Source organism: Esox lucius, chromosome 8 (assembly GCF_011004845.1).
Source record: "Esox lucius isolate fEsoLuc1 chromosome 8, fEsoLuc1.pri, whole genome shotgun sequence".
In the NCBI taxonomy this organism is placed as follows: Eukaryota; Metazoa; Chordata; class Actinopteri; order Esociformes; family Esocidae; genus Esox; species Esox lucius.
This window is the reverse complement of record NC_047576.1, coordinates 29,679,256-29,820,213: the sequence shown is the minus strand read 5'-3', so window position 1 is coordinate 29,820,213 and position 140,958 is coordinate 29,679,256. Positions and strand designations below refer to the sequence as shown.

The window sequence follows — 140,958 nt, the reverse complement described above, 5'->3', positions numbered from 1 at the left end:
CATTTGACTGAGAACACTTCATTTAAAGCAATTAGGGTCAACGGTCTTGCTCAGGGACAGATTTATCACCATACCAACCCTCAGGGAGTGCCTGTGTTATTCAGAACATTTTGTTGATAATATTAAAGTTACCCCAGTCTTTGCTTTTCTCTCTTTTTGCTATGGTCTTTGCAGTGTTGTTAACACCATTCACTTTTCAAAATAGCAGTTGTCTAAAAATAAGACATTACGTTCTCTTTTTTTTCTCTTTTTTACATCTGTGACATCAGAGTTGGGAAACTAACCAGTTGGACGGGGCTACCATTTTCCAGACCTTATTAGAACACACAGAAAATATATTTTGGTATAACAGGCTCACTCACTTCAATAAGTTCTGGATCTCCAGCTCATAGGCATCTTTTTTCAAGCCATCTACATTCTTCAGCTGGACATTAGGAACCGTGTTGAGTCTGTGCTTCTTGAAATACACTTCCTAAAGGGGACATGAGGAAGAAACACTCAGGTACAATGAAAGGTCCACCACGGAACGGCGAGGTGGACCTTTTGAAGTTGACTTAAATTAAGTTGACTTAAAAGCATACGCATACACTAGCCTGAGTAGACGGTGTGGGTGGAATACAGGGGGTTTTCACCATGAGGGCCTTACGTGGAAGTAGCCATTCATGTTGAGTCCAATGATGCCAAAGTGATAGGAGCGGGACACGTCAGGGATGATACACTCTCTGCCTTTCCTCTGTTCGGGCATTCTCATCCACATGTCCCAGTCCCACAGCTACACACGTCACACACACAGAACAAAATACCTCCATTTAAAAAATAAAACACATAGGTCAACAAAATCATGTAGAAAGTCATGACTATTCACCATGTTTCATTTACTGTCAGGAGATCTGCAAAGGTAGGGAAACAAGTGTGAGTGTGCCCTGCACGCCAGCACGCACACACCAATTAACTGAAACAGTATGAGTCATAATCCCCATAAACAGGACGGCCCCTGGATGTTCCGCCGCCTTAGGCAAGGAAAAACAAAATGCAGCCGATCAGGGGCGCCGGAGGGCGGTAGCCAATTGTCAAAATGCCACCTCAAGTTCAAGTGACGCCAATGGCGGCTACATAATCTTGTCTAATTGGAGGGCCGGCCCTGCCCATAAAATCTGGCAGCAAAACATGTGGCTCTTTGCGTTATTCCACCATTCACTTCATCAATAGTGGATGTTTAGAGCAACTTTAAATAAGGTCTGTGTTTCATGGAGACTAACACCCCCTCTGCGACATATTTACAGTTAAGTAAAAAGAAAGCTATTCCCTATGGAAGATATTAACGGTGAAATAATGCAAAGCGTCGCACTCATGTTTTGGGCTAGGTTTTCTGGGAACCACGAAGCGACATCCAGTTCAGTCTATAGCTACCTTCTCAGGCGTGGGCCACTTTGGCTCCAGTTCATCCTTGTAGAGGCTCTTCTTTAGCACCCAGCCCAGGCCAGGCATACTCTCCACTCTGTAGAGCAGGGCTGGGTCCTCTGCTGTGTGCTCATAACCCTGAATGGTAGCGGTAAAACATATCACACTATACATAAACACAAAGGTGAAAGTCAGCCGCGACAATCCACTAAACCGTTCTGGCAATATAACCGGTTGAGAACACAGTAGTAGTAAAGCGTATATGCCTATGCCAATAAATACACCCTGTAAATTAGAGGCCACACATGTTATTCAACATAGCTGCATGTCAGCTGTGTACAGTAGATGCCTAAAGGTTGAGACAGAGATGTGAACATACAGCACTGGATACATCACTTCAGCTACAAGCATACTGAGCCAAGGACCATCGCTGAAGTCATTAGACTTTCAGGGGGTTTTGTAAACAGAGGGGCACAGAACACCGTTTGGATTCAGGAAATATATACAGTAAATACACATAAAAGGACGTAGCCAACAAGAACCATAAACCGCACACTACAGCAGCAAAGGGAACATTTTCATGCGTGGAAACTTGGGGGGGGGGGGGGCACTGACCTGGTCATTCCAGGCAGAGATGCAGTACAAGCTGTCGTCTTCATTGAGCAGATGGACGGTCTGGCTTAGGAAACTGGACAGGAACAATAAACAACAAGTCACCACCGCAAACGCACCAGGATATCTTTGTTACATGCTGGAGATCAATAAAGTTAAATTCAATCCCAGGTCTATGACATCCTACCAAAAAATCTATTCCCTTCCTGCATGACAGTCGAACATCTCTACACGCTCTTCCTGGTCTTTATGCATAAACATCTTTGATTTAGTTGGCAAGCCCTTGGTCATTAGTGAACACAGAGCACGGCTGGAGAAACAGAACACGTTCAACGGTATATACATTGAAGGCTCAAGAGTTGGAGTACACCAAGAACACTGTCCCAGTGAGACATTGACAACAGGAAGCATGGAGATCTACTGCCCCCTGCTGGTCATTAATGATAATCTACTCAAATGTACAGAAAAAACTTGCTGACATTCAGCTTACTGACAATCTTCCATTGAAATTTTTTTCTGAGGTTGATACACTGTCATTTTTGAAAACCTTCAATACATATTTTACATTTCTATACATGCCTTAGTTAAAATCCTCCCCCAAAGAGGAAATAGACATCACCTGAAGAAATCTATGGATATATCCAAATCCTCTTCCAGGACAATGGCAAAGTTGGCATCCTGCAAATATCACAAAGCAACCACACCATAACAATTTCTCTAGATGAGGTGGACAGAAAATGTTGCCTAGATATGTATAGTGTGATGGAAATACTCACTGGGTGTAGGTTAAATGTTGCAGTGAGACTGGCCTTGTAGTGCTATGGAAAGAGTGTAGAAAGATTAGTATTCCTGTCTCATACATTTTAACACTGGAGTTCTGCCTCCTACAAGAACAACTGTAACACAGATTCAACTACAAGGAATCTTTGAGCTTGTTTACATAGCAAAAGAGAACATTTAACATTAGATAAACGTATCTTGGTTTGCATAATCCTATTAAAGGTGTTTGAATTAATACTGGCATTTTCAAGACGTGCAAGAAAGTACAATAGTTACCATAAGTTAATCATAAATATTATGAATAATTTACAGGAAATAGCAGTCCCTTAATTTAATATCACTGGTGTTAACATTGATAAAAAAACACTAATTTGAACGACATAAAATTTTAAACAGATGAAAAATCACTAACAAGGGCACAATAACATTACCATTGGCCTCCAACTATGAACCATTAGTTGCTGTCACATTTTCTAGAGAAAAGTAAATGAATCACTGAAAGATCATTGGCAAGAAAGAAGCAAAAACTACAATGGGAGCATTAAAGTCACCCAGCTACGATGTAGGAAACATTTCATGTTTCTTGGCCAAAACTCAAATCAAAGTGTGTGGGGAAAATCAAACTCTGCGGTTGCAGAAATTACCACAGAATGAGAGGAATCCAGATAAAGAGTTATATTTTTTTTCACAAACAACTGCATAGTTTTTAGCAATCTACCAGTATAGACTGGTCACAGACTTCAGTCTAACAGGACAGCTGAATCTGAGAGGGAACAAAGCCTGTTTGAAGACAATAGCTTGCTTCATGACAGGATACAAGAATAGCTTGGTCATCAATAAGACTTTCCCTCTTCGCATTCCTGGTTCAAGATTATTTCATAATCTTAATCCACATTAACACAAGACTTGTTTGCCAAGAGCTCATACAATATAAACCCGTCCTTATAATATTGCTCTGAAATGGTCAGTCTCATAGACAAAATAAGTTGCATCTAATATGAAGTGGCTGTTTGGAATGCAGTAACAGACAACTTACCTGTGATACTCTGGCATTCTTGATGCTGATTGGAGTGTGTTGAACTCCCTTGAGTCCAAACAGCTCCACCACATCCATGGGCTCCTGCATGGACAGACACAGAGTCAAAGAAACACCACAACGTGACGATGGTTTAGGAGGAGATGAAGACGACAGAGGAACTCTGTACCTCGTAGTATCCATCGATGAAGACCGTGACCATCTGTGGATTGACCCCCTGGGCTGACAGCAGAGATCTCAGCATCCTAACGTGGAGAAGAAAGCGGCAGTCGTCATCATCCTGACAAGACAGTGGCTCATTGGCTTACATTACGGACCGACATCTGGCTTCAAATCCCAAAGGTCACCAAAGGTCAAATCATGAGTCAAGTCTTGGCCGAAGTCAGAGTTCAAGAGCTTTGGTCATGATCCAAGAGTTCAAATCTCCAAGAACTGCTGTTTCTCCAGTCAAAGAACACGTTTTTCTCAAGTCAGACAGTGTAATAGCAAGAGGAACTTTGTAAAATGAAAAGTGAATTGTTTGATGTCAATTTCTCTGTGACACCAAAAGTTCATATATATGCATATGATATTGGTTACAAGGGGTCCATTTATTTCACCAAACTGACTTGAGTTGCAAAACCTTGTCAGCTACTTTAAATTTGATCAAAATAAACTATTATGAAAAAAAAGTTTTGTTTAGAGGAATAAATACATAAATCAACCCTGGCCATGGTTATGATAAAACATGCTATTGCCATAACAAATGGAGAGACTAGTCTATTAAACTGCTGTTACAATATGCTTTATAAAAAGTCCCCCTGACAAAATAGAAAATTTAAAAAACCTAGAACTGATAGCATCATCCTTTCAATGGTATGGGCTAGAATCAAGACGTTTTTGATGAATTAAAGAGGGAGATTAGTCAGAATAACCCTAACTTACCGGGCAGTTGGAGGCAGTGTACAAAGTGGGGTGTTTAGAGAAATCAAAATAAAATCAAAGACCAGGAGAGGCCAACATAGGTAGATAGGACTTTTCCAAAATCAATTCCAAATCAAGACACAAACACAAGCAGATCACATGAACCAGACAAAGACTATTTAAAACCACTGAGAAAACATGTTTCTGGTCTGAATACTATTTGAACCTGTAATAAATGTTACCACCTGTCCTCACCAGTCTCACCTGTACAGATAGTTTGGTCTGTTCCCAGCGATGACAGCCACAGGAACATTGAAGACGTTGTTAGTCGGGAGCTAGAAAACAATTGAGTTTAATAGTCCACAGGACCTCAGGTTAAACAGGGAACAGGTTGCAATGTGTGTAATACCAGGTCTGAGCGGATTCCTTTTTAGAGAAATATTCCAAATGTTTACGTTGAACAAATGTTTCTACATGCATGTTGCTTTATAGGCAAAACATTGCTGCACCACACAGTATGTCCGTTCATTTACTGGCACAGCATTAGTTAAACATTAGCAGATGTATTTGACAAACAATGTGGCATTGTCCATTTGTTTATCTGAGTATGGAAATATGTAGCCATTAAAGAGCAAAACAAGAAACATTGAGATTAAAAATAATTTATAGTCAAAAATAATACACTCCTTTTGGGCAATATGGGCCGGCCACAGGTCTTACTGGGTCTGGGTTGAACTCAATGGGGGCTGGGTCCTTGCAGCTACAGATGCTGCCATAGCCCTCCACCTTACTGCAAAAGAGCTTCCTCCGCCTGTTCAGGTCAGTGTCGGCCCAGTGGCACTCAGCATCTGCAGGGGAGGAGAAACGGATCACATTACATGAAGATGGAGACCACATGGTGGGTGAAACGGTGGCACCTACAACCACTTCATAGCTGCATGTAAAGGCTGTTCGGTCATTGTTGATCATGGAGCCAAATGTCTGGTGGGAAGGAGGTGGCTACCTTCAGAAGCAGTGAGCTGCACCTCAGTCTTCAGGAGGACAGGGTCTCCCCAGGTGGACAGGGCTGGCGACTTGGAGTGTTTCTCACCATACACCTGACCTGAAAATAAAGAGTTGCAATTCTACAATACCTCAGCCTCAACACAGCCATGTTCCATAACACATATAAAGGCAGAAACTGTGTGGGCACCTCCTTTCTTCACCACAAGGGTCCACATGTCTCGCCAGCTGAGGTTAAGGCCTGCCTGGCTGCCCAACCCCTTCAGCAGGTTCTTAGCAGACTCTTTCAGGTGAAATGTCCCCTCATCCTACACAACACAACACATACTCTCTTTAGTCTAAATGATGATTAGCCAACACTGCTGACCAAGGATACAATTTATAGCTACCATGTGTTCATGCCCAAAATCTGAAAGAAATTGCCTCACAGAAATCACAATTTGTGTAAGGCAGAAAATGTAGAAACAAAATTGTAAGCAATGTTACATATTTAGGAGAACCATAAAACTTGGATTATGGATGTGATGGAAATTAACAGGTATTTTGGGGGGAATTATTTAAGAGGAAAATTCACCATTGTGGATGTGATGTTGCTCAAAAGTATGTTTCATCAATTAAAGATGTATTACCTAAGTGTTCTTAAAATATTTATGTGGTCATTTGAAAATTCAGTTTACCCATAAACAAGAAATTGGCAGAAATGTGCAAAATACAATATAAGGGGGAAAAAAACGGGCAAAGACACACTGGCCCTTTGATATTATCCACATATTGAGACGACATGTCAATATTCATACTTTCCATCCATTTTGACTGACCTTGAGGAGTTGAAATTACAAGAGGCTGACAGGAACATTTAACTACAATAACTTTACAGCTGCACAGACCAAAATGAGCCTAGTAGTGTCTGTTTTCCACAGATCAGTCTGGCATTTCTGGGAGGGAGGAGCAAAAGGGACTGACCTTGATTGTGAAGATGAGGACTCTGCCCCGTGTCACCATGTTGAGGAAGAGGATCATGGCCTCGTCTTCATGAGGAGAGTATGTGTCAAATATCCTTTTAGCCATCACATGGCCCTGTGCACACAATAAAACGTATGCTTCAGTCCTACAAAAACATTTTTGAGACTGACAGGTAAAACAATTACATGCAGAGTCAAATATGACTTCTTACAGTAGCCTGGTTCAGGACTATCACATGTATGCCTCTGCCTTGCTCTCGCATATCATCCTCCAACACCTGAGGACACAGACACACAAAACAGGACACTAATCAACAGTAATATCCCAGAGTCACCCTAAAGACTCAGCCAGACAGTACAGGTGCTGGCTCTTTTCCAGCACTGTTCCAGTTTAAATATGGTTGATGTGTAAATAGGTGGGCACAGCTCAGCAGTGTCGTGTGAAAATGCCACTCACAGTGGTGCCATCCACGGCCACGTACACTTTGGAGCGGCTGGAGTACACCTCGATGTCCAGGACCTTCCTACCGCCTGCTGGCTTTCGCGGGGTCTCCATGTTGGGCAGGGCCTCGTCTGGAAGGGGACAATTTCAGTCGACTTAGTCTGAGCGTAACGCTGCGCGGGAGTTTGAATTTCACGTCATGTTCTTTTTAGGCCGATGTTACCGGGGAACGGCATCTCACCATCCTCCTGGCCGGCCTCTTCCTCACTGGCAACTCTTCTTGTGTCTAAAATGAGTTTGATGTTCACAATGACTGTGACCAGCAGAAAAAGAACTGCTCCGGCCTGCACGAAAAAAAAGACAAGATGTTTCCTCTTAAGCATACAGGATGACAGGTAAAAGCAGAACCACCAGTAGCAAAAATATACTTCAAAATCACAATGTTGAAATAAAGGTGAGTGTAATGCATAAATGTTCTTCATGACTCCCACTAAACTATGCGTTTCCTGTTTTTAATGACTGATTTACCCGTTATCCATTCACCCATTACCATAATGTAATTTGGAAATATGCAATTCTGTTAGTGTGATTTTTAAAACATTTGAAAAATTATATTAAACCTGGCCTAAATCCTTCTGTGGAGCTATGTTAAAACAATATTATATTAAACCTGGCCTAAATCCTTCCGTGGAGCTATGTTAAAACAATATTATATTAAACCTGGCCAAAATCCTTCTGTGGAGCTATGTTAAAACAATATTATATTAAACCTGGCCTAAATCCTTCTGTGGAGCTATGTTAAAACAATATTATATTAAACCTGGCCTAAATCCTTCTGTGGAGCTATGTTAAAACAATATTATATTAAACCTGGCCTAAATCCTTCTGTGGAGCTATGTTAAAACAATATTATATTAAACCTGGCCTAAATCCTTCTGTGGAGCTATGTTAAAACAATATTATATTAAACCTGGCCTAAATCCTTCTGTGGAGCTATGTTAAAACAATATTATATTAAACCTGGCCTAAATCCTTCTGTGGAGCTATGTTAAAACAATATTATATTAAACCTGGCCTAAATCCTTCTGTGGAGCTATGTTAAAACAATATTATATTAAACCTGGCCTAAATCCTTCTGTGGAGCTATGTTAAAACAATATTATATTAAACCTGGCCTAAATCCTTCTGTGGAGCTATGTTAAAACAATATTATATTAAACCTGGCCTAAATCCTTCTGTGGAGCTATGTTAAAACAATATATTCTCAATGAAAAGTATATACAGCTGGCAGCTGTCAGACTGACAGCAGCTGAAGTGGCAAAACAAGCTGGGCTCACCTGGCACACTCTGCGGATGACTCGCTTGTTTGCCAGTTTGTACTTCCAGGTGAGGTATAGGCTCCGCTGTTGTCGAGGGATGAATGGTTTCGCTCGAGGATTCGGTTTCCATGTGTCCATCCCTGACTGTGGCACGGGACTGCAAATCCTCTCCTCCTCCTGCTGCCAAGCGTCTTTCCACAACAACGCATATGCCTACACAGCATCCAATGAAAATAAATAAGCGGTATATTTCTTTAGTTTCCATTGGGTGAGTGGACGCAAACAAAACAAGCATTCTGTACAGTTTCACTCTCTTGATTCTTGACATAAAAACAATGATGTACTGTTTTCAGAATGGTTTGTATCAAAAATTTTCTTGTACAGTACATTCTTGAAAGACTTTGTGTCCACTCCCACTTGGTGGGTACTACAAGGTTTGGCTTGGCCCAACGTTCTTCAACCCACTCCACATGTTACACCACGAGATGTTTAGTACAGCACAATTTCCATTCAAATGAAAATTCCAGAATGTAAGGAAATAATTGTAAAAAGCTTAGAGGGGTTGGATTGTGAACTGTTGGGATGCACAAATAAGGAAAGTCTAAACTGATAAAACACATTTTGTATCAGATTGTGTGTCAAATTACAAATGCCCCGATACTACTTTTCATTGTTAAAACCAATTCCTGAGTACTGAACTTTGAGTATCTTCCAATATAGAGTACCAATCCAATACTGCCATTTTTATATGTTGAAGGGCTATTGTAGTGTAATAAAAGATGTGTCTTGGAAGGTTTGTGAAGGTGCCATGTTGTCTGGAGTCTCAACTCAGTGGGACATCCTAATATCACACCAATGGGCCTATTTGCTGACATACACAGTGGGGGCCAAGGTAGCCCCATCCGCTCAAACAAACCAGGTGTGAGGATGGACAATTCAACAAAGTAGAGGTATGACTTCCGTTGCAGTGATGTTGGGCCTTTTAATGTGTGTCCCATACAGAAAAGTGTGTCCAGTAGGTTTCAATGCTGTACATGTATCATTTGTCACAGGTAAATGTTTACCAGATGAAGAATCCTGCAAGACCATGTGTCTTGCTTTGGATGGTGTTAATTGAATATGTAAATGCATGAATGCCAGTTTCTTTGTTTTCATTGTTTTGGCCAAGGTAAGGTGATCCTAATGGGGAGTTTGGAATCGGCCTGTCAGGTTGGGATAAATAGGGAACTTTGACTTAGTTCTGGGAGTCCCTTTAACAGAAGCTCCTAGCACACCTTTGTGCTATAGTGTGTTAAATACTTCCGGTATAATTAGTAGACCGTTACACTAGTTGGAAGGACGCTGAATCGTGTTGGTATGTAACTATGTTTGGTATTGTAACTTTATGATTTGATTGGAATAAATTGTGTTACTTTAGAATATAGATTACTACGGCATTCCTCGGTCATCTCCATACTCAAGCTCGTAGGGCAACTAGTAATTACACACACATAAGTAAGTCTATGCGACCAGACTTGGAGTCCCTGATTCCTGGAATTCTCAAAGCGGTTTGTTTAGGCCCAGGAACATTTGACCTTTCAGTCATCCCTGAGTCATTGGGCATAATAAACTTTCTGTTAGACCCGGGAACACAAGCCCTTTTATTGTATGGTTTGTGTTAAATGACCTACACCTTATGGGCGCTTATGAGAACTGATATAGGCACATACATACGTAAATCGAAGTGACCAGACTGTCTCTGAGTTCCTGTGTTGCTACACCGTGCCTTGTCTTCTGAGGAGAATTGAGAATAACGTAGGCTGTGAAACATATGATATTTTAAATGTTTGGCTTGTGATGAAAGATTAGCTACCTTTTCTAAGAACTTCCAGCATATTATCACATGGGTCATAGATTCTCATTTTCTGCAATAATTCTTTCTACCTGTCCACTCAGTAGCATTAGAAGGGGTTTACCATATTCCCCCATACTACACTATGATTTCCATAATTCTTCTTATGCAATGACAATTACTTATTAACAACTGTGTCAATATTAAATTATGATTTAAGGTGGAACATACACCATTTTAAAAACATTAAATCTTATGTTCAAATACACTCCATGGACACTCCATGGTTAAGACATTTGCGTGAATTCTACAGCAATTAAAATGGGAAAGTGCATATGTAGCGCATAAATAGTCACTAAAATTAAAACTACAGACGGGACAAATGGATACATTTTCCAACCGGTTTACACAAGCATTTTTGTATGGGTAAAATCATAAAATGTTATGTGAATTGGCAGGATTAGCTTGTTGTAGGCCAATCCCAACATGATGAAACTAACTTTAGGCAATAGCCTATCTGGCTAAACAATTAAATATAAACTGAAAGGAAAGGCTATAACAAGTTTCAGGTAGGGTTGCTATTTTGCTATGAATTTCAATGGATTTGGAAATTTGAAAAAGGACGGTTAAAGTGTTGTATTCACTAATAGCATGGAGTTAGCAAGCATAGTTGGCATTAGCTACCTAGTTAAGCTTTTCTATTGTCACTTCTTGAAACACTCCTTGCAAATTTGGCAATTTCAATATATGCTAATACAATCACAAGAGTAATATTTCTATGTTTTAATAACAAAAGAAAATCATAAAAATGAAGCTAAATTAATAATGAATGTATAAATTATTTAAAATAATTCCAAATTTCCCCTCAGTAATTGTACACTAGCGTCCAAAAGTTTGGGGTAACTTAGAAGTGTCCTTGTTTATAGCAAAATGTATAGAAAATATTGACAAGTCATTGACAAGTTTAGAAAAGTATTCATAATTTAAATAACTATCTGTCAAACTGCTTTCATCAAAGAATCCCCCATTTGCAGCAATTATATGAAGACCTTTAGCATTCAAGTTGTTCATTTGTGGAGGTACTGTGAAGATATTTCAACCCATGATTCTTAAAGCACCTCCCACAAGTTGGACTGTCTTGATGGGCACTTCTCACATACCATACGGTCAAGCTGCTCCCACAACAGCTCAATAGGGTTGAGATCTGGCGACTCTGCGGGCCACACCATTATAAAAAGAATAACAGCTGGCGGCTTTTTCCCTAAATAGTTCTTGCATAGTTTAGAGCTGTGCTTTGGGTTATTGTGACTGGTGTTTTGTCAGTACTACAGTGATCCCCTGCTGATTTTGCACGTTTGCCCACTGACAAAGAAATTATCACTCTATAATTTGAATGGTAGGTTTATTTGAACAGTGAGATAGAAAAACAAAACATAAAATCCAGAAAAACATCTAAAAAAATGTAATAAATTCATCTGCATTTTAATGAGTGATAAGTATTTGAGTGATGATCCCCTTCTCAATCAGAAAGATTTCTGGCTCACAGGTCTCTTTTATACAGGCAACGAGCTGAGATTAGGAGCACACTCTCAAAGGGAGTGCTCCTAATCTCAGCTCGTTACTTGTATAAAAAACACCTGTCCACAGAAGCAATCAGATTCCAAACTCTCCACCATGGCCAAGACCAAAGAGCTGTCCAAGGACCTCAGGGACAAGATTGTAGACATACACAAGGCTGGAATGGGCTACAAGACCATCGCCATGCAGCTTGAGAAGGTGACAAAAGTTGGTGCGATTATTCGCAAATGGAAGAAACACAAATTAACTGTTAATCTCCATTGGTCTGAGGCTCCATTCAAGATCTCACCTATTGTAGTTGCAATGATCATGAGAATGGTGAGGAATCAGCCCAGAACTACACAGGAGGATCTTGTCAATGATCTTAAGGCAGCTGGGACCATAGTCACCAAGAAAACAATTGGTAACACACTATGCCGTGTGGACTGAAATCCTGCAGCACCCGCAAGGTCCCCCTGCTCAAGAAAGCACATGTACAGGCCCGTCTGAAGTTTGCCAATGAACATCTGAATGATTCAGAGGAGAACTGGGTAAAAGTGTTGTGGTCAGATGAGACCAAAATGTAGCTCTTTGGCATCAACTCAACTCACTGTGTTTGGTGGAGGAGGAATACTGCCTATGAGCCCAAGAACACCATCCCCACCATCAAACATGGAGGTGGAAACATTATGCTTCGGGGGTGTTTTTCTGCTAAGGGGACAGGACAACTTCACATCAAAGGGACTATGGACGGGGCCATGTACCATCAAATCTTGGGTGAGAACCTCCTTCCCTCAGCCAAGGCATTGAAAATGGTGGCCTAGCCAGTCTTCAGACCTTAATCACATAGAAAATCTGTGGAGGGAGCTGAAGATTCGAGTTGCCAAACGTCAGCCTAGAAACCTTAATGACTTTGAGTGGATCTGCAAAGAAGAGTGAGGCATAATCCCTACTGAGATGTGTGCAAACCTGGTGGCCAACTACAAGAAACATCTGACCTCTGTGATTGCCAACAAGCATTTTCCCACCAAGTACTAATTCATGTTTTGCAGAGGGGTCAAAGAGTTATTTCACTCATTAAAATGCAAATCAATTTATAAAATGTTTGACGTGTTTCCGTTTTTTTTGTTTTTGTTATCTCACTGTTCAAATAAACCTACCATTCAAATTATAGACTGATCATTTCTTTGTCAGTGGGCAAAAGTACAAAATCAGTAGGGGATCAAATAATTGTTTCCCCTCACTGTATATAATGAAGCTGCCAGTTGAGGACCTGTGAGGTCTCTTTCTCTAACTAGACACTAATGTATTTGTCCTTTTGCTCAGTTGTGCACCGGGGCCTCCCACTCTTCCTTCTATTCTGGTTAGAGCCAGTTTGCGCTGTTCTGTGAAGGTAGTACTACATCGTTGTACGAGATCTTCAGTTTCTTGGCAATTTCTCACTTGGAATAGCCTTTATTTTTCAGAACAAAAATTGACTGACAAGCTTCAGAAGAAAGCCCTTTGTTTCTGGCCATTTTGAGCTTGTAATCGAATCCACAATTGCTGATGCTCCAGATACTCAATTAGTCTAAAGAAGGCCAGTTTTATGTCTTCTTTAACCAGCACAAAAGCTTTCAGCAGTGCTAAAATGATTGCAAAAGTGTTTTCTAATGGTCAATTATCCTTATAAAATGATAAACTTGGATTAGCAAAGACAACCTGCCATTGGAACACAGGACTGATGGTTGTTATTAATGGGCCTCTCTACACCAATGAAGATATTCCATAAAAACCTGCTGTTTCCAGCTACAACAGTCATTTACAATATTACCAATGTCTACACTATATTTCTGATCAATTATATTACTTCAATGGACAAATAAAATTGCTTTTATTTTGAAAATAAGGAAATCTCTTAATCACCCCAACGTTTTGAAAGGTAGTCTACATTATATAATGCCTGGATGAACGCAGCAAATAAACAAAAATAATCAATTAAACGTTAACAGTACAACTGTAGGAAAATAAAATTGCCTTGGACTAGGCTTATTCTGACTGGGAAACTATGAAAGAATGTATACTGTAAGTACCACAATCGATTGGAGTACATCAATCACATGTTTTTAGCTGTGACAAGACTTTTTACATAGATAAACATGTTATTTTCACAAAGTTTATCAAATCACTTTAGTGGTGGGAGACCAATGTAACCCAGGGACACTGTAATTGCGCTAGCTTGACCCTATTCTACCTGATTGAGTAATTTGTGTGCATAGAGAGACAGCCAGTGCCAGCTCTAGCCTTTTGGAGGCCCCTTAGCAAAATCTCACTTGATTCCCCCTCCCCCATATTGGTTGGGGGTTCCCTAGCAGAGGCCCCCTAACAGTCAGGGGCCCTAAGCGACCATTTATGTTGCTTCTGCCTGGAGCCGGCACTGGAGCCAGCCCAAGCAATAAATGACTTAGATAAATATTAGATATTTATTGGAATTCCTCATCCCCCAGTAATTTCCATGCAAAACTTAAGCTAGATCAAAACAGACATAAAAAACAATGCCATTAAATTTAAAGAACGCAAGTACAACTAACATTTCGCTCGCAAAAGGCCAGAGCTGGCCCAGAGTAAAACAAATGCCAAAACCAATATCCAATATAATACAGCGGAGTGGCATAACTATCGGGGGGCAGAAGATGCAGTTGCACCAGGGCCCACAGTGGGTGCTTAGCCTCTACCATAAAATTATTTAGTATTTCTATTTTACATCTTATGTTTCTATTGTGTTTTCACAATCAGGGGGCAGATGGTAGCGTAATATTTGACAGAATCCACTTCACATGGCTATATAGCTCCATAGGTTTTTGGTCCCAGGAGTGGGGCCCCGTGAGGACATCTTGCACCCTGGCATGGAGTCACCACGCTATGCCAGTGATACAGCCTCAGCAAAGTCAATGAAAAAAGCATCTTGATGGCTTGGTGTCAAATTATTTAAATTAATACAAAATCTGTTTGGAGAAAGAAATGGAGTTGAGCACTGAGACGAAGGGATGAAAGCGATGTTACACATAACCATATTTATTTTGTCCGAGTACTCGGCACACCTGCATTCATATTCAAGTAACCTCCAATGGCCAACAGCCGGTACCATTCACCTGTATTTGATTCAACATTGCATTTACCTTGTGCTTGAAATAAGAAGCGCAAGACTGCAGTTCACCAGTTAACTAAGCATATCAACAAGTGTTTTAATTCTGTGAAATAATTTCTTCCTCACATTGTTATTGACAAAAACACATGTAAAATGTTTAGCTACCTAACAGTTTTGGCAAATGGCTAACGTCCGTTTATAAGGTTTAGCAGCAGTCCAATTTGAGCCAGTCAAATGAACGACAACACTATCAAAGCATGTAAGTTAACATCTCAGGTTCTTCGTACTCATTATTAGCCAGCTACTCAGTAGCTATATATTGCAACTATGACATAATCAGCTCCTCTCGTCGTTTGGCGCCTGGCTATACACACATCATTCATAAAAAAACAAATTAAGTTAAATTAATATAACTAGTAATAATGCAACACTTACACCGCTCGCAATTTGCAGGATAATCGCTTGAGTAGATTTTCTGTAATTAGAAGACAACTGGCAGCTGCTTATTGTGATCCGTGTCTTGTGAGCAACATTAAAGAAACACTTCCGGGTCACGAAAATCTGGAAATTTTCAAAATAAAAGAGACCAACGAATTACTTAAAAACGGAGATAAATTGAGTTTATTAATTGTTTGAGAACATGTACCTCTCAAAACATTGACAACAATTCAAAAATGATCATATTTAAGAGTAATTTCGATAAAAAGTTGGTGTTAGTGGGTGTTAAAACACGTTCCAAGGGTAAAATTCAGACAATGCCAATGACAGAATATGGAATACATATTGCCTCATAACTAATAAACTACTGAATATTCCACAGAGAAAGCAGTGTAGGAAATATCCAGGAGAATGTGTAGAGTAAGACAAACCTGTCTAATCATGGGGAACAGTGTGCTACATCTAGCAACACAACATTTCCACACCCTCTTTTTCCACAATGCAACTCAATGGATATGAAATACATATTGGCCTATAAAAAAATTACTATTCTATACGCCGCAGTGAATGTATTGTAGGAAATGTTCAGGAGACTCTATAGAATGATTATATGCAAAGAAATCAAGGGGCACTCTGTATTTGCAATTGTTGTTGGTGTTTTCCTCCGCCCACCCCATTGGCCATAATGTAACTCAATGCATATGAAATATATATTGGCATATAAAAAAAAACCTGTTCTATACGCCGCAGTGAATGTATTGTAGGAAATGTCAAGGAAGGTGGATAGAGTAATTATATGCAAAGTCCGCTCCGCCCACCCCAACTTATTTATAGGCCAATATGTATTTCATATCCATTGAGTTGCATTGTGGCCAATGGGGTGGGCGGAGTAAAACACCAGCAACAATTGCAAATACAGAGTGCCCCTTGATTTCTTTGTATATAATCATTCTATAGAGTCTCCTGAACATTTCCTACAGTACATTCACTGCGGTGTATAGAACAGTTTTTTTTTTTATAGGCCAATATATATTTCATATGCATTGAGTTACATTATGGCCAATGGGGTGGGCGGAGTAAAACACCAGCAACAATTGCAAATACAGAGTGCCCCTTGATTTCTTTGCATATAATTATTCTACCCACTCTCCTGAACATTTCCTAGAGTACATTTTTACAATATACACTAAGCAAAGTGTCAAAATCGATACATTTAATATTATTAAAATCGCGTTTTACCGCGGACTTCTATTTTGAAGGCAGAATCCGAAAACCGGAAGTCTTATTGTTGCTACGGAATCTCTAATGTTGCCAGCATGACGCTAATCTTATTGTGAGGGAGCAGACATCTTGACTGCTGCTAGTGACCATTCCACATAGCATTTCCCAAACAGCTCCCCACACTGGTGAGAATGTGGTTCTGCAATTAATAAAATCCCAGGCAATTATTTGCACACACGGACTCCTTCAAGAAGCTGGTTGAGAGAATGCAATGTGTGCAAAGCTGTCATCAAGAAAATGGGTAGCCACTTAAAAAAATCTACAATAGGATTTTTTTTGGTTTACCACATACATATGTGTTATTTCATAGATTTGATGATCACTACTATCCTACAATGAGGAAAATACTAAAACTAAAGAAATACCCATGACATAGTAACTGTGTCCCAACCTAACATAAGACACAGAATCATACCAAAAAACGAGTTAGGATAGACAATGTTTCACACTTATACAATATGCTCCATCAATTTGTTGAGACTTTGTTAAAGGTGAGAATAGATTAACAATTCTATAATAGTAAGATGGGTGCTCATTAAGTAGTTTTCTTATTTCACACATAAATAGGATCTATTTTACGCATTTCTTTATTCGAAAAACTATCGTCCAATAGACTAGCCATTTTTCAGACCGTTTTTTCTATATAGGACCAGTAGCAAATCATGTAAAACGACTTGATCTAGATTTGTTTCTAGGCTCAGGGATAGCGATCTTTTCTTTCACTGATGCTTCAATTAGGAGGCTGCTCTGACTGCTGCTGCCTGCAGCCCAATATGCAACATGCCACCCATATATATTAATAATCCAATATGATAGAAATTATGAGGAAATAAATCTCTCTCTATGTTTGTCTGATTTTAGAAAGTGGAACATTTTAGATTGTGTAAACATAACATTTGTTTGTCAATTGGAAGTAGAAGCTCCCCTTTAAAAGTGACTACAATTTTACTTCTCAGTCCAACAGAAAATATATATGATCCTGTGGAGTGCCCCAGACCCAGTAAACGAGGGGACTTAAAAAAATGATTTTCACCTGCTCCAGCAGCTTGACAAAGCAAAAGGTAGCAATTTGTCACGAATGAATCACACCGGTAGAGCGAATATAGCTGACAATAATTTGATAAAACCTGTTGAGGCCACAAGAGGCTGCAGAATAGGAAACTTGTGAACTAGCTTATAATGGAATGTTTACAGTGTACATGGTGATGGAAAAAGACAAATTAAATTATTCGCGACAGATAACGGATCCATCCAAAAATGGTGCCAGAACAAACCAAGCCTATCAGAAAGGTGCCTGATCAGGCTCAAATTAACAACTGGATGTGTGCATTTAAAAACACATGTCAAGACAAAAACCCAAAGGAGGGAAAAGTAGTTATAGTCAGTCGCTTGCAGATACACAACCGTTCATAAGTTTGGGTCACTTATTTTATTGTTTTGTCCATTAAAATAACAAATTGATCAGAAAAACACTGTCGACATTGTTAATGTTGTAAATGACTATTGTAGCTGGAAACGCAGATTTCTTTAATGGATTATCACCAACCATCACTACACCGATCAGCCATTACATTATGACCACTGACTGGTGAAGTGAATAACACTGATAATCTCATGATCATGGCACTGTCAGTGGGTGGGTTATATTCGGCAGCAAGTGAAAATTCGGTCCTCAAAGTTGATGTGTTAGAAGCAGAAAAAATTGGCAAGCGTAAGGATCTGAGTGACTTTGACAAGGGCAAAATTAAGATGGCTAGACGACTGGGTCAGAGCATCTCCAAAACTGCAGACCTTGTGGGGTGTTCATGGTCTGCAGTGGTCAGTACCTATTAAAAGTGATCCAAGGAAGGGAAAGCGGTGATCCAGCGACAGGGTCATGGACGGCCAAGGCTCACTGATGCACGTGGGGAGCAAAGGCTGGCCTGCGTGGTCTGATCCAACAGACGAGCTACTGTAACTCAAATTGCTGAAAAAGTTAATGCTGGTACTGATAGAAGGGTGTCAGAACACACAATGCATTGCAGTTTGTTGCATATGGGGCTGCGTAGCCGCAGACCAGTCAGGGTAACCATGCTGACCCCTGTCACTGCCAAAAGAGCCGACAATTGGCATGCACCATCAGAACTGGACCATGGAGCAATGAAAGGTAGCCTGGTCTGATGAATTTCCTTTTACATCACGAGGATGGCCAGGTGCGTGTGGGTTGCTTACGTGGAGAAGACATGGCACCAGGATGCACTATGGAAAGGAGACAAGCCGGTGGAGGCAGTGTGATGCTTTGGGCAATGTTCTGCTGGGAAACCTTGGGCCCAGCTATTCATGTGGATGTTACTTTGACCCATACCACCTACCTAAAGCATTGTTGCAGACCATGTGCAACCTTTCATGGCAACAGTATTCCCTGATGGCATTGGCTTCTTTCAGCAGGATAATGAGCCCTACCACAAAGCAAAAATGGTTCAGGAATTGTTTGAGGAACACAACAACAAACTCAAGGTGTTGGCTTGGCCTCCAAATTCCCCAGATCTCAATCCAATCTAATATTAGTGGGATGTGCTGGACAAACATGTCTGATCCATGGAGGCCCCACCTCGCAACTCACTGGACTTGAAGAATCTGCTGCTAACTTCTTGGTGCCCGATACCACAGCACACCTTCAGAGGTCTAGTGGAGTCGATGCCTCGACGGATCAAGGCTGTTTTGGTAGCAAAAGGGGGACCTACACAATATTAGGCAGGTGGTCATAATGTTATGGCTGATCGGTGTATGTTTTAATGGCATGTTGTGCTTGCTATTCCAAGTTCATTATTATAAGAGGCTAATTGATCATTAGAAAACTCTTTTGCATTTATGTTAGCACAGCTGAAAACTTGTTCTGATTAAAGAAGCAATACAACTGGCCTTCTTAAACTAGTTGAGTATCTGGAGCATCAGCAATACTGGGTTTGATTACAGGCTCAAAATGTCCAGAAACAGAACTTTCTTCTGAAACTCGTCAGTCTATTCTTGTTCTGAGAAATTAAAGCTATTCCATGCGAGAAATTGCCAAGAAATGGAAGATCTCGTACAACGCTGTGTACCACTCCCTTCACAGAACAGCACGAATTGGCTCTAACCAGAATAGAAAGAGGATTGGAAGCACAACTGCGCAAAAAGACAAATACACTGGAATGTCTAGTTTGTGAAAAACATACACTTCACACTTCGCAGCTTCATTAAATAGTACCTGCAAATCACCAGTCTCAACGCCAACAGCGGAGGACACTCCAGGATGCTGGCCTTCTAGGCAGAGTTGCAAAGAAAAAGCCAAATCTCAGACTGGCCAATAAAAAAAAATGATTAAGATGGGCAAAAGAACACAGGCGCTGGACAGAGGAAGATAGGAAAAAACTGTTCTGGAATTAATCTAAGTTTGGGGAGTTTGGATCACAAAGAAGAACATTTGCAGACCAAATTAAAATATGCTGGAGGAGTACTTGACTCCGTCTGTCAAATATAGTGGAGGCACCACGTGATGGTCTGGGGGTTCTTTGGTGGTGGTAAAAGTGAGTGTTTTGTACAGAGTAAAAGGGATCCTGAAGAAGGAAGGATATCACACCATTTTGCAACACCATGCCATACCCTATGGACAGCACTTGATTGTAGCCAATTTCCTCCTAGCGTACAATAGGACAATGACCCAAAGCACAGCTCCAAACTATGCAAGAACTATATAGGGAAGAAGCAGTCTACTGGTATTCTGTAGATAATGGAGTGGCCAGCAGTCACCGGATCCCAACTTTATTGAGCTGTTGTGGGAACAGCTTGACTGTATAAAGTGCCAATAAAGACAATATTTTCAGATAACCTCAACAAATTGAAAACTAGACTGCCAGAGGTCTTCAAGGCTGTTTTTGTTTGACAGACCCAACTATTATTTGAATTAAAAATAATTTCGAAATGAGCCCAAACCTTTGTAGGGTAGTGTAAACCTTTAAAACCTTTCCGTTTCTGTTTCCTGGAATGGAAAACAGAGTCCAAGGGCTACGTGGAGGCAATTATAGTTTTTATGGCAATCAACCCCAGGACGTCAAGATAAGACCAAGGGCATGGATATAAAGCCAGGGTGTATACTGACACTCATTTGTCAAAGGCCATTAAAAGAAAGGAACACTTGAGTGCAACGATGAAGTAAGTACTCATAATCTACCATATTCACATTTATTTATTCCATTTACATTTATAAAAACGTTTCATATTCCAATCCTTGTCTTTAACAGCTCTGCACAGACAAACCCGATGAACAGACTGGAGGAGCTGGAATGTCACTTCACTTGGAAGCTGGATGCCAGCCGGTACAAGCTGCTATGTATCAGAGATCACCTGAAGGACATGGGGAGCGACATGAGCTATCCATGGCAGGGACAGAAGTATAACCTGTTGGCTTATATACACTACACATTGGGCTCCAAAGATAATGCCCTGCAGTGCCTCAACAAGGCAGAGAAAGCCTTTCACCAAAGCAGTCCTTGCGAAACAACAGGGCCTTGGATGCTAGCCACCTATGGCAACTTAGCCTGGGTGTACTATCACCTGGACAACCAGGAAGAGAGCCAGGGGTACATAAAGAAGATTGAGGAACTGCAACGGGACTACCCCTCACCGTTCCAGGGGGAACAGCATCCTGAGGTATTTGCTGAAAAAGCCTGGACCCTGATTAAGTTTGACCAGGACAAAAAAAAGAAAGCGATTGAGTATTTCCAAATAGCGATTAGGATGAAACCCGACCAAAGGGAGTGGCACTCAAGCTATGCTTTGGCCCTAGAATCAGTGAAAACATTTCCACCGAACCCTGAGGTTTTAGATAAATTGAGACTGGCCAAGGAGCACGATCCAGACAACTTGTATGTAGCAAGTGTCTACCTGTTACAACTAGGTAAGGTCGCCCAGAATGAAGCATGTCAGCTGGCACAGCAAATTCTAAAAAAGCCCGTCAGCTGTTATAATGGTCTTAAACCCTTAATATCGTTTTACAGTGCACATTTATCACGCAATGAAGCTATTGATCTTGCAGACAAGGCTCTGAAAAGGCATCCAAATGAGCGCTTCCTGAAAAAGTGTCTAGCAGAGTCCTACAAGTGGAAGATTTGCTCAAGTGAGGACAATCCGAGGAGGGAGAGCATGATCCACAGAGCCATTGGTCTCTACACCGAAGTGATCTCACACTACCCAGTGACATCAATAAAAATGAAGCTGGGCCTTGCAAGCATCTATGCAGGATCAGAAATGGACAGGAGGGAACTTGCTGATCAGATCTATAAAGATCTATTACTCTCCAGTGTCCAGGAGCCAACCCTGTTACAGATGCTGTATCACCGATACGCTACATATCTGAATTATAGCCATAAAGATTACAACAGATCAATTGATTATCACATGAAGGCAGCAGAAATATCACATCCTAACTATTATGGTAAAAAGAGTTTAAACATTTTGAGTAAAATCGCACAACGAGGAAGAAATCGAAGATGTGCAGAAATTCATGAATTTCTCAAAAACTTAGAGGTTGATGAGCAATGAGTGAAATGAACTAATCAAAAAGGTAAACAAAATTGATGGTATACAATTATGTCTAGGTTTTATGCTTTTGGGGCTCTTTAAGACGTGGTTGCAGAAAACTGTAAACTCCTTTGAAAGGGCAATGGAAATTAAATGTAAGTAATTCCCCCCACCACATCAGCAAAACATAATTTCGAATGGGGCTGGGGATGAGTTCTTTATTTGTAAGAAGCTTTCTGGAAAACCCACAGTAATGAATCATTTCAATCGGCATATGCATTAAAATACAACCATTTCCTCACTTGTTCTATGGATGAGACATCATATGACTCGTTGTTACAACAGCTCTCAATCCAGCAAATAAAACCATACAACAAGGACACTGTAGAGTCATATATTCAAACCACTGAAATATTCTATACACTATTAAATTGGGTTGGTGACAGTTCCATATGAACTGCACATTTCAGAAATGTATTCTTTCTGCAACATCATCTGAAAACACCTAAAAAATTGCAATCGGATTCCAACTTGAAATACAAAATATAAGGGAGTCCATACACATGTACAAATGTGGGCACATTAACTTTTAAGATAAAAAAAAAAAAAAAAAGAAGAGGGAAATATAAGAGGGAACAAAATACAAAACGGGTCATTCGTTTCCTCTTCGGCTCTTCTTGTGGCTCTTTTTTGAACTCCTTGAATAGAAGATAAACAACAGTAAGTGCTATTCTCACTTTGTATCATCAACTGATATTCACAAAGAGCTCAACTACACTAAGAACATAGGAAGCTGTTTTTAAAATGAATATACTTGTATAGTAGTGAGGATCATATTCTCCCTTCGCTCACCTTTCTGGGGATTTGGAGTGGCTACGATGTCTGTGGCTTCTGTGATGCCCTGTGACATAAGAGAGAGACAGCTCTAGGTCAGACTGGAACAGAGGGAACTATTTTTACAGTCACCTCAGTAAAAACATTCCTGACATCATCGGTCACCATCAGAAAAATAAACAGTGGCAACTTTTCATTGTGCCTTGGCGGCTGACGTCGTTACGATACCTGGGGACTTTGAGCGGTGACGTCTTTCTCGGGAGCGGCTACGGTGGCGACGGGGGCTCTTGCTGCGGTGACGTTCTCGCCTGGGGGAGGGGCTGTGTATGCACAGTTGACACAGCAGAAACCATACAGGTTACATTTAAGGCCTAAATCAGATTCTTACATGTAATACCTTCAAAGTTAGGAGTACAGTGCTTTAGAATACAGTGAAAATGATTTACCTCCGCCTCTTGGGTGATCTGCTCCTCCTGGGCAAAATTAAGTATACATTTAGCATTGTAAAGACTTAAAAAAAAATTATACTAAGAAACGTACAAACGATATAGATAGTTTATAGAGATAATATAGATGGCTTGCTGTTTACCGTCTGGGTGAGCGGCTGCGTCGGTAACGTGGAGAGGGTGAGCGGCGAGGCCTGTCGTTGTCCCGGTAACTCCGTCTGTGTGGTTCTGGGGTCTGAACTCGTTCTGGCTATAGACGGAGACAGGTGCGCACAGGGTTAATAATAAAAATAAAAGAAATGAACACTAACACACTACCCCAGGATTACAGTGAACCTATGCAGGCTTTAGGTAGGGTCAATTGAAGATGACTACCTTATCCTCCTCTTCATCTTCCTCTTCGCTGGTCTCCACCTCATCCAGGTCCTCTTCCAGGGCACTGATTCGTGTGTCTAACAACTCTGCTTCCTCAAGGACCTGCCTTTTCTGTAATCGACACAGGTGAACAGTCTAGGCCAGCTGGACATGGGATGTGGTGAGAACATTCGGTGCCTATAGGAGTCAACGTCCCCTTGAACTTCAAGTCAGTGCCTCAGAGCTTCATGCATTTACATCAGGACACCCCCCACCCCCTTAATACACAATTTTAAGTGGGATTTTTATTTGTGAAACAACCATTACTATTACTTAAAATACAACGGTCTCCACCCCCTTTGTAATAGCAATCCAGAATTAGCTCAGCTGTTACCGATCACACCTGAAATCACCAAGTTAATTGGTGTGTTAAATTGTGCTGATTCACATGGTTTCTGGATAATTTTAAGAGTTTCTGTAAGTTCCCTCGGTTGGGAAGTCAATTGCAAAGCAAACGCTCAACAGTGGTGCATTATAAAGAAAGTTAGGGACAAAGTTGTGGAATGACAGATCAGTGGATGGGTAAGAAAATACACCAAAGGCCTTGAATAATAACCATTGGAGGTCGGTTCAATGTGATTACTAGGAAGTGGAAAGTGTATGGCAAAACCAAGTCCCTGCCTACATCAGGCCGTCCCTCCAAACTGGATGACTGGGCAAGGAGGAGACTGATAAGAAAGGCTACCAAAAAGGCCAAAGGCAACCGTCAGTCTGAAACTCGTCAGTCTATTCTTGTTCTGAGAAATTAAAGCTATTCCATGCGAGAAATTGCCAAGAAATGGAAGATCTCGTATAACGCTGTGTACCACTCCCTTCACAGTATAGCACGAATTGGCTCTAACCAGAATAGAAAGAGGATTGGAAGCACAACTGCGCAAGAAGATAAATACACTGGAATGTCTAGTTTGTGAAAAACATACACTTCACAGGTCCTCAGCTGGCAGCTTCATTAAATAGTACCTGCAAAACACCAGTCTCAACGCCAACAGTGGAGGACACTCCAGGATGCTGGCCTTCTAGGCAGAGTTGCAAAGAAAAAGCCAAATCTCAGACTGGCCAATAAAAAAAAATTATTAAGATGGGCAAAAGAACACAGGCGCTGGACAGAGGAAGATAGGAAAAAACTGTTCTGGAATGAATCTAAGTTTGGGGAGTTTGGATCACAAAGAAGAACATTTGCAGACCAAATTAAAATATGCCGGAGGAGTACTTGACTCCGTCTGTCAAATATAGTGGAGGCACCACGTGATGGTCTGGGGGTTCTTTGGTGGTGGTAAAAGTGAGTGTTTTGTACAGAGTAAAAGGGATCCTGAAGAAGGAAGGATATCACACCATTTTGCAACACCATGCCATACCCTATGGACAGCACTTGATTGTAGCCAATTTCCTCCTAGCGTACAATAGGACAATGACCCAAAGCACAGCTCCAAACTATGCAAGAACTATATAGGGAAGAAGCAGTCTACTGGTATTCTGTAGATAATGGAGTGGCCAGCAGTCACCGGATCCCAACCTTATTGAGCTGTTGTGGGAACAGCTTGACCGTATAAAGTGCCAATAAAGACAATATTTTCAGATAACCTCAACAAATTGAAAACTAGAATGCCAGAGGTCTTCAAGGCTGTTTTTGTTTGACAGACCCAACTATTATTTGAATTAAAAATAATTTCGAAATGAGCCCAAACCTTTGTAGGGTAGTGTAAACCTTTAAAACCTTTCCGTTTCTGTTTCCTGGAATGGAAAACAGAGTCCAAGGGCTACGTGGAGGCAATTATAGTTTTTATGGCAATCAACCCCAGGACATCAAGATAAGACCAAGGGCATGGATATAAAGCCAGGGTGTATACTGACACTCATTTGTCAAAGGCCATTAAAAGAAAGGAACACTTGAGTGCAACGATGAAGTAAGTACTCATAATCTACCATATTCACATTTATTTATTCCATTTACATTTATAAAAACGTTTCATATTCCAATCCTTGTCTTTAACAGCTCTGCACAGACAAACCCGATGAACAGACTGGAGGAGCTGGAATGTCACTTCACTTGGAAGCTGGATGCCAGCCGGTACAAGCTGCTATGTATCAGAGATCACCTGAAGGACATGGGGAGCGACATGAGCTATCCATGGCAGGGACAGAAGTATAACCTGTTGGCTTATATACACTACACATTGGGCTCCAAAGATAATGCCCTGCAGTGCCTCAACAAGGCAGAGAAAGCCTTTCACCAAAGCAGTCCTTGCGAAACAACAGGGCCTTGGATGCTAGCCACCTATGGCAACTTAGCCTGGGTGTACTATCACCTGGACAACCAGGAAGAGAGCCAGGGGTACATAAAGAAGATTGAGGAACTGCAACGGGACTACCCCTCACCGTTCCAGGGGGAACAGCATCCTGAGGTATTTGCTGAAAAAGCCTGGACCCTGATTAAGTTTGACCAGGACAAAAAAAAGAAAGCGATTGAGTATTTCCAAATAGCGATTAGGATGAAACCCGACCAAAGGGAGTGGCACTCAAGCTATGCTTTGGCCCTAGAATCAGTGAAAACATTTCCACCGAACCCTGAGGTTTTAGATAAATTGAGACTGGCCAAGGAGCACGATCCAGACAACTTGTATGTAGCAAGTGTCTACCTGTTACAACTAGGTAAGGTCGCCCAGAATGAAGCATGTCAGCTGGCACAGCAAATTCTAAAAAAGCCCGTCAGCTGTTATAATGGTCTTAAACCCTTAATATCGTTTTACAGTGCACATTTATCACGCAATGAAGCTATTGATCTTGCAGACAAGGCTCTGAAAAGGCATCCAAATGAGCGCTTCCTGAAAAAGTGTCTAGCAGAGTCCTACAAGTGGAAGATTTGCTCAAGTGAGGACAATCCGAGGAGGGAGAGCATGATCCACAGAGCCATTGGTCTCTACACCGAAGTGATCTCACACTACCCAGTGACATCAATAAAAATGAAGCTGGGCCTTGCATGCATCTATGCAGAATCAGAAATGGACAGGAGGGAACTTGCTGATCAGATCTATAAAGATCTATTACTCTCCAGTGTCCAGGAGCCAACCCTGTTACAAATGCTGTATCACCGATACGCTACATATCTGAATTATAGCCATAAAGATGACAACAGATCAATTGATTATCACATGAAGGCAGCAGAAATATCACATCCTAACTATTATGGTAAAAAGAGTTTAAACATTTTGAGTAAAATCGCACAACGAGGAAGAAATCGAAGATGTGCAGAAATTCATGAATTTCTCAAAAACTTAGAGGTTGATGAGCAATGAGTGAAATGAACTAATCAAAAAGGTAAACAAAATTGATGGTATACAATTATGTCTAGGTTTTATGCTTTTGGGGCTCTTTAAGACGTGGTTGCAGAAAACTGTAAACTCCTTTGAAAGGGCAATGGAAATTAAATGTAAGTAATTCCCCCCACCACATCAGCAAAACATAATTTCGAATGGGGCTGGGGATGAGTTCTTTATTTGTAAGAAGCTTTCTGGAAAACCCACAGTAATGAATCATTTCAATCGGCATATGCATTAAAATACAACCATTTCCTCACTTGTTCTATGGATGAGACATCATATGACTCGTTGTTACAACAGCTCTCAATCCAGCAAATAAAACCATACAACAAGGACACTGTAGAGTCATATATTCAAACCACTGAAATATTCTATACACTATTAAATTGGGTTGGTGACAGTTCCAAATGAACTGCACATTTCAGAAATGTATTCTTTCTGCAACATCATCTGAAAACACCTAAAAAATTGCAATCGGATTCCAACTTGAAATACAAAATATAAGGGAGTCCATACACATGTACAAATGTGGGCACATTAACTTTTAAGATAAAAAAAAAAAGAAAAAGAAGAGGGAAATATAAGAGGGAACAAAATACAAAACGGGTCATTCGTTTCCTCTTCGGCTCTTCTTGTGGCTCTTTTTTGAACTCCTTGAATAGAAGATAAACAACAGTAAGTGCTATTCTCACTTTGTATCATCAACTGATATTCACAAAGAGCTCAACTACACTAAGAACATAGGAAGCTGTTTTTAAAATGAATATACTTGTATAGTAGTGAGGATCATATTCTCCCTTCGCTCACCTTTCTGGGGATTTGGAGTGGCTACGATGTCTGTGGCTTCTGTGATGCCCTGTGACATAAGAGAGAGACAGCTCTAGGTCAGACTGGAACAGAGGGAACTATTTTTACAGTCACCTCAGTAAAAACATTCCTGACATCATCGGTCACCATCAGAAAAATAAACAGTGGCAACTTTTCATTGTGCCTTGGCGGCTGACGTCGTTACGATACCTGGGGACTTTGAGCGGTGACGTCTTTCTCGGGAGCGGCTACGGTGGCGACGGGGGCTCTTGCTGCGGTGACGTTCTCGCCTGGGGGAGGGGCTGTGTATGCACAGTTGACACAGCAGAAACCATACAGGTTACATTTAAGGCCTAAATCAGATTCTTACATGTAATACCTTCAAAGTTAGGAGTACAGTGCTTTAGAATACAGTGAAAATGATTTACCTCCGCCTCTTGGGTGATCTGCTCCTCCTGGGCAAAATTAAGTATACATTTAGCATTGTAAAGACTTAAAAAAAAATTATACTAAGAAACGTACAAACGATATAGATAGTTTATAGAGATAATATAGATGGCTTGCTGTTTACCGTCTGGGTGAGCGGCTGCGTCGGTAACGTGGAGAGGGTGAGCGGCGAGGCCTGTCGTTGTCCCGGTAACTCCGTCTGTGTGGTTCTGGGGTCTGAACTCGTTCTGGCTATAGACGGAGACAGATGCGCACAGGGTTAATAATAAAAATAAAAGAAATGAACACTAACACACTACCCCAGGATTACAGTGAACCTATGCAGGCTTTAGGTAGGGTCAATTGAAGATGACTACCTTATCCTCCTCTTCATCTTCCTCTTCGCTGGTCTCCACCTCATCCAGGTCCTCTTCCAGGGCACTGATTCGTGTGTCTAACAACTCTGCTTCCTCAAGGACCTGCCTTTTCTGTAATCGACACAGGTGAACAGTCTAGGCCAGCTGGACATGGGATGTGGTGAGAACATTCGGTGCCTATAGGAGTCAACATCCCCTTGAACTTCAAGTCAGTGCCTCAGAGCTTCATGCATTTACATCAGGACACCCCCCACCCCCTTAATACACACTTTTAAGTGGGATTTTTATTTGTGAAACAACCATTACTATTACTTAAAATACAACGGTCTCCACCCCCTTTGTAATAGCAATCCAGAATTAGCTCAGCTGTTACCGATCACACCTGAAATCACCAAGTTAATTGGTGTGTTAAATTGTGCTGATTCACATGGTTTCTGGATAATTTTAAGAGTTTCTGTAAGTTCCCTCGGTTGGGAAGTCAATTGCAAAGCAAACGCTCAACAGTGGTGCATTATAAAGAAAGTTAGGGACAAAGTTGTGGAATGACAGATCAGTGGATGGGTAAGAAAATACACCAAAGGCCTTGAATAATAACCATTGGAGGTCGGTTCAATGTGATTACTAGGAAGTGGAAAGTGTATGGCAAAATCAAGTCCCTGCCTACATCAGGCCGTCAGTCCAAACTGGATGACTGGGCAAGGAGGAGACTGATAAGAAAGGCTACCAAAAAGGCCAAAGGAAACCGTCAGTCTGAAACTCGTCAGTCTATTCTTGTTCTGAGAAATTAAAGCTATTCCATGCGAGAAATTGCCAAGAAATGGAAGATCTCGTACAACGCTGTGTACCACTCCCTTCAAAGTACAGCACGAATTGGCTCTAACCAGAATAGAAAGAGGATTGGAAGCACAACTGCGCAAGAAGATAAATACACTGGAATGTCTAGTTTGTGAAAAACATACACTTCACAGGTCCTCAGCTGGCAGCTTCATTAAATAGTACCTGCAAAACATCAATCTCAACGCCAACAGTGGAGGACACTCCAGGATGCTGGCCTTCTAGGCAGAGTTGCAAAGAAAAAGCCAAATCTCAGACTGGCCAATAAAAAAAAATGATTAAGATGGGCAAAAGAACACAGGCGCTGGACAGAGGAAGATAGGAAAAAACTGTTCTGGAATGAATCTAAGTTTGGGGAGTTTGGATCACAAAGAAGAACATTTGCAGACCAAATTAAAATATGCTGGAGGAGTACTTGACTCCGTCTGTCAAATATAGTGGAGGCACCACATGATGGTCTGGGGGTTCTTTGGTGGTGGTAAAAGTGAGTGTTTTGTACAGAGTAAAAGGGATCCTGAAGAAGGAAGGATATCACACCATTTTGCAACACCATGCCATACCCTATGGACAGCACTTGATTGTAGCCAATTTCCTCCTAGCGTACAATAGGACAATGACCCAAAGCACAGCTCCAAACTATGCAAGAACTATATAGGGAAGAAGCAGTCTACTGGTATTCTGTAGATAATGGAGTGGCCAGCAGTCACCGGATCCCAACCTTATTGAGCTGTTGTGGGAACAGCTTGACCGTATAAAGTGCCAATAAAGACAATATTTTCAGATAACCTCAACAAATTGAAAACTAGAATGCCAGAGGTCTTCAAGGCTGTTTTTGTTTGACAGACCCAACTATTATTTGAATTAAAAATAATTTCGAAATGAGCCCAAACCTTTGTAGGGTAGTGTAAACCTTTAAAACCTTTCCGTTTCTGTTTCCTGGAATGGAAAACAGAGTCCAAGGGCTACGTGGAGGCAATTATAGTTTTTATGGCAATCAACCCCAGGACATCAAGATAAGACCAAGGGCATGGATATAAAGCCAGGGTGTATACTGACACTCATTTGTCAAAGGCCATTAAAAGAAAGGAACACTTGAGTGCAACGATGAAGTAAGTACTCATAATCTACCATATTCACATTTATTTATTCCATTTACATTTATAAAAACGTTTCATATTCCAATCCTTGTCTTTAACAGCTCTGCACAGACAAACCCGATGAACAGACTGGAGGAGCTGGAATGTCACTTCACTTGGAAGCTGGATGCCAGCCGGTACAAGCTGCTATGTATCAGAGATCACCTGGAGGACATGGGGAGCGACATGAGCTATCCATGGCAGGGACAGAAGTATAACCTGTTGGCTTATATACACTACACATTGGGCTCCAAAGATAATGCCCTGCAGTGCCTCAACAAGGCAGAGAAAGCCTTTCACCAAAGCAGTCCTTGCGAAACAACAGGGCCTTGGATGCTAGCCACCTATGGCAACTTAGCCTGGGTGTACTATCACCTGGACAACCAGGAAGAGAGCCAGGGGTACATAAAGAAGATTGAGGAACTGCAACGGGACTACCCCTCACCGTTCCAGGGGGAACAGCATCCTGAGGTATTTGCTGAAAAAGCCTGGACCCTGATTAAGTTTGACCAGGACAAAAAAAAGAAAGCGATTGAGTATTTCCAAATAGCGATTAGGATGAAACCCGACCAAAGGGAGTGGCACTCAAGTTATGCTTTGGCCCTAGAATCAGTGAAAACATTTCCACCGAACCCTGAGGTTTTAGATAAATTGAGACTGGCCAAGGAGCACGATCCAGACAACTTGTATGTAGCAAGTGTCTACCTGTTACAACTAGGTAAGGTCGCCCAGAATGAAGCATGTCAGCTGGCACAGCAAATTCTAAATAAGCCCGTCAGCTGTTATAATGGTCTTAAACCCTTAATATCGTTTTACAGTGCACATTTATCACGCAATGAAGCTATTGATCTTGCAGACGAGGCTCTGAAAAGGCATCCAAATGTGCGCTTCCTGAAAAAGTGTCTAGCAGAGTCCTACAAGTGGAAGATTTGCTCAAGTGAGGACAATCCGAGGAGGGAGAGCATGATCCACAGAGCCATTGGTCTCTACACCGAAGTGATCTCACACTACCCAGAGACATCAATAAAAATGAAGCTGGGCCTTGCAAGCATCTATGCAGAATCAGAAATGGACAGGAGGGAACTTGCTGATCAGATCTATGAGGAATTACTCTCCAGTGTCCAGGAGCCAACCCTGTTACAGATGCTGTATCACCGATACGCTACATATCTGAATTATAGCCATAAAGATTACAACAGATCAATTGATTATCACATGAAGGCAGCAGAAATATCACATCCTAACGATTATGGTAAAAAGAGTTTAAACATTTTGAGTAGAATCGCACAACGAGGAAGAAATCGAAGATGTGCAGAAATTCATGAATTTCTCGAAAACTTAGAGGTTGATGAGCAATGAGTGAAATGAACTAATCAAAAAGGTAAACAAAATTGATGGTATACAATTATGTCTAGGTTTTATGCTTTTGGGGTTCTTTAAGACGTGGTTGCAGAAAACTGTAAACACCTTTGAAAGGGCAATGGAAATTAAATGTAAGTAATTCCCCCCACCACATCAGCAAAACATAATTTCGAATGGGGCTGGGGATGAGTTCTTTATTTGTAAGAAGCTTTCTGGAAAACCCACAGTAATGAATCATTTCAATCGGCATATGCATTAAAATACAACCATTTCCTCACTTGTTCTATGGATGAGACATCATATGACTCGTTGTTACAACAGCTCTCAATCCAGCAAATAAATCCATACAACAAGGACACTGTAGAGTCATATATTCAAACCACTGAAATATTCTATACACTATTAAATTGGGTTGGTGACAGTTCCATATGAACTGCACATTTCAGAAATGTATTCTTTCTGCAACATCATCTGAAAACACCTAAAAAATTGCAATCGGATTCCAACTTGAAATACAAAATACAAGGGAGTCCATACACATGTACAAATGTGGGCACATTAACTTTTAAGATAAAAAAAAAAAGAAAAAGAAGAGGGAAATATAAGAGGGAACAAAATACAAAACGGGTCATTCGTTTCCTCTTCGGCTCTTCTTGTGGCTCTTTTTTGAACTCCTTGAATAGAAGATAAACAACAGTAAGTGCTATTCTCACTTTGTATCATCAACTGATATTCACAAAGAGCTCAACTACACTAAGAACATAGGAAGCTGTTTTTAAAATGAATATACTTGTATAGTAGTGAGGATCATATTCTCCCTTCGCTCACCTTTCTGGGGATTTGGAGTGGCTACGATGTCTGTGGCTTCTGTGATGCCCTGTGACATAAGAGAGAGACAGCTCTAGGTCAGACTGGAACAGAGGGAACTATTTTTACAGCCACCTCAGTAAAAACATTCCTGACATCATCGGTCACCATCAGAAAAATAAACAGTGGCAACTTTTCATTGTGCCTTGGCGGCTGACGTCGTTACGATACCTGGGGACTTTGAGCGGTGACGTCTTTCTCGGGAGCGGCTACGGTGGCGACGGGGGCTCTTGCTGCGGTGACGTTCTCGCCTGGGGGAGGGGCTGTGTATGCACAGTTGACACAGCAGAAACCATACAGGTTACATTTAAGGCCTAAATCAGATTCTTACATGTAATACCTTCAAAGTTAGGAGTACAGTGCTTTAGAATACAGTGAAAATGATTTACCTCCGCCTCTTGGGTGATCTGCTCCTCCTGGGCAAAATTAAGTATACATTTAGCATTGTAAAGACTTAAAAAAAAATTATACTAAGAAACGTACAAACGATATAGATAGTTTATAGAGATAATATAGATGGCTTGCTGTTTACCGTCTGGGTGAGCGGCTGCGTCGGTAACGTGGAGAGGGTGAGCGGCGAGGCCTGTCATTGTCCCGGTAACTCCGTCTGTGTGGTTCTGGGGTCTGAACTCGTTCTGGCTATAGACGGAGACAGATGCGCACAGGGTTAATAATAAAAATAAAAGAAATGAACACTATCACACTACCCCAGGATTACAGTGAACCTTTGCAGGCTTTAGGTAGGGTCAATTGAAGATGACTACCTTATCCTCCTCTTCATCTTCCTCTTCGCTGGTCTCCACCTCATCCAGGTCCTCTTCCAGGGCACTGATTCGTGTGTCTAACAACTCTGCTTCCTCAAGGACCTGCCTTTTCTGTAATCGACACAGGTGAACAGTCTAGGCCAGCTGGACATGGGATGTGGTGAGAACATTCGGTGCCTATAGGAGTCAACGTCCCCTTGAACTTCAAGTCAGTGCCTCAGAGCTTCATGCATTTACATCAGGACACCCCCCACCCCCTTAATACACAATTTTAAGTGGGATTTTTATTTGTGAAACAACCATTACTATTACTTAAAATACAACGGTCTCCACCCCCTTTGTAATAGCAATCCAGAATTAGCTCAGCTGTTACCGATCACACCTGAAATCACCAAGTTAATTGGTGTGTTAAATTGTGCTGATTCACATGGTTTCTGGATCATTTTAAGAGTTTCTGTAAGTTCCCTCGGTTGGGAAGTCAATTGCAAAGCAAATGCTCAACAGTGGTGCATTATAAAGAAAGTTAGGGACAAAGTTGTGGAATGACAGATCAGTGGATGGGTAAGAAAATACACCAAAGGCCTTGAATAATAACCATTGGAGGTCGGTTCAATGTGATTACTAGGAAGTGGAAAGTGTATGGCAAAATCAAGTCCCCGCCTACATCAGGCCGTCCCTCCAAACTGGATGACTGGGCAAGGAGGAGACTGATAAGAAAGGCTACCAAAAAGGCCAAAGGCAACCGTAACAGGATTACAAGCTATAATGGCCAAGACAGGTAAGTGTGCTCATGACAACAATAACCCAGGCATTCTTCAAAGTATGAAAACAGAAAAGCACTGACAAAGCTAAAATGTAACTATAATATAACTTTACGACCAAAATGAACCATCCCTACTGTGGAGGAAGGTGGTGGAGCATCATGTTAGTGGGGGGTGTTTCTCATTGTCTAGATACTGATGAATTAACAAGTGACATGCCATGTGAAAGTTCAGCATGGTGTAGGCCTTCTATAGGGACTGTAAAAGGGGAGGGGATGACTGACCTGAAGCCTGGGCAGGATAATGTCACACATTCTTTCAGCGTGTAGCAGTTCATCGATAAACTCATCTACGTGTTGCAGCTCAAACTCTGGAATATAGAGTGAGAGGAGACAAAGTTAAAACAAGAAACCAAATACAACAAATTACTACATAATTACATTATACATGTCTTCATTCTTACTACATATATATCGTGTGGCATGTCACAAAAATTTCATTGTGCACGATGACACTGTTATTCAGTGCTTTTGATAAATAAACTTTGAACTTAATCTCTTTGGGCTTAGTTTTTAATAATCCTGCCCAGACAAATTGCATGTGGTTGAATTTAGTTTACTAACCCTGCTTTACATCATTAACATGATATGAACATTAACGGTTGACTGACCCCCATTACGGTTTTGACACTTGATTTTTCTGTAGTCATTGTACAGTGGCTCTAGGTACTTGTAGCAATCCACTGATGTTCCAGTCAACCTCATGTACATTGCCCCAAGCAGACGGACATACCTAAGATGAAGAGAAACATCGTAGTGAGGCTCCTACAGTGAATGTAATACATGCAGGTACCTGACTACATTTCCATCACATTTAAGTTGGAAGACGGCAGAAAATAATATCCATTGAAACGTCTTGAAAGACTTGTAATATATATCATAATCTACAGAAATTTACTTGAAATCCTCGTTCTTGATAAATTCTACGATAATGTCTTTCTCTGGCTGGATCTGCAGCATCTTCAACGTGAGACAAAGGAAAGGTGTAGGTTTGATATTTCCACCATATACTCCACCGACAAACTTCAGCGCCATGGCCTTGTCAACGACAAGTTCCGCTGTTGAACATTAAGAAAACAGAAACATTCAGTGCAGACCACCAAGTATATTAGGCATTGCATGAAGTGAGGCTAGCCGTCCTCTTTATGGAACATATACACCTCCCATTCTTTACTGAAACGAAGTTAATGTAACAGGCTAACATTAACAAATGGAGAACAGTTCCAACTAATTATTTGAATTTTGCGGTATTTGTATTACTAATTACCGACTGGCTAGCTTAACTAGCGTTAGCTAACCTGCCAGACCCAAATAGAGAATCAATTAGGTTATTTGCTAACGTTAGCTATGCTATGCCTCCGAGTCACTAACCTGTAAGACCAAAGCATTCTTCTTTCCAATATTTTGATTCATAGATTCGAGTACGAATAATTTTCTCCACCAAGTATTGTGGATTTGTTCCATGTATACTGTTTGCATCTTTAACCGTCCGATTTGCCATCGTAACTGGTCAAAGCTCAAAACTAAATTTGTTTCTCGGAAGTGAATGTGGCGTTTAGGTTGTAACTGTACATCTTCCGGTTCACAAGCGTACATTTCCGAGGCAGTAAGCGAAGACGTTCATTGGTTAGTGCTTTTGAGTCACGTGGAAAGCACGCAATTTTCGCGCGAAGGTTAGGAAGCTAGGAGGTGCAACAATACTTTGGCAATGTCTTACGTTTTCTAGTTACGCATAACCCATATTTATCTTATATTTATTTTAAACCGCTTCGATTATTATCAGACGAGTTGTCTACACAAGTTGTACTGGGTTTCCTGTCTCTTTTTCAGTGTAAGTTGGGGGCTAGTTAACTTGCTAGGTAACTAGCTACCCCAGTAAGTTTACTTTTCCTTTTTATTAGCTGTGTAAGTTGTTACTCAATGTTAAAACTGTACGCACGATTTTGCAGTTTGGGTTTTGGTGCAAACTGTAACGTAACTATCATTCTTGTGATAGCGAAATATTAATTTATTCACTTGGTCAATCTGTTTACAGCACTCCGTTCAATCAAGGTGTAAAATAATGGTTCGCTACTTCACAAGATTGAGAGTGAGACGTGTCTACAAATGGGATGGGACACCGTCAAGTTTCGACAGAAAGTTGAAGACCTATTTCTTTGAGTGAGTTGTTTTACTTCTATCATGTATTCCCTCACAAACAAACTACTTCCAACTACACTCATAAATGACCACTTGTTTTTTAAAGTAAATGTGGACGTTTCTTCTTTCTGTAGCTCTTTGAATATCAGTGTAGAAGGTCAGCCTGGAATGACCACTGTGACCCCTGGCCAGTATGTCCTCATTGAAGGAGATAATGAAGACAACCCCTTTGTTGCCAAGCTTCTCAAGTTCTTTGGCGACGGTGAGTCAAATAGCGCAAAACTATATGTTGCTCCAATGTATGCCTCTCAAACAGGTCGAAAAGGATCTTATGGGGTGTGGCACATTGTTGTCTTTATTGGTCTGTGTGCAAACTCGATTGTCCTCTGCCCATTGTGACCTTTCTTGTTTACAGAGTCGAATCAACAGAAGAAAGCTCTGGTCCAGTGGTTTGTACGTGTGTGTGAGGTTCCCCACAACAAGAAGAAGCTGCTGGGTAGGAGCCCCCACCCCCAGGAGGTCTTCTACTACCTGGGACACACGTGTGACAATGAGATCGACGCAGAGTCCATCCTGAACACTGTACAGGTGAGTCCATCCTGAACACTGTACAGGTGAGTCCAACCCACCACCGAGTGGAGCATAGGCCTCTGTGTGCTGTTCTGCCGTCTTTTGTGGCTGTTACCACAGATCGTTGCCCATGCTCCGCAGGTCCAGTACGTCCCTGTGGATGCTCCTTTCCCAGAGCCAGGAATCAAGGACACCCTGTATGTTAAGCTGTCCTGGGACACCAAGACCTTCAAAGACCTGGACCCTGCCCTGATGCAGGATACCCCTGTCCCGGCCTCCACCCCTCCCCGCCTCAAACCCGCTTCCCCGTGCTCCCCCCCTGCTGCCGCTCTTGTGTCTCTGGGCTCCGTGGGTCGCAAAATGCCAACACCGGACCCCATGGTGATGAGGAGAGCAGGCTCTGTGTCTCGCACCAGAGGCCCTGTGAGCGCCAGCAAGGCTGGCAACAACGAGGCCGAGTCCGTCCACTCCGCTGCCAAGCTCTCGGCCTCCAAAACCCTGAGCACCAAGAGGAGGGGCAGCTCTGGGGTCACTCCGGGCGTGCGGAAGAAACTGCAGCTCAGTATCGGTGATAGTAAGTGTTTATCTCTGAATGGGGGTTTTCTCTTGTAGTATTTTACATATTGTGTTTGCGAGATTCCAGGTGTTGTAATTTGTATGTTCTACCACGAGGTCCAGAGAAAATAATGTCCAGAAAGGATGGTCTCTGTGAGCTCTTGGATGAAGAGGTGGACTCAGAGAAGGCCCTGGTCACCAAACTGAACTCCTCTCCACGCTCCCTCCATCATGGCTACAGTCTGTCCCCCGTGAGGAGCGACCACAGGCCCCCTAACAGCCTCGGGGGGTACCCCCTGAAGCCCACATCCATCATGCTGGACAGGCTGTCTCCTACGGCCCTGGGAGAACAGGACTTCTCCAGGTACGGTTGAACCCCGATCTGACAGGATGCCGGGGTTGTGTTGGACTTTGCCCACGTCTACATTGATATGAAACCGATGGCACACGATGTAATTAGAAGCCAATGTATGTCGGTGTGATTTGTGCTGTGCGGTTAATCGAATGATTATCGTAATGTTGATAGACATTGCAAGCCTCCATGATTTACCATTAGAAAAAATCTGAACAACACGCTCCTAGACCTTAATAGTATGCAAAGACCCAAGTGGCAGCTAGAGACTGCGTGAAATAGGCCACTTAGCATTTATTTTACACACTGTCATTTGTATTTCCTTTAGTAAGAGTTGGTATTTATGTTGATTAACCATTTGAAAAAAACCCAACAATGTTCACATTATAACTGACAACGACTGTCTGCTTTAAGCTAACTGCAGTATTTGCCCCGAAAGCAGTGATTTCTTATTTTATCCAAATCGTGCAGCCCCTACTCCAATGTCAATGTCCTGGTTGTGGAAGTTTCAGCCAAGTCCTGGGTGACCCACCTGAACATCTCAGAATAGTCACCCTGTGAGCTCCAAAGTATTCTTCCCTTTCAGGGATATGTTGCTGGGTATGGCTCCTCTGATCCTGGAGGATGAGGTATTTGAGGCAGGGTTACCTACTGGCACTGCGAAAACCCCCAAGAAGAGACAGGCCACCCCCCGGAGGAAGTATTTTCATGAGAAGTGAGTGGGCCTCCCCAGGTCCAGTGACTGAAGCGCGGGTGTGTTGTTGGGTCACGGTCTACGGGTGGCTGGCAGTCGGGTTCAGGAAGCACGGTGACGGCCTGTCTGTCTGGGCCTTCAGAGACATGGCTGTGCAGTGGTTGGGGACTCACGTTTTACTGGTTTAGTTTGAGGTTACGCGCACGCCTAATGAGTGTCCCACCAGACAGCGCGGTTCTAGTGGTTGGCCAGGTGACATTTGTAGGAATCACAGATTGCAAATTGAGCGTCTCTTCTCATCCCCTTCTGCGTCTATTCTCTTCCCCAAAGAGCTACCACCCCCTCCAGGAGGAAAGACTCAGCCATGACTGCGAGAGAACCTTCTCTGGGGGTGCTGTGAGTAGGACCGTTACTACTGATTCATGTTTGTATAATGCCATTCAGTTAGGATATAGTGCAGTCTTATTTATAATATTTTTTTCGTCTCAGGGCGGAGGAAGATTCTGAAAGCTCGCCCATGCAGCTGGTTGTCACATCTTCACGCTCGAAAAGGAAGTCAGCCCAGCTTGTGGCGTCACGGATCAGGAAGCAGTTGTGAGTACTAGCTTTTGTGTGCCATAGGTATTCTTCAATCAGATGAATAGAACTGAGGTAAGTAGTAAGGGAAAAGGCTGGAAAAAGAAATGCTAAGCTTCCATCTGTTGGTGACATCCGTAACCAAGCAAATATGCAACTGTTCCTACCTGCTCATGAAGGCTGTCAAGGGTATCGGGGCAAACCAGACCCTCCAGTCGCCCCCTTCCAGCTATATGCGTCCAGTTTGGGTCCAATCCCACAAGATGTCATTTTTGTGTGCAATTTCACACATAATAAAGGAAATGGGTACCTAATTAAGACACATTTCTTTTTGTCAGATTTTTGGATTTCATAATCACTCTTGAATTGCTTTACTCGAGTGAGGTTTGTTTTGTGAAACGACTGTAGGGATTTGTTCATTTGAATTTCATGCTTGTTTTTCTCTTTAAATGTGGAACATATAACATCTTTTGATCCCACCGCCTCACGCTGGGAGTCTCACTGATTTTGGTGAGGAGCATGTAGCAAAGGAGGGCACTTGAGGAATGTTGGTAGGGGTAAGAGGCAGAGTAGAAATGTACTGTGGCTTTAGTGACTTTAATAATAAAATGAGCCTGAAATGGTTGGGTGAACCCTGGTTATGGACTGGTAGTTGGTTTATTTCCTTATTAATGATGTGGATGAGCTGGTTGTTGAAGGCTTTTGTCCAGTCAGTTCACTTTGTGATTCTCAGGAAGTAGGAAGCCTCCTATTGTACTTCAGGTTGTATTGTCCCACTAATACAGTGTATGTCCTTGAATTATCTTCCATTTGTAGGAATTTGATGGGAGACGCCCAGGAGCTGCACTCGGATGATGGTGATGATGACTGTTTCACCCCCTCCAAGAAGGACCTCCACCACAGCAGTGAGGAAGACCTGGAGGATGAGGAGGTGTCCAAGAGCGAAGAGACCGCGGGGAAGACAACACGGGGAAGGCTTCGCAGAGCCTCCACCACCCCTGCCAGGACTCCACGCAAACCCCCCAGCAAGAAGGTTGGTACGATATAGATGGTCCGTATAGTGCCTGGTTAAAGTTCCAAATTTCCCATTATGTCCAGAACTCGGAAAGGGATTTTTATTTTTTACTCTGTTTTCTCTTCCAGGCCACCCCCAGTACTCCCCGGACCCCGCGGACCCCCCGTCATGCCACTCCCAGCATTCCTAGTCGCACTCTCCCAGCCAGGAAGCCTGGGAACGTCCTGGAGGAGGCCCGTGCCAGGTGGGGTCAGAAGGGATTTTAGGACAAATAACTGCTTTGTGTAAGTGTTGCCAGGCTGTGTGTCTCTTATTGTAGTGCTTGTTCTCTTGTCCCCCAGGCTACATGTCTCATCAGTACCAGAGTCTCTCCCATGTAGGGAGCAGGAGTTCCAGGACATCTATAACTTTGTGGAGAGCAAGGTTATGGACGGGACTGGAGGGTAAGCCGGTGCTTCAGAAAAGGCTGTCACTGGTCGGACTACGCTGGGTGTCAATTAAATGGGGATCTTTTTCAGGAAATGTTAAAAACTGCCACATTTAAACTTTTACTACAAATGTATAATGAACGTACTTCTGAAGCTATTACTTCTAGTCGTGAACTGTTCAGAGGATTTGTCTTGAGTAATGAATGAGAAAAGCCCTTCTGGTTCATGTGCTGTGAAAGTAAACTACAATGAATTTATTTCTTTTGGTGCCTTCCACACTTCCCCGTGGTTAAGGGTTCCTAGGTAATGGGATTTTGGTCAGCTGCGTTAAAGTTGACAGAGTAGCTGTGTGTTTCCTCCAGGTGTATGTACATCTCCGGTGTTCCGGGAACTGGGAAAACGGCCACGGTCCACGAGGTGATCCGCTGTCTTCAGCATGCCTCTGACATGGATGAAATCCCCACGTTCCGATTCGTGGAGATCAATGGCATGAAAATGACCGACCCTCACCAAGCCTATGTTCAGATCCTACAGGTAACCCTTAACCTTTGTCTTTACTCTAAACCTCAGTAAACAGCCTATGTTCAGATCCTACAGGTAACCCTTAACCTTTGGCTTTACTCTAAACCTCAGTAAACAGCCTATGTTCAGATCCTACAGGTAACCCTTAACCTTTGTCTTTACTCTAAACCTCAGTAAACAGCCTATGTTCAGATCCTACAGGTAACCCTTAACCTTTGGCTTTACTCTAAACCTCAGTAAACAGCCTATGTTCAGATCCTACAGGTAACCCTTAACCTTTGTCTTTACTCTAAACCTCAGTAAACAGCCTATGTTCAGATCCTACGGGTAACCCTTAACCTTTGTCTTTACTCTAAACCTCAGTAAACAGCCTATGTTCAGATCCTACGGGTAACCCTTAACCTTTGTCTTTACTCTAAACCTCAGTAAACAGCCTATGTTCAGATCCTACGGGTAACCCTTAACCTTTGTCTTTACTCTAAACCTCAGTAAACAGCCTATGTTCAGATCCTACAGGTAACCCTTAACCTTTGTCTTTTCTCTAAACCTCAGTAAACAGCCTATGTTCAGATCCTACAGGTAACCCTTAACCTTTGTCTTTTCTCTAAACCTCAGTAAACAGCCTATGTTCAGATCCTACAGGTAACCCTTAACCTTTGTCTTTACTCTAAACCTCAGTAAACAGCCTATGTTCAGATCCTACAGGTAACCCTTAACCTTTGTCTTTACTCTAAACCTCAGTAAACAGCCTATGTTCAGATCCTACAGGTAACCCTTAACCTTTGTCTTTACTCTAAACCTCAGTAAACAGTGTCTGTTTAGAGATGTAAGTGACCTCACATTAAAGCTGACAGTCAGGACTTTAACCTCAGTAATTGTTTCATCTCAAATCCAGTGTGCTGGATTACAACGCCACTATAACTCGATTTGTGTTAGGGGCCACATTCTGACGGACTGCTCTGTAGCCCTAAACCCTAAAATGGACATGGTTCTAATTGAGCACTTGTGTGAAGATGTCTGTATAGGATAGCAAAGCATGTACACAGATATGTACACAGCCCCAACATGTCTGACACCTCTTACTGTTTCTCCAGAAACTAACAGACCAAAAGGCAACGGCCGACCACGCTGCAGCCCTGTTGGAGAAGATGTTCAGTAACCCCGCCCCCAAAAAGGAGACCACTGTGCTGTTGGTGGATGAGGTTAGGTCACCATTTAATGCCTTATTCTCATCTCTAAGGATAGGGGAACATGAGTTTTTAGTTTTTATTGTAGCCGTTTATTGAACCAAGCTGGGGGATGTTGATTATGGTCTCAAGACAAAGAATTGTGGCCATTCTACTTTTCTTATTTTCTCTGCACATTTCTGATTGAAACATTAAAGTGGAAGGAAAGATCATGTACCTGAATGTCTGGTCTTGTAATTATTTTTCTACGACTGACCCCGTGTGTCCTTCCCTAGCTGGACCTGCTGTGGACCAGGAAGCAGAACGTCATGTACAACCTGTTTGATTGGCCGACGAGGCGCCATGCGCGCCTGGTGGTGCTGACCATCGCCAACACCATGGACCTCCCAGAGAGGATCATGATCAACCGAGTGGCCAGCAGACTGGTAAATGCAGCCTTCGCTGCCACATGAGGGCGCTGTTCGACTGATATGGCATTTGTACTGGTTTGGGAACTTTCTAATAAGGGTGTCGTTCACAACTCTTCAACACATTCTGTTTCTGTACAAAATTATTGTTATTTTTGCAGTTCCAAGTGTGGCTCAGAGTGATTCTCTGTACAGGCATCTGACCGTGTTTAAATGTGTTTCTGTGTCTAGGGTCTCACCAGGATGTCCTTCCAGCCATACAGCTTCAAGCAGCTCCAGCAGATTATTACGTCCCGACTGAACAAGGTCAAGGCTTTCGAGGAGGACGCTCTGCAGCTTGTCTCCAGAAAGGTCGGCCATTTTGACACCCTATTTTCCCGCCCCTTGAAATTCCGCTGCCCTGCTATTTGCCTTTGCCATGGAATGTTCTGGCAGATGGCGCGAGGTGTTATTTGGCTGTACCTATTGGTCAGTGGGCTGCCTCTCTAACCTCTGCTCTTCCCCTGTCTGCTAGGTGGCAGCGTTGTCGGGAGACGCCCGGCGCTGTCTGGACATCTGCCGGCGCGCCACCGAAATCTGCGAGCACTCTGCCCCGCAACCGTCCTCCACGGGATTGGTGGGAATGAGTCATGTGATGGAAGCGCTGGATGAGATGTTCTCTTCCTCCTACATCACAGCCATCAGGTAAGAGACGTCCGATTTTGGCTGTCGGTTTGTGGCTGTTCGAACGGTCATCTGTCTGTCAGGTCTCCGTTGTCCCAGGGTCATCGTTTGTGCGTGAATCTGTTTCAGGTGTGCATCGGTGCAGGAGCAGCTCTTCTTGAGGGCGGTCCTTGCAGAGTTCAGGCGGCTGGGATTGGAGGAGGCGACCTTCCAACAGGTATAGACTCTACCGGGGCTCAGCCCATCTAGTCAAGTCATCGGATAATTGTCCTGTTTTTTTAAAGAGCCACTACAGTCGCAAATCATCCATTTGAAATCTCTTTCCAGCTGAAAGGCCCCAACTAGCAAGCCAATCATTGTTTTAGAAAACAAAATAAGACACCCCAGTTCTATCCTGTTAAAACGCAGAGCAGAGTATCCATCTCCCCAAATGACATACTGCACACCTTAACCACATGTTGACTGTGATTGGTGGTGATCTGTCTAATACAGAGCGAGCTGCCTTTCAGGCAACGTGCGACCACTGCTTTGAGAGCAGTGCATCTCAGATGGAGCTCTGCAATTTCAATGTGTTGGTCACGTGACCCGAGTCCACCTTCAGAATGTCGCCTGATAGGCCAAGTTAACTAACAACTATTGCCTGGCTCCTTCCTAAATCCCACCCCCAGGTGTTTGTGCAGCATCGGGCGCTGTGCCGCGTTGAAGGTCTGCAGCCCCTCAGCGTGTCCGAGGGACTGGCCGTGTGTCAGCGCCTGGGGGCGTGCCGTCTCCTGCTGCTGGAGGCCAGCCGGCTGGACGTACTGCAACGGGTCCGGCTCAACGTCAGCCAGGACGACGTGCTCTACGCGCTCAAGGCAGACCGGGCGTGAGCCCTGCCGGGGCTCCTGAACAGGGCGTGGTCCGGGGTCTCATCTGTTAGGATTTCTTTCCTCTGTTTGGGATGGCTGCAAGTATCAACATGCGGATCATTAAGTTGCGGTTCCTCGCCCAGTTGTGAGAACCACAATAAAACTTGTCTGGACCACATAGACCTATGCCTGCTCTTAAGGACTGGGAACATGGATGCCACAAACACCTCTGATTGGTTCAATGGGACGATCTCCATTCTCGTGACCCCTCTCCTCAAAACCCATTGGATGATCAAGACTGAGGTCCCATTGATCTCATTGTCAGGATTCCTTTTTGTAAGCATTGACAGGGAAACTGCGTGTACTTGAAAGTTGTTATAGAATGCTGTCTTAATTCAACCACAAGAAATCATGTCTTCCATTTCATTGCTTTAGTTAAAACATTTAGAAAGGATATTTAGATAGATCTGCTTTTAACTCAGTTGCTGGGAGAGCTACACTTCCCCATCAGTTAGAAATGTGTAAATTCAAACATTTAAATGCTTTTTTGTGTTGTTTTTATAGGATTTTATGTTTCAATATTGAATCTTCAAATGTAATAAAGATATTTAAGAATTATTTTGTATGTAGTGCTGATTTACCATACCATACCATCTTCTTCCGCTTCATCCGGGGCCGGGTCGCGGGGGCAGCAGTCTAAGCAGGGATGCCCAGACCTCCCTCTCCCCAGACACTTCCTCCAGCTCTTCCGGGGGGACACCGAGGCGTTCCCAGGCCAGCCGGGAGACATAGTCCCTCCAGCGTGTCCTAGGTCTTCCCCGGGGTCTCCTCCCGGTGGGACGGGACCGGAACACCTTCCCAGGAAGGCGTTCCGGAGGCATCCGAAAAAGATGCCCAAGCCACCTCAGCTGACCCCTCTCGATGTGGAGGAGCAGTGGCTCTACTCTGAGCTCCTCCCGGGTGACCGAGCTTCTCACCCTATCTCTAAGGGATCGCCCGGCCACCCTGCGGAGAAAGCTCATTTCGGCCGCCTGTATCCGGGATCTTGTCCTTTCGGTCATGACCCAAAGCTCATGACCATAGGTGAGAGTAGGAACGTAGATTGACTGGTAAATCGAGAGCTTCGCCTTGCGGCTCAGCTCTTTCTTCACCACGACAGACCGATACATCGACTGCATTACTGCAGAAGCTGCACCGATCCGTCTGTCAATCTCCCGTTCCATCCTTCCCTCACTCGTGAACAAGGCCCCTAGATACTTAAACTCCTCCACTTGAGGCAGGCACTCTCCACCAACCTGAAGTGGGCAAGCCACCCTTTTCCGACTGAGGACCATGGCCTCGGATTTGGAGGTACTGATTTTCATCCCCACCGCTTCACACTCGGCTGCAAACCGTCCCAGCGCATGCTGAAGGTCCTGGTTAGAAGGGGCCAACACGACAACATCATCTGCAAAGAGCAGAGACGAAATTGTGTGGTCCCCAAACCTGACACCCTCCGGCCCCTGGCTGCGCCTAGAAATTCTGTCCATAAAAATTACGAACAGAACCGGTGACAAAGGGCAGCCCTGCCGGAGTCCAACATGCACTGGGAACAAGTCTGACTTACTGCCGGCAATGCGGACCAAGCTCCTGCTTCGGTTGTACAGGGACCTGACAGCCCTTAGCAAAGGACCCAGGACCCCATATTCCCCAAGCACCCTCCACAAGATGCCGCGAGGGACACAGTCAAATGCCTTCTCCAAATCCACAAAACACATGTGGATTGGTTGGGCAAACTCCCATGAACCCTCCAAAACCCCGTAGAGGGTATAGAGCTGGTCCAGTGTTCCACGGCCCGGACGAAAACCACACTGTTCCTCCTGAATCCGAGGTTCTACTATCGGCCGTATTCTCCTCTCCAGAACCCTGGCATAGACTTTCCCGGGGAGGCTGAGAAGTGTGATCCCCCTATAGTTGGAACACACCCTCCGGTCCCCCTTCTTAAAAAGAGGGACCACCACCCCGGTCTGCCATCCCAGAGGCACTGTCCCCGACCGCCACGCGATGTTGCACAGGCGTGTCAACCAAGACAGCCCCACAACATCCAGAGACTTGAGGTACTCAGGGCGGATCTCATCCACCCCCGGTGCCTTGCCACCGAGGAGTTTCTTGACCACCTCAGTGACTTCAGCCCGGGTGATGGACGAGTCCACCTCTGAGCCCTCATCCTCTGCTTCCTCAATTCGGTGAGGTGCTGATTTACAAGTCTTTATTTACCCATGAATACATTACTTAAACACATTACATAAGCAGTTATTGCTTTTCTGAAATGGCTGGTATTATAATTTTTGGTGTAGGCAGGAAAGATAACATGATAAACACTGTACAAGGAATAATATAAGCAATACATTTACAGTACTTCGTCCTAGAAAAATAGATTTACTGTAGCATATCCAAGGAAGTAGATTATTCATGTTACGGTCATGTGGAAAAAGTACACCGCTTGGAAAGTTGTCTTTGCAATTCGGCAAGTGAATATATGAATCCAACCACATTTATTGATAAAGGTAGAATTATGGTTTGGCGCTGCTTTGCTGCCTCAGGGTGAACATGCCCTCATTGACTCAACTATATATTACATACTATACCAGAGAATTATTTAGTGCAGGGGTGTCCAAACAGTTCCACAGAGGGCAGAGTGTCTGCAGGTTTTTGCTCTCACCTTGTACTTGATTGACTGATTGGTTAGTTTCTACCCTCAGCTGGTTGTTTAAGTGTGAACTAGGAACCAATTCATAGGAATTGGGCCACTCGGCCCTCCGTGGAACTGTTTGGACACCCCTGATTTAGTGGAATGTGAGGCCATCTGTTAAAAAGCCAAACTGGACATTGATCTTGTGATTGTAGAATGATCCAAAACAATCAATGTAAGAGACTGATTGACAGTTACAATAAACAGTTGCATTAAGTTATTTCAGCCAAAAGGGGCAAAACCTTTTTTTTAAGCTGGTGATGAGTAATTGATGGCAAAGTATAGATTTTCATTGTTTTGAAAAATGACGTCTAACAATGTGTGGAAATGAAAATGTAAAAAGGCGAGGCAACGTTCCAGTGGTGTGGTTACCCTTTTACATCACTGTGTAAAGTATGTCAAAGCAAAATATCAGTCCCTTTAGTTCACACACCCCTCTCAGTCTTTACATTTTGTTTCCTTAAAATTCAACAAGGCATTTACGAATGAAAGATTGTTACAGAAATATTAGTTAACAAAACACTAACTTAGAATACTACTGCTGGGTCGTTGGCATGAACCTTTGCGTAGTGATCTCCTTGTAAAACTGCCAAAATCCAATTGTAGTTTGCTTTTCAGAATAATGTGAAGTGACTGGGATGTTGTTGATCCTTCTGTATTTTAAAGTATAGTGATGGCAGCATCATGTTATGGGTGTATGTTTAACCAGCAGAGACTGATGTTTTTTAGGATCAAAATAGAATGTTGTAGTTAGACCTTTTTACAAATCGATAACACATACAATAAGCTGTTTTAAACAGAGATGTCATGGATATTTTGTTGAAGTCTTGTCCACACAGAATAAGTGCCTTTTACATTATATCCAGAAGCACACTTGAGCTATATACTTTCCATTTTCCCGGGCAAACAAAGAGTTGCAGAAAGTTCCAGAAAATGTCTGTTTGGAAAATAGCAGTTTTTTTTTAATGTGGAGCTTCCTTCTTTTATGTTGTAGTTCATATCTCTGTATTTCGTCAATGTCTTTCTGAGGATTAGTATGCCCTCGTCATGCTCTGCCAGAGTGCCAATCAGGCATTTGTGTTAGCGGTTCTCGTGTTCTCCAGGTTGGCATAGGCTCTGCCTGGCCCCTCCAGTCTGTCAGTTGGCTGCTCAGCCAGCAGCAGGTAAGAGTGGTTGAGGATTTCTGTGGTACAGGAGGGGAAGCTGGAAAACATCGAGGGGGAGTAGTGAGGAGTAATCTGGGGCACCTCCGCTGCTCTCACCTCCAGACTCGGAGACTCCCAGCCCAACTCCCTGCCGTACACGTACTTGTTTCCTCGAGGACAGGGCATGATGTCATCTGTGGTCAGAGTCACATAGTCGGGATTGACCTCGAGGACCTGGGTGGGAAGGCTCTCCTCCCAACTGGAGGTGCCTCGTTCTGGGGAGAGTAGAAAGGCAGACTCCCTGGGAAGCTTTCCTCCACTAGGAGCCTCTTTCTCAGACATGATTTCCACAATGCAGGGTGTAGTCTCCTCTGAACACTGCTTGTTATTTAAGGGGGGATCCTGAGAAGGTAAAACAGGAGAATGCAGACACTCTCAGATTCTATGGTGAACAACGAATTTCCAGCACAGAATGATACACCAATGTTTTCGGACACATGTAAATGTTTAAACTTGACCCTCTCGATAAAAGTAGGTCCAAAACCTTTATCCACTTTGTACTTGAATTATATGTAAATACATATATTTTTTTTACCAAAGTCTGTCTGTTGATATCTGTGAGAAAGCCGTTCAGTACTTTGTCAAGGTTCGGGACTGGTGGCCACAGATATCGTTTTACCTTTATGCTGGAAAAAGAGAGTATAAGTCAGTGCCCGGCATTAGTGTGCAGAAATAAATGCGTTTTGTTTAAACATTTCAATCAAAATGATTCAATCTTACCTGAGACTCCTGGAGAACATGGCGATGAAAGCCAGTGACATAATGAGCATCACGAGAGGGATGCAGACGATCAGGAGGGAACCTATGGAGTTACATTAAATATTGTGACATTTTAAACTGCAGAAGGAGAATACTGTGGGACCTGATGTTAAACACAATGATCGGTTCACCTCACCTATGTTCGATGGTGTTTCCACTTGAAGTGCTGGTGACCAGTCGCTCCAGTACCCGGCATAGACCGAACCGTTGGGTTTGGCTCTGACCTGAATGAGGTACTGACCTCCAGTCTGAAGGTCCAAACAGGTAGTGGTCTCAGAACCCTGCAGGACGATAAGCTGAAGGGAGAAGACCACACAATTCAGCCTAGTTAATGGTCATTGGTTGGTATTGCAACATAAAAAAACGAATTAAAAACACATGTTTATCTGTGGGTTAAAGACTCCAGAGTCTGTGGGTTAAAGACTCCAGAGTTGTGGTTTCACCACAGAGCAAAATGCAGGAGTAGAGTAGAGTACTTTATTAAATATATTGGCGGATGTCTCTGCTATACCTTCCGGATAGTTTCCCCTAGAGGCTGGTAGCAGAGCTGGTACATCAGGTGGACATTCAGGGCCAGTAGGGGGGTGTTCCATGTTAGTGCCAACCTGCCCCCCTCCCAAAGTCCCCTCAGACGTCCCGGGGGGCCTGTTTGAACTGACCGTAACCAAGGGTAGAGGTGGGAGAGACAAGATGGACCTTTTTAAAGAGATTGTTAGTGAGTGTCCTGCAATAACGATTCATGTGAAATGTCACTTTCAGTCTTTTAAGATGAGCTGAAAGTAGTCTACCGGACAGCCCACAGAGTCACTGGACCCCCTGTCTCAGCCCCGGGTTTTAGGCCGCTGTGCTGGGGTGCTAGGGTCAGTCTGTCCTGTCTTAAGTACCATGTGATGGGTAACAAGGGTTTTCTGTTGTCCTGTTGAACTGTAGGAGGACATAGGCTCTTGGACCATGCCTCAGGACTACCTGTCTAAATTCCTCCTGGTTGGTGCCTGATTATTCCTACTGACACTGCCCACACCTTACCTGGTTGTCCCTGTCTTTGTCCACCTGGTTGTGCAGCTGACTTTGATTCTGTTTAAAGAATTTTTGGACCTGTTCGTCATCTGAACATGCAAAAACGTGGCCCAAAAGGTCATGTACTCTTATAATCTTTACCTTGCACAGCCAAATGAGGACTGGCCTCTCTAGGTTTCTTTCTAAGTTTCAACCATACTAGGGAGTGTTTCCTGGCCACTGTGCATGAACTCTGTTGTTGCTTGTTTTTTGGGTTTCAGGCTGGGAATCTATAAAAGCTCTGTGACAACTGCTAATGTAAAAAGGCTTTTATAAAATACATTTGACTGATTGACTGAACAAACTGTTGCCCGGCTATGAAAATCTTGGAGAGAAAAATGGGATCCCTGTGTAAATAATTTAATGAAATGCATTAGACAGTAGACCTATCTTGCTCATGCATCTGCCAGGTTTCAGAGTGACTTACTGATGTTGCTGATTCTCAGAGGCTCAGTGTAGAAGGTCTGTCTGAGAGAAGCAGGACCAGCATTGAGTTTGACCCGTATGTCACCTGACTCTGCTCCACGGAAAGTGCAGTGGGAGTGGTTCTCAACTGGTAGGCACTCTCTCCATCCCTCTGGTTCACTGCAGAACATTCACAACAGAGTGAGGTGAAAAACCCATGATCATTAAGTGACCTTGCATTTTGGTCACACGAGTGTATTTACCACATGTTTCGCAAAGCTCAACTTTTGGTATGAAGTGTTAATACCTGTGTCCAATCTTGTAAAATAAGTTGTAGGAATCACTTCTTGAGGCTTTGTCATGCCACTGACAGGTGATGTTTTGCAGGTCAGGGGTGTGGCACAGCAAAGAGATATCGCCTAGATGAAAAAAACAAACCTTCTTCACTCAACTCAGTAAAGTTGGCCTCTCGACCACGTCACAGCGGATTCAGCACCAACCTGCACTCCCGGGAACCGTTTCCGTGACAGGGGCCGACCAGGCGCTCCAATGCCCCCTGGGCTCCGTGTCCCTGTAGTCGATGGGTTTGACTCTCAGCCGGACACTGACTGCCTCCCCTGGCTTCAGAGACACCAGGCTGTGGACCGAGGACCTCCCTGACTCTATCTGGGCATAGAGAGGGTACGTACATCATCAGAGCACATTGAATGGGATTTGAGTGATGGCTTTCCGACACAAAATGGCCCAAATTTAGACAACCATCAAGGGGCAAAGAAGTACTAATGGTGAATGTCTTAGTCCTATTTATGTCAGTCTTTTTCGCCTTGAAGCAAATCTGACTGGTTAAATTGGTGTTGATTTTGTGTGTCAGTACCAGTTCAGTTATCTCTCCCAGGCTCTGGGAGGAGTACTGAATGCCATATTGCACGTTATCCTCCCACTCCTTTGGTTGGTGCCACACCACCTGGATCTGCCCAGCCTGCCCGGTCTGATGAAGGGATACATTCACAGGGGGGTCCAGAAGACCTGAGGATATGAAGTCACAAGGCAACCGAGGATTGGCCATCACACCAAAGTGAAAGAGCTTCTTAAATTAGCCCCCCATCTCTTTATGTCTGTCTGTCTCTCTGTCTGCCTGTCTCTGTCTCTCTCTGTCTGCCTGTCTCTGTCTTTCTCTGTCTGCCTGTCTCTGTCTCTCTCTGTCTGCCTGTCTCTGTCTCTCTCTGTCTGCCTGTCTCTCTCTGTCTGTCGCTCTATGTCTCTCTCACCCTGGTCCTCGATGCTAACATTGCGTGAGTGGAGTGTATGGTTGGAGCTGCGTTCGACCACTCTGATGTGTGTGAGGATGTACAAGATGACGTCTGAAGGGGGGAAGAAGCAGATGTGGAGGACTGTCTTCTTTTCTTCTTCTTCCACCTCTTCTCCCTCCTCTTCCTCCCCTGTTCTTTGGACAGTCACATTACACCGCTTCTCTTTCTTCTGGCTGAACAGAAACAGATAGAATATGACTGGCGTCAGTGACTGGTGGAATGGTTAGTCTCTAAGCCTTTGTCTGAAAAGAAAAACACATTGAAGACCATCTGCCCATAAAGAATATTTCTAGATTCCTGATATTCATTGTTTTAAGAGTGGTCTGACTGAACCCTATGAAACCCATGCCCTGGCTAAATGCCCAGTGGCAAAACCCTACCCAACTTGGATTGGCCCTTGGCTATTTCCTTATTAGGATTTTATGCAAATCCTACTCCAAACTACGTATCTCTGGAATGTCCACCTTGCTAACTGGTTATACTTATATTTTTTTATAAATGCTTAAACACTAACAGTGATTCTTGAAGGACTATCTCTGAAACCCTTAACACTTGCTGCCAATCTGAATGCACGTTCACGTTCTGAGTTTTCAGTTTAATAACACACTTCTAGCAGAACTGTAAACACTGGTCCCCACATTCCTACACTATTTCGCAAATTGCCTTTCCACATTGACACATGTAAAATAAATTTAGATAAAGAGTTCACACACAAATCAGAGCTGGAACACAATAAATAGGCCACAGGTACACTCCAGGTGACTTTCAATGCTGCCTAGCTCAAGACAATATCACGTGTTGTGGATGAAGTCTTATGGCCGGAACCACAAAGGCAAGACGTAGGCTTATCTTTTTCTGGTCGTTTTTTTTTCTAATGTTTTTGTTATCCTCTACTGCGCTTTTGCTGTTTGAGGAGTGTAAGAACTTTTTGAGAAAATAAAATACTTTTTTCCCCTTAATTTGTGATGGTAGTGTGTTATGTTCTGAATGCCCATCCGTTATTTATACATTTGGATGCCTGTGTATATGTGTGTTTGCATGGATGAAAAAACGTGATGCACTCTGTTATGCCCTGCACTCATTTAGACTATCAGTAGGTGGTTGATGTTTCTGGTGCTTATTCAAATGAGGGTTTGTGTGTACTGCATCGATGCAAAAAACACATTTTTAAAAATAGTTTGAAGAGATTTGCAAGGATTGTTTGCTTTTGTAAGAGCTGTATAATGTTATGCTGGTTTGGTGCAAGCTTCTGTGGTTAATGTGTAGAATTTAGCAAAAATAGCCTATCGGTTCAAAGATAGTGCCTAAGCAAACAGAAAACATAGTAATCACTTACCATGTTTAACAAATTTGCACATCAAAAACATCTGTTTCTTACTTCCAACTAGCATGTAAAAGTCAACATTTGCTAGACTTCATTTTTGAACTCTAGATCTTTTCCTAACCTTAACTGCTTGTCCTATACTGATATGTTAATTCTCCTAACCAGCTATGTTAATCATCAGAACATACAACGTTAATTCCCCTAACCTGCCACTTCAATTCTCCTGACCTTAAACATGAAGTTTCTGAAGACGCCATGTTAATTGCCATTACATTATCCTAACCTGCAGCATTAACATAAACTCTGTGCCCTGTAAAATGTGGGCCCTGAACAAAAGCTCCCGATCTTGTCTTTTAAGAAATATAACTGAATTCTCACTATTTAAAATGTAATGAGAACACACTTCCTAAAAAAAGGTGGTAAAATTGATCACTTGTTTTGCACCTGAAACCTTATTTAAGGGAGTGAATAGACACATGATTTCAAGAGGTCAGAAGACATGATTTGATCAGGAGGACAAACTGGGAATTTGACAGAGTCAATATTTACATCAATGGATTTGGTTTTCACATACAGTAGATTGTTCCCAGTCTAAGACAAATCACAAATTAAATGTAATGTTTTACAAGCCCTGCCCCACCATAAGCTTAACCATTTTGTTCAACCTATGTTTTGTTTGCTCACATCTTTATCAGAATCGCACAGCTTCTACATTTCTGACAGTAAAGTATGAAATTGCTTGTAGGACTTACAGTTTTGAAACAGAAATGCACTTTATCAGGGTAATGTACAATAATATTATTGTTTAAAACATGTCTTGCCAAACTTCTCTCTGCGGCATTTTCTTTTTTGCATATTCATCTTTATAATGGATAATAAGTCTACTGTCATCTAATAAATATAAGCACAGTTTGCTAAATGGTATTAGCATTTGGATTGGAACTAGTGCCTTGGTTAGATGATATATAAATATACCTATTTGGCCATGCATAACAGTGGTGGAGTTGGAGAGAAATAAGGTAGAAAACATTGAAAGGAGCACAGTAACTACTGTAAAAATGTACTGTAGATGTTTAAAGTAATGGGGCTGTTTTGCTTCCAATGTTGATGGGGACCATATTAATGTCAGTGGTATTATGAACATTTATTAAGACATTTTATGCAAAAATAATTTGCCTCTCCCAGTCAACACCAATTACACAAACAAATCCACAAAGAAATTGTTCATTCATTCATTTCTCAACATTCTGAAATGGTAATTTCAGGCTGTGGACTATATTAATGTTACCCGGTGAACATACTCATTATTTCTGTAGAAGAAATCAAAAGATGTTTTGCCTGTTGTCTCCCAGAAACAGGTGAAGTCATATTGCGTCTTGGTAAAACATTTTGGATCCTCATCATCAGCCAACAGTGAAACATCTGTTAGGGAAAGTGTTGCAGACACTGATTGAAGAGGTTTCATAATGATAGTATCATATTATTATAACACTCCAACAAACATAAAGTTGCAAGTGGTCATCAGAATCCTTACCTTCCTTTGACAGGTAATGGACATTCCCAACACTGAACGTGCTCCTCTGTGCTAACACGTCCAACCAGCCTGCTATGGTCCACAGCCCCACACAGAGTGTCCTCCAGGTGAGATTGAAATCCATGACATATATATCCACAGGTATGCCTAACCTACCTCATAACTATCCATGAGGTTCTACATACCAGAGTGTCGGGGCTTTGTATGTCCACACAGCGTTGTGGTCTGGGGGTTGTTCTCACGAGGGCAGGTCCTGTCTGACAGGGCCTCAGGCTACAGGATGTGTGTTGTGTGGACTGAGCCAACCAGGAACATATCGTGCTGGAAGAAACAGTTTGCTTCTGATCTAAGTTCAGTTGACTAATTTGTGAACCTTTATTTATGATTCAGGGGAATCCTTTTGAAACCAGGATCTATGTTACAAAATAATGCATGTAAAAGAGACCCTAATGCAATCAAGTTAGCACTATATTGTTACAAATTAGTTGGAATCTACCTCTTTCTGCACAGGAATTCAGTTATTGAATAGTCAATTTACACAACACAATTTAGTAAAGGCACAGTGAACTATAACATAAGCATTCCATCACTGAGAATTCACTAATCAGTTGGAATTACCCAACATAAACTAAAGCTCCACATTTTATGTCATGTCAAGCCCTTGGAGAAATACAACAAAAGGAAGTTTTACCCAGCTGTTAGTTTATACATGGGAACAATCAATCTTGTGACCGTGTTTGATGTGTTCTACATTTCCAAGTAATATGAGTCATACTCTATGGTAGTATAGTAGTTTGTAAAGGTTTACCTGATGTACTATAACCAATGCTGGGACTTCTAGTTGTCAGTAGTAGCCCCACACATCTGATACAAAAAAGAATGATGAGTTTAAACTTGTCATGTAAAAAAAATTGACTTGATAAACTGAATCTAATTTCAGTGTAGATAAAAAACCATGACCTGTTTCTGTGGAAGAACTGTCAACATTTTTGTTGATTAATCTACAGTTTTAGAAAATGTGGTTCCACATTTTTTTTGGGCTGTCCACAGAGCCCTTTATGGTTGCTGGAAGAAGTTTCATTTGAAAAAACATCTAAGGTGCAGATGATTGAGACCATAGGGTTTGACTTGGGAGATCTAGAGAAAAGCATACATACAGTTTTGGCTGCATTTAGCTGTAAAGTGAGTACTGTCTCAAAAGTGTTCAGAAGGTTAGATATACTGCTGATCACAGAAGAATCTAAATATATATTTTTGCTGTACACTCAAAGCATCTCATTATGGAATAAAAGCATTGACTGTCACCTTTTGTTTCTGTCTGTTTCAACACATATATGTTTTACCAACTAAGAACAAAATTGTTAGACTTCCATCTTTCATTTTGTGCCTGGGTAAGTATTGGAACAATTCAACTTTAAGCAAGTTTAAGTAGTTTAAAAGCTACTATTTAGTTGCATTTATACAGTGAAAGCAGTAAGTCTGTGACCCATTGCTATCACCTAACTCTTGGTATCACCCTTTGAGAAGCTTTGCTAAACCTTTACTGCAACCATTTTGACCTGTTGCTTCTTTTGGGGAGGTTTTGACTTCTGGCAGTCACCTCTTCAGAGTTCAATCATATTTAAATCAGGAGATTGACTTGAACAGTCTAAAACTTTCTACTTATTTCCCCTGATGAAGTCTTTAGTTTCAATGTTTTGGGTCTTTTTCTTGTTGCATTGTGCAGCACCGTACAATGAGTCCTGTGGCATTTTCTTGCACATTGGTAGCCAAGCTAGGTCTGTATACTTCTGAATTAATTCTACAGCTGCCATCATTTCTTACATCATCAATAAAGATGAGTGAGCCCTTTCCAGAAGCAGCCATGCATGCCCATACCATGACACCACCTTGATGATGCTTCATAGATGGTGTTATGCTTTAGATAATCTGCAGATCTTTTTTCTCTCCACACTTTTGTCTTCTTATCATAGGATCACATTAATCTCATCAACATATGTGCTATTGTTTTAAACAAGTTCCTCTTTATTTTAGCAAACAAAATACTTGATTTTCTATCACAGACAGCTCCAATGTTGGATTATACCTACTGACACCACACCAAGGCTCCAAAGGCAAAAGCAAAGAATGGAACTGAGACTGCACATTCACATTCCTTTTATATGTGTACAGTTGCAAACACCAGATCAATTAGAAACCCCTGTGAGCCAAATGACCCAATACTTCTGCTCACATAAAATAGGGTGATGGAACACTGACAGTGCTGTTATTGTTTGTTGGTAAAACATAAACTACTGTTCAAAAGTTTGGGGTCACTTAGAAATGTTCTTGTTTTCCATGAAAACATATATGAAATTATTTTGAATAGGATGTATAGCAAAATGAATAGGATATATAGTTATTGACAAGGTTAGAAATAATGTTTTCTAATTTAAATAATAATTGTGTGCTTGAAACGTTGCTTTCGTCAAAAAAATCCTCCATTTGCAGCAATTACAGCTTTAAAGACCTTTGGCATTCTGGTTGTCAATTTCTTGATGTAATCTGAAGAAATTTCACGCTATGCTTCCTGATGCACCTGTCACAAGTTGGATTGACACTTCTTACGGTCAAGCTGCTCCCACAAAAGCTCAATAGGGTTGAGATCCGGTGACTCTGCTGGCCACTCCATTATAGACAGAATACCAGCTGACTGCTTCTTCCCTAAATAGTTCTTACCTGCATTGGAGCTGTGCTCTGGGTCATTGTCCTGTTGTAGGAGGAAATTGGCTCCAATCAAGCACCGTCTACAAGGTATGGCATGGCATTGCAAAATGGAGTGTCCGTCTTCCTTCAAGATCCCTTTTACCCTGTACATATTTCCCACTTTATCACCACCAAAACACCCCCAGACAATCACATTGCCTCCACCATGTTTGACAGATGGTGTCAAACACTCCTCCAGTATCTTTTCATTTGGTCTGGATCTCACAAATGTTCTTCTTTGTGATCCAAACACCTCAAACATTTATTTTCCATTAAAAAAAATTCAGTCTTCCTCTGTCCAGTTACTGTGTTATTTTGCCCATGTTAATCTATTCTTTTTATTGGTCAGTCTGAGATATTACTTTTTCTTTGCAACTCTGCCTAGAAGGCCAGCATCCCCTCGCCACTGTTGACATTGTGAATGGTGTTTTGTGGGTACTATTTAATGAAGCACCTGTGAGGCGTCTGTTTCTCAAACTTAACATTCTGTTGTATTTGACCTCTTGCTCTGTTGTGTACTGGGGCCTCCCACTCCTCATTCTATTCTGGTTAGAGACAGTTTGGGTATTTTTCGCATGGAATCGCTTTAGTTCTTCAGAACAAGAACAGACTAATGAGTTTCAGAAGAAAGTTCTTATTTTCTGGTCATTTTGAGTCTGTAATCGAACCCAGAATTGATGCTCATCTAAACTATTCTAAAGAAGGACAGTTTTATTGCTTCTATAATCAGCACAAATGTTTTCAGCTAGAATATACATTTTGACTTTTCTGCCCTAATACTGTACATGAAGTGAATGTCAACATTATAACCACACTTCAGCAACATTCTCTTCCAACTAATCTGAAGGCCTGTTGACCAGACAGCCTTGCTTCAGCGTTGAGAGTTGCCTCACAAGAACCACATAGTGGAAGAACAGACAGAAGGTACTTCTGAAGAAGTTGTGTACATCATCAGTTCCTATTTCCCTGATAATAAGTCACAATGGCTGCCGTAACACAGGCAGCTCAATTCTGCTTCGTTCTGCTCAGGTTGGTTGTTTTGACCGATCAACTCTGGTGCTTTCAGAACCATTTTCAGAGCTGATGAAGTCTATATTAGGAATGTTATCGGAAGTAGTTCAATAAGGAGCCTGGAAGACAGTAGGATGCAGCTGTACATCGCTCATGGGCTGTGCACGCACAGGCAAACCAATTCAGTCTTTATTTTTTCATTCATTTACGGAGACGAGTTGAGAAGTTTCTTATTTCCAGGCATGACTCGAAAATATATTTTACAAGGAGTAATCAAAAAATAAAAACACAATAGAAAACAAAAAACATAATTATTGGTGTTTTTACCAACAACATCAGCTTTCAGCAAGATCTGATGCGATTGACCAAAAGGCTAGTTAGTGGAAAAAAAGATGAGAATCGGGCCTGTTCTGACCACTCAGCCAGAGTTTGTTCATCTGTTTGTGAGTCTGCATGCACATGGGTGTCTGTGCGTGCGTGCGAGTGTGTGTCAGGAAGCTGCTCAGTGGAGACCTGCGTGCCAGCCTGGTGTGCTCTGCCTGTTGCTGGTGTCCTGAAGTCGGCAGGAGGAAACCTTCTGACAGATCAGCTCGCTGCAGCAAGTAACTAGGCCAGGCCACAGAACAAGTGTGTCAGTGTGTGTGTGTGTGTCAGTGTGTCATAAATATCAGCTCTATGCAGCAGGGAAGAGGCAGGGCCTCCTGGCCTGTGGTTTAGCCCCGACACCCCAACACGCTCTATGCTACCTCACCCCTTAGAACTCCCCTTAGTTTCCTCTGAAGGTTTCTTCCTAATTTTGGACCCTGCTGTCCTAGTCACTGTGAATGAACTGTTGTTGCTCCTTGGTGTTTCAGGCTGGGTTTCAGTAAAAGCACTTAGCGACAACAGCTGATGTGAAAAGGGCTTTATAGAGGGAATTTGATTGATTCATTTGAATTCCCAAGGTCAAACAGCGTCATTGTCGATGGGAAATTTCCATCAGAAATATCACTGTAGAATCACAGTTCATGTTACATATCATGTGCCTCTCAGTGATGGGTCCAGTCAAGAAAAGTTAAACCACTTTTAACAGAGTTGACAAAGTACGATCCTAAACAGGAAACAGTATTTTAAATCAGCTCTCTGTATAGAAGGTCTATACTAGACTTTTACACAAGGATGGGATCGGAATATAAAGTAGGGACTGAATGTCACTGAAAGCAAAATATACTACAAAACAAAAAATAAGTGAATATACACATTGATATTTCTTGTCCAAGTGCTGCATTGTTGTTTTCCCAGTTAGGAGGTCATCAATCTCAGAGACAACGCTGTGTATGTCCGTGTGTCCATGATAAAATCCTCCCAAACGAGGACCAAAAACCCAGTCCTCTGGCAGTGTTGTTTTCTTTAGCACCACATGTACCTTCCCAAGCTCCCAGCCTACCCCCAGAAGTCAACTAGTGTCCTTCCACAACCCCCCCCTACAGGCCCCAGCCTACCCCCAGAAGTCAACTAGTGTCCTTCCACAACCCCCCCCCCCTACAGGCCCCAGCCTACCCCCAGAAGTCAACTAGTGTCCTTCCACAACCCCCCCCTACAGGCCCCAGCCTACCCCCAGAAGTCAACTAGTGTCCTTCCACAACCCCCCCCCCTACAGGCCCCAGCCTACCCCCCGGAGGCCCCCGCAGTGTCCTTTCACAGTCCTCCGTTTATACCCTTGTGGTCCTAGTGGATTTTCGGTTAATCCACTGCTTCCCAAGTTGGGCCACAGCAGGGGGGTGACAGTAACGCGGTGTCCAACCTCTGGGCCTTTCCCGTGGGCCAGGTGACCTGCCAGGGGCTGGGGGGGCTGGTAGTCAGGCCTCCTCGGCCGTGGCATCTATCCCAGCGTAGGTGAAGTTCTCAAAGAGTGCCATGTTCACGTAGGCCTAGTGAGGGAGGTAAAGAGAAGTTGTGGTTCTTTGATGTTAGAATGATGTAGAGAACAAGGACCAAGTCCTATTAAAAGGTTAGGAGGTTGATAGCTAACTGAAACAGTGCTGGTACCAGGCTAACACTTAGCCTTGTCTGAGATCAGAAGTTGTTAGCTGACCGAAACCAGCTCTTACCTTCCTCGCCTCCTGCATCCTGTTGAGCTGTACAGAGATCTGAGAGAAAGGAGGTCTCTCATACGGCCGGTCTCTCCAACACTGCCTCATCAACTCATATCTGAAGAAAAAAATGATAATTCACCAATTAAAAACAATCGCAGCCAGCTAATACATTGCATACACGAATACATCCTCTCTTATGCACAAAGGCAAATACGCAAACGCATGCATGCGCACACAGACACACAGACACAGACACACACGCACACACACAGAAGCCCAGTTTGTCACTTACACTTCATCATCACAGTTTCTGGGCTGCTCCATCCGGTAGCCCTGAGGGAGTTTCTCATAGAGCTCAGCACAGGTCATCCCACAGTAGGGAGTACCACCTGACACACAGAGACATGACGGGGGGGGGACACTTTTACATTCGTACAATGAAGGAGGTCATGTGTCGGGTGACCCTCAACCACCACCAACGTCGGGCAGGCAAGCAAACTATATACAGTGGGGAGAACAAGTATTTGATACACTTGTGGAGAGGTTGGAGTCTGTTTGATTGAGTGTGTGGACAGGTGTCTTTTATACAGGTAACGAGTTCAAACAGGTGCAGTTAATACAGGTAATGAGTGGAGAACAGGAGGGCTTCTTAAAGAAAAACTAACAGAGTCTGTGAGAACCGTAATTCTTACTGGTTGGTAGGTGATCAAATACTTTTTGTTTTAGATTCCGTCACACACAGTTGAAGAGTACCTATGATAAAGATTACAGACTTCTACATGCTTTGTAAGTGGGAAAACCTGCAAAATCAGCAGTGTTATACAGAATCCATGTTATCACCGTGAGAAGCACCTTACTGTGAACACGGGCTCTCACTATTCCTCATCTGGTAAAGCGTGTTGAATGTTTACACAGTGCCACCGTAGGCCAACTTACCTAAACTTACTATCTCCCAGAGAAGTACACCGAAAGACCATCTGGGGAAAAAAGAGGAAAAGGTCAAAGCAAGGGGGATATATTGAGCAGTTAGAATTGCTATGTTAATTACGGTTTTATTTTCATTCACTGGAGACTGTAATTGACTGATAGAAAATAATACTGTGATAGAAATGCATGTAAATGCATCCCAGTGTGTGTAATTACAGTGAAATCATATCAGTATATTGGGAATACAGAGCCCAGGGAGGGAACTGTTATCTGTACAAAGCAACCATCTATGTGATAGTTTGCTAATAAGACACTACAGTCTACATACATACTGCAAGTTGAACAGTTAACTGTCATTTTGTACAATAACAATATAAGGAACTCATTGACCAAGTCGCTTTCTCTTCCCACCTTCTCGTTCTCTCTCTCTCACTCACTAGGACGTAAACACAGAGCAACGGTCTGGTTATCTTGGATTCTGTGGTGTGTCACAAAACGTGTCTTAGCGCCCGACAACACAGGGTTCAACACACACGCACACACACACACTCATACAAACACACACGCACAGCTCTGTAGCTAGCTTGTTTACAGCTAGTTCGCTCTAGAAATGTTTCTCCTCTCTGCTAACCCAAAAAGCCCTCGTTGGTTTCACTTCCTGTAGCTGTCATAGGGCCTTCCAGTCAGTTTTGAAGGGGGTATAATTAGCCTGACAGGCTAGTTGTGGTAATAGTTTTGACAGGCTCAGTGTGGGAGCATGGCTGTATACTGGCTTGAAGTTACTTTGGGCTTCCTGAATTCTGTTATCAGTTCCTTATTTTTTCTGTTATCGGTTCACCATTGGCTAGGGGAGGCGAGGGAGGGGAACATGATTTGTTGTTTTTGACACCGGCGCAGAGACATAATGTGAACGCTAGCATTGTGTCTAGTTGAATGTACTGTATGTTCCTAGTTGAATAATATACGTTGTGCCCCAGTCAGATACTCACACGTCACTCTTGGTGGTGTACACACTGTAGTTCAGGGACTCTATTGCCATCCAGCGAACTGGCAGCCTCCCCTGCAACACAACATGGTAAACGTATGACATGCGGGATTCATCTGTACAATTAGAGTTTGATTAAGATGAAGATGTATATGTGATTTACACAGAATGACACTGGTTGAGCCTTGTGTTTTTCTTATTACCGGTTGTGAGGGGACCTTGTTGCAAATTCACACACACCTGCCCTCAGTACTCAGTGTCTAGTTTACTCAGTGGTATATCACCCTTCTGGCATACGTAGTGCTATTGTCTCAGGAACTCTGCAACATTTGTTCACATGGTCACATTTTTCATGCTGGCCGACCAACGCCGTGCATGGACCAGAGCCCCCAGCTATGGGTCCTTGATGAAGGCTGTTTTGCGTGTGACGGTGCACCCACCATGGTCTTTTTGACGTAGACCTCCTCTCCTCGGGACAGACCGAAGTCCGCTATCTTGGCCACCAGGTTGTCTCCCACTAAGACGTTCCTGGCTGCCAGGTCTCTGTGGATGAACTAGGGAGCAGAGAGAGACCTAATGAAGCTCACATCCGGGAATGACATGCGTAAATGAATGGAGATTCCCCGGCATATTTATCGGTCGTCACCCGCTGATTTACTGAGCATTGGTATACGAAAAAACAAGTATACCCCCCCCCCCCCATAAATCTGGGTGTTTACTTTACCTGTTTGTCACTAAGGTAATGCATGCCGGTTGCCACGTCGACGGCAAACTGCAACAGTTGTTGCGATGTCAGGGTGGATGCTGTGCCATGCTCCTTGGCAAACGCCGGGTCGGTCTCTAGGACACGGCTCTTTCGCAGGAAGTCCAGTAGGTTTCCGTAAGGGGCATACTCTATGGCAATGTAGAGGTAGCCTACACAGGTACAGAGACGTCGTCAAGGGAAGGGCAGGAGGTTGAATTAGTTGGTCAAATTCACCCGAGTGTCGCTGGAGTGTCTGTGCCGTCAGTGGTTAAGGACTGTGGCTGTGTAACACTCGATTGCTTGCTAGGTGGGGATCTGGACTGAATAGACTGCCGGTGTGATTTTACCAACACCGGCAAACTGTATGATACTGGTATAAAGGTGGTTTAAAGGGCAACCGCAGAGGTTGCTGGGGGGGATTCATCTGTACCTTCAAGCTGGCCAAAGGAAGGCAAAACCAGTCACACTGTCATTTATAGAACAATGATTCATATAAAATTAAGTTCTGTGCTGAAATCTTCATTTTATTACAAGAGACAACATGGTTCTAGCCATGACTTCTTAAGAACTATTAAGACTGAAGATTCAATAAGTTGTATGTTTCTCACGGTTTTATTCTCCCGCTATGTACTTTCCTCCCCACAACGCGGTATCAATCACAATCTTTATAAAAAGCTAAAAAGCTATTGAGTTATTTCCTGAAACCATGGTATGTGGTTCATAAAAGTAACTGTAAAGGTGCATTCTGGTATCTTAAGCACACCAAATTCATATGACATCTTACAAATTAGATTCTTAACATACATGAATGGTATGAAATACATTACACATTTTTTTTAATGTTGTAACCAGTGCCGTTGGACCGGGGGGCGATACTAAGTATATCGAGGCCCTAATGTGTAGAGGGGCCCTCGAAAATCTTGAAAAAAGAGGGCAGGGGCCCTCAGAGACTCAGGGCCCAGAATTTTGTGCTACTCCCCTGGTCCTAACATATCACAAGATGTAGCACACAAAAACCGGGGAGTCTAGCATGAGATTGGCTAGTGGATGAAATTATCCAAATTATCCAAATTATCCAAATACTCAGAATCGGTAATGATCTGAGTTTGGTCTAAATGTCTTGTTAAATGAATACGATGGTGCGAATGCTTCTAGCGGACAGACAAGGGCTGGTAGGTTTGGGCTGGGGACAAAGAGTCCACTCCCAGTAAACTAAAGAATAAACTCAGAAACTCTGAATATTATTTATTCCATGCATTTCATCGAAAGTTGGCCTCAGCCAAGCATTATGGAATCCAGAAAAAGTTTAGGTTTACATTATGTAAAGTGTAACTGACTAATATGGCCTAAAGATATACATTAAAAGTTGTATATACATTAAATATACCAACGCAGTCATCTAGCATCAAATAAACACATGTAATCTCCCACTACGGCCAGTAGGTGGTGCACTCACCCCGGTTCTCACAGGCTCCTATGAGGTTGATGATATTGGGATGCTGGCCCAGTTTACACAAAACTCCCAGCTCTCCGGCAAAGTCCCGGTGGTCGTTCTCCGAGGCAAACTCTGCTCAAAACCAAACAGTGCACACCACAAGTTATAAACTGGGACACAGTGAGAAGCCTCATGTTCATTTATGAAGCTGACTTGTTTAGAAATATTTGTTTGTGTAAAAATGAGTTGTGTTTGTCCTTCCACTGTGTGTGTTTGCGCGTGTGTGTGTGTGCGCTGGCGCATGTTCGTGGGGTACCTACTACCTTTCAGCATCTTGATAGCGGCGCTAATCTTGGACCCGTCCTTCTTGATCATGGCCTTAATGACCTGGCCAAAGTTGCCCTCTCCGATGACATCCTCGAACTTGATGTCCTCCCACTCCAGGATGGGGTACGTGAGAGGCTCCGTGGCTGGCTTCGGCCTCCTCGTCAAGGTCAGGGTCCCCGAGTTAAACTGGAGGATGGTCTCCTCCCCCTACGCGGTTGCAATGACAACGATGTTGAATTTGTAGTGGAAGCCCTGAGGTGAACGCTTCACAGTGCATTGGTGAACAGGAATGATAATGCTATGATAATGTAGTCAGGCGATCCATCCTGTTAATGACTGGTTATACTTCAGGTGTGTCTTAAGGCATTTGTGTGTTTGTTTGCTCGATCCCTCTCTCTCTCTCGGTCTGTCTCTCTCACCGATCCAGACTGGTAGGTGAAGGTCCGTTTGCGTTTCAGCATGGTTTTGCGGATGCAGAAGAGTGCCAACAGGGCCAGCAGGATGGTGACGCAGGTGACCGTGACAGACCCCACCACGGCCACTAGCAGCTGGTACCCGTCACCGGCCGGACGCCCACCCACGCCCAGGGTGGTCGGGGTGAAGTCCTGGGGACCTGGAGTTGATGGAGGAGGGGTTGGGTGGGGGGGAACACACCGATGAAGATGAACAGTGATTACCAACAATTTATTTAGCAACGGTGGACTGAAAAATATTAGTTTTTTTAAATTCATTTTGTAATCTATTATTTCCAGCCTAGCTTAATATGAACGACTGGCGGTCTGACACCTAAAAGAATCTTGAGACAACGTTGAGGTCCGAAAGGGTCTGACCGACTTGGACAATGGTAAATCCATGTACTTTAAAGCCATCACAGGGAATGTGTCTTTTTTACTAAACCTCCTCCTGGTGGGTTTTAAAACAGCTCTCACCATCTCCCAGGGTCCTGGCCTGGACAAACGGGCTCCACTCTCCCGGTACCTTAGAGAAGCCCCGTACTCTGAACTTGTAGACAGTGCTGCTGTTAAGCGCTGTGACATCTTTGGCTGTCTTGTTTCCGTCATCCGTGTCGACCCAGGGGTGCGGGCTGCCCTGGCCCACAGACTGGTACTCTATGATGTACTTCACAATGCCCCCGTTTGGGTCCTCGGGGGTCTGCCACCTGACCTGCACCGCCGACACCGTCAGGGTGAGGGCCTGGACGTTCCGTGGGGAGGACGGCCCTGAGGGACATTGGGGGGCGGAGTTAAGAAAGAGCCAGGGAGGTGTAACTGCTGTTGTTAACACGTCATACAGCAATTGTCTGACATTGGGCAACTCTTACATGTTTCTAAACATTTCTCTAAACCCTTCTTTAATCCTGACACGCAATGAGGGCAGGGGGGGAGCCGGGAACCCAAGCATTCACCGCCAATCGCACTCATCAACACTCGCTGCCAAGCCAATGGGAGGAGCAGTTGTTAGTTACCCTGGCTGTTGATGTGGAAGTGATACGGCTTAGATGGGGGGCCCTGACTGCCGCAGTTCAGTAGCTGGACAACCACGGTGTAGTCTTTGTGGTACTGCAGGTTGTGGAACGTGGTGGAGAGCACATTGAGCAGGGTGGTCTTCTCTTTCGGCTTCTCTCCCGACGGGGACGGCTCGAAGAGCTGCACTAAGAACCCGCTGGCCATGCCCACGGCCCCGCCGGCGTTGCTGGGCAACAGCCAGCGCACGGTGGCGTTGCGGCCCTCCAGCGAGCTGAAGTCGATCTCCGGCCGAAGGGTGGGCTCTACAGCGGCGACACAGAACACTCAGTCAGGCAGAGGTCCGCCGGTCGCTGTGCGTTCTGACAGCCGCTCGCTTGCGAAAGCTCAAAGGATGTTCTGATAACGTTGCTTGGACGGTGAAAAAAAGTATTTGAAACTCGGACACTCACACACACGCACACTCCCCCTCAGTGCCATCGGCAGTTCTCTACGGACCTCTGGTTTGACTGCCAATTAACCCGATATAATGCTGTTGCTATCGTTGTATGGTTGTCGCTCACCTGGACAGTCAGTCTCCATGATGGCCTCGGGTCCCAGAGTCCCCTCCCCTCCCTCGCCGGGACGAGTGAGCTGGACACGGACGTGGTAGCGTGTAGAAGGCTTCAAATTCATCAGAGTTATAGGTTCTCTGCTGTACACTGGACGGTAGGAACACAGGGAGATGGAGAAGGTGATGAGGATTATCTATACAGAGAAGGGATGTGGTGGTGGACATGGACACAGGAAGCAGAGGTGGGGAGTGGGCGACAGTGGGTCTGTGTCACCGTGGAGCGCCTGGCCCCTTTGGTGTTTTATGACCGCCAGTCAGAGGAGTTGATTGGTCGTAAAACTCACTCAGTACAGATCACCTCAACGTCCATTTCCTTGTTTAAAATGAAACCAAGACACAGCGCAGCCTGTTGTTTCCGATGGGGGCAAATTAAATGTGGTGGAAAGACCAGGCAAAGATCGTGCTGGGTAAAGCAATGCATTAGGTAGAGAGATATTTACTAGAATGTGAGCACATATTTCTGTTACACACTGTACCGTGCATAGATAATAGCCCTTCTGACTATATTACTATATTAATATCACATGTTTAATTGATGAGAATATTAAAAGCTCTCTTTGGGTCCCATCTTTGTCCAGCTTATGTCCAGCTTCTTCCACTGTCGGCCATTGGGCTTAATATTTTTTGACGGCAGGAAATACCTAAAGTGTCTCCTTGTTCTAAGTGATCTAGGTTCCAGTGAAGGAATGGTCACTGACCACCATGACTCTACCGCGGACAACGCTCCAGATTCTAAGTGTTCTAGTTTCCAGTGAAGGAATGGTCACTGACCACCATGACTCTACCGCGGACAACGCTCCAGATTCTAAGTGTTCTAGTTTCCAGTGAAGGAATGGTCACTGACCACCATGACTCTACCGCGGACAACGCTCCAGATTCTAAGTGTTCTAGTTTCCAGTGAAGGAATGGTCACTGACCACCATGACTCTACCGCGGACAACGCTCCAGATTCTAAGTGTTCTAGTTTCCAGTGAAGGAATGGTCACTGACCACCATGACTCTACCGCGGACAACGCTCCAGATTCTAAGTGTTCTAGTTTCCAGTGAAGGAATGGTCACTGACCACCATGACTCTACCGCGGACAACGCTCCAGATTCTAAGTGTTCTAGTTTCCAGTGAAGGAATGGTCACTGACCACCATGACTCTACCGCGGACAACGCTCCAGATTCTAAGTGTTCTAGTTTCCAGTGAAGGAATGGTCACTGACCACCATGACTCTACCGCGGACAACGCTCCAGATTCTAAGTGTTCTAGTTTCCAGTGAAGGAATGGTCACTGACCACCATGACTCTACCGCGGACAATGCTCCAGACGTACCTATGATGGAGGACCAGGAGTCTCCGCTGTTCATGGGTTTGTAAAGAAGCTTGGTGGAGTCAATGGGTCCGTCTCCTTTATAGGACTCCACAGGCATGACCACCAGCTGCTTGCTCCTCTTCTCCAGCAGCTTGGGAGGGGTTATGGGGCATGGTGGCTCTGGCCAAGTAGGGTCACAAAATGGGTGAGAACGTCAGCAAGTCATATGATGAATGTCAATCAAAATATTAAAGCTATTGATGCTCCCCAAAACTCACAAAACCCCCCAAAAAATTGACTTTTGATTTGTCGGACTCTCATTTATCTAGATGTCCGGCCCTTGTATTTACATTTACCATTTTTAAATAGGTCAGCCAAGGCAAAAAAGGGACACAAATGTATTTTTAAATGAATGCTGAAGGTACAGAGTAAGTTTGCTCAGTGGGAAATGAATATCAAACAAGTCAGTAGAAACTGTGTCCACTTGAGTTTTCTTACAGCAACTATGTAATTATTAGATCATTTAAGAGGTATGCCAAATTTTTATATTATAAACTGATAACAGACATGGAACATTCAAATATGTTTCAGAGAATAAATATTACAATATTTTACTATTATGCACATAGTGGGGATATCGCCAACTTCAGAGTTGGCTGGTGTTAGAAAATGGCCGTTTCGTATAGTGGTTGTAATAATTATAGCATTCCCGTTTGTCAAGGGTGAGAGAAATTATATTATTTATTGCAGCATTAGAAAGTCTTGCTCATGAGGTTATGGACCTGGTCTTCCTTACACAACCTCAATCTCATCTCACTCTAACTCCTCTCACTGTAATGTTGGTTACAAGCTGATATATACATTGAAGGGTGTGTCTACCTAGCAAAGATCAGGTTTCCAAGACAGTAACCCCCATGCCAAATGGTCACTGTTAACATTCCTGGGGTTAGTAGAGCGCAACCTACAGAGAGATAATCTAAACAGAGAGGTTTCTGTTGTTCTCATTATCTAGGCACATCCACTTCCAATGAAACGTACATTCACAAATGTAATTGTTAATGCTCAGATTCCACACTGGCAAAAGACTAGGCTACTGGATAAAATGTATGTATTCCATATTGTTTATAGCATCGTTAAACAAGATTTGTGTTATTGTCCTATTTGTGACATGTTCCATTTTATGGATTTGTGGAAGTATTTTTTTTCTTTGTCAGCAAACCATAATAAGACCTAATCCTCGACTCATCTGTTAGCTGATCCAATCACAGAACACTGAGGCAATCTACACCGATGACACTCCGACACGCAACGCTGAAAATTTAGTTAGAAGTCCAAATCAAGACGCCGTGACAGTGGCCTTTGTCCGTGTGTCTATTGATTAACCAAATTCAAGTTCAGCCCAGTCTAAAAAGCATGTTCTAGTGCAGTGTCCTCTTTGTTCATGGAAACCTACCTGACCTTTACGTTCATCACCTCACATTGAATCCCCTCACATTTTTCTCTTCTCACCTTTGACAGTGAGGTTGAATTTGCGGGAGTCTTGTCCCCCGTTGGTAGATACCCTGCACTCCCATAACCCAGCATGCTCAGCGGTCAGACGGGGGATCTCAAACTGGGCTGTACTCTTATTGGAGTCCATGGTGGTTCGAGTGGCCTGGAAGAGATCCAGAGGGGTTCTGGTGACGGCTCACAGTCTGAAGTTATATTTAGCTGACGTTTGTCGTGCAGATATGACAGCACGTTTACAATGTTACTGAAACGCCAAATTCAGAAAGCTCCCTGACCACATTGTCCGCTCTGGCCATGCCTCCAGTGTCTTTACCTTGAGCACGGTGCTGTCCAGTTTGCGTAGCTCGATGCTGGTGTGGCTCGGCAACGGGTTGCCTGTGGCGGAGCAGAGGATCTTGGGGCTCGAGTTGAGGTTCCACTCCAGACTACTGGCCATGTCCAAGATCTGGGGGGCACGATCTGGGAAAGGGGAGGAAAAACTGATGATAATGGGGTCGTCGAAAGAGAAGACGACAACAAGGAGCGCGGCGAAACCTGTCGACGGTGATGAAGACACTGCTACTCGCGATCATGACCTCAACATCGACCTTGGTAGTGTCAGCGGTGGCGACGGCTATGATGACGCGGAGGAGGCGGGAATATTTAGCTACCTGACTTTTCGCAGCGTTGTCCTCTCCAGCCCGTGGGACACTGACACCCGCTGAAGCGGTTACACACTCCACCGTTCTTACACTGACAGCTGAGCCTGCAGTCGGGCCCAAACGTGTCCCTGTGACAGGCTGAAGCAGAGGAGGAGAGGACACGTTAGGGTGGACAACCGTGGCACCACTTCAGTGCCGCACGGCTGTTACACGCGTGGCGTTTTATCTGATTCAACGCGGGCCTCTTCTTAACTGCGGTAGAAAATAGGGACGTACTGCTGCTGCAGTGGTTTCCGGACCAGCCACTAGCACAGGAGCATCCGTATGGGTCAGCCAGGCAGAACCTCAGGCCCCTACAGCTCATCTCTGAGCAGCACGACTCCTGGCAGTTACGGCCAAACATTCCCTCTCTGCAGGCTGGTAGGGAACACAGGACAAAGATAGTGAGCAGGACTGTTACAGTTACTTTGGACGGTTTGTCAACACGGTATACTTGTTTGTTTTTTACACACAAGACACACATACACACATCCGCGCATGGATACACACACTATTGGTAATTCGTAGTGCGCGGACGACAACCTGACCACGCTCACCTGTCTCGCAGCGAGTTCCCATGAACCCCGGGGGACAGATGCAGTCCCCGTCCCGGTGGTGACACACCCCTCCATTAAGACACTCCGGGCAGTCCTTGTCACAGTCGACACCCCACTTCTTACTGCCACAGCCTGGAACAGAGCAAAGGAGCATGGTTGGTCCGGTCCAGCCGGGTTTGTGAAGTCATGCATACTCTTGTGATGGTTGGAAGAGATCCTAAAGTTAGTAACATTGTAAACTAATAACAGATAATGTACATTCAAAGATGTTTCAGAGGAGAAATTACAGATCAGACAGGCTTAAGGAGTGTTGTCGCCATGATGCTTTATTATCAACCCAAGCACAGAGCTCCTGTTAAAGTGTACACATGTAGTCATTTGAAGTGTATTTCATTGTTGTTGTTTTTTTCAAATTATGTTAACAGGTAACTGGATTTAGTTTGGCATGGTTAGTTACAGCTAGCTAACTGGCTAATTGATTTTTTGCATGGACAAAATACCAGGTTTTCCCTTTCACTTGTTTACCAGTTCCTGATGTTTTGAGAACATTATTTGCAGTGTTGCCTTTAATGTGGAAGAAATAGGAGAAAGGGAAATACAGCAGTGATGAGGAGGTGGGTTCATAGTGGTGAAAACTGACTAGATTTCTGAACTTTGTGTGGTGAGCTTTCTGGTATCAAGAGCTGCTGAAACCTCACCCACCTGGGAGCCACAGAGAAGGGAAAAGAAGTCCTGGTGCTGTTTTCCAAATTTGTCCTCTACAAGATCCTCAGGAGGCAAGTGGTTTCATTAGGCCTAGGGTTCTGGGGCTTCAGCCACGGGCCTTTTTGAAGTAGCCCCGGGTGTTTTGGTCCATTTCCAGAATGTTTTTGGTGTAATGAGTTTCCACATCAGCACACATAACTTGCACAATTATTTATAGATCAGCAAGCCCTGTGTCAGCAAGCCCTGTTTCTTTACATGATCGTGGGCACAATAGAAGGAGCCTGGCCTTAAACTATCTTATCTATGGCACAGATAGCTCCAAAGGATGACGTTGATTGTGTCTTTTTTGGTCCATCCATTTGGGTCAGAACAGAAATATGTGGTAGCTCAGATCAGGAGGTCTGTTAACGTTGACCTGGAACTATGGTTGCCATGACAGCATAGCATTCTATCATCATTTCAAGTTCAATGCCACAATCTTTTCTTGTATGTATCTTGGGCACAGACAAAATACTATTTTCAGAACTGACTATCACCAACACTCATAGTCAAAAGCAACTCTAAGGAAGAAATTGCTCAAAGACATCTGTTGTCATGGCTCCTATCTGTCTCCTTTCTTCTTGTTAAATATCTCCTTTTGAAGGATTGGCCAGATTCGAGGGTGGAGGAGACAACTTGAACCAATATAACCCTTTGTATTGTGGAAGAGAATGTGAGTTTTTACTGGCGCTATGGTCAACACATTGTGACAGGTTGACATTGTGACCGCATGTGTTTAATAAACTTTGACGATCAACTGCTGCTACAGGTATTCAAACACAACTAGTTTCCAAAACTGTTGTGTCCCTTAACAGTTCGTTTCACGAGCTGACACTAAGCCAGCAGGGATGGTGTTAAGAACCCTCTGGGACAAGAGCAGACGGTGCTCCCTTCTCATGGCGTGTTTGGTTTCAACTGTGCAGGGTTGTATGACACACTCTTCGTTCCTCTTATCATCTCACTCCAATCAAGCCATGTCCTGACCCTGTCATCTTCAAATTATTTAGCATTAGGAGACTTGGCCTCGATTGGTTGACTTGTCATAGCATGCTGCTTGTTTGCATTTCACCTCCCGAAGCCCATTGAAATCCACCAAGAAATGCTGTACAAGTTCAATAAATGATTCCTATACACAAATAAAATCAGAGATCCATAGCAGCACAGACCGTGTACAATCTGTACAAGTTTATCAACCAGTGTGAGTATTTCTGCTGTGTGATTGCGTGTGGTAGGAAATCCCTTTCACGTACCTCTGACGATCAACCTCATCCAGGCTCCATTGATGGGACTGTCCCCCACGAAACTGGCGCTGTATATTCCCTCGTTGGCACTAGCCACGTCCTCCAGAGTCAGAACCGCTGTACTGTTGAACACATCACCCGAGTGGGTCATGTACAAATAGTTACCTGGTGATGAAACACGGTGGGGTCAGCACATCGGCCAACGAGCTATTCGTGGACACATTCTCTTCATCCGCCTATGCCTCTGTCCCTGCGTGACTCACCATTGTATTTCCAGGTGACATCTCTTCTCTGAGAGCTCAGGACTTGCATGGCCAGGTGAACAGTGTCGCCTTTGTTAGCAGTCACAGTCAGGTGGGCTGGGACAAACATACCTGAGAGAAACCATACAAGACAAGTTAACGTACTCTCTGTCACCCCGTTTCTTCCTCCCTGCCCCCCCGTCTCATCCTCTCTGTTTCCTGGTCTCTTCCTCTCTGTTTCCTGGTCTCATCCTCTCTGTTTCCTGGTCTCTTCCTCTCTGTTTCCTGGTCTCATCCTCTCTGTTTCCTGGTCTCTTCCTCTCTGTCTCTCCCTCTCTGTCTCCATGTCTCTCCCTCTCTGTCTCTCCGTCTCTCCATCTCTGTCTCTCCGTCTCTCCATCTCTGTCTCTCCGTCTCTCCATCTCTGTCTCTCCCTCTCTGTCTCCATGTCTCTCCCTCTCTGTCTCTCCATCTCTGCCTCTCTGTCTCTCCCTCTCTGTCTCCATGTCTCTCCGTCTCTGTCTCCATGTCTCTCCCTCTCTGTCTCTCCGTCTCTCCCTCTCTGTCTCCATGTCTCTCCCTCTCTGTCTCTCCGTCTCTCCCTCTCTGTCTCTCCGTCTCTCCCTCTCTGTCTCCATGTCTCTTCCTCTCTGTCTCCCTGCCTCTTCCTCTCTGTCTCCCCACCTCTTCCTCTCTGTCTCCCTGCCTCTTCCTCTCTGTCTCCCTGCCTCTTCCTCTCTGTCTCCCCACCTCTTCCTCTCTGACAATCACATTTTATTGATTGATTGATCTCAGTCTCCCCGCATCTTCCTCTTGGTCTCTTCCTTTCTGTCTCTCCGTCTTCTTCTCTCTGACTCTACGCCTCTTTCTCTCTGACTCTATGTCTCTTCCTTTGTCTTCCTGTCTCTTTCTCTCTGATTACATCTCTTTCGCCCTGGGGCTACATCTCTTCCTGTCTCCATGTCTCTTTCTCTCTGACTCTACGCCTCTTTCTCTCTGACTCTACGCCTCTTTCTCTCTGACTCTACGCCTCTTTCTCTCTGACTCTACACCTCTTTCTCTCTGACTCTACGCCTCTTTCTCTCTGACTCTACACCTCTTTCTCTCTGACTCTACGCCTCTTTCTCTCTGACTCTACACCTCTTTCTCTCTGACTCTACGCCTCTTTCTCTCTGACTCTACACCTCTTTCTCTCTGACTCTACGCCTCTTTCTCTCTGACTCTGTCTCTTCCTTTGTCTCCATGTCTCTTTCTCTCTGATTAAGTCTCTTTCTCTCTGTCTCCCTGTCTCTTCCTCTCTGTCAATCAAATGTGGTTGATTGATTTGATTGAAATTTGATTGATTGATCTCAGTCTCTCCGCATCTCCCTCTATGTCTCTTCCTTTGTCTTCCTGTCTCTTTCTCTCTGATTACATCTCTTTCGCCCTGGGGCTACATCCCTTCCTCTTCCTTTCTGTCTCCCTGTCTCTTTCTGACTCTCTCCCTCCCTCTGGTTTGTTCTGTCTCTCTGCCAGTCTCTCCCTCTCTGACTGTAGATATCTCAAACCTCTCTCTGATGCTCTATTTCTCTTTCTTTCCCCTCTGTCTCTCTCTGTTTCTCTTAATGTCTCTCCATTTTTGTCTAACAGTTGGAATGGTATAAATAATAATAGTAAGAATAATGGTGGGAACGGTATGGCTACAACTTAATCACTTGACAAAAAGCCTCAAAGCATTGCATGAAAACCATAACAATACAGCAAATGTCTACTATTGTTATGGGTGCATTTTTATTGGCTATCCCTCATACTGTGGCAAGGGGCCGCATGTTTGTCTGCCAAAAATTCACATTTTGTTTTTATAAAATATTCCATTTTTCTTCTTTTATGGTTTCAAATTCTTTGTAATGTCTGATCTTTTTTGGAAGAGAAAGTTACTCTTAGTACTACTTATCTCAGTCTAATAGAAAATACAAGGTCTGTCTCTACCCTGCCCTGGGAGCAGAATGAGCATGGCTTGTCAGCTCTGCACTACAGAGACTACCTAGCCCATGCTCCCCAAATAGAGCCACCATGTGGCCAACTGTTAATTAAACTGCCAACTGTTAATTAAACAGACGCCCTAAACTTACAGCAGGAATTTGTAGTTTGTGTCATGCATGGTAAAACCAGATGCTTTTCTCTCTCTGTCCTTCTCACAGCCACTGTCCTCACACATAAACTCTGTTCACTTCACTAAGGGCCGCTTCCTTACTTTTGGCAAAGTTGTTGATTAGCGTTACTTTGTCCAGTTGTCGAGGTGGATTGGTTTTCTGGGAAGCATGGCAGTAGAAGATCCCTGTTTGGTCCAACACCTTCACAAACCCATTGGCCACCACCTCCTTGGGTTTGGGCCTTTTGACACTGTAGCCTGACTGGGAAGGGAGGATTAGAATGCTGTTGTCCTTCTTGATGTCCAGGTCGACCTCTGACTCGTCCCGCTCCCCACTTAGGCAGGAGATAGAGAAGAGCTGAGGGCTGGAGGCCTCAGCATTGCCGATCATGGTGAGGTCTGTCACGGCACCTGAAGGGACCAGACAGAGTCACTCGTATCATCATTTAATCTACTATGGGGTAAAACAACAAAACTCAGCTAGTGCAATAAATAACCTGTCGTTGACTACAAGCTGTCGGGTGAAAGCCATGCATATCCAAAACCGACACTTTTCAGGAATAAAAAAATGTAAGACTACATTTCCCACATGACTATGAAACTGCAGAAGCTATTATGAATACATTTTCTTTCCACTAGAGTCATGAAATGGTTTAACTATTATTTAAGGGTGTCTGCTTGCAATATAGGTAACCAAAGGAACATGGGGAATAATGGAGATTATAGAATATGGTTTACACCCGATTTCTGATTCTAATATAAACGAACATGGTGTGCTGGGTCTAAATCAGTTCCTGATTTGAGTGGAATAACGGAAAAGCAATGGCACTGGCTTGAGATTCAGATTTCAATATAAGGACCATTTACATTTTGACCTATAGCTCCACATTCCAAAACTAGCCATTGATACTGTATTTTTCACAAAAATCACAAGATCCACACAGTTCCAAAACAAAAATTCCTCTTCAGTGACATTCTGGCCTTTAACAATGGCAGGAAACGGGATGATCTCCTGCTCTCTCAACGGGAACCTGTATTCTGCATTCAACTTTGACTTTTATAGTAGGGCTAGGCCATATGTTTGGTAGAATTAATTCTTAAAGATCTTAGTGTTGCTTTACTTTAAATAAGTTCTACTGTACTTTCTGAGTTACTGTAACACTTTGAGGAAATATTACTCTACGGACGAGCACCTTAAATAATATACTACAGAAAAATGTATTTTCTATTCGTATACAAAAGCTACTGTTAGTTCTTACCTGACACGGGGATGAGGCACAACAGATAGAAGATGTCCATTATGACTGTTATCCAATAACAATTGCGAAATTAGTTGTCTATTCCAGTTGTTTATGAAAATGTTTAAGTTAAAACCCGTCCCCTCTACGTTGCAAGTGGTGGTCCGCAACGTGCCAAAAAATTGCGCGCGTCTTTGCGCATATCCATAAATTCCGGTAATTATTTATAAACGTAAAATAATCCTGGAGGTAACAGAGCGGTCCCTGTGATTATCCCAGATCAGAACATGTTACATTCTCCAGCTCTGAGTGTCCACAATCTGTTGTCGGTCAAATCAGCTTAGGGTGGGAGAGAAGAGGAAGGAACAGCGTCACGAGGGAAAAGATGCTACTCCGGCCTAACTTTGTTTAGATTTCAGGAGTTGGAGAAAACTTTAGCAGTTTTTGGGAGATCATACTTTTTCCTAAGAAAGTCATTTTCCTAAGAAATGTATCTCTGCCAAATGCATGGTTACAGTATCCAAATGAATTAATGTAAAACGTTAATACCAAAAAACGGATTTGGCAACACATATAGTCTTATATATTAGCACGTATTGTTATGATTTCCATAGATGTTTTAGATGTGCATGTGTTTTTAAGTGTCAGCAGACATTTCTCGCACTCCTTACACGCACTAATGCGGACATTGCCTTTTGCATGCCAATAGGCCCATGAACGCTCCGTGTTCCCAGGCTGCAGATGTTTTCACATGTCGCCGTCCGAAGGGTGGTCCATACACTGCTGCACGTGTACTTCTGCAGCACAATACTCAGCAAAACTAATCTCTCCTGTCTTTCACCACATTCTTTCCAATAGAGCATAAAATGCCTGAAAATTCACATAAACAATAATGACACAGACCTATTTAATAAGAACAAATGTACTTCATTTGTTCTTTTCTGTTCAGTCGTTGTGATCCCTGCAGGCTGTTGTTCATTTCTCTAGCCAGACAGTGAGAGGAAATGATTATGAACACTGGACTTGTTGTGTCTATGGTTTCAGCTGCAGTCCCATGGATTAGATCCAATCACTCACCTTTTAACACTCATTATGAGAAACTCAGTTTACCACTTCTCTTCTTTCTGGATGGTCTTTGAAATGCTTGATTTCATGTTTTCTTTCGGTATCCTGATGGCCTCATACAATTGAAGGTGACTCAGTGTCTTATTGTTAGAAATTTCCTGTTTAAAGAGTTTCTTTAAATTGTGCGTAATGAGTTTTTATTTCTAACCCACTGGTGGGCTTGGTTCAGTTAAATGCTCTTCTGATATCATCTGAAAGTGACTTGTTACACTTGTCACACTGCATGAAGCTGCCTAAAAAAGGCGAGGACCTAACATTTCAACGTACCAATTTATGGGCTAACCACTCAAAGGATAATACCAAGACTACAATGAGGCCACCAGTGCAGGAGACTATTGTTTTGTCTCCAGGTCAGAATGTTTTCATTTTGATACAGTCCAACAACAGAGGGCCGTGCCCAGTGTTGGCTCAGGATGGCCGAGTCCCTGACACTATGATGGCCCAGAAACTGTAAATAGACTCTCACCTTGAGTGGGCCCTTCCTCTACACAGACCAGAGTCACAAACACACTGGACTGAGAGAGGATTGACGCATACCTGATGACAATGAGAAACACAGACTCACCCCCTCAGGGCCACTGTAATCCTACACTTCTTCTGCCACCATTAGTGCAGGTTTTAGAGCACTTATTCCAGAACCAATGACAAATGTAGCACTAGTTGATCCCAGATATTAATTATGCAGCGACGAAATAAACAAGTATATTTTCCCACATGTTCTTCGTACTGAATTCTAGCCAATGACATAAGTGCTCAAATGCTGTCTTTTCTCAGAGGCTGCACAGACAGTTGAGGCGAAGAGACAAATGGCCATCTTGGTTGGCCATTTCCCCCACAGGGGAAAAGACTGGATGCTGTGTCAATACAGTTACTTCAGATGCACAAGGGTGTGTCTGGCTCTCCGTGTGTGTGTGTGTGTGTGTGGGCGCCTGTACACATCTGTTCGTACATGTGTAAATGTGTTTGTACATTCACAGGTGTTTTAATGGTGATATAAATGGTGGAAACCAGCCCCTCACTCCTCAGACCTGGTCCATTGTCCTGCCAGCTTTGTTGTCCCGAAGTAATTATCAGTAGGGTTTGTTATGAAAATGATGGCTGCTGATTATTTATGCTCTCTTTAGATGACAACGCCAGACAAAGGCCATGATCGTTTCCCGGTCTCCCCTTGTTAGGGTCAAAACACACTGTTTGTATCTCGCACAAGGTTAGAGAGGAGAACAAAAAATCAAAGCTTGATGTGTTTATAGTATTCCCCCTGGATCTAATCACTTCATGTTTTAGGATGCCCCGACCCACAGCACCTTGGACTGTGACCGTATTACCTACAATTTTACTGACGAAAGTTTATCAAAAACGTCTAACCTCAAAAATTCACAAAATCTGGCCTGTGAGAGAATGTCAAATAGTAAAGATTAATTTACAACAGTATGGTGCCCACAGTATTTTAGTCAATTTTGTTGCGGTTGTAGTGGTGGGACCAGGAGTGGGCTGGGGTGTGAGAAGGAGGGAGGGGCTAAGGTCTTTGAGACTTTGTGAGAAAGTTTGTATAAAATTCCCATTTCCCCTCATTGTGTGAAGAGCTGGCCGAATTCCACACGCACTGACCCACTCAGTGGGGGTTTACACCCCCCCCCCCCCCACCAATGTGTGGAGGAAACTCACCCCTGGGACCTCAAAACAAACCCCCAGGGGTGTTTGGGGCAGCCAGTGATTACATGAAACGCCTCTCGCTGTGTTGAACGGTTAGCTCCCCAGGTATAGACATGAAAACAATGTCTAGTCTCTGAAATTAAAGCTTTGGTTCTGCATGCTCTCAGAGCCAGGACACTATCAACTCCATGCCTGAACAACAAGCCAAGGAGACTTCTAATTCTGTGTGTGTGTGTGTGCGCGTGTGTGCAGTATGTCTCCCTTGGTACATGGTGACAGTCAGACACTTGTCATCTCATCCACCCTGTCACGTTTCCTACTTTGGCCCGAGTGGAATGAAGTGCTCAGCGAATCCTGGAGAAATTATCCGGCCACACTGGTCACCCGGGGGCCTCCATTGTCAGAGCTGTGGAACACTACGGTACGGTATCAGCATGCCCCCTGATCCTGTCAGTATCACTCCTTAAGTGCAGCGATAAAACAGTTTACTTTCAGTCGAAGACCTCCTTGTGAATCGAGCAAAGGGTCTACGGACAGAATGCTCTGTTCTGTTCCCTTCATCCCAATTCCTCTTTACCTCAGCAGTATTCTTATCGCCATGAAAATGTGTTGAGTCCTGCAGATATCCCGTGGAGCACGCTCAACACCTGGCGATCCTCGGAAAAACCCAAGCCAGGCTCTCCCTTCCGTACTCCCCTGGGCTCTTCCGTACTCCCCTGGGCTCTACAGAGACCGTTTTCACAGGATAACTTATCTGTGACATTCCTGCAACGCGGGAACATTTCAAATGTGTAATGTATCTGAGGTTTTAAAAGTATTCAAAAGTTGGACATTTTCTGACTTGACTTTTTTCCTATGAGAAATGCAGAACTCCTCCAAAAACATCCATTAATTATTATCCACATAATTCATATTTCCTGTTGCTGTGGGATCATTTTCGTTCAGATTGTGTATCTGTGGGAGGGTTTCCAATGGCGTCTCCCCTTGACAAACCGTTCTAGAGCCTCTCCACATGTGTCTTGGGGGTGGACACTAACTTTATTACCCCATGCGTTTGAAACAGAGCCCCATGTTTCCAGCCGTACCTTCCTTCCCACTGGAAAGACAACATGGTACATAGACCCAGGGGATGATTTTAGGGAGAGAGTGAAGGATGCTGTGAGGATGAGGAAACAAAAATAAATAAGTTCAGTGGAAAAAAAACAATCATGAGCTTGATTTCTTTTTGTCCAGTACTATGCTTAATGTGTCCACAAATCATGCCCATATGGTTTAAGTTGAAGCATGAGCGCATGAATTACATAAAGAGATAATTAGCCCATTTTAGTTCTACTAAAAATGTATCTTCATGTTTTCCTTCCAGGCCTGTGCCTTTCCATTCCCATCAGACATGCTAGGCCTTCTAATGACAGGAACAGAATAGCTTTCCCATCTGAATATTATTATCGACATGGAAAGGGAGCGGTGAGTTCCTCTACCACGCCAACATGTCTCTGAACTATTATAGTCCATTAGGAAGTTGTATAACACTTTGGAGAGTGGTTGACTGAGGGTGAGAAAATCAAGGGAGAGATGGAGAGATAGTGGGGAAAAAAGGCAGCAAGAAAGAGAGAGAGGAAAAATGATAGGGGTGGAAGAAAGTGAAATACAGAGAAAGAGGATTACTTAATTAAAGAGTAGGAATACATCTCATGAAATAGAACTATAGTAGGAGATTAAAACAGGAGACAAATGCATGTGAATTCAGTTTAACTAAGAGTAAAAGAGACAAAAGAGTAAGCTTTGTTATTCAGGTAGAGCTCTCTTAGTTATTTAGATCGATGTTAGTCAGGCTGTGCTCTACCCAGTGGAAGGCTCTTGAGCACAGGAAGTAGTGCTGCAAGAGCTGATATGTGTTCAGGAAGTGTCTGGAGCGCAGAGCAGGAATTACCCAATGGGCAGCCCAGTCAGACAGGGCCAGGCAGAGACAGGAAAGCCTGTGGGTCTCCTGTCTGTTTTTTTGGGTGTTTGCTCAGCCCTCTGCCCTGGGAGCAGGGTTCTGTAGTTCCCAATAGCTGGAGATGAAGGATCAGTGTGATGAATTGATAGTGAGGTATGTTCAGACAGATAGTGGTGTAGACAGTCATTGCCCTGGTATCTGATGTAATGCCCACTGTTTGAGTGTCCTGATGTGTTTTGATCGACTGTCTCTGTCCTGATGTGTGTCATTTGAGTGTCTCTGTCCAGCTGTGTTGAGTGTCTCTGTCTGGATGTGTGTTATTTGAGTGTCTCTGTCATAATGTGTTAAGTGTCTCTGTCCAGCTGTGTTGAGTGTCTGTCTGGATGTGTGTTATTTGAGTGTCTCTGTCATAATGTGTTAAGTGTCTCTGTCTGGATGTGTGTTATTTGAGTGTCTCTGTCATAATGTGTTAAGTGTCTCTGTCTGGATGTGTGTCATTTGAGTGTCTCTGTCATAATGTGTTAAGTGTCTCTGTCTGGATGTGTGTCATTTAAGTGTCTCTGTCCAGCTGTGTTGAGTGTCTCTGTCTGGATGTGTGTTATTTGAGTGTCTCTGTCCAGCTGTGTTGAGTGTCTCTGTCTGGATGTGTGTTATTTGAGTGTCTTTGTATTTCTCTGATTGTTTGACGGCCTAATTTTGACCTTTCTCATAAGCCTGATGTGTGCGCATCGTCTAGACCAGTGTTTCCCAGTCCTGGTCCTCGGGACCCAAAGGGGTGCGCGTTTTTGTTTTTGCCCTAGCACTCACACACCTGATTCAAATAAAGACTTGATGATAGGTTGATTACATCACTCAAGTGTGTAAGTGGTAGGGCAACATTTGAAACAAGTGTGTGAGTGCACCCCTTTGGGTCCCGAGGACCAGGACTGGGAAACACTGGTCTAGATGTACAATGAAACCAGTCTTTGATTCCCACCAGTTCAAAGACAGTCCCCTCAACCTTTACATCCTTCGGGGGGTCCAGTCACTTGTAGGTTTAGTTAGTATTCTGTCCTCCGGGCCTTTCCACTGGGTCTCTGCATCAAACAATTGTTACAGCCTGCAAGTTCACACACTGAGGGAAGCCAAGTCAAACACTGAAGAGATAGACCTCCCTGATTAACACTTGGACAAATCACTTTCCAGACCAGGAATCATTCTGGCGGTTTTCACCTGTAAAAGACAGTGAATGTTCAAAACTTCCAAAAGAAAATCCCTGGAAATAAGTGTTTGAATATGAAACATTGTCGTTTTTGACATCCTCAGGCAACTGGATGTATTTTTTATTAAGTATGTCTGAGAATACGTTGTAATCTGTCATGGGATTGGCATTAATAGCCTGACAGAAGACATTCGGGGAGGCAAACATGAATGGCCGGACTACCTGCAGGGTTGTTTGTTCCCTTGAACCAACTGGCCCCCCTTTGCAATGTACTGTACACACACGTGCTGTTATTTCCCCTGCTCAAAGTGGCGCTGAGGCCATGGCAGAAGGAGCTTGACCGTTGACCTCAACCGCCGTGCTCAGTTCAGTTCCATTAGTCACTCCCTGTTTTATTTCATGTTATTTCGTTTGTTGCCTAATGAATAGGACACTACTGTTCTGACCTAAGAAGAGCTCAGGCCTCTCAAGAACATTCTAGAAGCTCATAGACGGTCGGCGACTTGGACTGAATTCTGCGGATTTAGTGCGGGGAAGATGGCAGGAAGTGGCCCTATTGTTTTCAGGGTCACCCCGTTTTCCTTTCAGGGCCGTGGAAGGCCCCGCTCTCTCTCCCTCAAGGATCAAACATCTTAACAAAACAGAAAACCTTTCAGACCTATCTTGTACGTTCCCATCCGTCAGCGAAAGACCTTTTGGGAGATTGAAGGGCATGTGTATGGCCCAGCCTGAGTTCTCCTTCCATGTAACATCAGACCCTTCTTTAAATGAGTTCATGTTTAATGTGTATTACCAGAAAGTGTTAGTGTAGGACAGACAACTATTGTGTGTAAACATAAAGACGTGCAGGACAAAGCATGTCATTTCTTAGCAACCTTGTCTTTATTGCATGGCAATATTGACTGCGGCCGGGCCTGGTCTGATATCATTGGGTTAGGCCAGTGTAAGTAGGAGGGAGAAACAATTGCCCAAATGTTGTCACCTAGTAACTCATTAACCTGTCCTTCAGAACAGGATTGAGTCTAAGTCAGCTCTTTCAACCTTCGCATGACGCACCTCCATTTTGTAGCATAGGTGAAAACAAACGAACGGCCACAATGTTGCTTCGATGTGAGCTATAAGGAAGAGGATTATATTGTTGCTGTTGTTACCTGGGTTTCAGGTGCTGACAGAACAAGCAGACCAGGTAGGACAGCAACTAATGAGAGGACAATCTTTTAATGTTAACCTTTGATCGTGTACATTTGTCTGCATTTTATATTACTTTCCTGGTTCACCTGTTGATCATTAACATTCTTACCCTACTTAAATGCACTCATTATTTTGTGGCTGCTTGTATTTGTTCTATTTAGAGCTGTTGGACACATGTTTTTGAATTGGAAATGCATTTTTTGCATATGCAGCTTCCAGGTTAATAGCCTTGCTCTACCAATCAGTCATTCCCACATGTCGATGCTTTCTGTTTGGATCAAACCTTTGACAGCAAAGGACTTTTCAGACAGTGCATTGATAATTATACATAAACCATTGTTCATTCAGGTAGGATGTCCTGTTGAGGTCCAGCAACAGGCTGCTGAGGGTAAGAGGAATCTGTCGTGTTTACTCCACTGAGTGGCCGACGTATAGTGGTGGGTTTCACAGCTGCTGACATCGGAAGAGAATCCAATGAGCTCTGGAAGTTGTTCGTAAAAAGCAAATAAGTTAAACTTCAAAGAATACATTAGTAGGAAGACCACCCTATCCTGACTAGTCTCCCTGCCCTCGCATCTGTCTAACATCTCCCTCAGTGTCTCTCTCCGCCAGCTGCTTTTTAAATCAAGGTATTGTCAGACTTTATCCTTTATTCTTCACAACAATGTTAACACATAGCCCCCTCCCAGACAAATAGTCGGCAATCAGAGACAAAACTACAGTCTCCGCAGAACGGCTTGCTCACTGGCAACAGTGAATATAGCCATGCTTGACAACCAGGTCCAACAAGGATAACAGCATAAAGCATGTCTTCCTTACCCAGGATGGAGGTGAAAAGGGAGGAGAAGGTGTGGGAGGACAGGGAGAATACTGGGGCAACCCAAGCCAAACCAGAACAGCATGGTGTCGCTGGACCACAGGCTGCAAGGGATGGGAGTGTGGGAGAGGTAGTACTGACCTGGTCAAGTACCCTGCCGGACCTCTTTAGAGCAATAGACAGTGAACACCCACAGGAACAGTCTACCCCTACGCAGCCAGCCCCTGGTGGGCTCCTGATCGCCTCATAGCTCCCAAGCCAGCCGTGTTGTTGTTTTCGCCTTGGCTGTGTGAGGACAGGAAGAGATAAAGAGAGACCGACTTGCGTGTTTACAGCCAACAATGCTGAGTTGAATAGCAGGAGAAGGAGAGGGGAAGAGGACTGATGGCAGATCGACCGACCGGCCGGCCGGCCCACTCTGAAAAATCAACTCGGTGCCAAGTGTACTGTGCAAACAGAAATGCAGGGTGGAAAAATAAAGAGAAAGATCTGAGAAGAACACACAGTTGCATTGAAAATGTACTACACATTACGCAAAAACTGATTTCAATAGACATGTCCTTGTGAGAGCATGTCTATAGTGTTAATGTATGGAAATATACCGAACTACATGCAAATTAATGTCAATTTAGCAAATTAACATACAGAGGAGCACAAAAGGTCAGAAGTTTTTTACAGTACTTAAAGATTTTTCTACTCAGGTGTTTGAGTTATTCTTTCCCTGTTCTGGTCACAATATGCCCCCATGCCATCAAATACTTTTTTACCATTATTTCACCAGATACGTCTGCTAAGAATATATCCTTTTATTTTTTTAGAAACAACCCAGGAGCAATTTGGGTTAAATGTCTTGCTCAGGGACAGAACGACAGGCCTTTTCACCTTGTCGGCTCAGGGATTCGAACCAGCGACCTTTCGTTGACTGGCCCCACACACTCTCGAACACTGCCGCACCAATTCTGACGCATTTGTCTGTCTGATTAATATTTATTGTGTTTTTCTGTCCATCTGTGATTCTTACAGGAAGTGGGGAACCATGGGGTCCTGGATCCTTGGTCTGTGTATGGTTTTGTGTTTCTGGGGAACAGTTAGCGGGAACAAGCTTCACAGCCACACTGTTGGCCGGTGTACTGTCAATACTGGCACAGTAAGAAAGACACACTCAGCTTTCTGCTATCCCTTCTTTCTTCTCTTTGTCTTCAGTTCCAAGCAGTCACGTGAGGAAGACACGATGGGGAATTTCCTGTTTGTGCCACAATTTTCCTGTTGTTGATCATAAGCTAAAGTTAACTCTGGGAGTCAAGTCCAGATTGTTTACACCATTTACAATTGTTCACAACATTAGAATGATGTCACTATGTTGCCTTCCATTATGCATTATTTTTTTCAAAGTTTAAGGTTTTAAATATTAAATGTTGTTCTTCATCTTTCAGCTCTGAAGTCATTACATGGCTTTTTTGGTTATCAGCACTAGACAGTTGCAAAGACTGTTAAATTGCAAAAACAACATTTCAAAATTATTTTAATTTACTCAACAACAGCTTTAAGGGAAACATAGATGCAATATTCATTTCAAAATGGGAACAGTTGGCTTGACCAATCTTGTCCGTCTCTTCCCCAAGGCATCATTCAACTGCAGTCAGAGGAAACTTGCACATATTCCACCAGAGATATGGGACAATGCAACTACACTTGACCTCTCCCAGAACGAGCTCAACCTCACTAACCCTCAACACCTACGACAATTAAATAGATTGGATCAGTTGGTTACCCTAAATCTCTCAGGCAACTACCTCCCTCTGCTGGAGAAAAGCCACCTCTGCAGTCTGCTCTTCCTGCAGATTCTAGACCTCAGTGACTGCCAACTGGCCTCGATAGAAGCTGGAGCTCTGCAGAGTTTACCTAGGTTAAGGAAGCTGTTTTTGGGGGATAACAGACTGCAAGGTCCCCTATCTGCCTTTGCCAAAACATTATCCTTCCCGGATCTCAGCGGGAAAAAGACTGACCGCGCATCTCATTGGCCAACAGGAATCAGAAAACCATTCCATAGGAAACTGTTAACACTGGATCTTGGAGATCACAGTCCACATGCAAACAACACTAATAGTAAGGATTTTAGTTGTATCATTGATTTCCCTACTGAATATCTATATATTTACCTAGTATCAATTATCCATTAGCATCTTATGATTAAAGGAAAGGTTCGCTATGTTTGAACCTGGGGCCTATTTACAGATTATCCAGCATGGTCCACGTTCATAGAAACTTTATTTTTCGTAAATTAATTTAGTTGAGTATTTTCGATATTTCCTTCAGTCTTTCACTACGCTAAAATGGAACTGAACGGGGCAACCGATGTAGCGTCCAAAATATATGATACATTCGGTTTTCCAAAATGGGAAGGCCACGGTGTATTCATAGTGATCTCCATATGTTATCCTGAAAAGATTGTGCCAAAACGAGCTTTGTATCATGGTTATGTTCTACGTCAAACCAAACTATTTTTTTCATAAACAATGCACTACCTCACAACATCAATCAAATCAATCACATTTATTTATAAAGCCCTTTTTACAACAGCAGTTGTCACAAAGTGCTTTACAGAGACACCCGGCCTTAAACCCCAAGGAGCAAACAACAGTAGTGTTGAATTTCTGAACATCTGTAAACGTCCGCACTCGAGCTAACAGTGTGCTGTTTCAAAACAGCTGAACTAAGCTGCTGACCTCATTGGAGTTTACTATCTAGCAACAAGCACAATTTAAGGACATTTATCAAAGTTTCGAGAATGTGCAGTCCCCTGTTGTGTTAAAAAAAATCTAGCTAATTGTCTGACAAGCCGTCATTCCAGAATGTTATAATTTAGGGAAAATAACTGACATGACCGTTCCCAACAATACGAAAATTGTACCAATGCTCCGTAGTAGTAATAATGTCAGTACGGACTTACGACAGATTAATCCAAATAGCTATACACGCCTACTTACAGAACTGAGAGTTGTCCGTTTGGTCCCTCTGGCCTCTGTCTCTTCTTCCAGTTTCTTTGGGGATGTGGAAGGTTTCCAAAACTGGCCCGGTAGATAAAGAGCTTGAAAGTCAGTGCAGTCTGTTGCACATACTGGAGCCAATTCAGCCTCATCCATGGACACATTCAGGTTCTTGATGGCATAAGATAGCAATAAATCCCACTCCTAACGTGAGCTACAGTTTTGTAAACAAACCTGGTTGTTTCTGTCTCATGGCAGACAGATTTGCGTCGGTTTACCCGCAGTTTATTTAACTTGTGGTCATTTGTCTTTGAGCTAGTCTACACTAGCTAACGTGAGCTACAAAGCCGGTTACAGGTACAGCCTCCTCACAGACAGATTAATCAGCACGGCACCTGCTTATACATTTTCCAGAAACAATAAACATAGATAAAATTGATAAAATGATAGCTTTGGCATGAATTGTTTTCAGAAGATATGGAGACCTATATCAATATACCCTGGCCATCCCGCTTTGGAAAACCAAATATAACGTGTTTTTCGAACTCTCTATCGGTTGCTCCGTTCAACTTCCATTGTATCCCGGAGAGAGGCTTCCTTTAAAAATCGAAAAAACTAATAACAAATAATAAATAAATAAAAAGTCCAGGATTACGCTAGATAATCTGAAAAAAGTCCCCAGGTTAAAAAATAGCGAACCTTTCCTTTAATGAGGCAATCTGGGCTGTTTTAGCGAAAGCCTAATCCCCTCTCCCAACAGGCAGTGAGGTTGGTAGTACCCCAGGCCGTGTTTCCAAGAGCTGGCAGTACTTGGTGGTAGTACTGGTGACGGCCATCTCCCTGTCCCTCCTCATCACCGTCCTGGCCAAATGCCAGCTCATCCGCCGATACCTGGCCAGCTACCGCCACACCCGGCTGACCGAGGCGGACGCGACCAGCCAGTGTGACCCCAACAGTCTGGAGGTTGGTTACTCCATGAACCACCATGGGGGACACGGACGGAGCACCCACCCTTCTGCTGTCCACCAGGGACACATGAACATGGATGAAGAGGACGACGATGACGGATTCATAGAGGATAATTACATACAAGCCAGCGAGAGGGAGAGGGCTAAGAGGGCGCTGGAGCTGGAGGAAGAGGATGAGATGGTCTTTTCCATTGGCTAGAAAAGAGAAAATGCATTAGGGGGAAAAAGAGTCACAAGTGACTACAAAACTGACAATAGCTATATTTTGCGAAGTAGAAACAACTCAATATGTCTTTGCAAGTTTTACTTACTCAAACGTCATCTGAGGGCAGAAATACATTTGATTGGTACAGGCGAACACCCAATTGAAATGGAGAGGAGGCAGTGTTCATGAACACTAAAAATGAATAAAAAGCGTGCTATTCTGCTAACGTCTGCGAAAGAGTACGTTTGCTTCTTATGTTATAATGAACATTACTTGATTACGTGCTAAATGTAATGTAGATAACATTCAGCTGTCAATTTTTGGTCTAGGTAACATTCACTTACCCTTTTGATCCAGCTTCAAATGTTCATGAGCACTGCCTCCTCTCCATTTCAATTGGGTGTTTGCCTGAACCAATCACATTTCGTTCTGCCCTAAGAAGATGTTAAGTATGTAAAACTAGCATTGGTGAAATGACCTGCGACTGCGTGTCTTTTTAAGATTGAAAGAATTCGGGTCAGTTTATGGAGTTTAAACAAATATTTAAAATTATTATACAAAGTTGGTTGAATAATCAATAATTTTGAGTTGGCTTTTTAGTTTGTTTGCACTCCATTTTGTAATATTTGAAGATCAAATAAATGATTTGTAAATTCCATTACGTAAGTGCTATTCTTTTCAAAGAAATACATAAATCATTATTTAAACACATGTTTATATCAAATTGTAAATCAGGAATCCTACACTATTAACTGGATCATTGTTATTTAGCATATCGTTATGGGCCAGAAACATAACATAATGATTTTTAGACTGCAAATTGACTGCATGAAGCACAAGCATACTGTTTATCTTATTTGACTAAAAATTTCACACACTGTTTACATTTACACCCGGGTATACACACGGCCCGCGCGCCCCATGTTGGGAAACAATATATAACTGCAATTCCACTGCTGACGGTAGGAAATAACTTTAGACGAATCAAAGAGAATAGGTAAAGTGTGTAGACCTATTCCTTAATGTAGTACAGAGACTTGTAGAATAGACTGCACAGCTGGTGTTTAGTTTTACGTGCTCTGTTGGGTTGGAAGCTGATCGACAGGTCTGACGACAACAACGACGAAATAGGAGGCTACCCGGAAAGAGCCGTGGCGTGCGTGTATTTGACGACGGAACGAGTGAGATGGGAGATTCACTGAATGAGAAGTTGTAAAGGATATTCAACGTCAAACACACATATATTTTGCGCTAAAAGTTGATGAGATATGTCGGCGTCTGCTATATTTATCCTGGACCTTAAAGGCAAGGTAAGTTGAGAGTCTACGTGGCTGAGAAGTTTATAGTTAAAGGCAATGACACAAACAACGCCGAGCGCAGCCTGCACTTGCAGGTGTTAACGCAGAATTCCATGCGTAAAAGCGCAGATGAGAAAATATTAAGAGGTGTATATAGCCTTATGACGGGCTATTATAAAATTACGTACTTGCTTGTTATCTTTAATTGTTTTCAACAAAATATCGTTATCTGAATTTCTCATTGGCATACGTCATTTGGAATCACAACACGTTTAGGTTCACTTCGTGAAATGATAGATTTTCGGTTTCATTTTTGTCACCAGAGAAATATTCATCTCTGAACTAAAATGTTTAATAAAGACATTTTAACTAAAACCAATTTCTTGACTGATGGTTGGTCACTGAGTAAGACCTGTAAGAGTAGTCAACCGGGAACTGGTTAAGCGTAACCTGGTTGAGTGGGTTTCTGAGCGGAAACGTTGCTGGTCAAACTAGTTCTGCCACAGCAAATTGAGCATGGCTATTCAGTTGGTTTCATCCCACCATGCCCCTTCAGCTAAGTGGCAATGATAGCCTAATTGTGTTGGCGTATTGAAGGTGAGATGTAAAAAATAAAAGTACATAACGTCTAGGTTACCTTTTTAGTTAGTAAATCAAGACACCTGTCTGGATCCCTCTTAGTGCTTTTTAAAGCCTATCTCCCCTTACTGCTCTTGGGGCGATGCAATTATTTTGCCCTCAGACACCGTATCAATCAACACACTGGGTGATTGTTTTTTTTTTATGTTTGAATGTTATTTTGCTCATTATGCTGTTTTGAGTAACTGTACATGTTAATGTCTCTCTTTAGAATCTTTTGTTTAGGCTGATAAATGGCTGCATTGTTTTGTACATTGACTATCCTTAAGCATTTGAAATAAAGAATGGACACCAAAACAGTGATGAATGATTACTGAGCCAATTATACAACAGGGTAATTTCTCTTGGCATACTTGCAACAGTGCAATCTACACTAGGCTCTGTTAAAAAAGCACTCACATTTGCTGTTTTAGATAGTATATGGGTAAATACACAATGTATACAGTGGGGCAAAAAAGTATTTAGTCAGCCACCAATTGTGAAAGTTCTCCCACTTAAAGATGAGAGGCCTGTAATTTTCATCTTAGGTACACTTCAACTATGAGAGACAAAATGAGGGGAAAAAATCTAGAAAATCTCATTGTAGGATTGTTAATGAATTTATTGGTAAATTATGGTGGAAAATAAGTATTTGGTCAATAACAAAAGTTAATCTCAATACTTTATATACCCTTTGTTGGCAATGACAGAGGTCAAAAGTTTTCTGTAAGTGATGTTTTGGGGCTGTCGCTGGACAACACAGACTTTCAACTCCCTCCAAAGATTTTCTATGGGGTTGAGATCTGGTGACTGGCTAGGCCACTCCAGGACCTTGAAATGCTTCTTACGAAGCCACTCCTTCGTTGCCCGGGCGGTGTGTTTGGGATCATGGTCATGCTGAAAGACCCAGCCACGTTTCATCTTCAATGCCCTTGCTGATGGAAGGAGGTTTTCACTCAAAATCTAACGATACATGGCCCCATTCATTCTTTCCTTTACACGGATCAGTCGTCCTGGTCCCTTTGCAGAAAAACAGCCCCAAAGCATGAGGTTTCCACCCCCATGCTTCACAGAAGGTATGGTGTTCTTTGGATGCCACTCCGCATTCTTTCTCCTCCAAACACGACAAGTTGAGTTTTTACCAAAAAGTTCTATTTTGGGTTCATCTGACCATATGACATTCTCACAATCCTCTTCTGGACCATCCAAATGCTCTTTAGCAAACCTCAGATGGGCCTGGACATGTACTGGTTTAAGCAGGGGGACACGTCTGGCACTGCAGGATTTGAGTCCCTGGTGGCGTAGTGTGTTACTGATGGTAGCCTTTGTTACTTTGGTCCCAGCTCTCAGCAGGTCATTCACTAGGACCCCCCCGTGTGGTTCTGGGATTTTTGCTCACCATTCTTGTGGTCATTTTGACCCCACGGGGTGAGATCTTGCATGGAGCCCCAGATCGAGGGAGATTATCAGTGGTCTTGTATGTCTTCCATTTTCTTATAATTGCTCCCAGAGTTGATTTCTTCACACAAAGCTGCTTACCTATTGCAGATTCAGTATTCCCAGCCTTGTGCAGGTCTACAATTTTGTTTCTGATGTCCTTTGACAGCTCTTTGGTCTTGGCCATAGTGGAGTTTGGAGTGTGACTGTTTGAGGACAGGTGTCTTTTATACTGATAACAAGTTCAAACAGGTGCCATTTATACAGGTAATGAGTGGAGGACAGAGGAGCCTCTTAAAGAAGAAGTTACAGGTCTTTGAGAGCCAGAAATCTTGCTTGTTTGTAGGTGACCAAATACTTATTTTACAGAGGAATTTAACAATAAATTCATAGAAAATCCTACAATGTGATTTTCTGGATCTTTTTTTCTCATTTTGTCTCTCATAGTTGAAGTGTACCTATGATTACAGGACTCTCATCTTTTTTAGTGGGAGAACTTGCACAATTGGTGGCTGACTAAAACTTTTTTGCCCCACTGTAGATGTTTGTTTGTCACACCATGTCCAACTCAGATGAGAACATAAGGCCCTGTTCAACAGTATGTAGCAACATTATGTGCCATTTAAGATGGAACTTGAAGGATCTCTGTCTGGTTGGCTTCTAAATCCAGTCAAAAACTCAAGAGGACCACCATTCAGAGTCATTCATTTCTTTTACATACAATACAGCAGCAATATTTTATCTGTGAAAGTAATAAATTATTGGCTTATAATAATAACATTGTGCAATACTCCCTGCTTATTATTTGTGGATGAAAAATATATTTAAAAATAAATCTATATAACTTCTAAAACATTTGGTGGACCTGGGTCAACAGGACCATGGACCACAGGTTGAAAACCGATGTGAGGAGTTCATACGGAACATTGCTCACATTCATTGTAAACCTTGACAAAGTCCAGTGTCCCGTTACTAAATAAACCTCAGCTTGCTGAATCATCCCAGAATTGTTAAGGGTTTATGTTCTTATTCAGTGTTTGTGTGTCTGTGAACCAAGCCCGTATTATAACCAGCCAATGTGTTTCATCGTTTGTCATGCAAGGTGAACTGTGAGCCTGCTGTCGGTTTCCCAGACATGTCTCTCATTCAGTCCATCGCTTACAGAATCACTGCAGCAGCCTCTCAGATCTGTCTCTGTCTAAGGATGATCTCGTTAGTTCTGTTGCAGGATGCATCAGCCAACTCCACTGGAACTTCCCTGAGATAAATATTATTCCACCCCAATGCTGTATAATGGCTCAAGTCTAGGATGTCTGAATACAAATGTATGCAACGGTGAGAAATGTATATAAATAAAAAATGTAGCTAGCGTGGGGTTAATTAGCTCCTGACTTTGGCAGGAATGTCAACCTTGTCACGACCTGTTCAGATAAGTACTTGATTAACACAGAGGGTCAGCTGGTGATGAGACCTGATGAAGATGCTCTAGCCATGCTCTAAAAGCTATATTTATTATTCTCACTTATTTATCATGAAAATAATTTCCCAATATATTTTTAACATTCAGGCAGCAATCTAGTTTCCTTCACAAGACTGTGTTTTATATGCAATAACCTTTGATCTGTTTGTCTTTCTGGGAATCCAACATCCTTTTATAGAAAAACAAAGAGGGGGAGCCTGTCCATGTCCTTTCACTGTGTGATGAGTTTTGGTCTGTTATTTCCTCTTGTTTGTTGTTTCTGCCCTGTATGACCTCTCCGGCACAGAGGCCCTCTATTACTGAGGGTGTAGTAGACGATGTTCACTGTGAGCTTCCTCAAGCATGGACTCGGATCCCTTTCAAGACGTATTTCAATGAGCTGCTCCAGCCTACCGACTCTGAATGCTGACCAATATTGTTATTGGTGTTGAAAGTGTATGTGTTTGTGATGTTTCCCCGGGGAAACTCTAGCGTGTCAGTGCTGTTACTGGGTGAAGTCCTGCCATGTTTAGAATCCAAAATACATTAAAAGAAAATCTAATTCACAGAGTCACTTGATGCAATGAGAGGGCCTTTTGTAGTGCAGGTTTTAGAATTGGGTGTGTAGTACATCCTCAACTCTGTTGCTGAAAGGTGTTAAGTAATTAGTGTAGAATTATAATGTATAAAATAAAAACGTAAAATATCTAAATGAAAGTATATTAGTATGTCCATTACCAGTGAATTAGTTGTATCTGTTTAAGGTTTGATATTTTTAGTTAGATTTCTGCTAAAGCTTTTATCAGGCAGTTCTGTGCAAGGTTTTATTCACACACTGAGGGTGGGAAATGAGTATTTCCATGGTAACAGATTGACACCAATTACAGAATGTAACAATACAGAAAGTCATAATAACTATGAACGTCATGGTAATGCATCCTGGACAGCTACACAGAAGTTAGAAAAAAAAAGTCTTAACTTAATGTCTTAGCTTACATAATATTTATGCATTTTGTGATTTTCCTATTCATTCATATGTTAACTGGCAATTACAAAATGATCCTAGACATACCAGTCTTTTGATTTTTGTATTGAAATATTCCAGCAGTATTACTTTGTTGCCTTTTGATTTTGTTGCCTTGTGACTTTGCCCTATCAGACATTCTTATCACAGACTGGGCTGGTTATTTGCTATTTTTCCAACAGCTGCCCTCTCCGCAGAGGTGTCTTTGCCTTTACTTTGAAACCAGCAACCAATTTTCTCTATCTGTATCTAGCAACACCTACTACGGAGTCTTCAAAAATTGGCAAGGTTCATATTCTCCATTTCTAAATGTTCACTGTTGTCTAAATGCCACCATGGACTCTGTTGAAGCATTGAGTAAAAAGTGCAGCTTTGTGAAATATCCTCACTAAATCAAGAGGAAATCATACATGTGTTAATATACCCTTTGAATCAAGCCATCTCATTGGCCAGGTGTCGGATCTTCATGGGCAATGCAGTCCAAATGTAAACCCTTTGTGTTTTCTTTTTCCTGTAGGTTTTGATCAGTTTTAACGACATGGGCAATGTGGATGTGTTCCAAATGTTAACGCTTTGTGTTGTCTTTCCCCTGTAGGTGTTGATCAGTCGCAACTACATGGGCAACATGGACATGAATGAGATTGACCACTTCATGCCCATCATGCTGAGGATGGAGGAGGATGCAGACACGTCACCCCTGGTTACACACGGTTCCTCCCACTTCCTGTGGATAAAACACAGAAACCTCTATTGTATCCTGTCTTAACAGGAAGTACTGTAACTGCTCGGGTCACATCAAGCCACCTGTCTCGGCTTCTGTTTTGCTCGCAAGATGTGTCACACAGCAGTTCACACTCAATGCATAAAATATGATGAATCTGTGTGTCATATGCTTTTGTCAGCTATAGGAAAATTCTGAACAGCTAAGCTAAGTCAAACCTGTCTCTTATTGCTGTAGTTTGTCTTGCACAATCAGAATCACTGCTTCAATTCTAAAACCTCATTTTATATTACCAATGATTTAGCTTAGTGTAAAATGTGCATCTCGCTGTCCGATGTTTACACTGCAAAAAATGTCTTTAGAAAATTAGAAAATGTAAAAGAAATTCAGGAGATATTTGCTTGAAATAAGTGCAATAATGTGCCAATGGAACAAGACAAATGTTTTCTAAAACCAAGAGATATTTATCTAATAGAACTTTAGCTTATTTTAAGGATGGTTAGATTTTTAACCTGAAAAGAAGATAAACATAGCCTACTTGATAAGACGTATTTTTTGCAGTGTATATTTGATAGATCAATAGTACCTTTTGGTTCAACTGTTCAGAACATTCTTAACAGCCCTTCAGTGGTGGCAATGACCAAGAAGAACGCCAATGCTGCGCTAGTGTATTCCTTCCTCTACAAGATAGTGGAGGTGATTGTTCTTCACTAATGAGTACTGAAATACACTGTGCTTGTATTCAACCATTTCACTGCAATCTTCTTGTCTGTCCGTCTGTCTGTAGGTGTTCAAGGAGTACTTTAAGGAGCTGGAGGAAGAGAGTATCCGTGACAACTTTGTGACCGTGTATGAGCTGATGGATGAAGTCATGGACTTTGGCTTCCCTCAGACCACAGACAGCAAGATCTTACAAGAGTGAGTCGTGGACTTTGTTACATTCTGAAATGTGCCGTGGTGGTCCTGAAACGCGCAGCCATATTGTTTAGTAAGGTACTGGCTTCTTAAAAATACGTTCTATTTCTTTTTTCTTCTCTGTCACAAAATGAGTGGTCAGAGTTAGCCAACAGTTTCTGACAACTTATCTTTGTAGTAGATGGCTGGGACCAGACAGTATTCAGGACAGCAGCCTCCCCTGCAGGCTGGGTCCAGTCAGTATTCAGGACCACAGCCTCCCCTATAGGCTGGGTTCAGACAGTATTCAGGACATTCCTGACTGGGTTCAGCTTGTTAACAGGATTTAGTTTTGCTGTTTTGTGACTTGCTCCTGGGAAAGATTCTGTTCTGGCAGGTTCAGTGTTTACATAGTTAGGGCCAGGCTACCGTGGCAACAAGCATGTCTCCTTAATTACCTGTTCTGCAATTAATATCTGACACTTAACTGGGACCTTTTTAATATCATTCTATAATTTAATTTCAAACAGACCTTTTACTTTGATAATATTGGGACTGTGTGATGTGGATGTATTGAGCTTTGATGAAACCTTTATCATTGTGCTGTCTCTGAATGTGAGCCTGAATAGGGCTGATAATCACTAGCCTGTCTTTCATTGAGATGGACACAAAGGTACTGTCAGCTGGCTGCACTCCAGACCTAGACAGGCGATGTGCTCTGCTCCTCGTTTGGCCAAGGAGACCCCACACCTCACCTTACTCCAGAAAGGCTTTTTACTCCGCCCCTCTTTTGGCCAAGGAGACCCCATAACTCATCTCAACCCAGTGCTTCTATCTTCCATAACCCCAACCAGGGTCTTTCACAACGTCCCTCTTATCCTAAAACACTGCCCACCTGGCCTTGCAACATCTCACTTGTGTTCACTTGTGTCTGTTTGTGAGTGCGTGTTTGTGTGTGGACAGTAACAACATTCTTATGGTAATCTGTCGATTTGCTGCCAAGTCTGCTTTTGTTGGATACGCTCATTAGCATTTTAGTGGAAAACTAGGACCAAAACTAACGAGTAAACACCCCAACAAAGACACTAACAACCCGACTAACCAAACCACAACCTGACTAATAAAGCACAACAACAACCCAGCTAACACAACCGGGCTAGGGTTAGACTCTCTGTCTGAGAAGTCAACAGGTTTTCCATCAGGTAATAGGTTTGCGTAGATACAGATGAATCTCTCTCTGTTACCCAACCCCATGTCATCACTTCATCCCTCCAGACAACCAGACCTCCCTAGAGGCCAACAAGCCTTTCTCAGTTCAGTGTCAGGGCCTCTCCCTGCCAGAAAACAATACTGTTACTAAAGCCAGTAGCAGACAATGGAAGGAGGGAAGAGATTCACCAAGCTATGAGTGCCATTCCTGACAGGCTAGGAGGAGAACTTCATTGTTTTTAGTGATCACAGATTGCACCATTCGCACAATGAAGCACTCCAGGTACAGAAGATTGATTTGAACTTTCAAGTTGTAGTTCAGTGCAGTCTTAGTTTTTTGGTTTGAATCACCACAGAATCACAATGTAATCCTCCATGTTTCAATTACTCCCATGACTAACCTGCTCACAACCTGCTCACAACCCAAGACAAATCCTTTCATTAATCTATCTACTCCAGTAGGTTGAATAAAATGGATTTTCTCTTCTGGGGTGTCTTATCATAAGCTCTGTCATCAGTCATGAATAGATAAAAGTATGATTTCCCCTAGATAACAAACATCTGCATCCTCTTTATATTCATGGTCTGGCAGTTTTGTTCATTAGTTTAACATCTTCTGATTTTGTCTTGGTTCTTGAACCGTATTGTGAAAGTGCGGTAGCCATGACGCCACCGTTTTCCCCCCTTCTGAATAAGTTACCATGGGAATGTATTTGTCCTTTACCGGACCTCTCTCCCTCGCTCTCTCTTTGCAGATACATCACCCAGCAGGGTCACAAACTGGAAGTGGGAGCCCCTCGCCCCCCCGCCACCGTGACTAACGCTGTGTCCTGGAGGTCGGAGGGCATTAAGTACAGGAAGAACGAGGTGTTCATGGACGTCATCGAGTCCGTCAACCTGCTGGTTAGGAGGCCTCTCACCCGGTTGTCATTAACAGGGTCCTGTAATGGATTGGGAGTATCATGAGGTCCCTACTAAACAGGGAACCACTGCTGTTTAACGTGGTGTATGCTGGGTAACTGGAATGATGAAGGATGAAACAGTCAGGGTTTTCCACTAGTAAGGTCATGTGGAACGTAACTGTTATAATAACATTACGTGAAACGTAGCTGTCTTTACGAATAGGACTTCGGTATGATCTGTCCAACCCACACAAACACACACAGGCACATTAGATCACACACACATTCAGTGAAGGTCTCCCAGGTAATTAGAGCTCCTTCTCAGGCATTTTACTGTACATGTACTGGTGAACTATTTTCAGTGGGCGTTCCAGTTCAACCTGCCCCACTATGCTTACTGCATAAAACACATTTGATGAGAGAAACATGATTTAATAGGGATCTCATGATAAAATACCTCATGATATGGTCTTACAATTGAAATGTTCCAAACATTCTGCCGTAGGAGGTAATCCGGGTTTTGGAAGTCAACTTCGGGACAGGGAGTAACCTCTTTCCCTATGTAATGTCATTCTCCATGTCTGTCTCCCTGCGTTAGGTGAGTGCCACTGGCAGTGTCCTTCGCAGTGAGATTGTGGGCAGCATCAAGCTCAAGGTGGTTCTGTCTGGAATGCCAGAGCTCAGACTGGGCCTCAATGACAAGGTCCTCTTCGAGATCACAGGGAGTGAGTAAATACACTAGAACACAACACCATTAGAACACTACTCCCTGCACACCTCCTTTCCTCTCTCCCTCACTACTCCCTCCACTCCTCTCCTCGCTCTGTCACTACTCCCTCCACTCCTGATCCTTTCTTTCTCACCTCCACACCTTCCCTCTCTAGTCCCAATCCCTGGTCTCAACCCCTCATGGGCTCTGGTTATGGGACGTCTCGTGGATTACTGCTCCCTGGTCCAGGATCAGAACAAATCCACTCCCCAGGCTGGTGCTGCTGTCGGCAGATGAAAGATGCCCCCTGGACGTCTGCTCATATGTGCATTCTGCTCACGGAGGGGAGCGTGATAGAGAGGGAAAAATCTCCTAAAACCAATGAACAGATAAACATGAACATTTCAGATGGGCTTCTGCACTCTGTCTGTTGTAGCATAATGAGGGAGGAGGCGTGTTGTTTTCTTTATTATGTTTATGTTTTCTGATCCTTGCATGTCATTGCAGTCCAAACTATGATCCTAAAGTAACTTTCAACCACGTTCCTGTGTTTGATCAATATATAGCATTGTCATGACTTGCTTTCTATGGGTGGACGGTCTTAGCATATTGGCTAAAAAGCACCCTCTTCTGGTCAGAACCTGTAAATGCCAGGACTGTAACACCATGGGGAGTAAAGATCAGGCTGATGAAACATGTTGGCAAGAAAAACCCCTTGAACTTACAGCATACCAGGAGAGATTAAAACCTGATGTTTTCAGAGAAATATGATTGTTGAACATTAGGCAGGATTTAGACTGTGATATATGGGTACAGTGTTGAGTTTTCTGCCTTTCAGGTGAAACACAGGGGATTGTGCGTAAAGAAGTTTCACCTGCTGCCCTCCATCCTAAGAGCCTTAACAGGAGGGACCGCCTCCTTTTAGAATTTCAGTGATGTTAAAAGGGCCTTGATACCAGAGGATCAGCTCTCCAAAGGGCTTTACCTGCTAGGATGTGAGCTGTCTAATTGGCCTGATAGGTCTCTGTTCTCTGAAGAATACACTCTGTGTTCTAGTTCCCCCCGGAGGACGGGGCTTTACAGAGAAACGGCGCACGCACGCACGTGCGCACACAACCCATCACTTTGGTTTGGACAGGTTATTCTGCCTAGGCATGTATAGAGGGACTTGAGACATTCAAGCGGCTCAGTCATTTTAAGAGTGCTGATCTGCACCACAGCCGGACCACTATCTTGGAAACATTTGGGTTTTCCACCAGAAGACATCCACATTGCCTTCATATTGTGTTCTGACCCACTGCAGTAGAGAGCGTTCTTCCCATACCTCCTATTACCGGCTATGATTGATTTAGCTCTTTATACGTACGAAGAAGTGGAGACCTGTGTTTTAATGACTGACGAACATCGGGTCCACGGTATTTGAACTTTGCCCAATGACCCGTTAGGACTTAGCCTTGATGTAACGCCCTGCTCTTGCCTGCGTGTTGTATTAGGAGAGAAGAGTAAGACTGTGGAGCTGGAGGACGTCAAGTTCCACCAGTGTGTCCGTCTGTCTCGCTTTGAAAATGACCGCACCATCTCCTTCATTCCCCCGGACGGAGAGAGCGAGCTTATGTCCTACCGCCTTAACACAACGGTCAGTGACACACACACACACACACACACACACACACACACAGACAGACAAACGCTCACATAGACACTCAGATATTAAACATTATTCACATTCATTCTTATTTTCATCAACCCTAGTTCTAACCCAATTGTAACAGGAACTCCTCATTGGGACTGGTAAAATATCCCGACACTGTCACCTCTATCTTGTTTTACTATCCTTGCGGGTTGAAACGTCCACTCGCTCACACACACACAACCCTCTCTTGTCCCACATTAACCTGATGTCCTTCTCTCCCTCCTCTTCTGGCCTCTATGTGACAGGTAAAGCCTCTTATATGGATAGAGAGTGTGATTGAGAAGTTCTCCCACAGCCGAGTGGAGATCAAGGTTAAGGTAAAGGATGTCCACCATCATTCACTGTCAGCATCTGCTGTCAACATCCACCATAGCTCCAAAACTGACCTCTTAGTTACATAGACACAGAGCTAGTCTCTTAGTTACATAGACACAGAGCTAGTCTCTTAGTTACATAGACCCAGAGCTAGTCTCTTAGTTACATAGACCCAGAGCTAGTCTCTTAGTTACATAGACACAGAGCTAGTCTCTTAGTTACATAGACACAGAGCTAGTCTCTTAGTTACATGTACTCTTATGTACACAGTGAAGCTTGAAACAGTGAATCATGAAACAGTACCCTCTGTCTGTGTCCATGACTGTTCTTTTCCTGACATCATCACTGCACCATAAAAAACAAGTTCAGACACAAGAACCCCCCCCGCCCATCCCCCATTCATTCTGTGTTTTTCTAACCCTGTGAAACTTGCCCTTTCACCCTGCAGGCCAAGAGTCAGTTTAAGAGCCGCTCCACTGCGAACAACGTTGCCATTATGGTACCCGTGCCCAGCGACGCTGACTCGCCCAAATTCAAGACGAGCACTGGCAGCTGCAAGTATCTTCCTGAGAAGGGCGTTGTCCAGTGGAACATCAAATCATTCCCTGTGAGTAGCTTATATCACAGGCTAGCTTTACTGTGCTAGTAAACTAATGCTGATGGAGGTCGATGCATCTTCAGCCACAGTATTATGTTATGGTCATAATGTAAGTATAGTAACAGTAAATTACTACAGTATGGCATTATAGTCATCATGTAGCCATTGTAACAAAATATTATCATCATACTGTTGCTATAGTAATAAATAAATATGGTATTCTCATATTGTAGCTTTAGCAACATGAAATATGGTATTCTGATGATACTTTAGCTATAGCAACTAGACAAGAGTATGGTATTCAGATGAATAATCACTAAAACGTAACTCAGTGGAAAAACTACCCATCTGGTGAGATGGTACATAATGTAAACTTACAGGAAGCAGCACATTGTTAATAGAAAACATGTAAAGCCACCAGTCAAAAGGGGAAGTTGTCCATGTCAGATAACAGCATTAGGAAATAGAACTTCCCCAACACTTCATTAGATAAAAATTGACAGTCATGCTACACTCACCCATAAACTGACTATTTACATTATAGTCAGCATGGCCTTGGGGTGCCGGCTGAAAAACCACATCCTGTTGGCTTTGCCAAACAACAGAGATGTGTGGTCAGTGAACTGCATAGCAGCGACAGTCATGCATGACTGTTTCACCGTTGACATTCGGGTCGTATCGGCAGCGGTTGGCTTAACTTGTACGTGACCGTGAGTATAGTTTTACCAGGATGTGGATGCGTGGTGTGAAGGGGTCAGTGTAGCAGGGCCTCCCATATGCACAAGCCAGCACAGTGGAGTTTACTCTCTAATCTTTTACCTCACGATAATCCAAGGTCATTCCAAGGTGTACAAACACACATAAAAAGGTGAAGTATAACAACGTGACCGTAATAAACGAAGGTGCTGAACAGAGGAGCTTGGAGAGGACTTAAGAGGGGGACTTAACGAGCGTGCAAGGCCGGCCTATTTTCCCAGGCTTTCAGTTGTCGACATGCATCCGGCGGGTAGCCATGCCAGGTGCACATCCTCGAGTGTGGTTGCGCACCTGCAATTCATAAGGGACGGGGAGGAGACGACTGGGTGTACAGGGGCCCTGGTTGAGTCTGAGTGCCTGTTACTCCCACGCCAGTCGGGGCTGCTGCTGGGTCGCTCCGCCCTCCGTTGGGACCGCCACACGTAGCTAGTTAACAAGGATCTACAGCCCCAGGAAAGAAATGAAGAGAGCACTGCACCTTTGTCTTTCCTTTCCAAAAAAGTTGAAAAGGAACATTTTGAGTGAGGAACAGAATTGTTCAATTTGCAGTGGTCTCTTAATTTTAACCCTTCTGTTCCTCACTCAAAACCTTCCTTTTTGGCTTTTTTGGAAAGGAAAGAAAAAGGTGCAGTGGTCTCTTAATTTTTTCTGGAGCTGTAGATCCGAACCACCTTTATCGGACAAGTACATTGACACATACCGAATGTTACTCGGTATATTGGTGCCCCAATTGGCAGACGACAAAAAACAAGACAGAATACACAAAATCTGCATGAAGTTGACCTACATTTATTGTCTGTAGAATAAGTGTGACGTGAGCGATTAGTGTACATCTTAGGTTCATTTACAGTTGAAGTATAGTTCCACCAGCGACTATCTAGATGCAGGGAGATGAACAGAGTGCAGTATAATGCAGCTGTTAACAGTCAGGTGAGCATTGTGTTAATTAGTCTCTGTAGGGCAGTTGGACTGTTCCATGGAGCCATGAGGCGTGGGGCCCAATTAGATTCACCAGGATATGGATGCGTGTGCCTAGATAGATTTGTTGTGGTAGGTTCAGGTAGATGACAAAGAACCCTAATAAAGCAGAAGGCCCCAGATCTCTGAGTAAACCTCGTGTGTGTGTGTGTGTGTGTGTGTGTGTGTGTGTGTCTCTTTGTGTGTCTTTGTTTAGGGAGGGAAGGAGTACATGATGAGAGCTCACTTCGGGCTGCCGAGTGTGGAAAGTGAGGAGCTGGAGGGGAAGAGGCCCATCACTGTTGACTTTGAGATCCCTTACTTCACTGTATCTGGTATCCAGGTAGGAGAACGGACGGTCTTTGAAAGTGCAGAGAATTATTGTCAAGAGGGTAGCCTGCATTGTGTTGTCCTCCATAGACCCTGTAATGTTAATAGTAGAGAGGCCTTTTGTTTTCTAGTGTTTTTTTCTCATCATTCAACCCAATGGAATCCCATTTACAATTTTACAGTTTGTGTTTTAGTCAGTTAGCAGTCTTTTATCTAAGAGCAAGTAGGGTTAGGTGCCTTGCTTGGTGGGCACAAGAACAGGATATTAAAAAAAAAAAGTTAATTAAACTGTTAATGTAAATTGAACATGATAATATTGGAAATCTTTTATTGGATTTGCTCAATTGCTTTTGTTGGTAGAGCAGTCTGATAGGTCTGCGTTATGCTCCGAGGCCTCAGTAGCCTATTCGCTATGGACTAAAACTGTAACTTGAGAGAAAAAGAAATAATCTTATTGGGTTGAGGTCTTAGAACTGTGGCTCCAAAAGGTAAAGTAAACTGAACGTTCTGTCATGGTTCTGGAACCGTTCTGGGACAGCACCTGTTTTATCCTACTGGAAGTGTCCATGTGACGAAGGGTAAACTGGAGCCATGAAGGTGTGCACCTGGCCTGTCTGGGGACACACCAGGTGCACCAAAGGCCAGAAATACATTCCCCTTTATTATCCTGCCCTTGTTTTAGGAACAGCATAGTAAGAAGTAAGAATAGTAAGAATACATTTCTACTGTAAGGATTTTTGGATATTGGGTTAGTATTGACGTCTAACAGCACGTTGCTGTTTATATCCGCGATGTACAAAGTCAGTCAGCATTTTCAAACAATTTCACCATTCAGTGGTTTAAAACCTATACATTTTATGAGGTATGTGAAGCTTCTTTCTAAGTAACCTAGCCAAAATCATCAGTGGAAAATAAACACTTCATGTACCATTTACCGGCATTATTTTATCCCATGTTTTATTGGTTTTAACTTTTATTGTCTGGAAAACATTAGCACAATCCTAGTAATATTAGCAATCCATGCTAGTTGTTTTAGTAGATATGACCCCACTTTGAATGTTTAGTAGATATGACCCCACTTTGAATGTTTAGTAGATATGACCCCACTTTGAATGAATATTTCTGTGAAATAAACCTGCTCAAATGTGCCGTATGCTTCAAGACGTTTTTCGACCAGATGCATTTAGACACCTAAAGCCATTTGTGCATTGTTGTGCAAATAATGTGACGAAATATGTTTGTCAACATTTTAAGACTGAGAAGAAATGATATAACCTGATGAAACCTGCTAAATGACAAAAAAAGACATGCTATGCACAAAAAGATAAACCTAGACAACCCCAAAGCGAAAAAAAGAAGTGAGCCCTTGCCCATTTTCGACCAGGGTGGCTGTTTCTGAGATACACAGGTCCACCTGGCACCGACCTTCATATCACACACTAATTTGCTTAGGTCACTTATTTTGCCCATTCTACCATTTTATCAGTAGCCGAAAGCCTCGACGCGTGTCTGCATTTTTACCATCCAGCAGGCCAGAACCATAGCACTCATGGTCTGTGGGCGCGTTTCCTTGAACGAGTGTACGTTTTCAGGCCAGGACCATAGCACTCATGGTCTGTGGGCGCGTTTCCTTGAACGAGTGTACGTTTTCAGGCCAGGACCATAGCACTCATGGTCTGTGGGCGCGTTTCCTTGAACGAGTGTACGTTTTCAGGCCAGGACCATAGCACTCATGGTCTGTGGGCGCGTTTCCTTGAACGAGTGTACGTTTTCAGGCCAGGACCATAGCACTCATGGTCTGTGGGCGCGTTTCCTTGAACGAGTGTACGTTTTCAGGCCAGGACCATAGCACTCATGGTCTGTGGGCGCGTTTCCTTGAACGAGTGTACGTTTTCAGGCCAGGACCATAGCACTCATGGTCTGTGGGTGCGTTTCCTTGAAGGAGTGTACGTTTTCAGGCCGGGTCGAGCTGACTCCCCGGGGCGTGTGCGTGCATGTCGTAACTGTTCTTTGCTCCTCAGGTACGCTATCTCAAGATCATCGAGAAGAGCGGCTATCAGGCTTTACCATGGGTGCGGTACATAACGCAGAGTGGAGGTGAGGCACGCGCCGTATACCGCCTCAACGGCTGTCTCACCCGTGACCTCTTACCTTAGATAGCCGGGCCCAGGGGGATTTGAATTATGCCTCAGCGCCGTTAGGTTCTGTGTGACAATTGGCTCTGCACGCCAAGGTGAGTATCACCTTTCCACTGTGATCAGCAGAGAGAGAGTGATGGCGGCAGAGGAAGAGGGGGAGACGGCGAGAGAGAGACTGAGGATAAGAGATTGAGTGAGGGAGACGGGGGAGGAGACGGCGAGACATAGAGACCAGTACAGAGACTGAGGAAGGGGGAGAGAGATTGGGGTTCAGACACACAGGGAAATAGAGAAAGGGAGAGCGAGGGAGAGATTAGCGCTCCACCCACTGATAGCGGTGAGTTACTTATAAGTGGATTCTAAGCAGTCATTGGAATTCCATTGCAGTTCCACTGACCCCAGTGTGATCGGATTCACCCCAAGCCCCAGTTCTGTGTGTTTATATGGTAACTGAGCTAATTTGAATGTTAATATGATGGTCATAGCACCGGGGCAGAGTGCTGATGGATAGAACCGTGTTAATGCATTGCTGTTACCTCTCCCTCTTTTGGCAGATTATCAACTCCGGACAAACTAAGGGCAAGCCTGCTGCCAGAATGGATCTAGGCTCTCTGGGAGTGAGAGACAGCAGAGGATAAGGGAAGGCCATTTTAAGTGCTCTCCCGAAAGATCTGTTGTCCTAAAAAATGACCGATGTCACCTTTAACATTTGCTTTTTTTTTTACAGCATCTGGTGAAATATGTTTTAGCACTAAATAGAATAATGAATGCGGGGGGTCTCTATGGGTCTGGTGGGAACGTTTATTGTCAAGGTGTAGTGCATTTTATTTACCAGAAGAATCTGCAGTGTAAGAAAGTCTGCGAATTGAAACGCGCGGCTTTTAGACGGCGTTGAAGTAGAAACGGATCGGGGATAACGTCTGTAAGAGCGTTCAGTCCCCATAAAAGAACGCCAGGTTGTTAAGATCAATGACTGCTGAGTTACCAACAAACAATATTGTCACCGCCATCGTTGTGTTTGCACTCGGCTAACAACGACGGAGCAGTTCATCTGGTGCCAGAGATAACGACTTGAGTAAAAGACATGAAAGAGAAAAAAGCTTGAAAAATACAGGTGAAACAGTATGAACAAAAACAATGTGAGTGCTTTGGACCCTATACATGATGGACATTTGCTGTATGCCAACATGTGGAAATGTTACTGTGTTATTTATATCCCCCCCCCCCCCCCAACCAAACAGCCAACCTCTAAAGCAGCTGGGTGTAGTCACTGTAGTGTGAGCACCATGCTCTAAGTCAGCCCTGGGTCTCTGTCGTAAAATAATAGGTTTGCATGATCTACATTTGGTATGTTTTGTTTATGCCCGGATGCATTCCCATGTTACACTTCCCAATTCAGTTAGTTCCTGGACATCTGTTAATGTATTATTTATTAACCGTGTGTGTGTTATTGGGAGACAAAGGGACTTGTGTAGAAATAAATGACTTTTTACCTTCTCCCCTCTCTTTATTTGTGAAATGTTCTTACACAGTGAGATTTGTATGTTGTCAAATTATGACATGGAAAACCCCCAGTTGTCGTTAAGGTGAACCTGATGGTTTAGGTCTCCTCCTTTCTTTCTCATCACTGTGTTAAATTGCTCTTTTCACTTCCTCTCTCATCACTGTGTTATATTTCTCCTTTCTCCCATTACTGTTTTTAGCACCACCTAGCATGTCCTGCATAGGAGTGCACAGTAGAGGCCGAGAGAGACTTGGGAGAAGAGTCCCTTGTCAATGAGGGATTACAGGCTGTGCTGGCATGGCACAATCACTGCTGTGTGTGTGTGTGTGTGTGTGTGTGTGTGTGTGTGTGTGTGTGTGTGTGTGTTTGCTAAAGGCAATCCGTGCTGGGCAACGCCAGGCCCTTGTGTTCCCCAGCCTGTTCATTGGGCCGATCGGTTGCCAGTACAGGAAACAATGACTGCTTCAGTAGCTCCTATTGTCTCTGAGTAACAGGCCACTCACATGTACTGTCTGATTAGGAGGTGTGAGAGCCACACACACACACCCAGACAGACAGATGCTTTGTTCAATCAAAACATATTGTACCATTCAACCAGGCAACAATGTAATGACATTCTTCTCTGTCTTGGTAGTGTTGCAAGTCAAAGTAAGGGATGATACCATTGGAAGCCTTTGACCACCCAACACTGCTGTAAACCTATGACATGAAAGGTGATGAAAGTGCAATTTATCATTAAATAATTTCATCGGTTCGATTTAGTTTGTAGATGCTTTTCACATAATTCTACATTATGATTATTCCTTACAGCAGCTTTTCAACCTACAGTTTTTCTCGCAGTGGATGATATTACATTGGACACTTGGTTTGTTTGAATCTTTGTGGTGTCCATGACCAGGGTCAGTCCTGTGTCACTGTCATTCGGCTGAAACCAGATTACTGCCTGGGCTTCGTCTCAGTAACTGTCCAAGGATGGTGGAGCTTCAATAAGAACATTTGTTGAGTAGACAAAGCTCTTGATTCCATTTGGCCACTGAAAGACATGCAATGCTGGATTCATGTTTATTCGTTTAGTTTCACAGGGTACGGAGTCAAACACACTGGGGTCCCTGATTGCCACTTTGCTTGAATTTGCTTTTCACGTGACGTCCATTGATCCCTCCCTGACCGCAATGTGAATATGGACCACATTCGGACCGAAACCAGCCCCAGCAACTACAGGCCCGTATACCTCCAGAGCAGGCTGACACTTCCCAAACCCCCCCCCCCCCCCTCATACGGATCAGATCCGAGCCTCATTAGTGTCACGGTCCTCTTCAGTCTGGGCTCCCATACACTCTCTCCGCTCCGCTCTGGTCAGATGAGGTTAGCCAGGCTGGACGTGGTCTCCCTCCTCCCCTGGTCCATACGTCTCCCGGAGATGGTGAACACCCTCAGAGCCCGGTCCCAGAACCTCCGCCCGTGCCCCGTCCTCTCCAACAGCTGCACCACGCCCGCGTACAACCCCGCCCCGACCACCGCCGCCCCCCCTCCGGCTAACAGCACCACCCCGGCGACATACATATCGTTCAGGGCCACGCCCGGCTTGGGCATGTGGTGCTCCAGGGCCAGCTTGAGCAGTGCGGCCCCGCAGACCACCAGACACAGCCCCGTGACCAGCACCACCAGCAGGTCGGAAAGGCCGCCGCTCTTCAGGATTTCGATGCGCCTCCGGTTCCGGACGCAGTTCATGTCCTGCACGGCGGAGCTCAGGAGCTGTTTGAGGAGGACGGCCAGGGCCAGGAGACACAGGGTGGTTCCGGCTCCCATGCGCCAGTCGCTGGAGAAGCTGGTGGTCGACGAGAGGAGGAGGACGCCGCCCAGGCCGCAGCCCAGGATGAGTAGGACCGCCACGCTGTAGCACAGCAGGGATTTGGCCGGGTCGCGGAACCACCACAGCTCCACCTGCTCTTCCAGTACGCTGCGCTGGATCCGGGCGCGGTCCGGACCGGCCGGCTGGGCGCCCTGCGTCGGGGGAAGGTCGTCCATCTCCGGCATCGCGATCCTCCCGTGTCCTACGACAGGACGCGCTCAGCGGATCACTTGCGGGACACAATCTGGATCACAGTCACCTCACCGGATCCGAGTTCCACCTCACTGGATTACAGGTAATCCTCGTGGATGACAGGACCTCTTGGTGGATGACAGAGAGGAGAGCCTGTCCCCGGACCCTCACAGCTGTGGGACCAGATGGAGCCTGGCCGATACCTGCGGGAGAAAAGCCACAGGACAGATAAGAGCCACCCGCTGAGACACGTTGCTGGATACATACATTCCATGTTACAGCAGCTAAAGACCATCATGTTCCTGCACACAGCTGTTTAGACAAACTACAAATGCCTCTATGGAAATATATACACTGTAGAGTGATTTTAGCTGAGACTAGTATCAGAGGCTTAGCGAATAAACACACAAACACACACTTATGTAAACACAAACACACTCTATTTCACATTATTTTGTGCTCTCTCTCTCACACACACAAACACACACGATACGGCATGTTTTCGGTTCCCTCTTGTGTATGCAGAGCAACGCCTCGTGGGTTATGTTCAGTCAGTCCCGTGTAGCGAGGAGCCGCCTGTTTGTTCCCCCGCCATGTGATGTTTCCAAGATATCAGCACAACGTCGAATCCGGGCCGCCCTCGCCACGGGGCTCAGGTATTAATCCGTTTATCAATGGGCTGTTCCTGTAGTCCCAGCGACCCTCAAGGTTACACCGCAGACTGCTTGTTTTTAAAAGCCTGTCAGCGCCTTTACTATCAAAGTCAGCAGTGCGAGCTGAGGCGCGATATGAGCACAGAGAAGCAACTCGGTAAGAGGACTTACAACTGTCCTCACTAGCGGGCCTTTTTATAAAGACCCTGTCTGTATTTCCTTCTCGCCGTGTGTCTTTCTGTGTCTGAGGCACAAAACAGGGCGTTGAGCTGTGGCCTCATCAACACTCAGGGATAATCGCACTGCGGGGAGCGGTTATTTTAGTTTATTTATTATTTAAGAATTCACAAAGCCATTTAAATGCGTCAGAGCTCGCATTCCAATGCATCAGACCTTGCTTCGTAGGTGAGGGCAATCCAGTGACAGCTGTTGAGAGATCAGCTAGTGCAAGGCCACTTGCTGTCAAACTTTTTTTAAAGGCGACAACTGACAATGCATGTCTTTAATCCTTTGGTAACCGCTTGCATAAAAAGACTGTTGGCCTTTATTATGGAAACTTTTGGAAACAAAAATATCTATGAACATTGTCTTCACACACTGAATTGTTTTAACATAGTGAAAACATGGTCCACATTGGGTCTATTGGAAACAATTATGTAATCCAGTATGTTTTATTTGATTTTGTTATCTAACCAACGACAAGATATTGATGCACAGTGGCTAAGATGAACTAAATAGTAGCGTAAGAACCTTGGGTTTATAACAAACACGCATAAATAGAACGCATGTTGTTATTATTATGTACACCTAATAGAAATCTGCATTCAGGTCTGTGGTTTGTATTGTAGGTAAAATGCATCATTATGGTATTGGGATGTTCATGAAAAAATCAATTCATCACTGATGACTAAGGTTTGAACTAGTATAGAAAACTAATTTCGGTTTCCACAAATGTATTTCTTTGGTTTTCAAAGAACAAAACCAAAAAGTCTCAATTTACTCTAGCCTACTCTCATCCTTGGCTATTATTAGGTGTTTTCCAGATATAAGATGATTACTTCTTACAAAGGTGCTTATTTAGTAGCCAAAATTAGATCAAAACTGAATCTGTCTCACATGTTAATCAAACTGACCTAATGATTCATTAGCATTTTCCCAGAACCCAAGAGCCTGCAATAGTGATGCAGTTTACAACGTGAGGAATCTCACATGGTGATAACAGTATATTTTAAATTCTTAACTTGGTGTTTGAGGGTATTAAAAATAATAAATATTCTTTAGACAAGTGGCTATATGTGTGTGTGCGCAGACATTTCCCTAATGATATGCCTTATTCTATAGGCAACATCTGTTGGTAGCCAACTTGGGGAGGAAAAAAAACGTTGAGAAATGATGACGTGGTTTTCTATATGTTTTTTTTTTTGTTGACACAAACCGCTCCCCCTACAAGAAGAAATCCCTGGATATGATGACACAAGGTGTTCTTGTGAGGTGTGAAGAGAACTGAAAGATTCTTAATTACACTGCATTGTGTTCATTGGTCTTTCAGTTCGTATCTGTTTGCGTGTGTGTTTTGAGTCACTAATGAAATCCCAGCAGGTTTGGCTCTGACACCAATGACAGGTGGAACAGGAATAGAAGGCAGTAATTGAGGTGGCATATGAGCTGGACAGAAACCATACACAAACACCTACATAGACGTTCACCCCTCTCCTAGTCTAGGGACATGTATTGTACCAATACAGCCTATAACTCTTTTGTAGAAGGAACGTACTCTGTCAAAAATCAAGGGAGAAAGTGATTTTATCATTAAAAAGCACCACAGCAGAGATTTCTAGTTCGATTGATCTCACTGTAAAGATGGTTGCTAGCGGTTATATACATTGAAGAGTGCGTCTACCTATTACAGATCACAACCCCCATGCCAGATTGGCAATGTTAACATTCCACATTGCTGAGGTTGGCAGACTGTGACCTACTCAAAGAGAATCTAAACACAGATGTTTCTGTTGTTCTCATTATCTAGGCACATTTAACTTCCAACGAGACATACATCCATATAATTCCACACTGGCATAAGCCCAGAACTTTCCACCTTCTCTCTCATCACAGCTGACAGGAACTCTCGATCATAACCCAGATTCCACTCCTCCAATCGCAAATACCTTTATTATCTGCCCCTCTGTTTTCTGTGCAGACAATAGTTTCCCCCAAACGTTTGTGCCTAGCAAGGTGGAGTGTAGTAATGTGCAGGGCAGCATATTTCACTTATGCAAATGTTCTCTTCGATAATGGTGATGGACTCACCAGAGAACTGTAAACCTCCCAAATCAGGGAGTTGGGTCTCTTTGGTTCATCCTTTTCAGCCTGAAGGTCAGTCTGTTGGTCTGCTCGACAGAGAAGCTGTTCTTTTCTCCAATTACCTGCTACGCTTTAGGGACACAATATTCCCTCCTCAGTTATTTGGCCCTGCTGAATTCAGCTCACCAAACCATTAGTGTCCAGTTTTATGTTGACTTGCAGTTTTGTTCTTTTAAAATAATAGTCTGCCATTATATGGTCATCAGTCTGTACATCAAGTATTGGTGAGTTTAATGTAGAACATAATATCCTGTATAAGAAACAAAGCGGTGATTGTTTAACTTCTGCCTGAAAGAGATGAGAGGCTAGGGAGCCCGACAGTTACGCAGGTTCTGCTTTGATCTGCAGTCAATTTGCTGAAGCTGCTTTTCACTCCATCCCCATTTCAGTGTTGACCTTTGACACATCAAAACGATCTCTCACATCAGCAGGAGTTTAGAGGCCTTCGGAGGATCTGGGCTGAGTCCGGCTGTGGGGTCCGTTTAATTATTCATCTAGGCCTCTCAGGCCAGGCCAGCCGGTAGGGAAAGAGGAACCGTCCCAGATCGGATGGAGTTTCACTGACTTTCAGTAAAGGAATATCATGTCCCTGCACTGGTCCTGGGCCATCAGCACATTCTCCAACAGTCGAAAGAGGCATGGAATGGGAAGCCTGAAGAAAAGCACAAATCTCACAGGCCCAAATTAGTTGTCTAATAACGAAACCGGGTTCTTGCTGAGTTCCAGGTCTCCTCGAACGTGTTTATCTGAGACCCCTGGGGAGGAAGTGAGGCCAGGAGTTGCCGTGGCGACCAACCTACGCCGCCGCCTTGTCAGTGGGCGGTCTCTCAGAGATGATAGCCATGTGGTCCTCGCTGGTGAGGAGAGGGGTCAGGATTGGATCCATCTGTCCTTGCGTTAAGCATCCGTGCCAAGCGCCATGGGGCTGGGAAGCTGGTGCTGTGAGTGGCTGAAGGTGGGCGTCTGGGGGTCTGACTGGACTGGGATGATCCGGGTAGAGGCAGTGGTGTCGTGGGTGTACAGAGAGAGAGAGTGAGAGAGAGAGGGAGGGAAGGACGGAGAGAGGGAGGGACTGAGAAAGACAGAGGTTGTGAATGGGTCATTATTCTGGCTTTAGGTCTGTTCCTGCCACTGTCATTGGGGCCTTCTCTGTGGACAGGCGTGGGGTAGGTCAATGGGCCAACTTACTGCCCGCGTCCATGTCTTGTCACAATCCTCCTAACGCATCAGCTGCATTACAGCCGTTAGCGCCAGTGCATTTCCCAGCCTTCAACGCTGCTTTCTCCTGGCAGTAAAACCCTAATCAAATCACCAACATGCATTCTAGTCTTGTTTCGCTTGTTCTGCGGATGATTATTTGAATTTCAGTTGTTCACTTTTCCTTTTTTTCCATCCCGCTCGCCTGCTGTGTGGGTTGAAAGGTGGCCTCCAGCCTATTCAGATCTTCCTGCACTGTGGAACATGAGACTGAGCTGAAACCTGATCATCCCCTGGCTACAACCCAACTGAACACAGGAGACACATCACAGTTTGTCACACACAGACAATGCATGAACTCACGTAACTATTCTGTCACCCTCTCTCTCCCTCTGCAATACATGCACTGACTCACTTGTCTTTTACACATACTGTTGAGTGTAAGTCGTGTATGGCTGCTGTTGTGAGATAGGAGTGACATCTTCAATGTTATTTCTTGCTGGCTCACAGTTATTTGCACAAGAATATGACCGATGAATCTTTTGCAGCATCGGTGACCTTTGCTTTGCAAGGTCTATAAAAGTGGAGTTATGGGCCATGAAATTCAACATGTTTGTGTAGATGTTGGAGGTCAATGGTTGGATTATGGTCCAAAGGTTAGGGTGTGGTGTAATATGGATGGATCAAGTCACTGAATAGGCTACTTCCTGGTTCCACTAAAGAGTCATTTTCGATCACATTTCAGCCTTTTCCCCTTCATATATAAAATGCTATTCAGGTAAAAATTTATTCAGGCTAATTGTTAATTAATATAGATGTGTGTCTGTGGCTTCTCCTTGTTTGTGCATTCTTCAATGGACTCTAATCTCTCTCTGCTCTAGCCTAGTCACCTTGTCACTTCAGTCGTAGGAGGAAATTGTTTTGTCATACCTGTGGTACAATCCACAGGTATGACAAACGTGTTTGCGATGTTCGAATTGGGCTGGTAACCATTTTATAATATCAATAATGCACATTGGAGGTTTTGGGTATACAGTGCCTTGGAAAATCATTGAGACACCTGACAAATTCTCAAATTTTACTGAATTAGAAATGGTAACTTAATTTAATTCTGTTTGATATTTTAAAATACTTTCAAATAAAATTATGGTAAGATGACATTTGTTTGTTATTTTGAAATATTTTAAGAAAATAATATGGCTACTCAATATTCATGCTTCTTGGCCAGTTTAATCAAAGGCCAAATATACCTTTTGAACATGGCGCCAAAATATTTTTACCACAAATGTATCTTAGCACTCTCCCTTTTACTATGGAAACTTCCTAATAGGCCGTGTCTAACTGCCAGTGGTAAGAGAGCAGGCTACAGAGGTAGCTTACTCTCACTCATTTCAAGCTAGAGACACACTTCAACTTTCACAATGTTTAGACTACCCTATTCTACATATCAATAACTGACCTATTTCCTGTCACTTTAATTATAACTGCAGTTCCTACCACTTCCAACATTTAAAAAAATTATACTGTACTTGAACATCCTTTTTAATATAAAGAAAGTAGGCAAAGTAGTCTTACCTGCAGAAGAATATTATGAGTATCTATTATTTGTTTTAAGTAGATGTAGCATTTGGCTAGAAAATAATGAAAGACCCATTGTTTTTAGTTAGAAGCGCCATTTAAGGCCAGATGCACAATTAAAGGGGAATTACACAGCATGTTTTTCCCCAGAGAGTTAAAGGATTTTCTTGATGTCATTTGAATATTGACATGGACTCAGAAAATCATAAATTCTGGGTTTTTTTTATCTCTATGAATATAATAAAAATTCTAAAACTATCAAAATAAACATTTTAGGAACATTGTGTACAGAGTTGTAGTAACATTCTACAGCTCTCCCTTGGAGTTCTTCTGTTAGAATAGAAGACAGTGCTGTAGATTCTACCTTGTACAGTCAGGACCTACATAAAAGTTGCATGGGAGAAGAGAATGTGTAGCTTGCAAAATTTTAAAACATTTTTAAGTTGCTCTCATGCTTAGATGTTAAAAAAAAAACATGCTAGCAAACACTACATGTGGGTTATTTGTTTTCTAATTATAGGTCATATTTCATAGAATTTCGGAAACACTGAACAGCCTACACTAATTAGAAACAACTAATTCCAACCCTTCTCGCTGCCAATAAAAATCAAAGATTCACCAGGATTGAGGTATTTGCATATTAGTTGGATAATTTGCATAATCTAAAGATTGTTTCTCTTAACCCACGACTACTACAGGACCATTTTGTAAAATATGTAATGAAAACTTTTGTTAAACTACACCATAATGAAACTCAATAAATACTCAATAGTGAGCAACAATGTATATTCACACTTTCAGAAAATTAGCTTTGAGTCTTTCAGAAAATACATGTGGGTCGGTGGGCTGTATCTCCAGCGAGCAAACTCTCCAGTGTGTTATTGCATGATTATCTTAACATAATTATGGCATTTTAGACTTTTTTCAACAAACGTAGCCTAATAAAATAACAGATGAACAGGGCTGCTGAAAAGCAGCATAACAATCTTAATTAACTGGTCATCATGGCAAATTATACATGATGGCATTACAGTTAACTACATTTAGCCAAGATTCACCTTAATTACGTGGCTTAAAAAGGAGGTACTGGCCGCTAGTCTATGCGTGTAATCTAACTACCTACTTCAATTAAGTAGCTCAGAAAGGAACAAAAAAGGTGAATCTATATCTGCAAAGTTCTACATTCAGCTTTAGATAATTCAGCGAGGCTTAATAAAAACAGCAGGGATCTACTGTGTCTGTCAGGCATTGGTATTCTGTAGGTTATTTACCTGTGCGTGCTGACACGTTCCCTGCCGCTCTTTATACCCGTTTCTCAATGGTGTGAAACTGAACAGCTCCTCAGATCTGCGCTCGTGCGCTGGGAGGTATTTCCAATCCCCAACCATATGCTGCATCTGATCTTGTGCCCGTACAGGAACTGTTTGTCTCGAAACATTCTCATCTCTACAATAAATGCAACTCTGACTAGACTACCTTTCTGCGGTGTGTGTAGCCTCCGAGGGTGATGACAGTATGTGGCTTTCGCTCTAACGAACGGTGCGCAGGTCTAGCAGACTTTTCCTTGCAGGTGTGGTCGCGGCACGCAGCAGCGACTCGGGTTGGGAGGGGAGAGAGGATCGGGTACAGTGTAGCGCTCGACCTTTCGCCGACGTCCCATGGGGGAAAACCCGCGCGCCATCCTGGAATTATCAGCGCATCTCCCAAAAAAAGGGTTATTCGCTGTTTGGATAACACGGAGCACGAAAGATAATTTGGTTCACTTGACTTTCTCAAGCTCAGACAATGGCTTACCGTGGTTGCCAGGTCCTTTACCATGGTGATAATAAGAAGGAATAGCCTCTAATCCACGAGATCGGTGCTGTTAACTATTCGGAGCACATGCATTAATCAAAACACCAATAGGCTTTAGGCCTACTGACAACCCTATTAAATATTTTATCAATATGGTGTGGACCGTTTTAGAAAACAACAATGTCAATTGTGTTTAAATGAACAGTTCGTCATAAAACATTTATCATGTCTTGTCTGACACGATTATGTATTGATTTGATTACGCAACATCACCCTCAATTCACTTTTGGAAATCCCATAGGGCCATCATAAAAAATAAAATATATTATGTACAAATTCTGATGTGAAATGTTTTATAAGTGGTGTTGAGTAGGTAATTTTAGTGAGGAGGGGGGTGTGTGGAGGTATAGTATTAGTTTGGAGGAAGGATAGCTTGACGGTGGTGGGGGGCTTATAGAGTTGCTGTTGGTTGGTTAACTGTTAGTTTGGAAAAGGGGCGGTGGTAGCCCGGCGGTGTTGTGGGGTCTGTCGATGTGTGTATTCACCAGGACCTGTATCTCCGCTCTGGATCTCCAGGCGCTGCAGCTGGATGATGCGGCTGCCCTCGTTCTGACGTAGCACCGTGTTGCTGGAGTTGACCCTGGGAGACAGCAGGGCTGGGCATGGAAACAGGATACAGAGTGAGGACATTCAGGAGTTTATTATGAAAGTTAGAGTAGGGCGATAGGACCCTAAACATTTTATAGTGACCTGAGAACAACCGGCAAAGCACTAACATAATGGAATAAAAGTTTGTTTCACCGCACAGTTAACACTTAATATACAGACTCTTAACACAGTGACACCCAGTGGCAAGACTTATGAACGCTCCATTTCTGGGTAAAGTTCTGGAAAATGTGTTCAACCAAAAGACTGTAATCTACAGTCTTTTTTATCATAGTTTTTTTTATTCACCTTAAGCTAAGCAGGAAACTGCTGTTTGAGAACCAATTTTTATTTACGACAATCTGGTCAAAGGCATAACAATTTGAAAACAACAGCAAGACAATCAAAAACTCTATGCACACTGGAATGGACAATTTAATAAATTGCACCAATAAGTTCAACCATATGAAGTGCTACATATTTACAGATAAGGTGTGTAGCACCACATATGGTGCCAAGCGCCTTATCAAGGCAGTAGCAGTAGCTCAGACTATTTGTTTTTGTAGGAGTGCCGAGTAAAGTATACTGTTTGAGAGTCCTTTGTAATTGGTTCCAGGTATTGGCAACAGACAAGTTAAATGACTTACAGCCAAGAACACAGATTTCTATTGGGTAGGAAAACATTGAGGATGGAGCTAGGTAAGGGAAAGCGGGGTCTTGTAAATGAGTGATTCTGGCGTTGTGTGTAGTAAGGACCAGTTTACCAGAGCAGAAAACCTGGTAAGCCAACTGACAACCAATGATAATAGGCTCTGTGCACAAGCGTATGGACGAACTTCTGTTTCAGCCAGATGTCGGCATATCATTTTCCGGTTTACTTAAGGCGATCACCCGCGTCGCCCAAAATGTCAGTTTTTAGTAGATGTCTCCAAGACCTGTCTAAAATAAGCATTAGTGATGTCCATCGAATTGTTGATGCCTGGTCCCCTGCTCCAACAAGCAAGTGGAACAAGGGATTCAAACTCTACGTATCGAGTTATCTGGCCAACTACGAGGGTATTTAGTTTACTGTGGTGTGCCGGCCGGCTATTGGCAAAGCTAGTTAGCGACGTGTTCCTTTTTAGTGTAGTATTAGGCAGGACAATAGAATACATAAAAATTCACCCTAGCCCCAAAAACGGCAAAAGAACGCTGTCTGAGCTGGAACGCTAGCATGTCCCCATAGCAAGTGAATTGAAACGAACCTTTGTTCAGCCTCTTCTAACCTGAATGAAGCTTGATATTCCATAGCCTCAAAAAAGCACCAAAACAGGTCTCTTCTTTTATTTTACTACTGTAACCTCATTTCACAACTAAACTGAAAAATAACAACTGGCAGAGGAAGTAAACATCTGGTCCTATATGGTGTTAAGTGCGCTTAAACCTGCATTACGTGGAAGTATATAAAAAAAATTGCCTTTTCTAACTATTTCTAGTCTAGCATTTGAAGTCATTGAAAGGCGCAAGCCATATTATATTAAAAAGAGGAAATTCTCCTGATTAAAATGATGCCCCACTTGTACCTTTTTTTTTTCTCGTACAACAGCATCACTCATCTTGTTGTGAGTTTAGGTGTTTACTAATGCGGTAAGTAAACCGGAAACAGCAATACCGACTTCTAGACAAAAGCGGATATTCCTCATTATGCTGGTGCACAGAATCTATAGTCAATGACGCCATAGCAAAAACATAAAATTGCAAGACAGAAAAATGCACAGTATCACAATGTAAAATTACAAAAACAATATTTAAGGGAAATAAACATCAGGTTACACTACAGTATATACAGCAAGACATATATCCCCTTCATACTAAGTACACTGGGAATTTTACCACAACATGAGTTGTCTTCATTTTTGTTCTGAATGAAAGGCACCTGCCTGATTGAGGGCCACTAAGCCAATACATTTCTGCAACAGACCTACTTATGATTACATTAAACAGGTTTCTCCAGCTCAGTACAAAGGAGCAGTAATCTTGAAGCTAGATTTTGTACGTACCCTGTGTTTCTACCACTTTTCGTGATGCATATTCAATTTGTTATTTAGGCACTGTTGGTTTGTGACAACTCCAAGCAGACTCTAGATATCTATCATCTGAAACTCATCCAATATCATTCTGGGTCTTATCATGCGTGGGTTGTATATTATATTGTATGGTGGTCAGCATAATGTTCAGTGAGGGACTAATTTTATACAGGATATTGACAATTGCACAACAGTTTTGGAGGGAGTACTACTAACAACAATGGAAACATTATTAATAAGAATAGTGTTGGCCCAGAAATCTCTCCTTGATGTACTCCCATGTATACAGCCAGTTATTTAGACAGCAGGTTCTCAGATTTGACGTGTTGTACATGATTAGAGAAGGTTTTCTCATCAATCCTCTGAAACCTCTAGGATGTTGAATCAATTAATTAGAACGATGGCGTTGATGGAATTAACGTCTTTATTGAAATTAAGCTATTGTTGCAGCTATTTTTATTGTCTAACACAGATACGTTTTGAACTGCACTACAGAGAGAACACTTGAACTTAAAATAGCAGATTAATGTTTTGTTAACCAGACATTCAAAAACATTAGATAAGTAGGTCAAGATGGAAACAGGCCTATGATAGTTTGTAGTGTAGCTTGTCGGTCCTTCGGCAGCTTTCCAATCTCTCAGGATCCCTGATGTTTGTAATTAAAGGTTTAGCAGGAAGGCAATGGGGGTTGAGATAATATAGACAGCTTCAGGTATACTGTAATGTGTCCAGATCATTGACTCCAGCTGATTCCCACCTCTTTCACCTGAATGAAAAAAGGGATGCTCTAAGGAATCATTTTGTGCGCATGGCAGAATCAAATACATGACCAGTTCTGACAATGTAATTGCTGAAGCCCTTAACCATTCTAACGTTGTCCTAAAAGTGAGTTCTGTGGGCTGCTGAAAGGGAAAACGTTGCATTTTCCCTGAATGTACCAGAACTATATTGGTTCTGAAACACAGGAAGCAAATGTAAAATATCCCCTTTGCATTCCTCTTAAATATTGTTTTATTCAAAAAAAGGACAATTAACTAAAATATAGTTTTTTTTTATATCATAACTGAAATAAGTAGTAGTTTTTATGTAGTGTGTTTTTATATATACACACACACAGATCAGCCATAACATTATGACCACCACCCTAATATTGTGTTGGTCCCCCTTTTGTCGCCAAAACAGCCATGACCCGTCGAGGCATGGACTCCACTAGACCTCTGAAGGTGTGCTGTGGTATCTGGCAGCAAGACGTTAGCAGCAGATTATTTAAGTCCTATAAGTTGCGAGGTGGAGCCTCCATGGATCAGACTTGTTTGTCCAGCACATCCCACAGATGCTCGATTGGATTGAGATCTGGGGAATTTGGAGGCCAGGTCAATACCCTGAACTTGTTGTGTTCCTCAAACCATTCCTGAACCATTTTTGCTTTGTGGCAGGGCGCATTATCTGCATTAGCTGAAAGAGGTCAATGCCATCGGGGATAACCGTTGCCATGAAAGGTTGCACATGGTCTGTAACAATGCTTAGATAGGTGGTACATGTCAAAGTAACATCCACATGAATGGCAGGACCCAAGATAAACCAGCAGAACATTGCCCAAAGCATCACACTGCTTCTGCCAGCTTGCCTCCTTCCCATAGTGCATCCTGTTGCCATGTGTTCTCCAGGTAAGCGATGCACACGCACCCGGCCATCCACAAGATGTAAAAGGAAATGTGTTTAACCAGACCTTCTTCCATTGCTCCGTGGTCCAGTTTTGATGCTCACATGCCCATTGTAGGCACTTTCGGGTAGTGACAGGGGTCAGCATGGGCACCCTGACTGGTGTGCAGCTATGTAGCCCCATACACAACAAACTGCGATGCACTGTGTGTTCTGGTACCTTTCTATAAGTATCAGCATTAACTTTGTCAGCAATTTGAGGCAGAGTAGCTTGTCTGTTGGATCAGACCACATGGCCCAGCCTTCGCTCCCCACATGCATCAATGAGCCTTGACCGCCCATGACCCTGTCGCTGGTTCACCGCTTTTCCTTCTTTAGACCACTTTTGATAGGTACTGACCACTGCAGACCAGGAACACCCCACAATGGCTGCAGTTTTGGAGATGCTCTGACCCAATCGTTTAGCCATCACAATTTGGTTCTTGTCAAAGTCGCTCAGACCCTTACGCTTGCCAATTTTTTTCTGCCTCTAACACATCAACTTTGAGGACAGAATGTTCACATGCTGTCTAATATTTCCCACCCACTGACAGTGCCATGATGATGAGATTATCAGTGTTATTCACTTCACCTGTCAGTGGTCATAATGTAATGGCTGATCGGTGTGTGTGTGAAATAAAAACAGGACTGAAATAAACAAAATGTAAGCAAACAACAATGGAAAATAAAGACATGACATTGCTTTCCTGATTGTCTGCAGTGCACTCATTCCCTGTTTCCACTGAGTTTCCAAACAGAGTGGCTTGCAGAGGCCATCGCTTTTAACCAGACCAGGTACTTTCAATGAATTTCAGTAGCTGGAACAATTCAGTACTAAACCAGAGGATGTAGTGTTTTTTGGTTCCGACAGTCTTTAGTGGAATGTGTTCAAGTACTTTGAGGAAATCCTTACCATTAAGATCCTGACATCTTCAACAGAGGGAATAATGCAGATTTAAGGCCAGTATACAAATGCAAGGTCCTGTATGAAGACTTGCTCATTAAATGTTTTCACCAGACATTTTATAATAATAAAAGGAGGCTGTATAACAGAGCAATTTGTGTCCGAAATGTCGTTGTAGACACGGGTGATACTACAATGTTTCCTTAGGCCTGGGCAGAAAACTGAAGAGGTGCACTTGTTAGTGATAATTGGTAAATTATGAAAGTTACATTCTCCACAGGCTTGGGAATGAATCTGATGATGGCGTGTACAATTTGGGAACGATCTTTAGCATATCCCACTTCAGATTAACAACACAATGTCTGAGGAGAAGTCGGGGCAATAGGTTCACTTAGGGCAGTCAGAACACAGGTGGAGAGGACATGTTCCTTAACAGTTGAATGTTCACCTATGACAGCTGAAACTGTAATTGCAGAGACTTGACAGATCATTGCAGATACTCCTTGCAATTAATGACCACCCCTTCCACCTTGGGGGACATATCCTGACAGAACATATTATAATCAGCTTCAAAGCAAGTTAATGGCAGGTTTTGTTAGACAAGATTTTGAGGGGGCCAGAACCTCAGGTAAATCATAGAGATTAGAGACAGGCGTCACCTTGGAGTTTGTTGGTCTGCGTTCTGCCCTTCTTTCCCATCAGCCTCTTGTAGTTGTTGACCTGGGAACGTACCAGACGAAGCTCCTGCCACAGGTCGTTAGTCTCACTGATCAGAATGACATTGTTCTGTAGCAATCAATTAATCCCTCAGTGATTTTGTCCGTCTGTATTTATATCCATTTGTGAGATAAGAAAATAACCAAACAACGAACCAAGCCTTTAGGTTTATTTGAAATGGGAATGAATCCTATGAAAATAGTGTTGGCAACAAGGACACACTTTTCCACTTCCTTTAGTAGTCCTTCCTCAAAAGCCCTGTTTCTGTTACCTGCATCAATGTTTGGTTCTTAGCATGGTGGATCACGCCATCTTCAGCCAGCTTCCTCTTCAAGGAAGCCACAGTCCTGTCCAGGTGATCCCTGCGCCGAGAACTCGTTCTGGATGTCAGCATCCATATCAACTATACCCACCTGAGAGGAAGTGTAAACATTAAAAAATGTGCTGTGTTCATTGTATGTACTTGTGTCTTTTTGAAATCATACACCAGCCAATGATTTCTCACCATGTCACTCTGCTGTACATAGTGCTCATAAAGGTCTTTGATGCTCTCCTTCAGCCTCTTGGGTGACTGGAGAAACCCCATGCAGTTATGGAGGTCCGTTTTGAACCTATGGACCAGGCTCTTCTCTTGACTGAGGAGCAGGGGGATGAGGGAGAAGGATGGAGGAAGACAGGAAAAGTGAAGATACCAGACTGATCAGACAAACATAAAGACACAAAAACTCACATTGCCACTATCCTATTAGTTCTTGCACTTTGCTCTCGCTCTCTCTCTCTCTCTCTCTCTCTCTCTCTCTCTCTCTCTCTCTCTCTCTCTCTCTCTCTCTCTCTCTCTCACAAATATACACACCCAAAGCCACATTAAGGTACACTGTTGTATATGTATACAGTCCACATCCCCTGCAGGGACTTCTCCTTGTCGGTGGTGGTGAGTTTGAGCTTCAGCACAGCAATGTACACCTGCTGAGTGTTCTTCTTCTGGAAGGTATACAGCTCCTCCATCTATAGAACACTGGAATTCCAATGCCTTCTTACTCTACATTTACACTTTAGTCCTTTAACAGGCATTCATTTTGTTCGGACCGTCACAGTGATTGGGATCAAATCAGAATTGCTGTAGATAATTCTATGCAAATTACGAAGGATATGGCACACACTTGTCAGTAGCTCAAGTGCAAGAGTTGAAAAAGAGATGACAGCAACACAAGACCTCCGCACACTCAGGATCAATGCACTTTTCAATTCCTTTGAGCTTTCGGTCAACCCAATGCTCTGATGAAGGTCAGTTGACCCGAAAGCTCAAATAAATAGAAAACTGCATTGATCCTGAGTGTGGGGAGATCTTTGTATTTTTTCTACCACACTGCTGACATAGCTGAAATTGAATTAAGCACATAATTGAATTCAAGACAATTCCAAGCACATGTATTTTAGATTTTAGTATTAATGTAAATATAATAAGCCCAATTTCTACTATTACATGTCTGCCTGTGTTGTTGTTTGTTCCCGTTAAGCCTGCAGGCTGGTAACATACTTCTCTTGTCAGTCTCCCTAAATTTAGAATGTGGGACAATCTTATCGATTTATGGTCTTAAAGGAACAAACAACATAAGGGACCATTTATGAGTATACATTAAATGTTTGTCTATATTTCTAGGTTTTATTAGGGGTTATGTTTTCTCATGTTTTGGTTGCAACAGAGACCATCGGGTGGTGAGTTTCATTACTTCTAGAGAACTTTAAAATGTAACGAACGAGCAGGTCATTTGGATGAACTCCTCTGTTCTGTACACTACTTGGGAAAAATTCTGCTACGCCTCCAAGCTAATGTTTAGAACATCGTTGTTTATCACTTACATTTCCTGACCACAGTAATAACGTTTTAAGACAATTAGTACCACAATCAAAAATGTAAGGTGCATTTGGAACGTATTCAGACCATGTCACCTTTCACCCATAATGACACAATGCCCCATAATGACACAATACCCCATAATGACACAATACCCCATAATGACACAATACCCCATAATGACACAATAACCCATAATGACACAATAACCCATAATGACACAATAACCCATAATGACACAATACCCCATAATGGCACAATACCCCATAATGACACAATAACCCATAATGACACAATAACCCATAATGACACAATGCCCCATAATGACACAATAACCCATAATGACACAATACCCCATAATGACACAATGCCCCATAATGACACAATGTCCCATAATGACACAATGCCCCATAACGCAAACATTGAAGTGTTTGCTAATTTATTAAAACATTTCCGTAAGTATTCATACCCTTCACTATGATACTGAGGTACATCCTGTATCCATTGATCAAGTCCACCTGTGGTGGTCATTTCCATTGATTGGAAATGATTTGGAAAAGCACACAACTGTCTTTATAAGGTTCCACAGTTGACAGTGTGTGTCAGACCCAAAAAAACAAGCCATGATGTCCAAGGAATTGTATGTAGACCTCTCAGACAGGATTGTGTCGATGCACACCTTGGAAACAGTACCAAGAATACCTGCAACACTGAAGTTCCCTAAGAACCCACTGGTCTCCGCCATTCTTAAAAGGAAGCAGTTACAAATCACCATCACTCTTTCTAGAGCTGGTTACACGGGCCAAACTGAACAATTGGGGTAGAACAGCATTGGTCAGGGAGGTGAACAAGAACTTGGTGGTCACTCAGACAGAGTTCCAGAGTTCTTGTTTGGAAATGGGGAAACTTTCCAGAAGGGCAACCATCTCTGCTGCACAACACAAGTCTGATCTTTATGGTAGAGTGGCTGGATGGAAGGCACATTACAGCACACATGGAGTTTGCCAAAAGGCACGTAAAAGACTCTCAGACCATGAGAAACACAATTCTCTGTTCTGATCAAACTAAGATTGAAAACGTTGCCTCAATGCCAAGTGCCACGTCTGGAGGAAAGCAGGCACTGCTCATCAGCTGGCCAAAATCCTCCCTATGGTCAAGTATGGTGGTGGCAGCATAATGCTGTGAGGATGTTTTTCAGCGACAGAGACTGTGAGACTAGTCAGGATAGAGGGAAAGATGAATGGAGGAACATACAGAGATTCATAATGAAAACCTGCTGCAGTGCACTCATGACCTCAGACAGAGGGGAAGGTTCACCTTTCAACAGGGCAACGGCCCTAAGTACACAGCCAAGACAACACAGGAGTGGCTTCTGTAAATGTCCTTGAGTGGCACAGACAGCGCCCAGGCATGAACTCAATCGAACATCTCTTGAGCGACCTGAAACTGTCAGTGCAGCACTGTCCCCATCAAAAAGCTAGAGAGGATCTGCATAGAAGAATGGGAAAAACTCACCGAATACAGGTGTGCCAAGCTTGTAGCATCACACCCAAGAAGACTCAAGGCTGTGAACAATGCCAAAGGTGCTTCAAGAAAGAACTGAAAGAAATCAATTCATACAAAAAGTTCTACAAACTATGATGGGGTATTGTGTGAAGATTGATGAGGAAAATAATGTGGGAAAAGTGAAGGGTTCTGAATACTTGTATATACTCCGAATACATTGTATACAGTATTTGAAATAAAAAACATTGATTGTAATTAAAGAGCAGTTCACATCTCAATTCAGAATAGTCCCCAATCCTGGTGTATTCATCTAAAGAGAATACATATATTTAAGACATATTCTGTATGGCCGAGGAGAGTCAGAGTGAAAAAAAAAGGAGAATGTGTACAGTAATAGCAGTAGGTCATAATCCAACCCAGACTGCAGTGGTGTTTGTGCACACTTGGCTTAGACTGCTGGATCACCTTAGGCCAAGGAAGTGCTGTGTTTCCTAAAACACATTCTACATTCCCCACTTCTTCTCACCTCTGCGCTCACACAGCTGCTCTAACAGTTCTCTAAACCCTGATCAACCCTCAATCTATGTGGACCAAAGTGCTAATTTCCATTTAGATGAAGAGAGGGCTGAATGTTGGCAGGCAGTTTGGAAAAAGTATCTCATGACAGCTACAGAAGTAGGAATTGTTTTTTCCTGAAAACAAAATTCAATATATTTCAATTAGCCTACTGTGGACTGTTTAAGAGCTGAAATAGGAGTTTTTGTTTTACTTTGTTGATCTGCTCCTTTAACTCCTTGATGTCATTCTCTCTGGGCCCTATCTGGTTCCTCAGTTCTTTGATCTTGTAGTTCACAACATATTTGTGCTTCTCTATTTCCTGGTTCTTCTTTTCCAGTTCGTCAATGCATTTATTTTACAGTACACAAGGAAAGGAGAAGACATTAGTCCGCTCCCAGATCTGTTAACAAAGCAAAAATATGCCTCAGATCTCTGTATAATTTTCACCATTAATCGAGTCGATTCATTAGAACTAGGTTATGATGCAGTACTGGTACAGGTTGTTAAATAGTTTAAAATAAGCCATGAATTCAACACATCCTCTTAATGGTCTTTGTAAAAAAATAAAAAGTTCTAAATGGTGCAACTATTTTCACAATTATAATCTCAAAAACTGAGAATCTATACTTCACCTCATAGTAATTGTATAATTTAAAATCAAAACTTTTGCAGTTGGGTTCATGGACACAGATTAAGAAAAAGATCAGTCCAGGACTAGGCTTAATCCAATCCCTTGAAGTATAGCCAAAAGATAAACAAAATCTTCACTCTCCCAGTACTTACTATGGGCAAGGTACATTAATACCACTCTTCCAAATTTAATAACTCTTGAAAATGTATGTAATATGTCACTTTTTATAGTTAAACAATGAAGGCTCTTTTGATCCAGGCTTGATTTCAGGAAGGTACCTTTAATGTTGAAATGAATTATGGTTAGAGGCAGCAAGGAAATGTGACAACATGGCATTGAAACAGCAGATGCCACGGTTCTACTGCTGAGGGGGATCTTTATTCATGAAGAGGTACAAAGAGGATCAATCTGCGTTTGAAGTGAACTGTGGGCATCACTTTTGATGCAGAACCGTTTTGTTAGAATTTACTCTCTGTCCACTAAGCTGTTTGAATGCGTTTCATCTTGTGTGAGTGTGTGTGTGTGGGGGGTGGGGGGTAGGGGTGGGGGGGGTGCCTTGTCACAGGAAAGCATCTGTGACATTTACATACTAAAGTCACAGTTATGAATTAAGGGACCCTTTGTACACAAAGTAAGGCCGGACAGACTGAGAGACAGCGAGAGACCAAAACAGTGTTCTCCACGCCACAGGTTCTCATATCAACTGTGCTAACAGTAGGATGCCCAGTGTTAAGCGGGTTTTATGCACTGTGAAGGCACGCCTGTGAGCACGTGTGTCTGCCCGTGCGCATGCACACTTGTGTACGTGACTTGGTGTTCGTGGAGACAGCGTGTGAGATGGTGACCCTTCACATGCAGAAGTGTGATTACTCGTTAGCGGCCCTTCACTTCTCCAGGCTCAGACGTGCATGAACGTTGATGATGTTTGTTAATGGGAGAAGGGCTTTAGAACAAACCAAACTGAATAATAGCAGTAGCGGTCCATTATACTAAACTGTTTTCCCCAGTGTTTCAACATTCTATGTTCCTGCAAACAAGGTAGCCAAACTCAAAATGCCTATGTCGATACTTACGAAAGGCTGTCTTCATCCCGCTGCGTCAGGGCTGTTCCCCCTCACCTGTTGCGCCCCTCACCCCAGCCACCCAGTCACCTTATACCGGACAGCGGCACCACTCTTCTAGGGGTCTTCCTTAAGCACTAGAATATCTTCCTCTATCTCCAATTTCCTGTCATTAATACCTTTCTGCAGGCTGCTAAACGCAGGGTGTGTGTGCGTGTGTGTGCGTGTGTGTGCGTGTGTGTGCGTGCGTGTGTGTGCGTGTGTGTGCGTGTGTGTGTGTGTGTGTGTTCGGGGGCCGAGCCAGGGGGGTAATGGTGGAGGGAGAGGAGGAAAGTGTAATCAGTCACTGTCCTCATAACTCATTGTCACTTTCACAACAGGCACCTGCTTTATAGCTTTCCATAACCCATTATGGAGACATCCACATCCATAACCATATTGGATTGTAAAAATGACCGGACCTGAACCAGGAAGAAAAAAGGGAAGGAGAAAAAAGCCCATTGAGAAGACATGAAGAGACATCATCCAGAAAGAATGGAACCAGGTGTACTGAACTACAGAAGGTACGTTGTCTGACTTGAACGTCATCGGTCTCCATTAAAAGGGTCCCTGTATACTATGTGAACAAGCAGAGGGAGCGCGTTACACCCTGACTGTGGACAGATGGACAGCCCCTGCTCACAGTCAGCAGGCCGTATGCTGTTTCTGATTGGCTGTAATTAAGATCTACGACACTGCAGCGTGAGAGAAAAGCTGACTGGGCATTCTCAGGAGAAAGGAAGCAGGGGTTCAGATGGGACCGGGCCGAGTGGAGAGTGTACATGCATATGAAGCATGATGGAGTAGAAGGAAGAGTGAAGCTGAATGTTGCAAGCTCTCCTTCTTCCCGAAATGTCAGAGTAAAGTTAGAAGAATTTTGGAGAAGATCTAAGAGGAACCTCTGATCTCCAATGCTTCCTTCTGATCCCTCTGATGTTCTGAGAAGACGACATAAGGAAATGTTTCAAAGAAATGTGTTGATATGGGTAACGACCGTTGATATGGGTGACGACCGTCTTGTTCCCTCCAGTTAGTTGTGAGAACATAAGCTTCAGACAGATACCACAGCCGTCCATCTGGTATCAGTGATGGCCAGTGATGCCGGGCCATCTGCATAGGCACCTGTGGTACCAACGATTGGACCCAGAATGTAATAATAAGTGTAGAATGATTAGAGGCTCTTTATATACTCGACTTTGACAAGTGATGGTTGTCTGCACATGTGAATAGATTCGGACCCGGTGAGGGTATCTTTCCTCGTGAACTTCTTGCTTTCAGCTTTTCACTCAGTTGTCATGTGTTTTACATGATCCACTTGGACAAGTGCAACTTAACCAAAATATATTTTCAGAGATATGAAGATGTTGCAGAATAAAAAGATCTTTTCACAGACATGATAAGGTCAAAATCTTCTCTGCGTCAGCCTTCATGCATGTGTTGGTCTCTCTCTTGTCTCTTAGCCATCTCTCGTAGTGGGTCTTGATGTCTTGGATCTCCCTTTTGCCATCTTCCTCCATCTACTTCTTCATCTCCTCAAACTCCTTCACCTGCATATGAAACTCCTTCTGACACTAGAAAGGTAGGGACAGAAATAGAATAAATAAAGCCTGAGTTTAAAAGTGGTGCTCCCTGCCCATCTTCTGAAATACTAACTCTTAAAAGAGTATCTTAAATAAGTCCAAGCTTGTACACCCCTCACCTCACAAAATAGATAAATAAATGACTTACTGACTTATGGAAATTAACACATTCACTTGCACTAGCTACTTCTGTTTATTCCAATTTGTTTTATTTAGAAACATTGAGATCAATCGTACATTTGTACATAATACTGTTAGAATCGCATCCATATGAAAATTGGGCCCCAAAATGGCATAGGTAGATAAATAAAATCCACAGAAAGAAAAAATAATGAAATCCATACAAGATCAGACAATTTATTGAGAAAACAATATACTGACATCACCTTGCTAGCACTAACTGAGTGTATTAGGTTGAAGAGTGGGAATGAGAGGTAAAGGACAGAGAGTGTGGACAGAAAGATAATAAAAAGACAGCAAGAGACAAAGAAAGAGAGAGAGAGAAAGATAAAGACAGTATGAACCTCAGCTGTGCGTCAACACAGGCTGAGGTCAGGTCATACTAGCCTGGCTTCTGTGAGGAAGATTGATAATCCCATTATTGGGTGTTTATTTATGCACCTTTATTAACCTACATTAAATGATCCCGGTCAGGGCCAGGCTAGGGAGCGACGCTGCATTTTGTGCTCCTCCTAGACCATTCCTTCTCCACCTCTCTCTCTAATCAGTTAAATTTACTATTCCATTCAGAGTGAAATAATAAGGTAATTATGCAGGCCCTCCGACGCTTCCAACGCCCCCACCTCCCCGCCTCCCTTCCCAGGCCCGCTGCTTACACGCGGCTCACACCCTCATTAGCTGTGATGGGAGTTGACATTGAATTTCCTTAAAGATTCCGCAGACGTCCTCGACTGAGAACCTGGCGCTTCCAGATTAATTTCTTCGTTCACTTCCAATCAGTGTCACAGCATGGAGGTGATGAGGGAGGGAGAGGAGAAAGAGGGAAGAGAAAGAAAGGAGGGACGAGAATGCGGAGGTGCCATTTAACGCCTGATTTGACAATATCACCAGCGTGAGACCATGGGCTTTACTGACCATATGACCTGACACGAGAAAAGTCAGGGTCCTATGCCAAAATGTTTCCTGCTATGGGGAAAACTCAGGACCCTATGCCAAAATGCTTCCAGTTATGGGGAAAACTCAGGACCCTTTGCCAAAATGTTTCCTGTTATGGGGAAAACTCAGGACCCTTTGCCAATATGTTTCCTGCTATGGGGAAAACTCAGGACCCTATGCCAAAATATTTCTTGTTATGGAGAATACTCAAGGGCCCTTACCAAAATGTTTCCTGTTATGGGGAAAACTCAGGATCATATGCCAAAATCTTTCCTGTTATCGGGAAAACTCAGGGCCTCTTCCCAAAATGTTTCCTGTTACTCAGGACCCTATGCCAAAATATTCCCTGTTATGGGGAAAACTCAGGGCCGCATCCCAAAATGTTTCTTATTATGGAAACACTCAGGTTTCTTATTTCTTATTATGGAAACACACTTACCAAAATGTCTCCTTTATGGGGAGACAAGACCTCTATGTAAAGCTCCAAACCTCTGCCCAGAACACCCTGTCACGTACCTGCTCCAGCTCCAGTAGTTTCTCCTGCATCTGGCTCTCGTGGTACATGGTGAGCTCCTCCAGGGCAGCTGTCTCTCTTCCATCTGCTGCAGCCGCATCCCATAGAAATGCTGCATCTGCTGCGATCTGAGCTGCAGCTCCTGGTACTTCTCGCATTCCAGCATCAGCGTCTGACTGTTGGACAACTCTGGGGAAACGCCAAGAGAGACACAGACAGGAACATGCAATGAGGACCCCATACAGGAGTCATTCACGGCTCATTCAGGTCTTTTAGTTCCGAACTTCCAAGGTAACGTTTCCAAAAACATGTACATGGAGATGGAATAGGGAGTTAGAGAGTTACATTCTGATTGGAACAGAGTAGAACAGAAGTCCCCCATATCGTGCAGTTCCTTGAAGTGTTTTCCCTTATATATGGGGGACGTCTTCTCACAGGCACCTCACTGAGGTGTTCGCCTTACATCAGTCCAGCCAGATCCACTTTCAATTCTCATTTCCATGTATCGATCTAACAGTGGCTCTTATCAAGGCTGACTCTTTCGAGGCAAAATACACTCAATGCATACAATAATGAGAGCAGAATACTTTTGAAAGTTAAACCATGTAAAAAGTGTTGTATTGATCTATAGTAGGCCAAAAAGGTATTTTACCAGTATTTTCATGTCATATTAGTATGTATCACAAAGCCAATATAAAATTGTTTACATTTGGGAATAAGTAATATTTCATTATTCAGCCCATGCCCCTCAACTCCAATAACATTTTGTCTCACCATGGTCAAAAGTTTGGGAATCTTCAAGTTACTGTCTCACCTCAATTTTGGCCTTGAGCGACTCTATCTCTTGGACAAACTTAATGTTGAGCTCCTTGATATTCTCGCTGTGGAAGCAAAGGGAAGGACTCATGAGAGGAGACGAGGAAAAGACAGCAGATAGTCTTGAGGTATGACTGTATGACTGGTAACAAAAAGGTTGCTGCTTTGAAACACCAATCTGACAAGTGAAAAATCTGTTCCTTTGCCCTTTGAGCAAGTTGCTTTCATTTCAATTACTCCTATGAGGAGAATATGATTAATCAGGTTGAAGATCTCTCCTGTCTTTCCACACCAATGGTGAAACCACTTTTTCGTTCATGCTGGGACAGCAGGCTGAATGTAAATGTGTCACCTTCTCCTCCAGATCTGACTGGGTGATAAGGATCTCCTCAGTGCCGGTAACCTCCTTGTCTCTCTTCAGACCATGGTCCTCCTTGTCAGTGATCTTCCAGATGAGCAGACAGCCGTTCCCAGATGCCATCAGCAGGTACCGGTCATCAAACATGATCATCTGAACACGTTTGTGATATACTCACTCAAACCGACGATTTCTGTTTGCTTCAATCCGTTCATCCAGACAGGTAGTGTGTGGTTTATTACACCCCAGGGGCTGAATTTTGCTGGGTCTTATTGCCTTATACCACGAGGTGATACCTTGGTGATGGGTGAAGAGTGGACTTGGCGCTCAATCCACTCCCGGATGGACAACGGGTACTTGACGGCCCTGATGGCTCCGATCTAGGTCCCCGTGAAGAACGTCTGTCCGGAACGGGGCATCACTATAGCGGTGTAGGCTACATTTTCAGCAGGCACCTCACGTAGGATTTGAAAGACAGAGGACAGCCAGGGGCTGAGGATATTGCGGATATGTGCTAAGGCTATCGTACGAAAGCCACAGTACTGCAAAGGGATGCAAGATAGGAAAGGTGCAGGGAAAGTGGTGTTATCGTGAACGCGTCATCACTCCAACTCATTCAGAATGCAAATGCACACTTTTAAGTGGAGCTGAGTTACCCTCAGGGACTGCTTCACTGAAGTAGATATTCTGTCAGTTAAAGTTTTGTTTACTTCAGTGCCACTTGGAATGCACATAGGCTGATGCTTAAAAGAGGCAAACATCCACTATTCAACAGGCCCCCTGATCTATTCAGCAAAAGCTAAATTTTTCTCACCAAACTCCAGCAGCCCAGAATAACTCTGATGGACTGCATCCTCCATCCTGCCTCCTCTCACTGTCAGATGTCCGTTACTCAGGTATGACAAGAGGGGACAGCAAAGTGAGAATATTAAATGGGTGCAGTCATTATAAAGGGGATGGTAAAAATTATTTGAAACAGAAAAGTCTCCTTTTAGGGGCTTTTCAGCTCAGCCGAGTGTGATAGAAAAAGATGTGTTGCTCCCCTCATCTATTTTGGCATCCAGGTAACTGCCTAGTGGAATGTGTGATGCAATAATACTGATGCAGCCATCTTTTCTCTCTATCTGAAAGCAGTCCTCAGAGGAGAACTTCAATGGATTCTCAGGAATTTCTGTTCTGTAGTCGTTTTGGTTTTAAAAGGTCACTTTAGTTTGTTATGAATGGAAGGAAAATGCCTTTGTCCTGGCTCTTGTTCTGCTCTGCTCTCCCCGGAAATGTTGTCTGAGAAATGTTATTTCGTTGACCTCTGGTTAAAGTATTAGTTTACTTTATTTCTTATCTTTGTCAATATGTCTACTTTGTTAAATACATATAGGTCCAAGGCAAAGTTAACATTAGTTAGTTATGGTAAACTCCCTTTACCTGGTAATTAGGTCTTAATTAGGAACTTCCCCAAACATACTTTGTACTTTTTACACTTCTGGATATAATTATATTTTTGGAGTTGGTTTGAGTTGATTCATTTATTTTATTAATTTTTACAGAGTGTATAGATCACATGAGGTATAAATAATATACAGTTATAATTAATATTTTACAAACTCAGAACAGCATATCACAACTCTAAATGGAAATGTCCACCTATAGTAAGAACTGGACCTTAAAATGCTCCACTCACTTGTTAATACATGAATCGCCAATATATCATTTGTGTTTTCAATACAATGTCAAGAAAATATTTTCCATCAGCTGTTGTTACAAAGGGCTTTACTGTGACCCAGCCAAGACCTCCAAGACAAAGCCAAGTAGTTTGCCAGAAAAAACTCCCAAGAGAGAAGAAGCATTTTATTTGGTACTATTTTTGGGTCTCATTTGACAGTCCTGGATCTCTTTCAGGACACAGTCAGACCCGACGGCAAAAACAGTCTTGGCGTCGGGGGAGATGGTGACGCTGGTGTAGCTGCAGGGCCTGATGATGCTCTCTGCCTCCCTTTTGCCTGTCAGGGTGTTCCACTTGTACACAGCCCCCCTCCATGCCACACAACACCAGCCTACGGTCGTCACCACTCCAGGCTACGGAGCGCACCTAGAGACAGGCGAGGGGCAGTCCCATTAAAATGCATAAAGGACTCACCTGGGAACCATCCCGCAGTTTAGTGAATGGCAACTGATTCTAGCCTATTAACACAGGCAGAGCAGTGCATTCCCTTCCCCCAAATGACCTGCTGCACACCCAAACCTCATTGTGATCGGTGATGTTATTTGTCAGACAGTGTGAAATCACGGTTAGAAACGTAGAAAATAATTGGGGAAAAGAGCGTACACCCGATAAAGGGCTCGTATGCTCTGACAGCCGGCCTTGAATCAGTGTGTAAAATTACAAATAGCTGAGACAACCGTCACAAACCAGGACACTATGTAGACTTCACACAAAGCCCACAGAAACAGCACAGGCCAGGACACTGTGTAGACTTCACACAAAGCCCACAGAAACAGCACAGGCCAGGACACTGTGTAGACTTCACACAAAGCCCACAGAAACAGCACAGGCCAGGACACTGTGTAGACTTCACACAAAGCCCACAGAAACAGCACAGGCCAGGACACTGTGTAGACTTCACACAAAGCCCACAGAAACAGCACAGGCCAGGACACTGTGTAGACTTCACACAAAGCCCACAGAAACAGCACAGGCCAGGACACTGTGTAGACTTCACACAAAGCCCACAGAAACAGCACAGGCCAGGACACTGTGTAGACTTCACACAAAGCCCACAGAAACAGCACAGGCCAGGACACTGTGTAGACTTCACACAAAGCCCACAGAAACAGCACAGGCCAGGAAACTGTATAGACTTCATTAAATCTGATCGTAAGAACAAGCAAATCTTATTTGGTATTAAAGTTCCAGGTGCGTACAGAGTGGTCCAGAGAGCAGGTGACGATGATGGTTTTCCGGATGCAGACTGACAGGCACCACCTCAGTGGAGGACAGCGGGGTACCGTAGAGGTGACCGCAGTTAGTGCTGACTGCTAAGGTCTCTTCTGAGGGTCTGAGGACCAGCGAGACGATCTGCTGCCGCTCTGCCTGGCCGGCCTCGTGGCTGCATCGACCTGGGGGGGATCTGAATGACACACATTACATTACACACACCATACATGGGGACACACGCACGCCAAACAAAGTCGCTGTAACACAAACACACACAAGTATAAACACAAAGGCAGAGATATTTTTGGAAGCCTCTGTACAAACAGATAAATAGTTCTCTGTTTGAACAGAAGATGCTTAGTGTGAGTCATTTTAAATCCTTAGAGGGGGCTTTTCAAATAAGGATTGTTGCTGTGTAATCAATTTGTTTTCATCCAAAAACCTAACTGAGAAATAATTGAATGGAAATGTAAGTATTATACTAGAGCAGCCAATAAAGCCTCATGTAACACCAGCATTGTTATTTTTTGAGCACATACAGATGCATAAATACACTATGATTAATTGTTTCTCTTTAATGCTTTTAGAAACAAATCAAATACAAGTAGTCAAATATATATCAACATCCCTTCCTCCAATGGGTCATTTCTTTTATTAAATTGCGTGAAATCAAGCAAATTATAGTATTTGGCCGAATTCATGTGAAATCCTTTCTATACGGCTCCCTTGAGGGATAGGGATACATTGGGGAGGGAAATTCTGTCACCCTGATCTCCTTGGTTTTCCCGTAGTTGCCTCTGTCGTCCGTTCCCTCAAACGGACAGACTGAGCAGGCAAATCATTATGAGTAAAACTATGATGACCGTAACCCTTGTCAAGTGAGTTTGGGCCTGTTCATCCATTTCCTCTGTTCATCCTTTTCCTCTGTTCATCCTTTTCCTCTGTTCATCCTTTTCCTCTGTTCATCCTTTTCCTCTGTTCATCCATTTCCTCTGTTCATCCTTTTCCTCTGTTCATCCTTTTCCTCTGTTCATCCATTTCCTCTGTTCATCCATTTCCTCTGTTCATCCTTTTCCTCTGTTCATCCATTTCCTCTGTTCATCCTTTTCCTCTGTTCATCCATTTCCTCTGTTCATCCTTTTCCTCTGTTCATCCTTTTCCTCTGTTCATCCTTTTCCTCTATTCATCCTTTTCCTCTGTTCATCCATTTCCTCTGTTCATCCTTTTCCTCTGTTCATCCATTTCCTCTGTTCATCCATTTCCTCTGTTCATCCATTTCCTCTGTTCATCCTTTTCCTCTGTTCATCCATTTCCTCTGTTCATCCTTTTCCTCTGTTCATCCTTTCTCTCTGTTCATCCTTTCTCTCTGTTCATCCTTTTCCTCTGTTCATCCTTTCTCTCTGTTCATCCATTCTCTTTGTTCATCCTTTCCCTCCATCAGTTCTTGTTGTCTTAACTGGACTCTAACGGCATGTCTTGCGTGATATTCAAGAGCACTAATGATTGGTCAACATTTCTAAAATGGCTCTGGTTGGTAGCGTTTTATTACATGGTAGATTGGTAAGCGTTAGCCCTCAGCCAGTCTCTACTCATGTCCACCTGTCTGATTCATGAGACACGTCGGCCTTTGTGGTAACACTCATGTCCCATCACAGTTCTCCAACCTCGAATGCCACCAGCCTGCCTGCTTCCGTCTCCACAATCACCCTCTCCTCAGAGATCCAGGCATGGGAGAGGAAGGTCTGGTTCTCCAGTTTCTGTAATGTGGACAACTTCAGAACCCCATCTGCGTAACGGAACAGCTTGAACACCTCATTCCCAGTCACACAAATGCGGGTGTTATAGACTCAACCTGACCCGGAAAGATACAGGGTGACACAGCGCCATCAAAATACAGCTTCATAACAATTTAATACTTCATAATAATATAATACTAGTAAGCAGCAAATACCAAGACGGCTATTTAATACCATGTCTATATACATAATAAACAAAATTATACTGCAATTTTTCAAGAACATGGAGATCATTCCACACCACCCCGGTTTTGCCAGTGCTTCTTCCACGGCCCCTCAATAAAAAGAGAGCTTTACAACCAAACCTGGTTAACCGGATTAGCAGCCACGCTGGTTTTCACTACAGCCATGACCTTCCGCTTCTCCCATGTCCATTAAAAGAGGGTGTAGTTTGGGGCCCCTGATTGGCCGATGAGATACTTGTAATTGGTGGGGAAGGCTGTGGAGACGGACTCCTGGACAGGGACGTCCGCTCCATCTAGCATGCTTCCTGTGGGGCGGGGCATGCTGCAGGTCATACACGGTGATGGTGGCCCTCTCTTCTTTGAGCTGATAGCGAGGGCGTATGTTCTCCGACTCTTGTCCAAACCTAAAGACCAAAAGAAAAGAAAAAAAATCACGACTTGGTCCGAAAGGTTGTCGTAGTCCTGAGGTGTGCCACAGATACCTGGAATGATCTTCTGCTATTTCTGATCGACGTTATAACGAACACAGTTGTTCCCGGGTTGGGAAGAGGACATTGGCTACACCAGTCTGTAAACAAAAGCTGATCTGGCAATGGGTGATCACTGCAGACATTGCAATATCCTGTCAAAGCTGCACACTGTGATCTGCCAGGGAAGGAAACAAGAGAAGTAAAAAAACTATTTAGAAGGTTGTTGATCTATGTGGCAAGAAAAAACCCTATGGACACTAATTCAATTATTTAAACCTATATTGATCTTTTTTGCATTGACCTGAAAAAAACTGTCCGGGTCTTGTAGCCTACAGTGCCAAACAAAGGTTGTTGAACAATACTGTTATTTTTCAGGTACACTCAACGCATACAGTACGAAAATGCAATTAAAAGATGACTATTTGACAAAAGCACAGAATGTCACCTTTTATTTCTGACACTTTAGTTTTAACTCTTAATTTTGTAATGTAATAAATATAAAGCTAGTATTTGGTCACATATGTCTTGACAGCAATGACAGCAGTGGGTTTGTGACCCATTGGCATCAACACTCTTTGTACCATCCTTTGAGATGCTTTGCCAAGCCTTTACTGCAGCCATTTTAAGCTGTTGCTTTTGGGGAGTTACTAACTTCAGTCTCTTCTTCAACCAAGCGAAATGCATGTTCAGTCTGATTTAAATCAGGTGACTGACTTGAATTCTGGAGGTTGTTAGCAGGCCTGTAGCTAATCCAAGGAAAGGTGGATATGATTTACGGGCCCCATGGTGTGGCGGGGCCCATTTATCATAATAATGTCAATGTCATAAGGGGGCCCAGGATTCCTGGCCATGGACCTATATGAATGTGCATTTCACTCTTTAAAATATTTTTAGCCTACTTTTTCTGCCTTTACAGTACTTTGGAGATGTGCATACAGCAGCCACACCATGTATCAAAATAAACTACTGTATTTTTGTATTTTAAAAATACTAAAATACTTTTACACGGGAGCATAAAATCACTTCACAAACCTTCCATCTATCGGCCTATTTGATCTATCCCTTCACCAGTACAATGACTCAGTTGATTAAGTAGACTGTTTGATAGCAACAGCTTTTCTCTTATCAACGAGTCATGAAATATATCTGATATATTGTGTAATTTGTTGAGAACAAAGTGAACTGAACTTGAACTTGACTTGAACGTAACAACGGTCAATGGAAACCAAAACCACCAACTGATTGAGGGCTGGATTGGAACTCACACCGAAAATCAAAGTAAACAACTGAAATCACAGGCTGTTCCAACTTGCATGAAACTCATAATGTGACTCATTAGTGTTTAATGCCCCCACGCGCCTGTATGCACTCCCGACAATGTCTGGGCATTCTCCTGATGAGATGACGGATGGTGTCCTGGAGGATCTTCTCCCAGACCTGGTTCAAGGCATCAGTGAGCTCCAGGACAGTCTGTGGCGGTACTTGGTGGCGTCGGATGCACCGATACATAATGTCCCAGAGGTTCTCAATTGGATTCAGGTCTGGGGAACGTGAGAGCCATTTCAATGGCATCAATGCCTTTGTCATCCAGAAACTGCCTAGATACTCTGGCCATATGAGGCCAGGCATTGTCCTGCACCAGGAAGAACCCAAGGCCCAGTGCACCAGCGTACGGTTTGACGATGGGTCTGAGGATTTAATCCTGGTACCTAACAGCAGTCAGGGTACCGTTGGCTAGCACGTGGAGGTCTGTGTGACCCTCCAAGGATGTGCCTCTCCAGACCATCACCGACCCACTGCCAAACCACTCATGCTGGATGATCTTGCAGGCAGCATAACGTTCACCACAGCGTCTCCAGACTCTTTACATCTGTCATATGTGCTTAATGTGAACCTGCTGTCATCTGTGAAGAGAATGGGGTGCCAATGGTGGACCTGCCAATTCTGGTGTTCTCTGGCGAATGCCAATCGAGCTGCATAGTGCTGGGCTGTTAGCCCAGGACCCACTAGAGTAGGTTGGGTCCTCATGCCACCCTCATGGAGTCTGTTTCTGGTAGTTTGGTCAGCACACCAGTAGCCCGCTGGAGGTCATTGTGTAGGGCTCTGGCAGTGCTCCTCCTGTTTCTTCAAAGGAGCAGATACCGGTCCTGCTGCTGGGTTTATGCCCTTCTATGGCCCGGTCCAACACTCATTGTGTAATCTCCTGGTATCTCCTCTATGCTCTTGAGACTGTACTGGGAGACACAGCAAACCTTCGTGTGATGGCACGTATGGATGCACAATCCTAGAGGGGCTGGACTACCTGAGCAACCTGAATGTGCTGCAGGTACCACCTCATGCTACCAGCAGTGACA

The 140,958-nt window shown here is 43.3% G+C and overlaps 12 protein-coding genes across 25 annotated transcripts in view; 6 read left to right on the top strand and 6 right to left on the bottom strand.

Annotated features, from left to right (window-relative positions):
* pomgnt1 (protein O-linked mannose N-acetylglucosaminyltransferase 1 (beta 1,2-)) overlaps positions 1-15,508 on the bottom strand; it is a 22,219-nt gene extending 6,711 nt beyond the window's left edge. For 3 of the 4 annotated variants that reach the window (XM_020048707.2, XM_010867735.3, XM_010867736.3), the window contains exons 1-18: positions 15,408-15,508; positions 8,476-8,670; positions 7,380-7,482; positions 7,154-7,269; positions 6,909-6,974; positions 6,698-6,811; positions 5,925-6,042; positions 5,736-5,834; positions 5,453-5,580; positions 4,997-5,067; positions 3,999-4,074; positions 3,830-3,913; positions 2,790-2,831; positions 2,633-2,691; positions 2,017-2,089; positions 1,411-1,539; positions 647-772; positions 363-472 (exon numbers count right to left, since the gene is read on the bottom strand). In XM_020048707.2, coding sequence (XP_019904266.1) covers positions 363-472; positions 647-772; positions 1,411-1,539; positions 2,017-2,089; positions 2,633-2,691; positions 2,790-2,831; positions 3,830-3,913; positions 3,999-4,074; positions 4,997-5,067; positions 5,453-5,580; positions 5,736-5,834; positions 5,925-6,042; positions 6,698-6,811; positions 6,909-6,974; positions 7,154-7,269; positions 7,380-7,482; positions 8,476-8,595 — 1,634 coding nt within the window. In that variant the 5' untranslated portion in view covers positions 8,596-8,670; positions 15,408-15,508. Of the gene's footprint in view, positions 1-362; positions 473-646; positions 773-1,410; positions 1,540-2,016; positions 2,090-2,632; positions 2,692-2,789; positions 2,832-3,829; positions 3,914-3,998; positions 4,075-4,996; positions 5,068-5,452; positions 5,581-5,735; positions 5,835-5,924; positions 6,043-6,697; positions 6,812-6,908; positions 6,975-7,153; positions 7,270-7,379; positions 7,483-8,475; positions 8,671-10,170; positions 10,188-15,407 lie in introns of those variants that run through there. The other variant, XM_034293937.1, reaches the window with a different exon arrangement.
* Positions 15,509-20,786: 5,278 nt separating this feature from the next.
* Positions 20,787-21,744, top strand: LOC117592786 (interferon-induced protein with tetratricopeptide repeats 2-like). The gene is made up of 3 exons (XM_034293668.1): positions 20,787-20,861; positions 20,951-21,359; positions 21,707-21,744. The coding sequence occupies exons 1-3, from the start codon at positions 20,857-20,859 to the stop codon at positions 21,725-21,727; spliced, it is 435 nt and encodes a 144-aa protein (XP_034149559.1). The 5' UTR covers positions 20,787-20,856; the 3' UTR covers positions 21,728-21,744.
* Positions 21,745-25,426: 3,682 nt separating this feature from the next.
* Positions 25,427-27,496, top strand: LOC106024427 (interferon-induced protein with tetratricopeptide repeats 2-like). Of its 2 annotated transcripts, XM_013135126.4 has the most exons (3): positions 25,441-25,827; positions 25,917-26,325; positions 26,673-26,790. In XM_013135126.4, the coding sequence occupies exons 1-3, from the start codon at positions 25,823-25,825 to the stop codon at positions 26,691-26,693; spliced, it is 435 nt and encodes a 144-aa protein (XP_012990580.3). In that variant the 5' UTR covers positions 25,441-25,822; the 3' UTR covers positions 26,694-26,790. The 2 variants fall into 2 exon arrangements, with proteins under 2 accessions (XP_012990578.3, XP_012990580.3); XM_013135124.4 differs by having other exon boundaries at positions 25,427-25,827; positions 25,917-27,496.
* prpf38a (pre-mRNA processing factor 38A) lies at positions 27,397-36,216 on the bottom strand. Of its 2 annotated transcripts, XM_029121659.2 has the most exons (11): positions 36,005-36,216; positions 35,532-35,691; positions 35,245-35,366; positions 34,859-34,944; positions 33,814-33,924; positions 33,582-33,688; positions 33,439-33,465; positions 33,284-33,312; positions 28,258-28,332; positions 28,048-28,096; positions 27,397-27,893 (listed from the first exon to the last, which is right to left on the bottom strand). In XM_029121659.2, exons 1-11 carry the CDS (start codon positions 36,132-36,134, stop codon positions 27,848-27,850), a joined length of 942 nt encoding a protein of 313 aa, XP_028977492.1. In that variant the 5' UTR covers positions 36,135-36,216; the 3' UTR covers positions 27,397-27,847. The 2 variants fall into 2 exon arrangements, with proteins under 2 accessions (XP_028977492.1, XP_010870634.1); XM_010872332.5 differs by lacking the exons at positions 27,397-27,893; positions 28,048-28,096; positions 28,258-28,332 and adding exons at positions 32,357-32,856; positions 33,011-33,059 and having other exon boundaries at positions 33,221-33,312; positions 36,005-36,212.
* LOC106024424 (interferon-induced protein with tetratricopeptide repeats 2-like) lies at positions 30,386-32,179 on the top strand. Its single transcript, XM_013135090.4, has 2 exons — positions 30,386-30,793; positions 30,883-32,179. The coding sequence occupies exons 1-2, from the start codon at positions 30,789-30,791 to the stop codon at positions 32,177-32,179; spliced, it is 1,302 nt and encodes a 433-aa protein (XP_012990544.3). The 5' UTR covers positions 30,386-30,788.
* Positions 35,402-45,207, top strand: orc1 (origin recognition complex, subunit 1). 4 transcript variants are annotated; one of them, XM_020049328.3, is made up of 19 exons: positions 35,402-35,422; positions 36,669-36,793; positions 36,907-37,034; positions 37,188-37,360; positions 37,484-37,916; positions 38,015-38,261; positions 38,836-38,964; positions 39,274-39,339; positions 39,433-39,537; positions 40,336-40,552; positions 40,663-40,778; positions 40,876-40,977; positions 41,325-41,496; positions 42,579-42,686; positions 42,947-43,096; positions 43,310-43,429; positions 43,593-43,762; positions 43,871-43,958; positions 44,410-45,207. In XM_020049328.3, exons 1-19 carry the CDS (start codon positions 35,417-35,419, stop codon positions 44,608-44,610), a joined length of 2,856 nt encoding a protein of 951 aa, XP_019904887.2. In that variant the 5' UTR covers positions 35,402-35,416; the 3' UTR covers positions 44,611-45,207. The 4 variants fall into 4 exon arrangements, with proteins under 4 accessions (XP_019904887.2, XP_010870636.2, XP_010870635.2 ...); XM_010872334.4 differs by lacking the exon at positions 35,402-35,422 and adding an exon at positions 36,242-36,259; XM_010872333.5 differs by lacking the exon at positions 35,402-35,422 and adding an exon at positions 36,271-36,464.
* Positions 45,208-47,362: 2,155 nt separating this feature from the next.
* On the bottom strand, positions 47,363-55,174 carry mpl (MPL proto-oncogene, thrombopoietin receptor). 2 transcript variants are annotated; one of them, XM_010872339.2, is made up of 13 exons: positions 54,914-55,174; positions 54,681-54,801; positions 52,014-52,228; positions 51,620-51,771; positions 51,246-51,411; positions 51,053-51,164; positions 50,768-50,925; positions 49,796-49,938; positions 49,421-49,580; positions 49,246-49,327; positions 49,061-49,151; positions 48,629-48,867; positions 47,363-48,523 (listed from the first exon to the last, which is right to left on the bottom strand). In XM_010872339.2, exons 1-13 carry the CDS (start codon positions 55,035-55,037, stop codon positions 48,388-48,390), a joined length of 1,899 nt encoding a protein of 632 aa, XP_010870641.1. In that variant the 5' UTR covers positions 55,038-55,174; the 3' UTR covers positions 47,363-48,387. The 2 variants fall into 2 exon arrangements, with proteins under 2 accessions (XP_010870641.1, XP_010870640.1); XM_010872338.2 differs by having other exon boundaries at positions 47,363-48,867; positions 54,914-55,173.
* A 4,384-nt stretch (positions 55,175-59,558) lies between these two features.
* Positions 59,559-88,542, bottom strand: tie1 (tyrosine kinase with immunoglobulin-like and EGF-like domains 1). Of its 5 annotated transcripts, none has more exons than XM_020049230.3 (23): positions 87,793-88,542; positions 75,744-76,052; positions 73,532-73,642; positions 73,278-73,433; positions 71,284-71,415; positions 70,964-71,104; positions 70,697-70,825; positions 70,360-70,505; positions 70,047-70,191; positions 68,559-68,717; positions 67,190-67,327; positions 66,629-66,931; positions 66,093-66,383; positions 65,583-65,776; positions 65,157-65,370; positions 64,858-64,968; positions 63,381-63,571; positions 63,097-63,210; positions 62,661-62,731; positions 61,681-61,721; positions 61,037-61,133; positions 60,760-60,859; positions 59,559-60,579 (listed from the first exon to the last, which is right to left on the bottom strand). In XM_020049230.3, the coding sequence occupies exons 2-23, from the start codon at positions 76,030-76,032 to the stop codon at positions 60,508-60,510; spliced, it is 3,345 nt and encodes a 1,114-aa protein (XP_019904789.2). In that variant the 5' UTR covers positions 76,033-76,052; positions 87,793-88,542; the 3' UTR covers positions 59,559-60,507. The 5 variants fall into 5 exon arrangements, with proteins under 5 accessions (XP_019904789.2, XP_010870643.2, XP_010870644.2 ...); XM_010872341.4 differs by lacking the exon at positions 87,793-88,542 and adding an exon at positions 76,901-77,756; XM_010872342.4 differs by lacking the exon at positions 87,793-88,542 and adding an exon at positions 76,901-77,755 and having other exon boundaries at positions 65,160-65,370.
* c8h1orf210 (chromosome 8 C1orf210 homolog) lies at positions 83,807-89,626 on the top strand. The gene is made up of 4 exons (XM_010872345.5): positions 83,807-83,983; positions 85,829-85,952; positions 86,428-86,911; positions 88,553-89,626. Exons 2-4 carry the CDS (start codon positions 85,842-85,844, stop codon positions 88,957-88,959), a joined length of 1,002 nt encoding a protein of 333 aa, XP_010870647.2. The 5' UTR covers positions 83,807-83,983; positions 85,829-85,841; the 3' UTR covers positions 88,960-89,626.
* Positions 89,627-89,929: 303 nt separating this feature from the next.
* Positions 89,930-107,252, top strand: ap1m3 (adaptor related protein complex 1 subunit mu 3). The gene is made up of 12 exons (XM_010872349.5): positions 89,930-90,275; positions 95,397-95,553; positions 96,151-96,218; positions 96,310-96,440; positions 98,381-98,528; positions 99,126-99,252; positions 100,730-100,872; positions 101,175-101,246; positions 101,693-101,851; positions 103,773-103,898; positions 105,907-105,982; positions 106,578-107,252. The coding sequence occupies exons 1-12, from the start codon at positions 90,234-90,236 to the stop codon at positions 106,598-106,600; spliced, it is 1,272 nt and encodes a 423-aa protein (XP_010870651.1). The 5' UTR covers positions 89,930-90,233; the 3' UTR covers positions 106,601-107,252.
* LOC105011898 (transmembrane protein 125) lies at positions 107,240-109,579 on the bottom strand. The gene has a single exon (XM_034293814.1). The coding sequence runs from the start codon at positions 109,562-109,564 to the stop codon at positions 108,884-108,886; it is 681 nt and encodes a 226-aa protein (XP_034149705.1). The 5' UTR covers positions 109,565-109,579; the 3' UTR covers positions 107,240-108,883.
* A 36-nt stretch (positions 109,580-109,615) lies between these two features.
* Positions 109,616-140,481, bottom strand: LOC105011931 (cilia- and flagella-associated protein 57). Its single transcript, XM_034293856.1, is given in 21 exon segments — positions 109,616-109,774; positions 117,706-117,810; positions 123,130-123,214; positions 123,459-123,558; positions 123,560-123,600; positions 123,693-123,817; positions 123,957-123,985; positions 124,101-124,192; positions 127,318-127,451; positions 130,231-130,408; positions 132,050-132,123; positions 132,126-132,234; positions 132,862-133,005; positions 133,216-133,374; positions 133,518-133,692; positions 135,098-135,249; positions 135,251-135,307; positions 136,193-136,346; positions 137,807-137,939; positions 138,303-138,538; positions 140,450-140,481. Coding segments are annotated over 21 exon segments (2,454 nt in total). The 3' UTR covers positions 109,616-109,634.
* Between the last annotated feature and the right edge of the window lie 477 nt (positions 140,482-140,958).

Bases quoted from the DNA above. Each gene is read 5' to 3' on its own strand.
- LOC117592786 (XM_034293668.1), top strand. The intron at 21,360-21,706 runs GTATTTGCTGAA...ATCGTTTTACAG, and splicing joins AGGGGGAACAGCATCCTGAG to TGCACATTTATCACGCAATG.
- orc1 (XM_020049328.3), top strand. The intron at 38,965-39,273 runs GTGAGTGGGCCT...TCTTCCCCAAAG, and splicing joins AGGAAGTATTTTCATGAGAA to AGCTACCACCCCCTCCAGGA. The intron at 42,687-42,946 runs GTTAGGTCACCA...GTCCTTCCCTAG, and splicing joins CTGTGCTGTTGGTGGATGAG to CTGGACCTGCTGTGGACCAG.
- prpf38a (XM_029121659.2), bottom strand. From the start codon at position 36,134: ATGGCAAATCGGACGGTTAAAGATGCAAACAGTATACATGGAACAAAT. The intron at 33,925-34,858 runs GTCAGTCATCCC...TGTCGATTACAG, and splicing joins TTATCCTGCCCAGGCTTCAG to AAAAGGCAGGTCCTTGAGGA. The intron at 28,333-33,283 runs GCAAGAGCCCCC...CCCCCAGGCGAG, and splicing joins CAGGCGAGAACGTCACCGCA to AACGTCACCGCAGCAAGAGC.
- mpl (XM_010872338.2), bottom strand. From the start codon at position 55,037: ATGGATTTCAATCTCACCTGGAGGACACTCTGTGTGGGGCTGTGGACC. The intron at 51,165-51,245 runs GTTGGTGCTGAA...TTTTTCATCTAG, and splicing joins AACGGTTCCCGGGAGTGCAG to GCGATATCTCTTTGCTGTGC. The intron at 49,939-50,767 runs GTAAGTCACTCT...GGTTACGGTCAG, and splicing joins TCTGAGAATCAGCAACATCA to TTCAAACAGGCCCCCCGGGA.
- tie1 (XM_010872341.4), bottom strand. From the start codon at position 76,940: ATGGACATCTTCTATCTGTTGTGCCTCATCCCCGTGTCAG. The intron at 71,416-73,277 runs GTACGTGAAAGG...GCTCTGTTCCAG, and splicing joins GATGAGGTTGATCGTCAGAG to GCTGTGGCAGTAAGAAGTGG. The intron at 63,211-63,380 runs GTAAAGTAAACA...TCTGCTCCCTAG, and splicing joins ATTACCTTAGTGACAAACAG to TTCATCCACAGAGACCTGGC.
- c8h1orf210 (XM_010872345.5), top strand. From the start codon at position 85,842: ATGGGGTCCTGGATCCTTGGTCTGTGTATGGTTTTGTGTTTCTGGGGA. The intron at 85,953-86,427 runs GTAAGAAAGACA...CTCTTCCCCAAG, and splicing joins GTACTGTCAATACTGGCACA to GCATCATTCAACTGCAGTCA. The intron at 86,912-88,552 runs GTAAGGATTTTA...CTCTCCCAACAG, and splicing joins ACATGCAAACAACACTAATA to GCAGTGAGGTTGGTAGTACC.
- ap1m3 (XM_010872349.5), top strand. From the start codon at position 90,234: ATGTCGGCGTCTGCTATATTTATCCTGGACCTTAAAGGCAAG. The intron at 99,253-100,729 runs GTGAGTAAATAC...GTGTTGTATTAG, and splicing joins CCTCTTCGAGATCACAGGGA to GAGAGAAGAGTAAGACTGTG. The intron at 101,247-101,692 runs GTAAAGGATGTC...TTCACCCTGCAG, and splicing joins GAGTGGAGATCAAGGTTAAG to GCCAAGAGTCAGTTTAAGAG.
- LOC105011898 (XM_034293814.1), bottom strand. From the start codon at position 109,564: ATGCCGGAGATGGACGACCTTCCCCCGACGCAGGGCGCCCAGCCGGCC.